At 41.0% G+C, this 144179-nt stretch overlaps 2 protein-coding genes and 1 long non-coding RNA gene across 3 annotated transcripts; 1 reads left to right on the top strand and 2 right to left on the bottom strand.

Annotated features, from left to right (window-relative positions):
* Positions 1 to 39646: 39646 nt before the first annotated feature.
* LOC133096306 (uncharacterized) lies at positions 39647 to 60946 on the bottom strand. The gene is made up of 3 exons (XR_009701763.1): positions 60888 to 60946; positions 60608 to 60698; positions 39647 to 39674 (listed from the first exon to the last, which is right to left on the bottom strand). It is a non-coding gene; the product is annotated as an uncharacterized LOC133096306 (long non-coding RNA).
* A 3244-nt stretch (positions 60947 to 64190) lies between these two features.
* Positions 64191 to 141156, bottom strand: SNX10 (sorting nexin 10). The gene is made up of 7 exons (XM_061197852.1): positions 140886 to 141156; positions 89994 to 90040; positions 78010 to 78096; positions 74119 to 74219; positions 73450 to 73548; positions 66457 to 66669; positions 64191 to 66005 (listed from the first exon to the last, which is right to left on the bottom strand). The coding sequence occupies exons 2-7, from the start codon at positions 90015 to 90017 to the stop codon at positions 65924 to 65926; spliced, it is 606 nt and encodes a 201-aa protein (XP_061053835.1). The 5' UTR covers positions 90018 to 90040; positions 140886 to 141156; the 3' UTR covers positions 64191 to 65923.
* Positions 127862 to 128477, top strand: LOC133096304 (U4/U6.U5 small nuclear ribonucleoprotein 27 kDa protein-like). The gene has a single exon (XM_061197851.1). It carries the CDS (start codon positions 127879 to 127881, stop codon positions 128344 to 128346), a length of 468 nt encoding a protein of 155 aa, XP_061053834.1. The 5' UTR covers positions 127862 to 127878; the 3' UTR covers positions 128347 to 128477.
* Positions 141157 to 144179: the final 3023 nt, after the last annotated feature.

The raw sequence follows: 144179 nt of genomic DNA, 5'->3' as shown, positions 1-144179 counted from the left end.
AAGCTTCTATGAGAGGCTCCAAGGCACCCCCAATCAAGAAAAAGTATGCCTTTTCTCCCAGCTTTACCTCTTCATAGAATTTTTATTTTGTGGGCTTATTTCTTCATGCAAACACCTTGCCACCTGTGTGGACCTTATTAACAAGAACCTTTAAGAGAGGAGTAAGCAGTTGTTTTGCTTCAGAACATCAATAAATTTCAGGCAGTAATGGCACCAGTTACAATATGAGGCTGAATGTTCTCAACCCCATAGAACGAAATGGTGGCGACTCACCAAAAAAGGGAGGGAAGGGGTTCCCAACAAAACTGTGTGTGTGAGCAGTAGGAGGTAAGGGCTGTGTGGTGGAAGGAATCTCATTTGGACACCAATCATTTACAGGGAAATCTCTGCTTGATAATAGTTCTCTTAAAAGAAGATGCTCTGTAGACTCTCCATCTTCACGGAGAATTAAAGAAGCTGTAAACAATCATTTTGAAAACAGCATAGACAGGGCTGTTATGATCCCAGCTTGCTACTGATACTCAGCATGTGACCTTTAAATAAAAAGCTGGACAAAAGAGACTGAACTCATAAACAGGTAGACCAAACCCTGGCTCTTCCTTCTTGCTCTCATCCACTCCTTGGAGCTGGTGGGGAAGGCCTTGAGCAGTGGAGGAAAGTGGCCTTCGAAGGCCATGGGTTCCCCAGGCTGCCCCAACACAATGGGAGTAGAAGTTGATCCCTTCTCTCTGATGTTTTCTCAGGGCCAAGGGTGACAAAGGCCGAGAGGCTCTCAGTCTGACCTGTCCAATACTATAGGCACTAGGCACATGTAGCTACGCACACTAAAACTAATTAATAAAATTTAAAATTCAATTCCTCAGTCACACTGGCACATTTCAAGTGTTCAGTGGCCACACGTGGCTAGTGGCTGCCATACCGGTCAGAGCAGACACACAACATTTCCATCATCTTAGAGAATTCTGTTGGACAAGGCTGCTCTAATGTGAGCTCACTGACAGAAGAAAGGCAGGTGTGCTGACCACCTGGGGGAAGTCTTTCAAAAGGGAAGGAACAGGATCTCCAACGTCACCTCACTTCCACATTTGGTGCAACTGTTGAAATAAGTTAAGTATCCATGGGAAACAGTGCAATACCCAGTGTTTTTAAAATCTTATTTCTACCTTAATGAGTCTTAAGATATAATGGCAGGACATTTTCAAGTACTTAGTAAATGTATCCCTCAATTTGGCTAATTTTCCTCTTCCATTGGATGTTCTTAATTGTTAACATAGGGAAGTTTCTGGACAGAGGAAAAAGCATATTCTGGGCAAAATTATTTTCCATATCTAAAAAGAAAAGAATAGTGATTGCAATGATAATATGAGCTTTTGCATTAAAATATTACAAAATACATTATGTGGAATAAATTCCAAGATATCAGCATTTTATAAAAAGCTAAGATATGGTTACCATCACCCTCTGTCCCACCTGAGAGAGGACCAGGGTCAGCCCTCAGGTGTTCCATTTCCCACCTTCTATCAGGAGCCAGGCACTGTGGCTGGTTCTGAAGGGTATAAATGACCCAGACAGAAGATGCCAACCTCAGTATCAACCCAGGAAATGAGAAGTACAACAACAGGATGTCCTGGAAGGGCTTCCAGCAGGGGAGGGGTGTGAGCCTGGATGAAATCTGAATGCCACGGGTAAACTCACTGGATGTGCTTCAAGATATAAATGATTCTGACTTCATATTTTTAAATGCCATATTTAAATAATGCAAATATTAGGATGCTAGAAAATACCAGTATGTTTTACTTTAAAAATAGCACAAACTATGGAATATTGGTGTACTACGCTTAGTATTACCATCACTAGGGGGAAAAGAGGCATTCACATTTCTTATTCTTACACTTCGAATAAGAGCAGAAATTTCGAGAGATTTCTTCTGATGTACAGAATGTTACACATTTATTTCAAATGTTATTCATCTTTTTTATGGAACTCTGATATCTGACATGACTTGATCACCTTGATTTTCCACCTCAGCATCTCAGATATTTATTCAATCATTTATTTATTCATCTATTCTTTGTTCCCTTGTTCATATACACAAATTTTTTCCTTTCAACAAAAACACACCGAGCATCAGCTATATGTAAGGTACTGAGCACAGTGCTGTGGTGGATTCAAAGATGCATCAAAAGCCTCCCCAACTAGCAGGCTAGAAAAGACTGGTTCATTTGTTCATTTTTCAAGCATTGTTTACAGGAAGGATTGCCATATGCCGGGCTCTGTGCTAGCGTCTGATAAACCTTCTTTCAAGGTTTTGTAGTCATAAAGGAGAGAGAAACAAGCAGTTAGTCTAATAATGGCAGTGCACAACTGCATGATGATCGCTGAAGGGAAGTGCAGGGAAAGAAAGTGCTTGAGGGTTTAGAAGCAGGGTCGCCCACTTCCTGCCTGGACAGCAGGGCCACTTCCTGAAAGAGGTGGCTTTTGAGCTGGATCTTAGAGCTGGAACCCTGGGTACCCCAGTTTAGCTGGATGATAAGCTGAGTAAAGGAAAGTGGAGTCGGGGGAAAGGCCGGAAAGGCAGCTCACGGTCACGGGAGTAACAGAGGACCTAAATGTTGACTGGGCCAGAAACTTACTACCCTAGTACCATCCCAGTTAACAGTGGAAGGCAGACTCCAGCACCCGCCTTTCTTAACGAAGGGTGGTCACTTTATCCATACTTGTAAACACCTAGGAGCCTCTGTCTATTACATCCATTCTGTGACTGGTGCTCCACGTGACACGAAATAATTATGTCATCAGTTACAATGCCAGGCAGCCACCAACACCAGAATCCACTTACATTCCAACTTAGTTCTCCTTTTCTTAAATGTATACCTGATAGTTCAATTCATCTTCAGAGTGATAGATCTTTTACAAAAGCCCCAGGAAAGTGAAGGAAAGGATTCATCCCCAACGAGCAGAAATTTGTAATGTGGGTGGTGGGAAGAACCCTGGACTTGAAGCCAGAAGACAACTTAGGCCTGGCTCTGTCATTTGGCAGCTGGTGACGAAGGGCAAAGCATATACATGCTCTGACCCTCGATTTCTTATCTTCCTATAAAGTGGAAGGAGACAAATGATGTCTGCCTTCACTCAGCTATAAAATACTGAGAAAATAGTAGCTATTACTACATTTAGATAAGAGTTTGGAATAGTTAAGTGTTGATTCATCATTGCCAAAAATAAATCTGGAATAACTTTTTCTTTGTGAATAATGTCCTCTTCCTCATCAAAGTACTGATTTTCTTTCTATTTCAAAGCTACTCTTTCTTCAGAAATATTTTATAGGGTTGGCCAAAAAGTTCGTTCAGATTTTTCCATAACACCTTACAGAAAAACCCAAATGAATTTTTTGGCCAACCCAATATACCCACATTAAGATGATTTCTTCTGCTTTTTTTTTATTCTCTTTCTTAGCTTTTGTTTGTTATTTAATTTAGGAAAAAGCAAAGGATTTATTTTGTGATTTAAATTCTGAAACTGATCATGAATTTTTTGATTTTCTACTATGTGCTTATTAAATTCATATTTCTGGCGGGGGAGGATACAGAAGCAGTATTGGGCATGAGCTCAGACCACAAAGACATTACACTCTAACTAGTTACTTAAGATCATTTATGTTGTTACATTATGTATGCAGTTAAAAAAACAATGTAAAAGAATAACTGAAGGTCATATTATGGTTGAGACTACATATGCTTCAGAGCATAGGAAAACGGAGAACTCACCTAAAACAGAAGCAGCAGGGAAAGTTTCACACAGTAGGTGGGTTCTGGGGGAGCCCTGAAGGTTAGGCAGGATTTGAATGGACGACAGGAGAGGGAGGGCATCCTGGGCACTGAGAAGGCAAGGCAATGGTTACAAGCAGTACATGATGTGACCCAATGAGAAAAGTGGACAAATCAAGTGCATAGAAAATGCTGGAAAATCAAAGGAAATAAGGTTGGGTCAGATTACAAAAGATTCAGAAGCTTAGCTCCTTTGAACAAATGACTTTTGATCATTTAAACTTCTTGGGGTCACGTGTAACTCACTGCAATGGGTAGAAGATAAGTGAGATACCCTCTTTGCTTCAAGACACTGGTAGTCTGGGACAGATGACTAAGTCTAACAAATAACTATTTGCATCCACTGATTTGGGGGAGCCAAGGAACCTCCTAGGGGGAACCAAACAAGCAAGTCAACAAACTTGAAGTGTTTTTATAAATGTTGGTCAGGCAATTTTGTACATGTTTTGAGAGGGGAGGACATCAGAAGCCAAGTTGTGGGGAAGGATATCGCAGGAGAGAACTCACCCTATGGGATGGGGTCTCGGAGGGCAAGCCAGTCTGTGAAGAAGGCCCAAGAGCCAGATATGGTAGCAATCCTGGGTAACTGGTGGTGCCTGGTACCTGGAGCCACCTGACCCAGCTAACTTGATGGTGTCTATATACCTGTGTAGGAACTGAGAGAGGGCCTCAATACATTTCTTTAACACCACAGTGCTCAAGCAACAATATGGTGGGACCCCACTCTTACTGTAACGTAATGGAAGGAGACCACCAAGCAGTCATAGCACCCATGAAAACCGATCATATCAGCGGGGGCAGGCCAATCTTTCGGTATCTGCACTTAAGCAAGGGAAGGAGGCACCACAGAGCAGGCCAGAAGAAGCCACATGGTGGAGACAGCAAAGGCCAGAAGTATTATGATTGACTAGATATATCATCAAAAATATGTACTTTATCCCCCCCAACCTCCATACAAAGAGTGTGCTTCCCTACCCCTTGACTTTGGGAGGGCTAAGTAAATTACTTTGACCAAAAGGGGACACAGGCTGAAGCTTAAAATGTGCTTGTGCGGTGGGGCTTGCCCTCTTGTGCTTCTGCCATCATCTGGAGAAAACTCTGTCCCAGTGAGCCCCTTGGTCCAAGTCGGACCAGACCCAGACCCGCAGGATGAAGCAGAGCCAATCCTAGCCAGCCTTCAGATCCATGAGAATAAGCGACATAATGTAATTCACACAAACTGGTAATCCAAGTCACACAAATTGCAGGATCCAACATTCCACACATTGGGGATTGTCCCTGCCTACCTTGGTGACTGTACCTACCGATAACACAATAACCTGATTGTGTTATTCACAAAAAAAACTATAAATAAAGGCCCCACACAAGGAGTGTTGTTTTATTTTTTTTTTCCACTGAAAGCAATGATTTACTCCAGCTTTGGCCAAAATAAAGCACGTTTATGAACAAAAGCTAAAACTGGCCCAGACTTCAAGCTGGGTTCTGCGGTGGAAGTTTCTGAAACTCAAGCAAATTGTTTTCCTTTCAGTTCATCATTCCTTTTTTTATATTGTATAACTTTTTATTTTGGAATAACTTTAGACTTACAGAAAAGTTGCAAAAATAGTACGAACAGTTCCTATATTCCCTTCTCTCAGCTTCCCCTAATGCTAACATTTATTTGGATTTTACCAGTTTTTCCCCCGATGTCCTTTTTCTGTTCTAGGATCCAATGCAGAATCCCACAATGTTTTGTCTCCTTAGTCCCTTCAAATTCATGACAGTTCTTTAGTCTTCCTTAACATTCATGTCTTTGACACTCTTGAAGATTACTGGTCAGTATTTTTCAGAACGGGTTTGTCTGATGTCTTTCATAATTGGAGTGAGGTTACACATTTTTAGTAAGAATACCATGATGTTGTGTTCTTCTCAGTGCATAACAGGGGTCAAGGGGAACTGTCTTATTACTAGTGATGTTAACCTTGATCACTTGGTTAAGGGGTATCTGCTGGGTTTCGCCACTGTAAAGTTACCGTTTCTCCTTTGTAATTAATAAACATCTTGAGAAAGATACTTGGAGGCTGTACAAATATACTGTTTATCCTCCAACCTTCACCTGGTGGTTTTAGCATCCATCAGTGGATCTTGCTTGCAACAATTGCTGTGGCATTTGCCGAATGGTAGCTCACACCTGAAACCAGAGGGAAGCAGCTAATGAACCGTCCCTTTGCTTCCCAACCTCGACTTAACCAATAATGAGATTTGAACTAAGTGTGCAAAGGGATAAAAAAGGTCCAGTTCCTGAAACGAAGGCATCTCCAGCACAATTTCTGGGCTGCTTTGCAGAGTCGACTAAACAGCAGCTGACAGATCTTGCTTAGTAGGCAAAGAGAACAACCACGGAGCACACTCAACTCCCCTGCTAATCAAGGTGAATAAAGCCATGACATAGAACAGAAAACCACAGGACTCTGTTTAACACAAGCAGGGGCTCAACTTATTCAGCCCACTACCTTGTTTTCCATTTGTAATTAGAGTCACAAAGAAACCGCCTCCTTGAGTGCTACCCCACCAGCAGAGCCCCAGGCAACGTCCTCATTTTCAGTAAGTCTTCCCCTTTATCTCACTCTGCCTGATGCCTAATAAGCTGATTGCTATTTACTTTGGACCAACAGCTAATCTGTTAATGATTGATTTTAAATTTTTACAGTCATTTGTCTCTGGCAGGACCTGAGACTGCAAAAGGCAGTCCTTTCCTACCTGATGAATTGGCTTTTTCTTTAAGAAAAAAAAAGAAAGAAAGAAGAAAAGAAGAAGAAAAAAGAAAGAAAGATTTAAGTCAAAAGTCTTCATGGTTGCATTCTGCTGACAAAACTATTGACATTGAATGAGAAATTTCAATGCAAAAAAAGAAATGGTAATTCTTCCTCTAAAATTCATCTGCTTTTGAAATTGTCAGCAAATAATAAAAGTGGACATTTTGCTAATGGTGGTGTGGGGTAAAGACCCTCTTCCATATGAAGTAAATTGTAATTGTACTATAAATTTGCAGAGCCTGAGATTCTTTTTTTTTTTTTTTTTAAAGAAATTCACGTTCTTTTCTTTCTTTCTTTCTTTCTTTATTTATGGCTGTGTTGGGTCTTCGTTTCTGTGCGAGGGCTTTCTCTAGTTGTGGCAAGCGGGGACTCTTCATCGCGGTGCGCGGGCCTCTCACTCTCGCGGCCTCTCTTGTTGAGGAGCACAGGCTCCAGATGCGCAGGCTCAGCAATTGTGGCTCACGGGCCCAGTTGCTCCGCAGCATGTGGGATCTTCCCAGACCAGGGCTCGAACCCGTGTCCCCTGCATTGGCAGGCAGATTCTCAACCACTGCGCCACCAGGGAAGCCCCCCTGAGATTCTTAATTACCAAAATTGATGCTCATTGCCCAACTGGGATGGGATATCTAAACTAATGCTTTTACTGTCCTTTAAAATGATCTAAATTGCACACCATATGATATGTATATTTTTTATAGGATATATGCAGAAAAGTAAATTTTACTTTCCATAAAAAAAAAAATTTAAAAAAGTCTGTTTAATAGACAATAGGTGGTTTAACTGGTATCACACGGCAATGGTCTGCAATTTAATCACTGCTTCTAAAAATGGAACAGTGGATAACTACTGTGCTCTGAAAAGTAGAGGGAACACCAGGCATGAGAGCACTGTGTGTATTTATAAACATCGCTTCTTCCACAAAGTTAAGCTTGCCTCAGAGATACCATCTCTAATTTTGTAAATGAGCATGACCCCCATGGCTAGCATTCCCATCAAGTATTTATTAAAACACACCCTGGTCTTCCCTGGTGGTGCAGTGGTTAAGAATCCACCTGCCAATGCAGGGGACATGGGTTCAAGCCCTGGTCTGGGAAGATCCCACATGCCATGGAGCAACTAAGCCCATACATCACAACTACTGAGCCTGCACTTTAGAGCCCATGAGCCACAGCTACTGAGCCCGCATGCCACAATTGCTGAAGCTCTTGCGCCTAGAGCCTGTGCTCTGCAACAAGAGAAGCCACCACAATGAGAAGCCCGTGCACTGCAACGAAGAGTAGCCCCCGCTTGCCGCAACTAGAGAAAGCCCATGCGTAGCAGTGAAGACCCAATGCAGCCAAAATCAAATAAATAAATAAATAAATAAATAAATATGCTATACTTAAAAAAAAAAAAAACCCCAAGACCTCTCATCTCAAAATGGAATTAAACTCATCCAAGTGTCTCTGAAAGATGAGAGTGATTTAAAATGTGAACCAGCACTTCCACCAAGTAAAAAGGAAGGACACTAGTACAAAACGGTGTTTGGGTACCTGTAAGTGGTAGCAGGTCTTCCTGGAGGGCCAGTGTTATAAATTAGCAGATTAGACATTTTGCAGAGCCTCTAAACGGAAAGGCTCAACTGTTTGAAGGATAAAAGCCCTAATCTTATTAATATTTTAGATCCTGCAAGACAGTGAGGCTCCATCTGCTATCAGCACTAACTTAGAAAGAACCGAGGCAGCTGGGGGACAGAAACCACGGCCTCCCAAATGGTCTACTGACCTTCCTGAGAGGCAGATATCATGTGACAGCGATTGCCTATCTCAGCAGACAGGCTGGAAACAGGAGAAAGTGTTAAATATAACCAGGTAGACAGTGATGAATTGACATACTGAAAAATCGAACGCTTCAGTAATCAGCCTAAGGATCTGATATCAACAACATTTTTCAGTTTTGTCCAAATTCATTGAAAGGTGTACTTTAGCAAGTTCACTTCTCATTGGTAAGACCTTTCATCTTTATGCTGCTTTTCTGATTGGATTCTGTGTCATCACCGGTTTGGGTGGCTCTGTGCACAGGAAGCAGACAGACTGTTCACTTGTGAGAGAAGGAGGACTGGGATGAGCACACACATAAATGTGTTTTACGCCAACATTAATTAAAAAACTATTAAATATCTATCATAATGGTTATTTAGAAAGAATTATTAAAGCCACGGTATACGAAAATGCATCAGGTACTGTGTTCTAACAGCACAGTAAACCTGAAATATTAATATATTGCCCTCTATTTTGCAGTAGGAAGCTTCTATAACTATAATTCTAATTACAGAACTCTAATTAATGTCTACATGGCCTCAGATAACTTCATTAGATCTTTGGAATATTTATATTATCCAAAGACACTCTCTACCCATTAGAATAAAGAAATCTCTTAAAATAACTTTTAAAAATCCTACTGATATGCTTTTCTTTTTATGAGACACATAAGTCATATAATTTACTTTAAGATTTATTCATCTCTGTAGCAGTATTCCAAAAATTCTTTAACTCTACACCACTTTTTGTCCCTGGTACAGACAGATGTAACAAGGTTGTCAGCTGAGGTCACTCCCTCCTTTGAGATTTAAATAAAAACTTGCTCAAGTCTCCAACCCGCATCCTGTGGGAAGTCCAATATTCTCCCCTAGATTTCTGAGAATTCCTGAGAGTTTATGTTCTCATAGTCACTTCTCTCTCCCCAGTGACTTCTTTGGGTTGAATTCTTGATCTCACTGTCTCTCATCTTTTATAGCTGCCCATGCCAACCCAGATTTTGAAGGTAAACGCTTTTACTTGATTTCTGCCAAAACACCACTCCAATAAAGTATTTGTGTGGAAGAGACTTTCTGTTTCCTTAAAAGTCTCTCATCAGGTCCCATCACTTGCTGCCATCTTGCTTTCTGCCTATTTCATCCCTCTCCTGTCTTCTGTCTCTTCTGCTTTCCCCCATTCCCAAATTCCTCTAAACTTCTTCCACAGAGCAATTCGCTATCTCTTAGCCTAGCTCCAGACTGTCCAGACTATCTCCTGGGGACCTTATCTTCACAGCCAAATGCTTCCATTAAGGTGGTAGACAGTCTCCTCCCTAAAAGGAATTCCTGGCTAGCTCTTAAAATAACAGCATTTTCCTCTAAGCTGCTCATATATTACAAGAGAGATGTGACTCATTCCTGCAAACGTTCAGGAAAAGAAACACAAAGGACAACTAATTTTGTGATAAGCACCATAGGAAAGCATCTACAACAGAAGGTCTACAACAAACGGAGATAAGATCAGAATTGGGGGGCACTATAACTTGGGAGGCAGGACTTTGAGGGGACCCTGCTTTCAAATTCACCCTGCAAGGGCCAATAAAAGTATTGACTCATAGATAGCCGGAGGACCATGTTGAGCTGGAAATAAGCCTCCATCCCAATGTCTTCCTAAGACTCTGAGCTCCTGGCTTTTCCCAGAAAGTTCAGTGTTGGAGCACCATAAATAGTGTTGTACGTGACTGATTTCCTATTGCAGACTAAGCCAGAACTTAAGATGAGAAAATTCCCTGCTGCGTGGATAAGTAGAAAGAGTTCCAGGAACTGACCAGAAGTCAAATTCTTTCACTTTACTCCCAGCTTGAATATAGGAGATAAAGCATCTCTCTACTACGCATAAGCTTCAAGCCAATCAGAACTATATGGACATCATTCAATGTGTGACTCACATACACACATTAGATCAACAGCCTCAGCAGAGTGTTAAAGTCCCAGATCCAAGAACACAAAAAGAGGATGACACAATTCATTAGCAAATTCAGACACATCCTAACCTCTTTAAGATAATTCAAGCAGAAGAATTTTACTTTAAAATGCCCAAATAGGTTTCTATTCAATGTATTTTTTTCTGGCTCTCATAGCAAAAAAATGATGATTTCTAAACAGATAACAAAAGTAAGTCAATTAGGTTCAAGGCTAAACAAGAATTTTCATTAGTTCAATGTTAGAAGTGTATATTCAATGACTACTACGTTTAACTCAGTGGGAGGCAAGTGTGAATGCCCATCAGTATACATTGCCATAAAATCATTGCAAACTGCTTGAGGGGGAATTGAGTAATTTTATTAAAATTTGTTGCAACTCATAGAAATATTTACCCAGCTATAATATGGCTGGCTCTATCAGAGACATGCTGGATAAAATTTGCCTGTGCACTGAGGAAAATGTTCCATCTCAAGGGTCCCGAAAAGAAAGTGACTTGTAATTGATCAAACAATTGTCCTTTACATCTTAATAATATGATTCACTCTATGCTTATTGAATTCATATATTTGATATATGATAGTACATAGCAAACATTTTCATACTTACTGTAAGCCAGGCACCATTATAAAAACTTTATATATGCTAACTCATGTCTTCATCACAACAATATTATAGGATAGGTACTACTATTTTTCCCATTTTACAAATGGGGAAACTGAGACATGGAGAGAGAGTATAACTCACCTAAAGTTCCACAGATAACAAGTAGCCAAACTAGGATCTGAACACAGGCAATCTGGCTGCCCAGGCTTTTACACTTGGTTTCTCTGCTCTCTACAGCTTCCACTGAATGTGGGCCCACAGCTAACCCTCAGCAACTTCACAGTAGCAGCACCAGAAGCAAGAGCTGGCTGCTTCCTGTGGTCTGATTGCCAATAAGTACTTGAGGTTTGAGGACACAAGAAAACCCCACAAATCCAACCTAACTACAGGGAGGACAATGGCTGAATTGAGAGAATTTGCATTAAAAAGATTATTATTCATAAGTATAATTAATAATTAGAGAAATGCAAATCAAAATTACAATGAGGTATCACCTCACACCAGTTAGAATGGGCATTATCAGAAAATCTACAAACAACAAATGCTGGAGAGGGTGTGGAGAAAAGGGAACCCTCTTGCACTGTTGGTGGAAATGTAAACTGATACAGCCACTATGGAGAACAGTATGGAGTTTCCTTAAAAAACGAAAAATAGAATTACCATATGACCCAGCAATCCCACTACTGGGCATATACCCAGAGAAAACCATAATTCAAAAAGACACATGCACCCCAATGTTCATTGCAGCACTATTTACAATAGCCAGGTCATGGAAGCAACCTAAATGCCCGTCGACAGACAAATGGATAAAGAAGATGTGGTACATATATACAATGGAATATTACTCAGCCATAAAAAGGAACGAAATTGGGTCATTTGTAGAGACGTGGATGGATCTAGAGACTGTCAGACAGAGTGAAATAAGTCAGAAAGAGAAAAACAAATATCGTATATTAGCGCATATATGTGGAACCTAGAAAAATGGTACAGATGAACTGATTTGCAGGACAGAAATTGAGACACAGATGTAGAGGACAAACGTATGGACACCAAGGGGGGAAAGTGGCAGGGGGGTGGTGGTGGTGGTGTGATGAATTGGGAGATTGGGATTGACATGTATACGCTGATGTGTATAAAATGGATGACTAATAAGAACCTGCTGTATAAAAAAACAAATTAAATTAAATTTAAAAAAAAAGAAGTATTTTAGAATTTACTGGTTTGGTTAATTCCAAATGCATATAGTGCCCTTAACCACAAGCCATTTAGTGTGTCAAGTCTAGGTTCCAAGGACCTGCTTAAATAAGCAAATAAATATTATTTGCATATGAGGTTTTATATGCCAGAATATTAAAAATAATTTGTCAACACATTCCAAAGAGTATAGTACTTGGACTACTCAATTTCTTTGCAAACAATTTCTCCCTCGAAAATACCAGAGTAAATGCTAGCCTGGCCAAGTGAGCTAGTGCATGCTTTGAGCTAATGGAGGATGCATTAGTGAGATTATACTGCCACAATAACAGTGGGTCTGCATCTCCAACCTAATCCATGAGACACTGCAACACTGCAAAATGTATCTTGCTCTACTTCATCTTGCATTTAAGCACCCCCTTTGTCATAGCCAGTTGGCAACCTTAAACGTATTTGTATCTGTATTTGAATCAGGCAGCAGGGTAGGCTATATTCCTCCAAGTCTCAACATGCAATTCTCTCTTCACTTATTAGCTCCAGCCCTTAATTAATTAATTAATTAATTTATTTATTTGACCACAACAAAAGCAACAATGATTGCAATTACCAAACACGAAACACACTCACCAGCCCTTAATTTAGATATGACATAAACATTTACTTGCTCATGCACTTGTTTAATTCATTTTTGCTTAATAATTCTTTTTTCCCTAAGACTCCAAAGAGTAGGTATATCCGACACAGCTGGCTGGCTGCCCTCTGCCCTTTTTGGCAGAGGCCAGAATCTGCTCGGATACCTACCTCTCCCAGACATAACTCAGGATTAATCTTAACTGATATCCAGCAATTGGTTTCAGTGTGTGCAAGTGAGCAAATGCCAGCTGAAGGGTTTCCAGCAAAAGTCAGCTAGAGCATTTCTGAGTTGCTATAGGGAAAGACAGACAAGGATGATAGAGACTCTCCCCATTTCTGTTGGGTATTACTACGTCTAGATGTGATGTCTGGAACTGCAGCAGCCATTTATGACTATGAGATGAGCTAGGCCAAAAATGACAGAGCAGAAATGAGAAGGACCTGGGCCAGGCATGTGTTAGTGAGCCATCAAATTAATCAACCACAAAACTTCTCTACTTCCAAACTTCTAGTTGTAGGAAATAACAGATGTTCTCACCAGTTTAGCAAGTTGATTCAAGGTTTTCTGTTGCTCAGAGCTAAAAGTATCCTAAAAGAGACAGCAGGAAATGTGACTGTATAATTTACTTTAATTAATTTGTTCAACATATATTAATTGAGCATCCACTATCCCCAGGCATTGTTCTAGAACTTGGGCATAGAGCAATAAATAAACTAGACGAATCCCTGCCCTTATGAGCATATGTTCTAGGGAGGAATTCACTTTGTGTGATGCCTTGTATGCTCAGCATAGCTCAAAGTGGGAAGAGAAAAGGCATCCAATACTGGAAGAATGGGAGGAAAGTTGCATTTATTATGCATCAGAACACTTTTCAAAGGCTATCTCGTTCAGTCACCACGGGCGCATGGTAAGATTGGTGTTATGGCCCCATTTTACAGATGAGGATGTTGGGGCTCACATATCCAAGGCAGAGCCAGGATAAGAATCCACATCTTCAACACCAACTCTGACACTCTTTCAGCTCTCGTGCTACATTAAGCCTACAGGGTGTCCAGTGGGTCAACAGGAACAGCAGAACTACAGACCCACCAGATCCTGGTGTCCCAGCAGATGGACACGTCATGGAGACATGTCTCTACCTGGTACAAACACAGGGCTATTGTGTGCCCTGTGAGGACTGTAAACAGGACAAGGCAGTAAAATTCAGAACAATCCCGAACAGATGGACATCTGGCAACTGTGAGATAAACACTCAGAGCTTTTGATGAGTTGGTGACGGTGCAGGAAGGAATGGAGATGAGAGCTCTGAAGGGTCTGTGATTTCCTGGCCTGTCAGCTCTGATCCAGGCTGCCCTGCAAGGGATGTGGCCGTACCCTCTGTAGAAGATAAACACAAACAGCTCTGTGATCATGGTTAGGCTGACAAAACGGAGGGGAGTGGGAGCAGGGGTGCTGTTTCATTCAAGAACTGCATGTTTTCCTATAATAATGCATAAAGGAATCCTTCCAGAAATTTCTGTTTGGGGTGCTATTTACTGACATAATAATGGGGGCTTCTATTTATTGAGTGTTTGATACATGCCAGGCAATGTGCTAAGTCCTTTCTCTGTAGGATCATATTACAAAGTTAATTCTATTGTTATTCTTGTTTTTACAGATGAGGAAACCAAGACACAAAGTGTTTTAGTCATTTGTCGAAGGTCTCAGAAAATAAGTGTCAGAACTGGGATGTGAACCAAGTCTGTCTTTTGATTACTGGTCTATACTCCCCTCTGTGAGGGTTTATGGAACTTCAAGGCACTGTGTGCTTGCATTCTCCACTCTGACCTAGGACAGTGCTTCTCAGCTTATCCAAAGTGCAGGACTGGTTTGTTTGCTTGCTTTGTTTTGTCCAATCTGCCATGGGCTGATAGAGAGCTCTAATATGCCTACAGAGTTCCACCACATATGACTCATAACCCAATCTGCTCTATATCCTATAAGACCATCCTGACTACTTCTTGGATGGCGCAGCAATGTCAAATCACTAGGAGGGTTTTCATTCTGAACATTTCCTCTCAGTGTCCATATTGCCTCATTGTGGACCAGCAGCAAACAGTTCAAGACAGGCACTGGTCCACAGACACACTTTGCACAGCACTGATCCAGGACATTTAACCTGCAGCCCCTAATACTGAAAAGGCAAGAGGGCCACTTAATGATGAGTGTTTGTATGTACAGGGACATCTCAGAGAAGGAAAGTCCAACATTTAAAGTTCCAAATGAAAAAGGGAAAAAAAGGAAGCAAAGACATTTATAAAAAGGTAGTTCACAGACCTAAAAGCATCTTTCATATTATAAACTAATACAATGCACTTGTCTAACAGTAGAACAGAAAAATAATTCTGGTAAAGCCATTCATCGGAAAAGTACACAGCCATTGGAGGGGTAGATATAATGTTAAGTAAAAAACAAGATTAACATGCAAAATTATATACCCAATGTGATCCCATCTCCAACACATACAAATCTGCTTCAAGAAAGGACTTTATAAAATATCTTGTCCTTAATTGTAATTCGGTAGATTATTTTAGTTACTGACTAGTATCACTTTTTTCCTTAGCATACATATTCAGATCTCCTTAACTTATTTTAAGAAAGCTGTTATAGGGAGTTCCCTGGTGGCCTAGTGGTTAGGATTCCGGGCTTTCACTGCCATAGCTCGGGCTCAGTCTCTGGTCAGGGAACTGAGATCCTGCAAGCCACAAGGCACGACCGAAAAAAAGAAAAAAAGAAAGCTGTTATAAATTCATACTCACTAAGGTATAAATGACTGATAACTCCTAATATTTCCCAGGGAGCATTTGCCTTCTAATGGAAGACATAGTTAGCTGAAAAGAATTAATTGTCAGATTTCAATCAGCTATGCAATAGGTAAGTTGAAATCAGGCAATAGATCAGGTTGGCTGGAATCCTTGATATTATATGCACGTGCCTCAAAAGCTTGGTCCCAGCTCTTCTTACAAATGAAGAGAACAAGAGTGCTGGCCAACACCAACAAACCATGAGACCAAAAATACAGGTGGCTGCCTTGCTCACACACTTATAAGGTATACATGTAGAGGCTTTTGAATTATTTACGATTTAAAACTCCCCTACTTCCCAAAAGAATTTGAAAGCACTGATGAAATTTTAAATAATTCAATTTAAAAAAACAGATTACAAACAGTTTACAATATCCAAATGACAGATATAAAAATATTATTATAGTGGAGTAATCAATTCATTTACATTTTCCTCTCAGGATACAGCATTATTTTTTACTCAACAAAAACTTGCTGATTGTTATGTCCCATAGCACTTTCCCCGGTAGGTGTTCCAAATGAACAAATTAATCAAAGCACATCAACTTCAAGGTTTAACTATTTCTTCCTAAGGAAACTTGTGGAAATTGATAAATAAATTATGAAGTATTTGTTAAGTTCCAAAGCAACAGCATATTCTGATCACCCTTTTGTTTTTCCACTAATCCATCTAGAGCATCTCAGGCCTGAAGTACATTATGCACATTATGTGTTAACGCCTTATAATGTATTTAGAACTCAACAGACTCTCCTTCCCCTCACCTCACCATCAGATGATCCACATAGGTTGAATTTGGTGTCAAGCAAATTGAAAGTGTTATTTTATTATCCTAAGTAATTGTTTCAACATTAAAAGGCCATTATTATGAATTGGTTATGTTGGTGATTATGCCATTAAGAATGTGGGGCTAACTATTGGTTTAGCTGAACACCCATGTTTATGAAAGCCTTCTTTAGGCTCTACTCTATGTGGCAAATCATTCTTAACTGGGTACTCCAAATGGTCTTTGTACCTCAGATGTATTTTTCTAAGACATTAACACATTGAAGCCTGTCCCCAAACTCCCCAAGTGACCATTAATTAACAGTGTAAGAAGAAAGAACCAGGCCTCCCATTGTGATGTGGCTGAGACTAAAACTTTCAGCAGTGATGGTGCTCAGAACCACACAGTCACTGGATAAGATCTCTTACTCACATCAAATGTTTCAATCATGGGAAGAGGGGTAAGGGGAGGGAAGGCTATTAGAACAGTGCTTTTATTCAGAGCACTCTTTAAAAATCTGCTGGATACAAATATGTTTTTGAAAGCTTCAAGGAATCTCAACCTTGTAAGGAATTTTGAAATGAACTCCTTAGCCTGGCCCTCAAACAGCTCCCATATCTGAGGACTCAGTAAGTGCTAAGCCCTACATTAGGTGTTTCAAGTATTATCACTGATGCTTACAAATCCCTGCAAGGTTTCTATTTTACAGATGAGGAAGAGAAGCTTAGAGAGGAGACTCTTCCCAAAGTGTCACAGCAATCTGGAAGATATAACAAAGATCCACATGGGTGTGTCTCCAAAACACAGGCTTCTATTGCATACCCACCCCCTAAAATGGCAATCCAGCTCCAAGCTTACATTCTATGCCACAGGGTAGCTTCTTTAAGCGTATATCTAAGAACCATGTGATTAATCACAAAACCAACAAAACCCTGTAAAACACCCAGAAACAAACTTTATAGGAAACAAGCAAAATCTGTTTGTGATACATACACACACACACAAACACACACACACACACAGAGGGACATTCAAACAAAGGCTTGAGCAATTGGGAAATCATGTGTCATTCTCATGTAAGACTCAGAATTGTGAAGAATCCAATTCTCCCCCCAAAATTAATCTATAAATTAAATGTGATTCTAATGAAAATCCCAACAGGATTTTTTCTGAAAATTTGAAAAATGTTTCTAAAGTTCATCTGGAAGAATAACCATTCAAGAACAGCCAGGGAAATTCTAAAAATGAACAGTAATGAGATATTAAAATGTGTGGACCTGGCACAAAAATGCAGAGTAATCAAATGACCATGGTAGAGCCCAGAAAGTATATATGGACATTTAGTACATAATAAAAGTGGCATTTTATATCAGTGGGAATAAAATAAATTATTCAAGAAATGATCTCAAAAAAATACCTAGTCATTTGGAAAAAAATAAATAGAGCTGGATCCCAGCCTCATTCTTTACAGTGAGTTAAATTCCAGAGGGATCAACAATTTAAATATAAAAATTAGAACTATAAAGAAATAGGGGGAAAAAAGATAAAGATTTTTATTATCCTAGGAAAATGGCAGTCTTTTTTATCATGAGTCAGAGGCCACAAATGAAAAGGGGAACACCTGATAAATTTTATTTTGTAAAAAATGTAAAATCCCTACCAGAGGGCAGACAGCAGAAGCAAGAAGAACTACAATCCTGCAGCCTGTGGAACAAAAACCACATTCACAGAAAGATAGACAAGATGAAAAGACAGAGGGCTATGTACCGGATGAAGGAACAAGATAAAACCCCAGAAAAACAACTAAATGAAGTGGAGATAGACAACCTTCCAGAAAAAGAATTCAGAATAATGATAGTGAAGATGATACAGGACCTCAGAAAAAGAATGGAGGCAAAGATCAAGAAGATGCAGAAATGTTCAACAAAGATCTAGAAGAATTAAAGAACAAACAAACAAAGATGAACAATACAATAACTGAAATGAAAAATACACTAGAAGGAATCAATAGCAGAATAACTGAGGCAGAAGAAAGGATAAGTGACCTGGAAGACAGAATGGTGGAGTTCACTGCTGCGGAACAGAATAAAGAAAAAAGAATGAAAAGAAATGAAGACAGCATAAGAGACCTCTGGGACAATATTAAACACAACAACATTCGCATTATAGGGGTCCCAGAAGGAGAAGAGAGAGAGAAAGGACCCAAGAAAATATTTGAAGAGATTATAGTAGAAAACTTCCTTAACATGGGAAAGGAAATAGCCACCCAAGTCCAGGAAGTGCAGAGAGTCCCATACAGGATAAACCCGAGGAGAAACACGCCGAGACACATAGTAATCAAATTGGCAAAAATTAAAGGCAAAGAAAAATTATTAAAAGCAGCAAGGGAAAAATGACAAATAACATACAAGGGAACTCCCATAAGGTTAACAGCTGATTTCTCAGGAGAAATTCTACAAGCCAGAAGGGAGTGGCATGATATACTTAAAGTGATGAAAGGGAAGAATGTACAACCAAGATTACTCTACCCAGCAAGGTCTCATTCAGATTCGATGGAGAAATCAAAAGCTTTACAGACAAGCAAAAGCTAAGAGAATTCAGCACCAACAAACCAGCTCTACAACAACTGCTAAAGGAACTTCTCTAAGTGGGAAACACAAGAGAAGTAAAGGATCTACAAAAACAAACCCAAAACAATTGAGAAAATCATAATAGGAACATACATATCGATAATTACCTTAAACATGAATGGATTAAATGCTCCAACCAAAAGACACAGGCTTGCTGAATGGATCGAAAAACAAGACCCATATATATGCTGTCTACAAGAGACCCACTTCAGACCTAGGGACACATACAGACTGAAAGTGAGGGGATGGAAAAAGATATTCCATGCAAATGGAAATCAAAAGAAAGCTGGAGCAGCAATACTCATATCAGATAAAATAGACTTTAAAATAAAGAATGCTACAAGAGACAAGGAATGACACTATATAATGATCAAGGGATCAATCCAAGAAGAAGATAAAACAATTATAAATATATATGCACCCAACATAGGAGGACCTCAATACATAAGGCAACTGCTAACAGCTGTAAAAGAGGAAATCGACAGTAACACAATAATAGTGGGGGACTTTAACACCTCACTTACACCAATGGACAGATCATCCAAACAGAATATTAATAACGAAACACAAGCTGCAAATGACACAATAGACCAGATAGATTTAATTGATATTTATAGGACATTCCATCCAAAAACAGCAGATTACACTTTCTCCTCAAGTGCACACGGAACATTCTCCAGGACAGATCACATCTTGGGTCACAAATCAAGCCTCAGTAAATTTAAGAAAATTGAAATCATATCAAGCACCTTTTCTGACCACAACGCTATGAGATTAGAAATCAATTACAGGGAAAAAAACGTAAAAAACACAGACACATGGAGGCTAAACAATACATTACTAAATAACTAAGAGATCACTGAAGAAATCAAAGAGGAAATCAAAAAATACCTAGAGACAAATGACAATGAAAACACGACAATCCAAAACCTATGGAATGTGGCAAAAGCAGTACTAAGAGGGAAGTTTATACCTATACAAGGCTACCTCAAGAAACAAGAAAAATCTCAAATAAACAATCTAACCTTACACCTAAAGAAACTAAAGAAAGAAGAACAAACAAAACCCAAAGTCAGCAGAAGGAAAGAAATCATAAAGATCAGAGCAGAAATAAATGAAATAGAAACAAAGAAAACAATAGCAAAGATCAATAAAACTAAAAGCTGGTTCTCTGAGAAGATAAACAAAACTGATAAAGCATTAGCCAGACACATCAAGAAAAAGAGGGAGAGGACTCAAATCAATAAAATTAGAAATGAAAAAGGAGAAGTTACAACAGACACCGCAGAAATACAAAGCATCCTAAGAGACTACTACAAGCAACTCTGTGCCAATAAAATAGACAACCTGGAAGCAATGGACAAATTCTTAGAAAGGTATAACCTTCCAAGACTGAACCAGGATGAAATTGAAAATATGAACAGACCAATCACAAGCACTGAAATTGAAACTGTGATTAAAAATCTTCCAACAAACAAAAGTCCAGGACCAGATGGCTTCACAGGTGAATTCTATCAAACTTTTAGAGAACAGCTAACACCCATCCTTGTCAAACTCTTCCAAAAAATTGCAGAGGAAGGAACACTGCCAAACTCATTCTACGACGCCACCATCACCCTGATACCAAAACCAGACAAAGATACTACAAAAAAAGAAAATTACCAACCAATATCACTGATGAATATAGATGCAAAAATCCTCAACAAAATACTAGCAAACAGAATCCAACAACACATTACAAGGGTCATACACCATGATCAAGTGGGATTTATCCCAGGGATGCAAGGATTCTTCAATATACGCAAATCAATCAATGTGATACACCATATTAACAAACTGAAGAATAAAAACCATATGATCATCTCAATAGATGCAGAAAAAGCTTTCAACAAAATTCAACACCCATTTATGATAAAAAAAACTCTCCAGAAAGTGGGCATAGAGGGAACCTACCTCAACATAATAAAGGCCATATATGACAAACCCAGAGCAAACATCATTCTCAACAGTGAAAAACTGAAAGCATTTCCTCTAAGGTCAGAAACAAGACAAGGATGTCCACTCTCGCCCCTAATATTCAACATAGTTTTGGAAGTCCTAGCCACAGCAATCACAGAAGAAAAAGAAATAAAAGGAATACAAATTGGAAAAGCAGAAGTAAAACTGTCACTGTTTGCAGATGACATGATACTATACATAGAGAATCCTAAAGATGTCACCAGAAAACTACTAGAGCTAATCAATGAAGTTGGTAAAGTTGCAGGGTACAAAATTAATGCACAGAAATTTCTTGCATTCCTATACACTAATGATGAAAAATCTGAAAGAGAAATTAAGGAAACACTCCCATTTACCACTGCAACAAAAAAGAATAAAATACCTAGGAATAAACCTACTGAAGGAGACAAAAGACCTGTATGCAGAAAACTATAAAACACTGATGAAAAAAATTAAAGATGATACTAACAGATGGAGAGATTTACCATGTGCTTGGATTGGAAGAATCAATATTGTGAAAATGACTACACTACCCAAAGCAATCTACAGATTCAATGCAATCCCTATCAAATTACCAATGGCATTTTTTACGGAACTAGAACAAGTCATCTTAAAATTTGTATGGAGACACAAAAGACCCCAAATAGCCAAAGCAGTCTTGAGGGGAAAAAACAGAGCTGGAGAAATCAGACTCCCTGACTTCAGACTATATTACAAAGCTACAGTAATCAAGACAATATGGTACTGGCACAAAAACAGAAACATAGATCAATGGAACAAGATAGAAAGCCCAGAGATAAAGCCACGCACCTATGGTCAACTAATCTATGACAAAGGAGGCAAGGATATACAATGGAGAAAAGACAGTCTCTTCAATAAGTGGTACTGGGAAAACTGGACAGCTACATGTAAAAGAATGAAATTAGAATACTCCCTAACACCACACATAAAAATAAACTCAAAATGGATTAGAGACCTAAATGTAAGACTGGACACTATAAAACTCTTAGAGGAAAACATAGGAAGAACACTCTTTGACATAAATCACAGCAAGATCTTTTTTGATCCACCTCCTAGAGTCATGGAAATAAAAACAAAAATAAACAAATGGGACCTAATGAAACTTCAAAGCTTTTGCACAGCCAAGGAAACCATAAACAAGACAAAAAGACAACCCTCAAAATGGGAGAAAATATTTGCAAACGAATCAATGGACAAAGGATTAATCTCCAAAATATATAAACAGCTCATGCAGCTCAATATTAAAAAAACAAAAACCCAATCCAAAAATGTGCAGAAGACCTAAATAGACATTTCTCCAAAGAAGACATACAGATGGCCAAGAAGAACATGAAAAGCTGCTCAACATCACTAATTATTAGAGAAATGCAAATCAAAACTACAATGAGGTATCAACTCACACCAGTTAGAATGGGCATCATCAGAAAATCTACAAACAACAAATGCTGGAGAGGGTGTGGAGAAAAGGGAACCCTCTTGCACTGTTGGTGGGAATGTAAATTGATGCAGCCACTATGGAGAATAGTATGGAGTTTCCTTAAAAAACGAAAAATAGAATTACCATATGATCCAGCCATCCCACTGCTGGGCATATACCCAGAGAAAACCATAATTCAAAAAGACACATGCACCCCAATGTTCATTGCATCACTATTTACAATAGCCAGGTCATGGAAGCAACCTAAATGCCCGTCGACAGACAAATGGATAAAGAAGATGTGGTACATATATACAATGGAATATTACTCAGCCATAAAAAGGAACGAAATTGGGTCATTTGTAGAGACGTGGATGGATCTAGAGTCTGTCATACGGAGTGAAGTAAGTCAGAAAGAGAAAAACAAATATCGTATATCAATGCATATATGTGGAATCTAGAAAAATGGTACAGATGAACCAGTTTGCAGGGCAGAAATTGAGACACAGATGTAGAGAACCTACGTATGGACACCAAGGGGGGAAAGCGGCGGGGGGGTGGGGGTGTGTGTGATGAATTGGGAGATTGGGATTGACATGTATACACTGATGTGTATAAAATGGATGACTAATAAGAACCTGCTGTATAAAAAAATAAATAAAATTAAATTTAAAAATTAAAAAAAACTATTTTATGTTCTGTTAAAGCTACATCATAATGTTATAATTGAAGAGAATTCTACAATCGCTTAAGGAAAAAAGATTGGTAATAAATGTGCACACGAACTGAAAACACGTGTTAAAAAAAAATAAAATAAAATCCCTATAATTTAAAAAAGGCAAATGAGACACAGAAAAAATTTGCAACAAATACAACTTTTAGAGTTAATATCACTAATCTAAAAAGAGTGTATAAAATACTCTATATTTTCCAACATTGCTTGATTTTTTACCATGAGCATACACCATTTTTTCTAGTGAAGAAAATAACAAAGCTATTTTTATTTTTAAAAGAAGTATTTGTTTAACCATGCCTATTTCCTCCATTGTATAACTTCCAATATTTAAAGGCACCAACCAATAACTTTAGATCACACCACTGCAACTCTAACCACAGGGGGTCTCAAAGCTGGATGTTCTTAAGAATCACCCAGGGGCTTCCCTGGTGGCACAGTGGTTAAGAATCCACCTGCCAATGCAGAGGACACGGGTTCGATCCCTGGTCCGGGAAGATCTCACATGCTGTGGAGCAACTAAGCCCGTGTGCCACAACTACTGAAGCCTGCGTGCCTAGAGCCCGTGCTCTGCAACAAGAGAAGCCACCACAATGAGAAGCCTGAGCACCGCAACGAAGAGTAGCCCCCGCTCCCCGCAACTATAGAAAGCCCACGCACAGCAACGAAAACCCAACGCAGACAAAAATAAATAAATTAAATAAATAAATTTATTTAAAAAAAAAAGAATCACCCAGGAAGGTTTTATTGCTGATTTCAGGGGTAGAAGAATTTGCCTTTCAAATTTAACAGGCATCTTGATGTGTCTCGCCTGCTAACCTCACTTTGAAAACTATAATAGCATATCCAGTCACAGAACATTTTAACCTGAAAAAAAGTACACTGAGAGACTATCTCCATATTTACCAGGAGATGTAAAAATATCCAGTGCTTCTTAAAACAGCTACATTGGCCATTGAAGAATTGCTTTCTGTCTTGTAGCTTTGATGGCCCCTTAAGACCTGATGTTAAAATGCTGGTGCCAAATGAAACTTATTGTCTAGGTTTTATCCTCAAGATGGCTTACATTTTATGCCAGGAAAACAATTCTGGGGTATGACACTAAATTCTCTGCAGCTCCATGGTGTGAAGTATGCAAGGTCTGTCTTCCCCCAGTTAAATGCCTCTTACAGGAATTCAATCTTCTGTGTGCAGTATGAATTTCATTTAGTGGAGATGCTACACTTGTTTTCTAAGGTGAAAAAATTCTGCTTCTTTATTGGAACTTTCCTGCTTCATCCTGACAATCAGATTTCTTCATAAACTTGGAATGACCTTTATAAGTTTCTATTGGCTCCTCTTTCCCTCCTCAGTTTTCACTTCAATATTAGGAGCTTCACAGGCTTGAAGTATTGAGACAATAGTACAGTTCACTAGTTATGTGTGATTTATTCAAAACTATCTTGTTAGATTAGAAACTTAAGATTTCAAGTCAATTGATGACATGTCTAGACTTAAATGTAGTCTACTTTGAAACAGCTTCCTATAATTGGTTTTTCAAAGGATGTGAAGGCCTTAAAAATGGATAGTTTTTTCTAATTGTTTTTTCTCTTCTTTCAACTTTTAACAAGTAGTTGGGTCCTATAACCCACATGTTTAAGCTTTCAGTCATTTCTCTCCTCATACATAAGTATTATTGTACTAGATAAAAACAACTGTTACCTTTTTATTGTTTATCTAACATTAGATCATTCCTTCCTTCCTTCTTCAATCATTGTTTGATCAGTTCTTATTGAGCACCAAGATACAGTCTAATTACCTTGCTAGATCATAAGCACATAAGAATTTTGGAAACTAATTGTTAGTGATCTAATTTTGTTCTTCCCTATGCTTCCCCAGAAAGGAGCCAAACTCCACAATCACAACATAGCTCCAGAAATATCAGCTCTACAACTACCATGAGGTTAGGCTCAATAATCTTGGTAAATGGCCATGAAAAAATTTTAGCGGGATGTCTTACCAGTCAGGGACTAACAACTAGCATTACTTTCATCTGGTGCTCACGGCCCCCAGTTGGGTACTTTTGGATCTCCTAGTCTTCACTGGTATAGAAATACCTAAGCATCCTACCACCCGATGATATATATGACATGCTCTGCCAGTTGCTCTACTTCATACTGGTTGAGGGACACACTCTTTCACAATTACCATTCTTCCAAAACAATCTGTACTCATTATCTTGAATCTGGGAGTGGATGATTGATAAAAGACTGCTGTCTGAACAGGGATTGCTTGTCTCCAAAGTCCTGATAATGATTTGGGATTGGCACCTGCTCACCCAGGCAGTAAAAATCTCTCTCTTCATGTCTCAACAACCTTGTACTGCTGTTTGATTTCTGAGAAAATTAAAAATTTACTCTCAGTGCCCAGGCCTCGCTCCATGCCAAAGAAAGCATCAAATTGGGATCAGTCAGGAGTCTCCCTTGGAAGTCATTGCCAGGGATTCCACACATAAGATGATCTCACAGGAAGCTATTCTGGAAATCCCCAATATCAACGTGTGGGGCAGAGGCTTTGACTCTGTGAGGTTTCAGCAAAGCCTCTCTGATCTCTGGCTTGCATTTGTAGAATTCAAGACTCTGAACAGTGCCCAATAGGACTGGCAAAACATCCTTCTTCAATAATTCAATAATTTCACCAAACTCCCGTTATCTTAGACGAGTCACTGGTCACAAGAGTTGTTATCATGCCATGTGTTTGGTCCCATGGGCAGTCTGCTTGTGTTTATTTTATTTGCTTCTAGATAGCCTCCAATACAACTTGGAAAACCCTGAGCCTAAAAATTGGGGGAATTACGTAAAGTTCATCTGGAAGTCAGCACAGACTTTAAGCAAGTCCCTCGTTCTTTGGGGCAAGATGGGCTGGGTAATAATTCTCAAGGTGTCAGCTTGGAGGAAGGTCTCTTATCAATAGGCCACAACGTTCTTTCTGTCCTTAGACATTGTCTCAATAAAAATGCTTCCCTCTGCCACAGACAAGGACATGGATGGCATGCTTATCAAATCCGATGAAATTCATTCAGCATATGAATCCCAAGAAACAGGACACTTGACATCCAATTCTGCAATACACTTCAGAGAAACCTTTTAAGCAGTGTCTGTTCAATTTTCAGTGAAGATAGGATTTAGTGGCATATGAAGAGTAATTATCAAAAGACTTATACTGCTTGTTGTTGTTTTGTTTTCTTCTTCATTCTCATTAGTAACCCTTTTTTGGGGTGGGGGCAAAAATGTATGCAGACTTTGAGATCACGGTACGTGTCCATGGTAGTTAGTTCCAGCAAATTACAGCCAGCGATTTACTACCATCTTAAAGGAACACCCCAAGATATCACACACACAAGATAAAGTCCTTGCAGGCAAGTTCAAGTCCTATAGCTCAAAGGCCACTGGATTTTAGAGCTGATAAAAATATTAGAAATTATCTAGCCTGTATGTCCCATATTACAAATGAGGCACTTTAAAGCTACAGGATTCTCAGGACTTCCAAATGCCTCACTACAATTCAGAGATAAAGCCTGAATGAGAAGCCCACTCCCTCCCTATATGTCACTCCCTTGATGCTCCAGGATGCCTGACTCAATGCTTCCTTATAAGTAGGTGGTGCCTCCCCTTCAGGTCCCTTTCTTCCCAACACACTCCCTGTGAGCCATTCACACCAGCATTCCCACAAAGCTCCATCCCTTTATTGTGACTTCCTCTGTCTAGAAGTCCTTCCTTGTTGGTCTGGAAACCATTGCCTAATCATCTTCCAGGACCCAGCTCAAATATCAGATTTCGGGGAAACTATTTACTCCACCACAGTTAGTTGCTCATGTTCACTTTGTCCATACTATGTGAATTTTCAGACTGGTTTACATCCCGCTGTCTCTTCCACTGTGAGCTGCTGGGAGCAAGGATAAAACATCAGCCATCTTGAAAATCCAACTTCAGGTAGAGCCAGGTATATGGTGACAATAAATGGCCAAATTAAAACAAGCAAATCGACAACAGCAGCGATTTAAAAAAAAATTTAGGCCCGGCCCCATTCCATAATTCTGTTGAAGCCACAGAGATTAAAAAGACAACAGTTTTGCTCTCAAGGGGCTTACAATCCAATGGAGAATTCACTTATAACTTCTCAACAAATATCTGCTGAATGATGAATTAACGTGATCTAATTCCAATTCTCCCATGTTGATAAGCTATTACCAAAATTCAAACAATCTCAGTGTGTTTTGTGGAGCCATCGTTTTTTATCTTGATTAACGAGACTTCCTACTTTGTGGTCCTGATTTCCTCACTTCACTGCATTTATCACAGCCCCCAGTGCTGGGCTCTCACCATAAAGCTGTACAGAGAACACAGTGGAAAAATTCATTCACACACATTAGAAGTGTCTCCCATGAAAAAACTATGCGTTGACCTGGAGTGAGGAAATAGGCACACATACTGCTAGTTGGAGTATAAAGCAGTACAATCATTCTGGTTATTGACTTGGCGATATTTATCACCATTTTAAATGTACATCTCTTAATCCCAGCATTTCCGCTGCTAAAAATTTATCCCATGAACATGTTTGCACAAATCTGCAAATGTATAAGGATATTCACTGCAGTGATGGTTGAAGTAGCATAAATTTTTTAATTGTTACATCCATATCCTGGAATTCCATGCAATCATTACAAAGGATGCAACAGATCTAAATGCACTGAGAAGGAGAGATGTTCGATATATTATTAGTTCAAAATACAAGGCACTGGAGAGTTAAGGTTTGGTAATACCCCACTTGTGTAAACAAAGAATAGATACACTTATTCATATATGTATAAAAATTACTAAAAAGTATACAAAAAATATTAACAGAGATTGTAACAGTGGATGGTATAGAAGAAAGGATGGGACAGGAGGACAATTTTTTTATTTGATACACTTCTGCAGTGTTTGAATTATTTTTCTATTGAATATATTTTATGATTTCTTCCATCTTCCATCGTCTTATCACCTCCTTGTTTTATCTATTTCAGTTTAAGCAACTAGGTTTTCTCAAGACTAGGTTATTTATTCCATATTAACCCTCTCAAACTCATACACATCTCCCAAACTTATTCTCTCTAAACCACTTTTTCTGCTTTAAATATGACCTTTCCAAGATCTTTAGCTTATGATTAACCAGATGAAACCATCAGTACATGGACCCCCAATCCAGGTACTGAATTACAGAAAGTACTTTTGGAAAAAAAAATGCTAACTCAATTGAGTCTGTTAAAACATCCGCAAACATTAGCAATGCCACAGTGTCATGACGCAGGAGGTCAAAGGTCCATGCACTCCACACAGGCAGTCACAGCAGGGCTTAACTGGGGCAGTTCTGGTTCTGCCATTAGGACCACGCACACTCCAATCTCAGTGAAAGTACATAACACACCGCAATTATCCCCGGATCATTGGCACGGTAGACCCAAACAACTCCAGTCTACCATGTCAATGTATATTCTGGGAGTCTTTAATGCACGGATCATTGGCAAGCTGCGCCATAAAAGCCCTGTAGGAGCCGTGGCCGTGTGTGGAGTCGATGCACACTGAGAGACTCCCCCAGGCCTGCATCACTGGCAGCGCATCGTGTCAATGCATACTTCGGGAGCCCTGTGCGTGCTGAGGAACAATGTATACTGAAAATACTTATGAAATAGTTGTTACAGTGCATACACAGTATTCACTCTTCTAAATGGCATGTCAGCAAGTTTAGTGTGCGACAAATAACTCCTAAAAGGCACAAAGCACTCCTAGAGGCCCAACTTCGCACACGGATGGTTAGTCCAGGGAATCGCGGCAAGACTGTGGCGGGAGCGTGGGTCTTTCTTTACAGTGAACAAAGGGAAAGGAACAGCCAGTTCATGCAACCTAAGCCACTGCTTCTACTCTGTGTTGTCAAGGTTTTCAATAATCCTGATTACTTCCTAATTATCTGCCTGGGCATTTGATGCTTAAGATCCAAGAACCTTCTCTCTCTCCCTGCCCTGTTCCAAAACACCTGCAGAGTAAGGTGAGAGGGTTAGAGGGAAGGGTCTTGGGTCTTAATTAAGCCTCTAGACCAGCACTGTCCAATAGAAATATAATGTGAGCCACATATGTCATTTTAAATGTTCTTTGTGGCCACAATTTTTTAAAAGGTAAAAAGAAACAGACAATAGATTTTAATAATATATCTTATTTCAGCCAATATACCCAAAACATTATCATTTCAATAACCCATCAATATTTTAAAATGATTAATGAGACAGTTTACATTCTTTTTTCAGTCTTCGCAATCCAGTCTCTATTTCACACTTACAGCACATCTCCATTTGGATCAGCCAAATTTCAAGTGCTCAATAGCCACACATGTCCAGTGGCTGCCCCAGGGGACCGCACAGCTGCAGAGGCCTAGGAAAACGAATCCCAGCAGCTTAAACATTCACTGTGCCCCATCAACTACCTGTCTCAAAGCAGGTGTGTGTCTAGCTTGACGTCTCATCTCCTGACAGCGCTGCACCTGCCGAACCGCCTTTTCTCAGCCGCCTCAGCGGGTAGATCTGTTTGGGGCTTTGTAACCCTAAAAAGGACCACAAATAAGCCTTCAGAAAGGGGAGAGAACGACTTTAGGCCAAAATGATACTGTCAGTGTCAGGTCCTCTTTCTTGGAGATGGAGCTGAAGAGGAGAGCGAGGGGCTGCTGGGGGGAGGGAAAGGGAGCGCGGACGGCGCCCAGTGTGAGGGTGGCGGCCTCCCTGCCACTAACCCCCCCAAACGTGCCGTCAGCCGGGCTTGCGGGGTCACGGTGGGGCAGCCCAGGTGGGGTGGCTGGGGTCTGAGGCTGAGTCTTCCCAGGGACACAAAGGGGGAGGGGGTGCAAGGAGAGGGAGAAGACAGGGAGACCGGGAGCAGGCGCGGGTGCGGGCCGAGCCACAGACAAAGCCGGCGGCTGGCAGGGGAGACACGGCGCCGCGCTCATCCGGGTACTCGCGGGACGCAGGGGGTGGGGGAAGGGGGAAGGCCGGCGCCCGGCAGGCCTATTTGAATATCAGGCTCTGCCACGCTCGGGGCGCCGCTGACAACTTCATTACCTCCGCGGATAAAAATGACTGCGGGCGAATGCAAATGGCGCCCCCGTCTCGCCGCCTGCCTCCGCGGCAGCCGGCTTCAGGCGGGGCCCCGCGCAGCACCGCCTCCTCCGCACACCCCGCGCAGCGCCCCCCTTCCCCCCGGGCACCGCGCAGTGCCGACACCTCTCCGTGCCGCCGGCGCCCCGCCGGCGAGCCCGGCTAGGGACACAGCGGGGTGTGGGCGACTGGGAATTGCTAATCTACTAAGATTTGATCGTGAATGTTAAAATGCCCTGCCTCTTAACTGTCATCGAATTAACGTATGGAAATGCCAGAAAAAGAGAGTACTCTGTGCGTAGGATTCCTAATCTTGAACCCTGATAGAAGAGGTTGGACCCCACTGGTTCCCGACCACCACTCCCCTGGTGATTAAGTTGGACGAAAGCATCCCCAGCGCCCCATCTTCACCCACTGAGCAAGCAGGTGAGGGGGTGTGCTACTCCTTTTTCCCCAGACCTTAGGGTCCTGCTGCCACCAGGACGTTGATGCGTCACCGTGCAGAACCCCTTCCCAAACCCCCGGCCTAGTTGAGCAGTCCATATGGGAATGGAGGCAAGTCGTGTGCAGAAGGAAAAGCTGTGTTTTCAGAGCCTCTCTCCTTCCTTTGGCATAGAGAAAAAGGGGAGGACTGACTCCTGGCAAGAAGTCACCTCCTGCCTTGCGACAGCTGCGGTTATTCCGTGTGGACTCCTTGTGAACTTCTGGGGAGCAGGAGCGAGGTCATTTTTATTAATAATAAAAACAGCAGCAGCAATAACAATAATAGTAAACATCTACTGAAGGCTTATTATGCACAAAACATTATGCCCACTGCTTTACCGAGATTATTTTATTTTTGCCACAATGACCCTAGTGCTCTCCTGGAAACCGGGGTTTAGCCAAGCCTTGCAAGGAGCCCAGGGTAACCCAGCTAGGAAGGCGTGGAGCACAGGTGAGAAAGCAGGCATCCCTCCCTCCAGAGCCTGTGCCCTCAACCACTCCTCAATTTTCTGGGCTTTTCTTGCAGCTCAGGCTGCTGTCCCATGCCCTCTTCCTTCTCCCCTACGTCCCCCAGCCTCCCAAGCCATTCCTCCCTTGCGACTGAAGGGTGAATCCTAAATAGTATAAATCAATCAGATCAACCCCTTCTTTTGTCCAGGGCTTGGTTCAGAAAAGAGCATGTGACCAGTCCTGGCCAACGCCAGGTAGGGGGGACATCTGTGGGGGGGGGGGGGTTCTGGGAAATGCTTCCTTGCCACATGGTATCTTAGCGCTGTGCGTATTTGGGTGGTGTCCACCACCTGGTAGCCAGCAGCAAAGCTACTCTACAGAGACAGATTTGCAAGACTTAGTACGATTCATGCGAGGGCTGAAGTTTAGGAAAGTGGCTTTCTAGTCCCATCTCTACCAGCAGTGAAATCATGCTGCTTCATGATTATTCAGGATTATATTTAAGGTTGATTCCTTTTTGGAACAAAGGAAAATATAAAGAAGTTAACAAATGAAAACTTGAGCAATTTCGTCATGTCTCTTCCCCACTCTGTTTCTGTTTCTTCATCAGTAAAATGACTGAAGAGCTTCTGCTCCTGGGCAAAGGGAACCTCACAATTCCAACTTCTCTTACTGGGCACCAACCTCATTCAGTCTCAAGGCTCTAAGCAGCTTTTCCTTGACTCCCTTTTCCGTCAAGACATCTCTTTGCCTACACAGGCAAGGCATCCCTTCCCTCCCAGAGCATCAGACCCTCTATCTAACTGTCCTGCATGTGCACATCCAGGTGTCTGAGCTTGACTGCCTTTGAAATGTTATTTACTGGCCTTCAGGTAGTCTCTCTGGAGAACTTGCGTCTGGTTTTGAATGTTTGGAAAACAATGGCTACTTAACCAGTCACTTACTTGTTTCCCTTGGCAATTGCTTTAAAACATAGAATCCAAATTAGAATGGAAAATTGATTTTTATTGTTTCATTAAAGTCATGCACACTTATTAAAATATGCCAAAAACCCTATGTAAAATATTAATATATACTATATGCTTTAACAATTCATCCAGAATCAATAAGTGGTGACCAGCTCAAACATCTCTAATGTTTCCCACCACCAAGGAAAGGAAACCCAAACTCCTTAGCAAGATATTCAGGACAGCCCACAATCTGTACCTAACCAGCTCCAGCCTTATCTGTCTACCGTTATATACCCCCAAATCATACTGTTGCACTTCCTCTCCCATGACATACAGTTCAGCAGGTTGGGGGCCCACATTGTCTAGAATGCCCTTGAACCTCACCTCCAACTTTTCCAAGTCCAGATTAAATACCACCTTTTGCAAGAAGCCTTTCCCAATCCTCACATTTAGCGACACAAAATATTGAGTTGTCTAGTATTTGTTCTCAGTAATATTTGGCATATGTTTTATGTTTATTGACACCCAGTATTCTAGAAATAATGCACATGTCCAAATAGCAGAGGACTTAAATATTATTATGCAAACAAGTAAAATGGGTTATAAATATTATCAGCAGAATGTATATACAGCTCACTCCCAGCTTAAGGAGGAGCTGTTCTCTCTCTGTTCTCTTAAAGCTGATCTCCATCTCAAGGCTAAGACCCAGCTCCACTCAACGACCAGCAAGCTACAATGCTGGACACCCTATGCCAAACAATTAGTGAGACAGGAACACAAACCCACCCATTAGCAGTGAGGCTGCCTAAACTCATAATAAGGTCACAGACACCCCAAAACACACCACCGGACGCAGTCCTGCCCACCAGAAAGACAAGATCCAGTCTCATCCACCAGAACACAGGCACCAGTCCCCTCCACCAGGAAGCCTACACAACCCACTGAACCAACCTTACCCACTGGGGCAGACACCAAAAACAACGGGAACTACCAACCTGCAGCCTGCAAAAAAGAGCCTCCAAACACAGTAAGTTAAACAAATTGAGAAGACACAGAAATACACAGCAGATGAAGGAGCAAGGTAAAAACCCACCAGACCAAACAAATGAAGAGGAAATAGGCAGCCAACCTGAAAACGAATTCAGAGTAATGATAGTAAAGATGACCCAAAATCTTGGAAATAGAATGGAGAAAATACAAGAAAAGTTTAACACGGACCTAGAAGAACTAAAGAGCAAACAAACAATGATGAACAACCCAATAAATGAAACTAAAAATTCTCTGGAAGGAATCAATAGCAGAATAACTGAGGCAGAAAAACAGATAAGTGACCTGGAAGATAAAATAGTGGAAATAACTACCACAGAGCAGAATAAAGAAAAAAGAATGAAAAGAATTGAGGGCAGTCTCAGAGACCTCTGGGACAACATTAAGCACACCAACATTCGAATTATAGGGGTCCCAGAAGAAGAAGAGAAAAAAAAAGGGACTGAGAAAATATTTGAAGAGATCATAGTTGAACACTTCCCTAATATGGGAAAGGAAATAGTCAATCAAGTCCAGGAAGCACAGAGAGTCCCATACAGGATAAATCCAAGGAGAAACATGCCAAGACACATATTAATCAAACTATCAAAAATTAAATACAAAGGGAAAATATTAAAAGCAGCAAGGGAAAAGCAACAAATAACATACAAGGGAATCCCCATAAGGTTAACAGCTGATCTTTCAGTAGAAACTCTGCAAGCCAGAAAGGAGTGGCAGGACATATTTAAAGTGATGAAAGGGAAAAACCTACAACCAAGATTACTCTACCCAGCAAGGATCTCATTCAGATTCCACGGAGAAATTAAAATTTTACAGACAAGCAAAAGCTAAGAGAGTTCAGCACCACCAAACCAGCTTTACAACAAATGCTAAAGGAACTTCTTTAGGCAGGAAACACAAGAGAAGGAAAAGACCTGCAATAACAAACCCAAAACGATTAAGAAAATGGTAATAGGAACATGCATATCGATAACTACCTTAAACGTAAATGCATTAAATGCTCCAACCAAAAGACATTGACTGGCTGAACGGATACAAAAACAAGACCCATATATATGCTGTCTACAAGAGACCCAAGTCAGACCTAGGGACACATACAGACTGAAAGTGAGGGGACGGAAAAAGATATTCCATGCAAATGGAAATCAAAAGAAAGCTGGTATAGCAATTCTCATATCAGACAAAATACACTTTAAAATAAAGACTATTACAAGAGACAAAGAAGGACACTACATAATGATCAAGGGATCAATCCAAGAAGAAGATATAAAAATTGTAAATATTTATGCACCCAACATAGGAGCACCTCAACACATAAGGCAAATGCTAACAACCATAAAAGGGGAAATCGACTGTAACACAATCATAGTAGGGGACTTTAACGCCCCACTTTCACCAATGGACAGACCATCCAAAATGAAAATAAATAAGGAAACACAAGCTTTAAATGATACATTAAGCAAGATGGACTTAAATGATATTGATAGGACATTCCAGCCAAAAACAGCAGATTACACTTTCTTCTCAAGTGCTCATGGAACATTCTCCAGGATAGATCATATCTTGGGTCACAAATCAAGCCTCGGTAAATTTAAGAAACTTGAAATCGTATCAAGTATCTTTTCCGACCACAACGCTATGAGACTAGATATCAATTACAGGAAAAATCTATAAAAAATACAAATACATGGAGGCTAAACAATATACTACTAAATAACCAAGAGATCACTGAAGAAATCAAAAGAGGAAATCAAAACATTCCTAGAAACAAATGACAATGAAAACACGATGATCCAAACCTATGGGATGCAGCAAAAGCAGTTCTAAGAGGGAACTTTATAGCAATCCTACCGCAAGAACAAGAAACATCTCAGACAAACAAATTAACCTGACAACAAAAGCAATTAGAGAAAGAATAACAAAAAATCCCCAAAGTTAGCTGAAGGAAAGAAATCATAAAGATCAGATCAGAAATAAATGAAAAAGAAATGAAGAAAACAATAGTAAAGACCAATTAAACTAAAAGCTGGTTCTTTGAGAAGATAAACAAAATTGATCAACCATTAGCCAGACTCATCAAGAAAAAAAGGGAGAAGATTCAAATCAATAGAATTAGAAATGAAAAAGGAGAAGGAACAACCGACACTGCAGAAATACAAAGGATCATGAGGGATTACTACACCAACTATATGCCAATAAAATGGACAACCTGGAAGAAATGGACGAATTCTTAGAAAAGCACAACGTTCCGAGACTGAACCAGGAAGAAATAGAAAATATAAACAGACCAATCACAAGCACTGAAATTGAGACTGTGATTAAAAATCTTCCAACAAACAAAAGCCCAGGACCAGATGACTTCACAGGCGAATTCTACCAAACATTTAGAGAAGAGCTAACATCTATCCTTCTCAAACTCTTCCAAAATATAGCAGAGGGAGGAACACTCCCCAACTCATTCTACAAGGCCACCATCACCCTGATACCAAAACCAGACAATGATGTCACAAAAAAAGAAAACTGTAAGCCAATATCACTGATGAACATAGATGCAAAAATCCTCAACAAAATACAAGCAAACAGAATCCAATAGCACATTAAAAGGACCATACACCATGATCAAGTGGGGTTTATCCCAGGAATGCAAGGATTCTTCAGTATATGCAAATCAACCAATGTGATACACCGTATTAACAAACTGAAGGATAAAAACCATATGATCATCTCAATAGATTCAGAAAAAGCTTTCAACAAAATTCAACACCCATTTATGATAAAAAACCCTCCAGAAAGCAGGCATGGAGGGAACTTACCTCAACATAATAAAGGCCATATATGACAAATCCACAGCCAACATCATTCTCATTGGTGAAAAACTGAAACCATTTCCTCTAAGATCAGGAACAAGACAAGGCTGTCCACTCTCACCACTATTATTCAACATAGTTTTGGAAGTTTTAGCCACAGAAATCACAGAAGAAAAAGAAATAAAAGGAATCCAAACCGGAAAAGAAAAAGTAAAACTATCACTATTTGCAGATGACATGATACTATACATAGAGAATCCTAAAGATGCTACCAGAAAACTACTAGAGCTAATCAATGAATTTGGTAAAGTAACAGGATACAAAATTAATGCACAGAAATCTCTTGCATTCCTATACACTAATGATGAAAACTCTGAAAGAGAAATTAAGGAAACACTCCCATTTACCATTGCAACAAAAAGAATAAAATACCTAGGAATAAACCTACCTAAGGAGACAAAAGACCTGTATGCAGAAAACTATAAGACACTGATGAAAGAAATTAAAGATGATACAAACAGATGGAGAGATATACCATGTTCTTGGATTGGAAGAATCAACATTGTGAAAATGACTATACTACCCAAAGCAATCTACAGAGTCAATGCAATCCCTATCAAACTACCAATGGCATTTTTCACAGACCTAGAAAAAAAATTTCACAATTTGTATGGAAACACAAAAGACCGCAAATAGCCAAAGCAATCTTGAGAAAGAAAAATGGAGCTTGAGGAATCAGGCTCCCAGACTTCAGACTACACTACAAAGCTACAGTAATTAAGACAGTATGGTACTGGCACAAAAACAGAAATATAGATCAATGGAACAGGATAGAAAGCCCTGAGGTAAACCCACGCATATATGGTCACTTTATCTTTGATAAAGGAGGCAAGAATATAAACTGGAGAAAAGACAGCCTCTTCAATAAGGGGTGCTGGGAAAATTGGACAGGTACATGTAAAAGAATGAAATTAGAACACTCCCTAACACCATACACAAAAATAAACTCAAAATGGATTAAAGACCTAAGTGTAAGTCCAGACACTATAAAACTCTTAGAGGAAAACACAGGCAGAACACTCTATGACATAAATCACAGCAAGATCCTTTTTGACCCACCACCTAGAGAAATGGAAATAAAAACAAAAATAAACAAATGGAACCTAATGAAACTTAAAAGCTTTTGCACAGCAAAGGAAACTATAAACAAGACAAAAAGACAACCTTCAGAATGGGAGAAAATATTTGCAAACGAAGAAACTGACAAAGGATTAATCTGCAAAATATACAAGCAGCTCATGCATCTCAGTATCAAAAAAACAAACAACCCATCCAAAAAATGGGCAGAAGACCTAAATAGACATTTCTCCAAAGAAGATATACAGATTGCCAACAAACACATGTAGGATGCTCAACATCACTAATCATTAGAGAAATGCAAATCAAAACTACAATGAGATATCACCTCACACCGGTCAGAATGGCCATCATCAAAAAATCTACAAACAATAAATGCTGGAGAGGGTATGGAGAAAAGGGAACCCTCTTGCACTGTTGGTGGGAATGTAAATTGATACAGCCACTATGGAGAACCGTACTGAGGTTCCTTAAAAAACTAAAATTAGAACTACCATATGACCCAGCAATCCCACTACTGGGCATATACCCTGAGAAAACCATAATTCAAAAAGAGTCATGTACCACAATGTTCATTGCAGCACTATTTACAATAGCCAGGACATGGAAGCAACCTAAGTGTCCATTGACAGATGAATGGATAAAGATGTGGAACATATATACAATGGAATATTACTCAGCCATAAAAAGAAACGAAATTGAGTTATTTGCAGTGAGGTGGATGGACCTAGAGACTGTCATACAGAGTGATGTAAGTCAGAAAGAGAAAAACAAATACCGTATGCTAACACATATATATGGAATCAAAAAAAAAATGGTTCTGAAGAACCTAGGGGTAGGACAGGAATAAAGACGCAGACATAGAAAATGGACTTGAGGACACGGGGAGGGGGAAGAGTAAGCTGGGACGAAGTGAGAGAGTAGCATTGACATATATACACTACCAAATATAAACTAGATAGCTAATGGGAAGCAGCCGCATAGCACAGGGAGATCAGCTCGGTGCTTTTTGACCACCTAGTGGGGTGAGATAGGGAGGGTGGGAGGGAGATGCAAGAGGGAGGGGATATGGGAATATATGTATACATATAGCTGATTCACTTTGTTGTACAGCAGAAACTAACACACCATTGTAAAGCAACTATACTCCAATAAAGATGTTAAAAAAAAAAAAAAAAAAAGAGTGGGGAAGTTATACCAAAAGCCCCTTTGGAAGATCTTTGCTCATATTTCTTTGGCCAGAACTGGGTCACATGCCTATCTCTAAACTTTCACTAGCAAGGGAGATGAGATTATCATCATTGATAATCAGGATTTACCCCTTGAGTTATATTGGGGGGTAGGTGTGGGAGGAGGCAGGAAATAAGACAGGCAATATTAAAACAAAAGCTGAATTTTAGTCTGTCTCCCAGCCACCTATTCCTGCATACAAACTATTGCAAAGCTTGTTGGCTTAAAAAAATTATCTATTTTTCTCAAGAATCTGTGCTGGGGAGACGGAAGTGATTCCCAAGGAAGAAAGGAAGATTATTGGGTTGGTAACTAAAAGTGTCTCTCTGCAACTTATGATGGTTTATCATTTGAAAGTCAAAGATAGTCATATTTAGATTATTCTTGTATTGGTCTTTTCCATAAAATATGTTCCAAAAATGGTGTATATTGATTTAGCCAATAGTAAATTGGCTGAATTCAACTGGTAATTTTCTTAGAGGGTGGTAAAATCATTTTTACTCTTTGCTTTGTTTTTTTTCCAAAATAACTAGCCATATAATGGACTCCACATAGGAGTTTTCCTTTTCAATAATAATGCTTGACTGAACTAAGTCATTTTTGCCCTGAATTCTTTAGTTTGCAGACATCTAAGAATTTAGATCAGGAGGATAGCAAATAATTCCTTTGATTTAGCAAATAATTTGATAACTGAATTGCTCACCATCAGAATATTACCCTTTTGAAAATCAGTAAATCGCAGAAGCTTTTGAAGATTAAATTATTAAATAACTATCTCCCTCTTTTCATCAGGGCAGGTAGGAAAACTGCAACATACATTCTTTGTTTTGTAATGTCACTTCCTTATCCTAAATAGGCCTTCTAGTTCTCTTTTTTTATAAACTTATTTATTTATTTATTTTTGTCTGCGTTGGGTCTTGGTTGCCGCGCACCGGCTTTCTCTAGCTCCGGTGAGCAGGGGCTACTCTTCGTTGCGGTGCGCGGGCTTCTTATTGCGGTGCCTTCTCTTGTTGCAGAGCATGGGCTCTAGGCGCACGGGCTTCAGTAGTTGTGGCACACGGGCTTAGTTGCTCCGCGGCATGTGGGATCTTCCCGGCCCAGAGTTCAAACCCGTGTCCCCTGCACTGGCAGGCGGATTCTTAACCACTGCGCCACCAGGGAAGCCCCTAGTTCTCTTTTAACTTTTATATACCTGAGGTAAAAAAAAAAAAGTTCTTAAGTGGTGTCTACAGTTAGATTCATATCATTTACTAAAATAATACATGGACTTCCTTTTGTGATTATATCTTCCATCTTCTTATAAATGTATAGCTGCCTCTATAACAATACGTAGTCAGATGATGAATGTTCATATATTAATGCTACCTCTCACCCCTTTTTTCCCAAGAAGCTCAGGGCACTGCTTGCACAAAATTGGATGTATTTCAACATCACCTCTGTGAATTATAGACCATTAAAGCCAGAATTACAGCCCTCTCATTTGATGAGTGAAGAAAGAGCCTAAAAAGAATTTTCTGGAAGTTTCCAGGCTAGCTAGTGGTAGTGTGAGATCTCATTATCTTGTTTCCTGGTTGACTGCCCTTTACACCACATAATACTATTAATGATTAACCTTTAGGACAGAACTAAGTTTAACCAGGTTATCAAGTCAAATTCCTTATGGAGTTGGTGGCACCCACTCAACCTAGTCCCTGCAGGGTCAGGGTTCCCATTATATCCTCAGGGGCAGAGAGCTTGTCCTCTACCTCCAGCCCATCATATCCAGAGATCCCACCTAGCACTACGTACCATCAAGCCCCACTCACAGGTAAGACCTCCTCAAGATCTCCTAAGATCTCCTCAAATCCGTGTTTTATTACATGTCCCAGCAGCCCAGGCAAAACCAGGGTACAAGAAACGTACTTGATAAGGTGCTTCTCTCTTCCACGCCTGTTTAGCTAGTGAGGAAAGGGGGAAATGGAAGAATGCAGTTGATGATGCATTGCTCTCCATCTTCTCACCATCGCAGTGAATTTAAAGCCAAATTTTAAGATTAGAATCTGACAGCTCAATCATATAAGTAGGTTTTTCGTTCTCAAATGTTAGTTGAATTTTCCCCCTTAAATAATTATCTGGACTTAGAAACCCTGGGGCCTGTATTTTTCCAATATGGAATTATTCCATTTGCATCATTTATTTAAACCCACAACTCATTTGTTCAAATCGTATACTTCGAAACAGGAGAAAGGAAAACGCGCTCGAATTCTCTAATATCTTTAACAATTAAAGCACAACTAGAGAATGAAGCCTCTTCATCCCCCTCTTCCTCCTCCTACTCCTCCTCCTCTTCTTCTTTGACCAGCAATTGCTAAAATCCACAGTAATGAGGTAGACTGTGCTAAGAATTTTCTTCACTTAACATTTCTCATTATTAATAAATTTTACACTGACAACTATAAAGTGAACACTTAGGATTTATGCACCTAACCTAATTACATATGCTACATGTACGCATTTCATTATTTACTTGACAGATTCATTCCTTGATATCATAAATAATTGAACAAGAATCAAATATTAACAATCAGATACATGTTAATTCTCCTCAAATCTGTAGAAACAAACTATATTTTTATTTTCAGTTCAACAAGCACTGATTAAAATGTCTTCATTAGGCAAATTTCATAAGCAAAGTTCTTGATCTACTTTTCGTACTTTCACTGAAAAGTAAACCTGGACCAAATTATTCCAGGATTACTTCATGGAAAAAAAGGAATACAACAGTATTTCTAACAAGCCATTGGATTCATAATCTTTCTCAAGCACTGCTGTATCTTATATACGAAACATTAATCTGTGTGTTTTAAAAGAATTTGAAAAGGAATGTTCAAATATAGCTTTTATTATAAGCTAGGAACCAGCACCATATTGGTTCTTAGTAGTATATTACCAGAGCTTCTTGTCTTATGGGATGATGGGTTTAACCACACAATAATTATATAACTTGTTTAAAGAATAATTTCTAGGCATTGTGGATAATAGTAGAACTAAATTTATTGGGGCTGAAAATTTACCCTGAGATCAAAGTATAGCTGTTACTTTTTCTGCTTTAATAAGCTAGGTTTAAATTTTTTAATTCATGTATATCAACATCTTCACTGATCAAACTGTTCCCACATTTTATCAGATTTGCTTTGGTAGAGCATACCATACAATTTCATCATTTAAAAAATATTAAAGATTCATAGATAGCCACATTATTCATAATACAAGATTAATGCCAGGCTGACAGGTTTTTGTAAAGATCCGACTTTTTTTCTAAGTGCATATACCATATCTGTGTGAAATGTACCTCTGATGTTGCATATTGATTACTCCCTTCTCTTCTCTTCTAATGCTAAAGAGAGAATATTATAGAATGATTGTCAGGGTTAGTGTGTCTCTGACCTACACATGTACTATTAATAATTTATGAGCTGACTTGAAATACAGCACCAAGAAACCAACTGAGGACCACTGCCGCTGCCTGGAATGACATATACTCGGTTTTGACAGCACGTGCACCTGGATTTTGAGGTTCTGTTGTTAGAATACGTAGAGAGACACAAGTGCTGTAAGTGCCAGAGCTAACTGAATGGAAGGAAGCCATGCTTCTTTGTTAGAAATCTCAAGTAGCTACATTTATCTCTTTTCATCCTATCCTTTCCATGCCATGAAATTTCCTTTTTAAATTATTTAATCAGATTTCCAAGTGAACTCATGGTGTCTATAAACATTAGAGAATCTACATTCAAGCAATATGGAGGTGTAGAAAGCAAAAGATCAGGTCTTCACACTCAGAGTTTGTCTGGTGTGCATCCTTCCAGACCGTGTTCTATGCTCACACAAAGATCGTGGAGGTAGGGATAGAGTTTCCCCTACCCTCAAAAATGGTATCACACTCTACATACTGCGCTGCAATTTGCTTTTTCACTCAACAATGTATCAAAGACATTCCCCATATCAGCACATACATTTGTAGTTCAGTTTTTAAACAACAATATAGTGTTCTATTTTATAGAGGTACCATGGCTCATTTATCCATCCCCTTATTAATAGATTGTTAAGCTGTCTCAGATTTTTCACAGTTAAAGAACAATGCCACATACACTGAACATACTATGCACTTGCTTAACTATTTCACTAAGGCAGCGTCCTGGAAGTGGAATTGCTAGGTCAGTAACTGTTTGTTTAAATCCCCTTAACCGGTCATTTAGGCGAGAACCAATAAATATTACCATTTAGGATTTAAATATTATAACATTTCATTAATAGATGTGCTCATAATATTTAAGTGTATTTTTAAAAAACATACTTTTAAAACTTTAAGAATAGGGAGTAATTTAGGAAAAAGATTATGTAAGGTTTTAGTTACATTAATTTCATATGTGAGTAGCTTTCTGCAAAAGCAGACTAAAGCCGAAGTCGTTTCTAATGGTTTAGCAATATGTCATCAAGCCACGTGTCTGTATATACTATTTTTAACATCAATGTCCAAAGCAGCCTGTCTTCATTCTAGCAGTGCTACCCATAACTAAGGATGTTTATAGAGATTGGCAACTGTTAAACCACTGAATGTTTTTCAAAATATATTCAAAGAATTTTATGTTTGAAAACATTACATCTAGGAAATCTAATTAAAAACAAGGTTATATTTATTTGAAACCACCACAAGTAAGTATATTTATAAAATTTTCTGCTTTTCACCTAAATTGTTTGAAGCCTTCTACAAACAGTATAATGGTTACCTAGTGTGTCTGTCAAGTTCTATTATGTGAACTAGAATATGCTTTCAGAAAGATGCCTTGCATCCGATGACAGGCACTTCCTATCTGCTAGGATTCATAAAAATTGGAACATTGATCATTTCATGTAGAGATTTTCCTTAGCAAGAAGATAAAGGGAAACCTTATTATGCTAAATGACTTACTAGTCAAAAGTAGCCAGGACACTGAAACCTAGAAACTAGTTAATGGTTTGTAACAAGTCAGAAATATAAAGATGTTCAACCAAGAAAATGACATCAAGCAGCACTGGCTACAAGAGAAAAGAGCAGCCTGTCAGAATCACGCGAAGACTGTGGTGACAGGTAGACAATAAGATGGGATGACACCGGTTCCTCTCACTGGGGGTGATTTCAACAGCTTTCTCTTGGGAGTTTCCATGCACTTCCTTTGTAGGAAACCTTCCCTCTAAAAATGGCAGCAGACCCCTTGGAGGTCTTGTTAAAATTCTTGTTCTGTGTTATGAAGTGTGTTGTTTAAGGCAGATGGCAGTACGCGAACAGTTCATTCTTTGTTATATAAAGGAAAGTGGGAACAACAGTCACACCAGTAAGGTAGCTCATGGCTGACATATCCCAGTAATATTGCACAGTAGGCATCGTGAAACAGGAAATGAGTCAAAGGGGAAAATCGGTCCACAATCCCACCTAAGATGGCAGACAGCATGAATCCAAACAGAAGCAATATGGCACATAATGAATATTTCATATTCAGATTGGTATCCATTATATCTTCAAACAAATTTCATACACCAGCTGAAACCTCCACATCACCATTAGGATGAACATCGTTTTTAGTTTTAAGAGAAATTTTCTTTCATTCACTCTCCGCTACAAAACTGCAGCTATAACAGTGTACCTCTACCTACCTCATTATGGACTATAAAGGCTATGCCACAAAAGAATTGAAAGAAAGCACGGAGCCCAACTATTGCCCAATGACTTCTTTAATACCAGTAATTTTAAGGAATCCATCTACTTTATCTAAAATAATGCATCTCTGTTTTTTACTTAACCCTGTTCTAATGTAAAGTTATATCATTTCCTATATGTCTACTTAAAGTGTTGTAATACCACTAAACTATTTCCAATAGGGTAATAGCTGTTAAAACAGTCTTCTAAACTATTTCTCTCTTTTTTTATTCTATTCCCAACATATTTTAAGCTGTATGACAAAATAAACATTTCATAACCTTTTTCAGCTAAATTTTTTTTCTATTAATGTCATTTCAACCAGTGGGAGATCTATATTTTCCGCACTGCAGTTCTACATCTAAAATTATTTCTGATATAGATTAGCTGTCCCTCAGTGAGCCATGAAAGACAAAATCTTAGCCTCTTTAAGCCCGTCTTGTTTGACAGCATGCAAGCATTTACATGAAATATAAAGCAAATATTTGTTCTTTTCATACAAGCTGTCAGCACAAACTTGGGTTGTTTAGAAACCTGTTCAGACAAACAGAATTGGCATTTACTACATGACATACGGTAAAAGGTCAACAATAGGTAAAATCAAAGATTACTGAAAAAGAAATAAAGAGTTGACATGCATTTGTGGAACCAAAGTTGATCACATTATGCCATAACTTATATAGTAAGTTGACAATTAAAACTTCATTGTTTATTCATTTGATTGTTTAAGAAAATGTGGGGCTTGATTTTAGTTGCTTACTTACCAGATATTAACTTTTGGTTCACTGCAGGGATAGGTATAAGAAAATTCTTATTACCCTGAAAAGTTCCCAAATAAAGTTGCTTTTCAGCTTTTTTCTCCACGGAAGTTTCTAATAGCTAATAGGAATGTATTCTGGAGATTTCTTGATATTACTGCCACCTAATCAGGGCCACTGAGCCACCACCTCCAATTGCTCAGCAAAGTCAGGCTTCTGCTTTAAGGAACTGGTGATTCCTGAGTGTGCAGGAGCAGTGGTTTACCAAAAGATGCAAATTTGCTTTCCTCGTGCCTCTAGGATTTGCACTAGAATGGCTTCCCTGGGGAATACCTCCATCGTGGAGGCACATTTCCTCTGCCCCTAGACCCGCTCTGTTCTGAAGCCACAAGCATGGAACTTGTCCTGCTTCCTGTGGACAGCGTCCCATCTGCTGAACACACATTTTAATAAGGAAACTCTATTTCCAGGGAAATACCTATTGGTATTAACAAGAAAATAGCATCTCTACAAGATTCTCTGAAAAGAATCCTGTCAGTGCCACTCATTCTGCTTTCAAAGACAAGTCCCTGTAATTACTTTCTCCCCTTCGTTTCCTTGTCTGGATAAAGCAACAAGATCAAGAGAATCTATCCATTTTCCCCAGATACCTTCCAAAATGTGCATCCACTTTGCAAGCTGGGATCAGAAATTTCATCATCTGTATTTGTATTAGTAATTCACTGCACAAAGAGAACAGGGGGCAGAGAAGGAGAGCAAGCATGCAAGCAAACATCAGACAGACAATTGTATATATGCAAATGCTTGCAAATTTCTGCCAGCATCTCCCTATCTATAACCAAGCAACATGGAAGCCTATTCATCCCTCAGCTTCTTCACTGCCATATATGGTTGTGGATTTGGAGGAAGATACTCAGGAAACATTGAACTTTCAGCCACTGGGACTAAACCTAACTCAAAACCTACTATATAAAAAGCTAATGCATAAATATAATCAATGATTTTCTAGAAAGACACAAGATATGCAACCTCCTGGCTACATAGGGCAGAAGAACAAGATGCCCTGAGAGCAGGCAAGGGAAGGGAACGGTTGCAAGCGGCTCTCCAGCCCAACTGACAGAGGACTGAAGGGCTGCCTCCTGGCTTCAGGGCGGTGCATGTGCATAAACAGCCTGGGCAAGAAGGGGCATGGGAAACGAGAAAGAGGCAGGATGCAGAAAATGCCCCAAATTCAAATTCGTAAATACAAAGTGCTCACTTTCAAATGAATATATACATGGTGTTTGAAAATGACAGCAAAAATCATCCTGTATTTTGTTTTGTCTTGAAATCAATTATTCCCAAACAATATTGGTAATAGAAAATTTCATGACTTTCTTTATTCTTACATATTTATTTTACTCACTGCAAATCAGAAATAATGGTAATAACTCATATATACATGCTTTTCACAGACAGTAATTCCATTCATCCTCAAAATTATGCTTCGAGGTAGGGTCAGTATACCCATTTTATAGGTAAAGAAACCTGGACATGGAGGTTGAATCAGCTCCACTGCGAACTGAGAGTGAAAGCGGTGGCCCAAAGAAAGCCAAGAGACTTGTGAGAAGAGAAGGGACAGTGGGCAGGTGAAACAATGGATGTTTACTATGTCTACTAGTTGTCCCTCAGCTACCGCCCCTGATTCATTCTGTCTGGTATTATGGTTAGATGTTTTCATGTGTATCTGCCCTCGGATTGAGAGCCCCTGAGAACTATGTATCTGGACTATGTATTTCTTATCACTGTATCTCCTGGAGGACCCAGGACAATCCTCCGAATATAGTATATGCTCAGTAAATATTTCTTGACATTACTGTTTCATTAAACTAGTTTAAACCAGTTCATCTTTTGCTCATTTTAAGTTCTGTGGTGCCTTGTTCTTTTTACTACATGGATATACATAAAATCTCACACACACATACACCTTTTAACACCATCAGAGACAGGATTTCAACAGCAGAAGCAAATATCCTATGTTCATAATTTACACATATATCGATGTCCTGTAAAATCATTCCCTAACCTTACACAGGTGAGAAAAAGCAAGCTTCTGCAGTGCCTTTCTAAATCATTTCATTTTGCTGTTCTGTTTTTGTTCAGCAAATGGTGTATTTGCTGAAAATTCAAGTGCCTACAACTCTCTGTGTCCTTTCACAAGGTGTTAGTATGCAGTTGTCATCATTTGGATTTTACTGCGGTATAGAAATGTCCTTACTCTTTCCTTGAGTCATTTAATTTCCATCTCTCTGGCCTTTCTCAAGGACTCCCCTCAAAGCCTATAATCTCAAGTATGGCCTTCTTTTCTTCTTCCTGGGTTTACAGCTGCCCAGCTAGAGACTCTGCCCAGCCTTGCCTGTAGCTAGACGTGGCCATGTGACTGAGTTCCTACCAAGTGATGCAGCGATGTGTACAACTTCCAGATCATCTGCTTAAAGATGTCTGGGATTTGATTTCAAATAATCCAGCAAAGGAGGACATATCTGGGGGATATAATTGTACAAGTCCGACCATGTGAAGATAACTTGAAGCTGAGTGATGGGCACATGGGGATGTATTATACTACATTATCCCTACCTTTATATGGATATGTTTGTAATTTTCTATTGAAAAATAAATTCAAAGGTGCTTGCAACAGATGTGTTGTCCCCTTTTCTTCTTACTGGCTGGAAATAGAAATGACTGGAGTGACCTTGGAAAGCACCTGTGGAGGACGGCAGAGCCACCCCACCAGACTGGGTCCCTGACTGACTTCCTGGAACAGGGCTTACTCACTTGCCTTGGAGACTTACTGAAAGAGAAATTGATTTCTCGCTCATTTGAGCCATTGCATTGTGGGGTCTCTTTGTTACAGCTACAGAGTTCTCTACATAACGCAGCTCCCTATTTACTTACATTCTGTTTCAAAAGTCTCCTTTACTCTAACAGAAAGTAGAATCTCACCTGCTTTCCCCATTCCTTTACTTTTCTCTGGCTCTCTTTTAGGTTGGCAGTGTGTTAGAACTCAATCAACCTTTACTATGGTTACATTTTTTGTTCCTCTGGAGATCAGGCAGAACCACAAGCCACACAAATACCTAGATTGCACTAAGACCAACTTAAATTAAATTGCTCACAATCCAACTCACTGTCAAAACCCTTACAAAAATGTCACTTTTGAGTTTGAAAGTCTACTATTTAATATAGCTATTGACAAACTTTATTCAAAAAAAGAACCCTACATTATTACAGCAAAACTTAGGATGAAATAGTAATGTTGAAAACATTTCAACTAGACAATAAAATGTTAAGAAAAAATTTAATTTTCTCCACACAAAATATGGTTGTATTCTAAACCACCATTTAGGCTGCATCTGACCCATCAGTGTTTTGTCTCTCCCTCTCCAGGGCTGGCACAGTCCAGCACAGTGTTTTTAGGACTTTTGAATTTCAGTGTGTGTACAGGGAAGATGCTCTCCAGTCCAGAAGAGTTTCTGCCCTTCCCTGTGGCCTCACAGCAGCCTCTTCCACACTGACCCTGGCCATAGATTGGGCTTAACATGTAGCATGAGGCGTGTGGGTTAAAATAATTCTCTAAAAGGAGTCATTAATCCTTATAATAAATTGCCTAAGAAGGTCACAGACTCTCTCTCCAATAGTCCTTAGAAATAAGGTAGATTTTCACACAATGGCTTTTAGGGGAGGTCCTGTGAAGGTCAGAGGGTGAACTTGGTAGGTAAACCAACAAAGAGGAAAGCAAAAATGAGATGCAAACTAATGTTTCTTATTCACTGAAACTAAACAAAATGAGGAGTTTCGGGAAGTTCTCTTTGCAGGGTTAGACTGCAGGTTTCACTTTGCCCACTTTTGCTCACAGGAAAAAAAATAATCGGCTGTGAGTATAGCTGACCTGTTCCCACCCTCTGCCCCACAGCACACTCCACACTCCACTCCCAGCCCTCCTGCCCCCACCCTTCAGGAGAATTCTGTCTTTGCCAGACTAGTTCCTGAGCTATGGCTGCACAGGTTGGAATTAGTGTGGGCAGGAATCAAGAGGATTGGGTTTACACCAAGAGCTACTGGGAGAAGTGCAAAGAAGGTTAGAGAAAAGGAGGAGAAAGACAAGAGCCAGTGTGGGCTGGGATCTGGAAGTTTGGAAAGAGGTTACAGTTGTCAGGAGTTTGAAAAAAGCTGACAAGGAATGTGAGGTGTACATAGATAGATAGACCTATATCTATCTACAGATAGAGAGGGAAGAGGGACTGGGGCTTTTAAGAAAGTTTTGGATGTTAATATTAGAATCCTTCAGTGTTTTTTAAGGAGAACTTAGTAAAGCTTTAAATTATTTTTCAATTGCTTTTTGAAAGCCAGACTGGGTTTCAGCTTTATGGGGTTATATGACATAGCAGCATACATTTGGAGAACATGCTAGTCTGTCCATATAGTCAAGTATTTCAACCTAATCATCAACCATTTATTGAACGTCAATCTAGTATGTACACACTGCACTGGGCACAATGCCTTAGAAACAAGGTGACCAAATGAAATATTTCACCAAAGTATTTCATCAAATGGTCTCTTTGATCAAAGAAAAGAGGAATCTTGAGCAAAGCATTGATTGACCGCCACGTAGACCTCACGAATGGACAACTACATCACCATTTCAAGGTCTACTGCTGGAGAGAAATGGGAAATGAGGCACTGTAACAGAGGGTTCTCCTACACCCTCAGGACGACCAACATTTTCAAGTTCAAGGAGGCAGACATCTCTGAATTACCTACTACCATTCCTGAAGTTCTTCTTCTACTACTTTTGCTGGTTCTGCCACAGGAAAGGGGCTTTAAGAAGGGTCCTAAATAGAGGAGACCTTCAAGATGGCGGAGGAGTAAGACGTGGAGATCACCTTCCTCCCCACAAATACATCAGAAATACATCTACATGTGGAACAACTCCTACAGAACACCTACTGAACGCTGGCAGAAGACCTCAGACTTCCCAAAAGGCAAGAAACTCCCCACGTACCTGGGTAGGGCAAAAGAAAAAAGAAAAAACAGAGACAAAAGAATAGGGACAGGACCTGCACCATTGGGAGAGAGCTATGAAGGAGGAAAAGCTTCCACACACTAGAAGCCCCTTCACTGGCGGAGACGGCAGGTGGGCGGGGTGGGGGGGGGAAGCTTCGGAGCCACGGAGGAGAGCGCAGCAACAGGGGTGCAGAGGGCAAAGCGGAGAGATTCCCGCACAGAGGATCGGTGCCGAGCAGCACTCACCAGCCCGAGAGGCTTGTCTGCTCACACGCCGGGGCAGGCGGGGGCTGGGAGCTAAGACATGGGCTTCAGAAGTCGGATCCCAGGGAGAGGACTGGGGTTGGTTGCATGAACACAGCCTGAAGGGGCTAGTGTGCCACGGCTAGCCGGGAGGGAGTCTGGGAAAAAGTCTGGAACAGCCTAAGAGGCAAGAGACCATTGTTTCGGAGTGTGTGAGGAGAGGGGATTCAGAGCACTGCCTAAACAAGCTCCGGAGACGGGTGCGAGCCGTGGCTATCAGCGCGGACCCCAGAGACGGGCATGAAACGCTAAGGCTGCTGCTGCCGCCACCAAGAAGCCTGTGTGCAAGCACAGGTCACCATCCACACCTCCCCTCCTGGGAGCCTGTGCAGCCTGCCACTGCCAGGGTCCCGTGGTCCAGGGACAACTTCCCTGGAAGAACACACGGTTCACCTCAGGCTGGTGCAACGTCACGCCGGCCTCTGCCGCCACAGGCTCGCCCCACATTCCGTACCCTGCCCTCCACCCAGCCTGAGTGAGGCAGAGCCCCCTAATAAGCCGCTCCTTTAACCCTGTGCTGTCTGAGCGAAGAAGAGACACACTTAGGCGACCTACACACAGAGGCGGGGCCAAATGCAAAGCTGAACCCCGGGAGCTGTGTGAACAAAGAAGAGAAAGGGAAATCTCTCCCAGCAGCCTCAGGAGCAGCGGATTAAATCTCCACAATCAACGTGATGTACCCTGCATCTGTGGAATACCTGAATAGACAACGAATCATCCCAAAATTGAGGTGGTGTACTTTGGGAGCAATTGTAGACTTGGGGTTTGCTTTCTGCATCTAATTTGTTTCTGGTCTTACGTTTATCTTAGTTTAGTATGTAGAGTTTATTAGCATTAGATTTGTTTATTGATTTGGTTGCTCGCTTCCTTTTTTATTTTTATATATATAGATGTATATATTTTTTTCCTTTTTCTCTTTTTGTGAGTGTGTATGTGTATGCTTCTTTGTGTGATTTTGTCTGTATGGCTTTGCTTTTACCATTTGTTCTAGGGTTCTGTTTGTCCTTTTTTTTTTTTTTTTAGTATAGTTTTTAGCGCTTGTTATCATTGGTGCATTTGTTTTTTGGTTTGGTTGATCTATTCTTTCTTTCTTTCTTTTTTCTTTTAGTACAGGTTTTAGCACTTGTTATCATTGGTGGATTTCTTTTTTGGTTTGGCTGCTCTCTATTTTTTTTTCTTTTTTTATTACTTTTTAATTTTTTAATTTTAATAACTTTATTTTATTTCCTTCCTTCCTTTCTTCCTTTTTTTCTCACTTTTCTTCTGAGATGGGTGGCTGATAGGGTCTTTGTGCTCCGACCGGGTGTCAGGCCTGTACCTCTGAGGTGGGAGAGCCGAGTTCAGGACATTGGGCCACCAGAGACCTCCCAGCTCCATGTAATATCAAATGGCAAAAATCTCCCAGAGATCTCCATCTCAACGCTAAGACCCAGCTCCACTCAACGACCAGCAAGCTACAGTGCTGGACACCCTATGCCAAACAACTAGCAAGACAGGAGGAACACAACCCCACCCATTAGCAGAGAGGCTGCATAAAAGCATAATAAGGTCACAGACCACCAGACGCAGTCCTGCCCACCAGAAAGACAAGATCCAGTCTCATCCACCAAAACACAGGCACCAGTCCCCTCCACCAGGAAGCCTACACAATCCACTGAACCAACCTTAGCCACTGAGGGCAGACACCAAAAACAACAGGAACTACCAACCTGCAGCCTGCAAAAAGGAGCCCCCAAACACAGTAAGTTAAGCAAAATGAGAAGACAGAAAAAAACACAGCAGACGAAGGAGTAAGGTAAAAACCCACCAGACCAAACAAATGAAGAGGAAATAGGAAGGCTACCTGAAAAAGAATTCAGAGTAATGATAGTAAACGTGATCCAAAATCTTGGAAATAGAATGGAGAAAATACGAGAAACATTTAACAAGGACCTAGAGGAACTAAAGAGCAAACAAATGATGAACAACCCAATAAATGAAATTAAAAATTCTCCAGAAAGAATCAATAGCAGAATAACTGAGGCAGAAGAACGGAAAAGTGACCTGGAAGATAAACTAGTGGAAATAACTACTGCAGAGCAGAATAAAGAAAAAAGAATGAAAAGAATTGAGGGCAGTCTCAGAGACCTCTGGGACAACATTAAGCACACCAACATTCGAATTACAGGGGTCTCAGAAGACAAAGAGAAAAAAAAAAGGACTGAGAAAATATTTGAAGACATTATAGCTGAACACTTCCCTAATATGGGAAAGGAAATAGTCAATCAAGTCCAGGAAGCACAGACAGTCCCATACAGGATAAATCCAAGGAGAAACATGCCAAGACACATATTAATCAAACTATCAAAAATTAAATACAAAGAAAAAATATTAAAAGCAGCAAGGGAAAAACAACAAATAACATGTAAGGGGATCCCCATAAGGGTAACAGCTGATCTTCCAGCAGAAACTCTACAAGCCAGAAGGGAGGGGCAGGACATATTTAAAGTGATGAAAGGGAAAAACCTACAACCAAGATTACTCTACCCAGCAAGGATCTCATTCAGATTCCATGGAGAAATTAAAACCTTTACAGACAAGCAAAAGCTAAGAGAGTTCAGTACCACCAAACCAGCTTTACAACAAATGCTAAAGGAACTTCTTTAGGCAGGAAACACAAGAGAAGGAAAAGACGTACAATAACAAATCCAAAACAATTAAGAAAATGGTAATAGGAACATACATATCGATTACTACCTTAAATGTAAATGGATTAAATACTCCAACCAAAAGACACCGACTGGCTGAATGGATGCAAAAACAAGACCTGTATATATGCTGTTTACAAGAGACCCAAGTCAGACATAGGGACACATACAGACTGAAAGTGAGGGGATGGAAAAAGATACTCCATGCAAATGGAAATCAAAAGAAAGCCAGAATAGCAATTCTCATATCAGACAAAATAGACTTTAAAATAAAGACTACTACAAGAGACAAAGAAGGACACTACATAATGATCAAGGGATCAATCCAAGAAGAAGATATAAAAATTGTAAATATTTATGCACCCAACAAAGGAACACCTCAATACCTAAGGCAAATGCTAACATCCATAAAAGGGGAAATCGACAGTAACACAATCATAGTAGAGGACTTTAACACCCCACTTTCACCAATGAACAGATCATCCAAAATGAAAATAAATAAGGAAACACAAGCTTTAAATGATACATTAAGCAGGATGGACTTAAATGATATTTATAGGACATTCCAGCCAAACACAACAGAATACACTTTCTTCTCAAGTGCTCATGGAACATTCTCCAGGATAGACCATATCTTGGGTCACAAATCAAGCCTTGGTAAATTTAAGAAAATTGAAATCGTATCAAGTATCTTTTCCAACCACAATGCTATGAGACTAAATATCAATTACAGGAAAAAATCTGTAAAAAATACATATACATGGAGGCTAAACAATACACTACTAAATAACCAAGAGATCACTGAAGAAATCAAAAGAGGAAATCAAAAAATACCTAGAAACAAATGACAGTGAAAACACGACGACCAAAAACCTATGGGATGCAGCAAGAGCAGTTCTAAGAGGGAAGTTTATAGCAATACAATCCTACCTCAAGAAACAAGAAACATCTCAAATAAACAACCTAACCTTACACCTAAAGCAATTAGAGAAAGAAGAATAAAAAAACCCCAAAGTTAGCACAAGGAAAGAAATCATAAAGATCAGATCAGAAATAAATGAAAAAGAAATGAAGGAAACAATAGCAAAGATCAATAAAACTAAAAGCTGGTTCTTTGAGAAGATAAACCATTAGCCAGACTCAAAAAGAAAAAAAGGGAGAAGACACAAATCAACAGAATTAGAAATGAAAACGGAGAAGTAACAACTGACACTGCAGAAATACAAAGGATCATGAGGGATTACCACAAGCAACTATATGCCAATAAAATGGACAACCTGGAAGAAATGGACGAATTCTTAGAAAAGTACAACCTTCCGAGACTGAACCAGGAAGAAATAGAAAATATAAACAGACCAATCACAAGCACTGAAATTGAAACTGTGATTAAAAATATTCCAACAAACAAAAGCCCAGGACCAGATGGCTTCACAGGCGAATTCTATCAAACATTTAGAGAAGAGCTAACACCTATTCTTCTCAAACTCTTCCAAAATATAGCAGAGGGAGGAACACTCCCCAACTCATTCTACGAGGCCACCATCACCCTGATACCAAACCAGACACAGATGTCACAAAGAAAGAAAACTACAGGCCAATATCACTGATGAACATAGATGCAAAAATCCTCAACAAAATACTAGCAAACAAAATCCAACAGAACATTAAAAGGACCATACACCATGATCAAGTGGGGTTTATCCCAGGAATGCAAGGATTCTTCAATATATGCAAATCAATCAATGTGATAAAACATATTAACAAATTGAAGGAGAAAAACCATAAGATCATCACAATAGATGCAGAAAAAGCTTTTGACAAAATTCAACACCCATTTATGATGAAAACCCTCCAGAAAGTAGGCATGGAGGGAACTTACCTCAACATAATAAAGGCCATATATGACAAACCCACAGCCAACATTGTTCTCGATGGTGAAAAACTGAAACCATTTCCTCTAAGATCAGGAACAAGACAAGGCTGTCCACTCTCACCACTATTATTCAACACAGTTTTGGAAGTTTTAGCCACAGAAATCAGAGAAGAAAAAGAAATAAAAGGAATCCAAATCAGAAAAGAGGATGTAAAACTGTCACTGTTTGCAGATGACATGACACTATACATAGAGAATCCTAAAGATGCTACCAGGAAACTACTAGAGCTAATCAATTAATTTGGTAGAGTAGCAGGATACAAAATTAATGCACAGAAATCTCTTGCATTCCTATACACTAATGATGAAAACTCTGAAAGAGAAATTAAGGAAACACTCCCATTTACCATTGCAACAAAAAGAATAAAATACCTAGGAATAAACCTACCTTAGGAGACAAAAGACCTGTATGCAGAAAACTATAAAACACTGATGAAAGAAATTAAAGATGATACTAACAGATGGAGAGATATACCATGTTCTTGGATTGGAAGAATCAACATTGTGAAAATGACTATACTACTCAAAGCAATCTACAGATTCAGTGCAATCCCTATCAAACTACCAATGGCATTTTTCACAGATCAAGAAAAAAATTTCAATTTGTATGGAAACACAAAAGACCCCAAATAGCCAAAGCAATATTGAGAAAGAAAAATGGAGCTGGAGGAATCAGGCTCCCGGACTTCAGACTATACTACAAAGCTACAGTAATCAAGACAGTATGGTACTGGCACAAAAACAGACATACAGATCAATGGAACATGATAGAAAGCCCAGAGATAAACCCATGCACATATGGTCACCTTATTTTTGATAAAGGAAGCAAGAATATACAATTGAGAAAAGACAGCCTCTTCAATAAGGGGTGCTGGGAAAACTGGACAGCTACATGTAAAAGAATGAAATTAGAACACTCCCTAACACCATACACAAAAATAAACTCAAAATGGATTAAAGACCTAAATGTAAGGCCAGACACTATCAAACTCTTAGAGGAAAACACAGGCAGAACACTCTATGACATAAATCACAGCAAGATCCTTTTTGACCCACCTCCTAGAGAAATGGAAATAAAAACAAAAATAAACAAATGGGACCTAATGAAACTTCAAAGCTTTTGCACAGCAAAGGAAAACATAAACAAGACGAAAAGACAACCCTCGGAATGGGAGAAAATATTTGCAAATGAAGCAACTGACAAAGGATTAATCTCTAAAATTTACAAGCAGCTCACGAAGCTCAACATCAAAAAGAACAAACAACCCAACCCAAAAATGGGCAAAAGACCTAAATAGACATTTCTCCAATGAAGATATACAGATTGCCAACAAACACATGAAAGGATGCTCAACATCACTAATCATTAGAGAAATGCAAATCAAAACTACAGTGAGGTATCACCTCACACCAGTCAGAATGGCCATCATCAAAAAATCTAGAAACAATAAATGTTGGAGAGGGTGTGGAGAAAAGGGAACCCTCTTGCACTGTTGGTGGTAATGTAAATCGATACAGCCACTATGGAGAACAGTATGGAGGTTCCTTAAAAAACTAAAAACAGAACTACCATACGACCCAGCAATCCCACTACTGGGCATATACCCTGAGAAAACCATAATTCAAAAAGAGTCACGTACCACAATGTTCATTACAGCTCTATTTTCAATAGCCAGGACATGGAAGCAACCTAAGTGTCCATCAACAGATGAATGGATAAAGATGTGGCACATATATACAATGGAATATTGCTCAGCCATAAAAAGAAACAAAATTGAGTTATTGTAGTGAGGTGGATGGACCTAGAAACTGTCATACAGAGTGAAGTAAGTCATAAAGAGAAAAACAAATACCGTATGCAAAAACAAATGGTTCTGAAGAACCTAGGGGCAGGACAGGTATAAAGACGCAGACGCAGAGAATGGACTTGAGGACATGGGGAGGGGGAAGGGTAAGCTGGGACGAAGTGAGAGAGTGGCATGGACATATATACACTACCTAATGTAAAATAGACAGCTAGTGGGAAGCAGCTGCATGGCACAGGGAGATCAGCTCGGTGCTTTGTGACCACCTAGAGGGGTGGAATAGGGAGGATGGGAGGGAGACACAAGAGGGAGGCGATACGGTGATATATGTATATGTATAGCTGATTCACTTTGTTATAAAGCAGAAACTAACACACCATTGTAAAGCAATTATACTCCAATAAAGATGTAATAAACAAATAAATAAATAAAATTAATTAAAAAAAAAAAAAAAAGAAGAAGGGTCCTACGTAGGACAGTAATTCATCCCTGACTCTGGAACGTGCTCCTTATTAAACTGTGGCTGGCGCTGGGAGGGCGGGGCGGGTCAGAGATAAAATGCAGTCCTCGCCCTCCGGGGGCTACTGCCTGAAGAGAAGATGGGTGAACAACGATGCAGCACAGGGGGATGGGTGCTGCCAGAAAAGCATGTGCGAATGTGAGGCAGGTCCTGCCCAGAAAACACTGCAAGCATCCCTGCTCTGTAGAGGGTGTGGTCAGAGTGGGCATCTGCACCAGGAGGCATTTCATCAGAGTCCTGAAAAGGAGAAATTAGCCAAGCAAGAAGGCATAGGAGGGGAAATGAAAAGACCCTTCCAAGTACCGGGAACACGCAGTGATTTCATCAGCACCTCACACCTGCTCTCAGGTTGTATTATTATCTTCATGTGGTAAATGAAGAAACAAACTCCAAAAGGTTGAGGGACCTGCCCCAAGTCACTCATCTTTAGGCAGTGAACCTAAGATTTAAACTTAACACCATACTCCCTGCCTCTTTACAGAACGTAGTCTCAGAAGGGGATTCCTTCTCATTTGGTGATGTCCACACATCCCTCACACCTTGGCCTCAGGAACACTTAGGATGAACACAAGTGTCCCTTAACCATTCTGGGAAGGAATCCAAAGTATTATAGATTCAAAAGATCATAAAATTTTTATTGTCTTCTTGGATACGGTTTTAAAAAACAGTATCCCCCCACCACCACACACACACACACACACACACACTCTCTTTCTCACTCACTCACTGTATATCAACATATGAAAGGCACTGAGAAGTCCTGCAGAAATAATAGACCATGAAAACCTCTGCCCTCTCTTTCTTCCTTCCTTCCTTCTTCCCACTTTCTTTTACTTTCTTTCTTCTTTCTTTCTTTCTTTCTTTCTTTCAATAACCCTTGTTAACACCTTTAAAGACATTCTGTATTGTCTTCTTATTGTACTGATGAGGAAACTGCAGTCTACAGAGGGTGGGAGCTGCCTTTGGGTATACGTTAGTGGCAGAGCCAGAACCCCGTTCACTAGACTTCCCTCCTGTCAACACCCTCTTGGCTAAATCACACTTCAAAGTGTCCATTCCATACCTCCAATATATAAACAGTACATACAGCACATGAGCTGATAACCTTGTAATTGTCAACTTACAAATTACCCTTTTAAAAAAATACAAAGAAATCCCTAGGTGAGAGCTGAGATGGTGTATACAAATTTGAAGTGTGTTTATATACATTATTAATCGCCCTTGTCAAGGTTTATACTAGTTATCCAAGTCTTGCTGATATCAATTGTTTATCTTCACAGACTTCCCACTGAAATAATAATACCAACAACAACTACTAGCTCTTTTTTTGCTCTCAAAGTGAAGGATAACATTAATATACTGATGCAAATTTCCAGTCTTTATGCATGCACTTAAATGGAACCAAAGCTGAAGAAATCACACCTTAACAAGATAATCACAAAACAAATCTTTGTATCAAGCACTTCACTGCTAGATCATATCCCATTATCACTAAATTAAAAAAAAATTCTTTACTTTGGAATTTGGTTGGAATCAAGACAGCAAAAAAAGCGGGAGAGGAGATTGGAAATCCTTTCGTTTTTGCAAAGATTCACACTGTAACAATATTTCTTATATTAAAATTAAAGTTGTTTGGAAAATTTTTTAAGTAATATACAAATTTTAAAACATATTTCAAGAGCAGTCAGTATCCAACTTTGAAGAGTATTTATGAATATTCTAGTATGAATAACATACTAGAAAAGGTCAACTGGGCTTTATGTCTAAAAAGTTAAACATGCAGTGCTTGTATTCTGCATTAGCAGAAGGAGGCAAATGGTACCCTGAAAATGTTTTAAACGTGCAACTTTGCTTATCTTCCTGTATTAATGATCCTTATGGCAGTTGTTATTTAACCTTATCACGTTGCACAGTAATTGGGGAAACCTATTGTGAAAGAAAGGAAAAGAAAAAGCATTTAGTTTAATCTTGGAACTTTTTTCCAACCTAGCATTCTTCTGGTTATCAAGGAGGGTGAAAATGAAAGTTAGATTTCTACTGGATTTTCTTAAAATCTCAAAGAAGAAACTAGAGAGTTCCAAATGGGTGATTCATTAAACATCGTATTCTGTGAAAAGGACACAAATTAGATTATCGACGAACTGCTCATTATGTGAATTCTGGGTTTCATGAGGTCCACGAAGGAGCTCTGACTAGGAGACAGTCAGTGTGGCTCCTGAGAAAGCCAGTTTCTCCTTCAGGGCTCTGAATCGCTCATTTGTGGATATGATATTCAGAAAATGCCATTTGCCCCTCATAAGACTTCTATGTCCTTCTTCATACATTTCTGTGTGCACACAGAGGAAATTCAAAGCCTCCATCTTTTAATCCCTTTTAACTTTGACAACTATACTAAACCTGACCCTGAGACCCTTCTACCTTCACATGCTCTCAGGGTGCTTGAGAAACCAGCTAACTTTATGATTGAAATTAATGTTTTCATTCAACTGCAGATGCTTGAGCTCAATACACATACCAGCAGTGTGAGCACCAGCCCCTTCCGCTCCTTCAGCCAGGTAATATGCTTTTTCCTTTTTTTTTTTTCTTACTTTTTTTTTTTCCCCATTATCCTTTTAATACAGAGCAGGGCTACTGATTACAAAGAGGCAGTTTGACTCCAGCAATAGGTCTTCTTCACTAATCCTCACTGTCATGGAAATTCCAGCTGCTACAAGAATAAGAGGCTCAATCCATATTTGCCAGCTCTAATATGAAATCTGTCAGAACCCAAATTAATGAGTTCCAAATTCCTTACATCACGATAACAGGTTAAGACTGGTCAATTAATTACATAAATCCTTCCCGATTCATTGTGCATTTGCAGCCCAGATTGTGTCTTACATTACTCCATGACACAAGGCCTTTTGGCTCCTGTTGTTCTGCAGAAAGGCCCCATTTAAGTGGAGGCTGCCTGCCACAGCAAAATGTTAAATGTCACACGTTAAATTTGCACTTTTCTGTAATTGCTTTTGTTAAAAAAAAAAAAAAAAAAATTAAACTACAGCACAGGGCTCCCAGTACACCACTATGCAGAGGGCTGGGATTGTACTGAATGGATCCCAGGGCAGGCAAGCTATCTTTTACAGTTTACACAGGTCTGAGAGTTTACAGTCTCCTTTGTACCTGGTGCCCAGTAGGCAGCAGAGCCCAGAACGTGCACGTTTGTGAAAATAAACCAAGTTTCCCTACGATCTGTGGCAACAAAAGCATATATTCAGAAGATTCTTTTCCTTATGAAAGGATTAAAATAGGATTCTTTAGCCAGTTTCCCTTTTGTTTACCAGTAAAAGTATTAGATATATAAAACACTGCTGATCTACTCACCTTTTCAGGACCATATATTGTACAAATATATGTTATACTTGTGCAGGTCTTTGTGTAGGCTTTGCTATTTGTATTTGTAACTGGCACACACCTACAGAGGGAGAATAATTGAGGATTAAATCTCAAAGGACTTCAAAAATTATCTGGGCCTTATCCTTCTTAAAACATCAAAATGCACCTGGAATCACAACTAGTTAGATTTAGACCTAGAACTATAGGCGTCCAGTGCCCTCTCTCTTCACCGCACTACACTTCCCGGTGGAGTGGACTTTTTAAGTACCTAGGCACTCTGTATCCAATGGAACTTGTTCCGGTTGTGTTTCCTGCATCATCCTTTTGAGGGCTGGGTGTTCTGCGAATACACAAGCGAGCAGATGATGCTCCCAAGCACCGACGGAAAGCTGTGTGAGGCGTGGGTTCTTTCCACTTGGGAGCCCTAACACCACGCCACCACGCCACCACACAGACAGCTAGCCAGACCCCAGGCGGCGCGTTCTGCCGCGGACCGCCGGGCCACCGCGCTGGCCCGGCAGCGCCCCCCTCTGTGCTCCCGCAGCCTTGCATCGGGTCGCCACTGGCCGCGCGCTTTTTTCCAGGGTAAAGGAAGCTCGGCCTCCGGGCTCCGAGCCTGATGGGGTGAGGGACTTGTCTCTCCCTATACGTCCCCCACCCTCCCACACACACACATTAAACCCTGACCCAGGGCCGTTTCTGGACCCAGAGGCACGCGCTTCTTCCCCGGGGAGCCAGTCCCGACACCAAGCGTCGTCGGTCCGCTCCCTTCCCAGACAGATTAACGGATTAACGCGACGGCGCGCCCACCCGCAGGTTTTATTTAGGGTTCTGGGGAGACTAGAGGAGAAAGGGGTCGACTAATGTGTGCGATGCGTACGCAGGTAAAACTTTCGCAACGCGTGGGCTTGGCCCCAACCCCGCCGCGACCCCGGGACGCTCCGGGCCGCTCTAGGCCTGAACCACACCCGCGCCGGCGGCGCGTCGTCGCCCCTTCTCGGGCCGGGCGGCGGGGCGGAGACCGCAGTGCCGCGCGAGCATCTGCAGAACAAAGACTCGGGTCCAGCCCTAGACTGAGAACGGCCGCCGCCGTCTCCCCGGCCCGGCCGCCCTGACCCAGCTAAGCCCGAAACCCACCCGAGAGGCGGGGGCCGGCTCCACGCGCGCTGCCAAACCAGCGGGGCCCCGGAGACGACTGAACCCGGAGGCCCCAGGGGGTCATCGGTATTCAAAGCTCCCTCCTGCACCAAACCCACCACCCCAGGCCCCTCTGCATTATTATTTTTTTTTTTTTCTCAAGCCGCCAAGCTGTCATTCTAACGCCGGGAAGGGGGCCTCGCGGTGCCCTCGTTCGAGGCAGGTGGGCAGGGGAGGGGGCGCTGCAGGTCGGTGCTGTAAATCCTGTCCTTTTGCGGTTGTTGTTCCCACTCACCACCCGCCGCCCCCCTCCACCCGGGTTCCCGCCCCCCCCTTTTCTTTCCGCCGCGCAGTTGCTATGGGTTACCAGGGCGGTTGCCATGGGTTACCGGACCGAGGCCGACTGGCTCGCTACCTGCCACCCAGTCACCGCCGCCGCCGCCCGCGGAGCGGCCAGGGCGGGAGGCAGCGGGAGCGCGCGTGTGCGAGTCGCAACGCGGGGAGTGTGCGCGAGCCGGCCGGGCGCTGCAGCCAACAGGCGGCCCGGGTGCCGCCGCGGGAGCGCCGCCGCCGGTGGGGTGGGGGGCAGAGCTATAAAGAAGGCCCAGAGGTAAGAAACAAGCAAAAACACAACCGCAAGTTATGCCCGTGCTGTGCCTCTAGCGGCAAAGACAAGCGGTGTGGGGCTTTGGATGCGTCTACACTTCTCGTCGGGGGAGAAAGGGTATTTTCCTCTTTAGCATAAACCATTTGCATAGTGTCTTTAGACCAGAGTTTAAATTCCGCAGAAAATTGTAGCTTAATTTTTTTTCTCGTTTCCTATCTTTTGAAAACAAGTCTTTGGAATTTTGGAGAAAGAGAAAAGGGTCACTACCAGAGTTTGCGCAGCTAAAATAAATTAGTGTCCAATGCACTGTTCATAACAATGATCTAGAAAAGTTTCCAGCAAGAGTGAAGAGCAATTGTGCCTGACTTAAAGGAACAATGGTGACTCGTTTGTGAGCTGCATATGGCAAAGAATAGAGCCAAAATCCTTTGTAAATACTTCAAACTTAAAGAAATTGTTGCTTATTTACGTCCTAAACTTTTTGAACTCCATTCTACTAAAATGTATTAATTTCTTGTGACCTTTATGTGCAAAGGAAATTGTATCTATGCTTTGACTGTCAAACTGCAATAACTAATTTCAGACAGCTTTGTGTATTTGAAAATATATGTATATATATTATATATATAATAAAGGTCTATATTCCAAACAAAAGCAGAAAATTGTATTGAAATAAATTGTTCCTACATTGAAAAGATGCTGCATTGTATTCATAGGATACCAACTAAGTGATTTAAATATTAAGAGGAAAACTATTTAGAAATAGAATTAACTTTTGTTATTTTTATCTTAAAATTTTAGAGGCCTTTCATGGAAAAGGGTCTTCCTGTATAGCTGAAATACTGAAAACCTTATTTGTACCACAGTAGCTCAATAACGACTCCTTAAGGCACCAAAAAACATAAACTGAGTTCAAAACAACATTCAGTTTACTGTTGGGATATAATGGTAATTGTGGCTAGGCTAAATGAATTTGTTTAAATTCTTAATAGCCATAAAAGAAATTTTATTTTTTTTACCAGACTATAGTAAGGTTATTGCGTATCACTTGTTTGTATTTAATTACTTAGTAAAATGTGAACTAGGCTTAAAAAGCTCCTGCAAGATATTTAATATCTTAAGGGACATAACTACTTAAAGATTAACATTTCTGTTTTTCCTTAGTAATTTTTAAAACTTGAAATTTTAACTAGAATTTAAATCACTTTCTTCCAAGTGAGACTTTAAAAGAAGCCCTAAGTAACGGGTTATTGACTTTCATTGTTGACACCTTTAGGTTATATATAAAACCAGTTCTCAAACAGAACACATAAACTATCTTTATAGGTGAGTAACTGTGCCCTTTAAGAATTAGCCAGGGAAATACAGTTTTTTGTATGTAAATCATAAAGCAACCAGGATTAGAATTCTTTAAATCTGTTACATTTAAAATAGTTTTAAATAAACATCTATGCTATTTAGTTATTTAAGTAATTGTTTTCTTTTTCTAAAGAAAGCTTTATAAAAATATGGTGGAGAAAAATAAGAGACTTGAACAAAACAAGAAAGCCATTGGGGGCTGAAGTTCATTTAAATATCTCAGCTGCAGGAAATCAGTTTAAAGAAGCCAGTGCTTAGATATCAAAACAACCAAACCAAGGCTAAACGCCTTAAATGTACACAACTACAGTGAATGTGAAACCAAATTTTACCAAAATTATTCATTAAAAATTACTAATCATTCAGAAACACACTGAATTTAGATCTAAGACAGAAGAAATATATTCTCTTGTATAAAATAAGCGATCCAACAAACTGAAGTTGATTTTTTCATGTTTAATGTGAAAATGAAGATCTCATGAAGTTTACATATCACAGTATCAGGCATTACTTAATATCAATTTTGATAGCTATAGTTACATCATCTAAAAATCACATGACGATTGGTGGCACGTTATATGCTTTTCAAAACTGCAGTAAAACAGAAATAACGTGAATGCAAATACGTATTGCCAAGGACCTAGGGATCACATTCAAATGACTGGATGGCAAACTTTACATGTTAGCAAGATAAAAAGAAATTGCTTAATCTTTTTTTCCCCCTGTATTAAAATAATGAGTCTTAGATGACAAAGTAACAAGATCCAAGATACCTTAAATCAAAATATTTACGAAAAGTTCAATAATGTTTTAGAGCAAACAAAAAACAAAAAGGCGAAATTAAGGAGATCATGCGTATTCTAAATTTAATTTTTTTCTGTTGGTTCTTAGTTACAAGCATTTCAAAGGCTCTTTAAATAATACTTTTAAACTCCTAGTTAAAATAAAATGAGGTGAGGTAATATTTAATTAAAGCAACAAGTTATACCGGTTATGTAAAAATATCTTCCTGTTAATTTCAGAGATATTTTGTACCATTCAACAGGAAGAAACTTGAACAATTATCTCAAGAAAATGCTGCTTTATCTGAAAGTTTGAAGTTCAATGTACTTTATCTAAGACATTTAATCTTTGGGCCACTAAAAAAAGAAAAAAAACATTTAATTAATGCTTTATAAAATAAGCATTTATAGATGCTCAGGCAAATGCCTTAAAAGAAAGGACTTTTTAGAAATGAATAATTAATTCTGAAATTAGCAAGTTCATATCCTTTTCTAAATTATGGGAATATTTACTGGCAAAATTTATTAATTTTTATAAGATCCTACTTTTAACTTAAAAAAGTAACAAGCAACTGTCACTGACACTGAAAGTTATCTAGTGATAAGAAATTGCACATTAAGTCAGAAAATAGATCATGAACCTATAATTCTAATTACACACAGATAATGAAAACAAATGATTTGTTTCCAGAAACCATGTGTTAAAGCTGATTTTGGACAATGAAAATGTATTTCTGAATCTATATATTGCAAATATAAGCAAAATGACTAGTGCTATTTCTGGGCTTCTTCTCTAAGATGTAAACATTATTTTAACATGTCTCTCTATTCATAAGATACATTTTCCATTCACGTGTGAAATAGAATACTGGAAAGGTTAAACACTCTTAAAATATTTCAATCAACCACCCCAAAAGTAAGTGTTTTCCCAGTGCAGGGGAGGTACCCACAGAATTCCAGCTGCCTGTCTGAGAGAGGCATTCTGGTCTGTGCCGAAAGTCTTCGTAGTGGCTAAGACCATACCTGCTGTGTTTATGCTAACACTGCCCCAGTGATACAAGAAGGAATGCTCTATCTGGATTTCAAATGCTACCTATTTACCTATCTTTTAAAATGCAATAAAGCCAACTAGGTTTTTTTAAACATATAAATCATTTCATTTGAGGGCAGGATCTTGTTTTACCAATAGCGTGCGCCTATCAAGGAGAATACTGCATTCACTGGCTTTTAGCTTTTTACAGAAGCTTAGCCAAAATAGGACAACATAAAAATACCACTAATAAACAACACAACATCTTTACGAATTTAAATACTTAATATGACAGTGAGCTTTAGGTAAGAATATATTATTAGCAAGCTTTCTGCTCTATGACTGGACACAGTTTGCTATTCCTAAAATGGTAACATTAGAATTATTTTTCAGGATTCCTGCAGAGCTGTGCTCATTTTACATCCGTGTGAACTGCTGTCATCACTACTGTGTCCAAACCCAGAGGATGAACTGGAAAAGAAGAGAGGGGGAAAATAATAAAAAGAGGAAATTGGTTTTCACAACACACTCAAAGCCTGAGTAACAGAGGAGAACTTTAATTATCTCCAGTCACAGAGAGAGACAGGAAATTTGGACTTTTAATTAGCCATTTGGAGTGCAGTTGGATATTTTTTTAGCTAGATAATTTAAACGCGAATAATTCAAGTCTGACTAAATGAAAGTCACATAATCAGAATGCAGATAATTGAATTTCTACTGCATTCATTAATTCAGTGTGGAGGTGTGTGTGAAGACTTCTATGATGAACTGTCACAGCTCAATGAAATCTCAATTAATTTTTTCATTATCTTAGTATTACATCAACAAAAAAGTGGAGTGTGTGTATATATCTATACACACGCATATGTGCACGATGTGTTATATAAATACGTATACATTAAATCAAAATGCAAGGAAATACCTTTCCGAATCATAATCTATATCATTTTCTTTTTTTCCTTCTTCTTCTTCTTCAGGGAAACGTCTGTTCATCAAGGCAAACTTGTGAATTGCTTCTTCTACGGAGTACTTAGTCTGCCCGGAAGCACATGCCTCGATGTCTTCTGAATTCAGATGGCTTTGCAGGAAGAGGTGAAGGCTGCTATCTGAAAGCAGAAGTGCATTCTGTAGGACCCTATGTAAAAGAAAAAAGGAGACATGACCAGTGGACGGGGATGGACAATTATAGGGTGGGAAAGAGAAAAAACATTAGAAATGTGCCACTGAAGTAATTTCTCTTCTATGGCAAACCTGGCATCAATTGCGACTCTTCCTATTAAAGGGATGAAAGCATATGTTAACTTTTATTCGATTATTTGGAAATTTAGGTGAGTAAAAACATGAAGCTAATAGTTAACATCTGTTAAAAGAATAACTTCAAGGACATTTCTTCAGTTTAACCATCTGTTGTGACCATGTGGATTAATTATGGAAATACTTTGCTTAGATAGTCACAGAAATTTATTCTGCTTTTAAAAAATTTACTGCCAACCAGCATGTCAATTCTGTGATCTTTATTGGCTAGGCTGTCATGAAACATCAAAACTTTCAACGACTATTAAAAACTATACTGAAAAGTCAATAGATTTCTCAGCATGTCTTACATTTTCACACTTTACGAGGATGCTTATATACATGTTCACAAGGGCTCGTTGAGAGGTGGCTTTTTTGAATACTTAAGATTGACTAGAAATTTCTACAAAATCTTCAGCAGCACTGCGTATCTATTTTAAAATGAGTCCCTAAATAAAGTTGCTCCCAGCCAATTTTACCATATATGTAATTAAAGTATGATAATTTTGTAATAAGTACATACTAGCCTTCCCACATGCAAGATCAAAGTTTACAAAGAGATTACAAATTTCAGCAGGTGCATCAGAACTGCATGGAGAATGAAAAACTGCCCTGTAGCAAAATCTGCACGTGCTCAAATTCATATTAGCAGTGAATGTGTCTTTTTCTGAAATGCATGTCAAAGAATACCCTTATATTTAAAAAAAAAACTGGTCTTCTCTTTTTAGCGAAGATTTTGATGTATGATAATTTAGTCTCTATTAATAGCTCGATAATGATATAACACAGACACTAAAACCAGATATAGGGGACACAACTGAAACACTGAAACCCAAGTATAATTCTGTCCAACATGGGATTTTTCATATAGAGATCTATGAAAAATAGAGTATGTATTTCATACCAAACAAAACTTAGTTTATATTCTGCATTTTTTAAACAAGTAATTAGATAAGTAAATCTCTTTTGGCCATTCATATCAATTTACTAAAAATCCAAGGTCACTGGAATATTTCCTTCTCTTCCAAAGAAAACAGAATTATTTCTTCAAGAAGGCGAGCGTCTAAAAATGCCCAGTATCAAAACCAAAATCTAGCTGTCCTCTTTGCTTCAAATAAGCTTACAAATGTAGTTTGAGAAATATTCTTTACTGACCTACTAAAAGGAAAAGGAAAACCTTTGTGCCTTTTTAAAAGGCAAAGTCTCAAGCAAAGCAGTTAAATATTTACACTCCCTCCATGTCCTCTGCCCTGGGTGCCCTCAGAAGATGACCATATCACATGATAAAGATTAATTTACCAAGTATAAGGAGTAAAGTAGTAAATCCCTTTTACTACTCTTTGAGATTTATTTTCTACCTTTATAAATGTTTACCACTCTTGTTTTAAATGCTTCAAATCAAGAGAAGATTTATATAGCAACGACCCATTAATATTTACCTTGCATTTGCTGTGAAGTTTGAACGGAGTGCTTCCTGTGTCCTTTTGTCAGTGGTTTCCTGCCAGCGATGTTACAAGTAACTGTTCATAGGCTTATACTTACTGCTTTGTTTCTGTTGGAAATGTATTTTCTTGATAAAATAATGGGTAATCTTTAAAATTGATTTTAGATGGTTCGAGGCATTACACCACAAAAGTAATGAGCACTAATGCCAATGATACTGGACACAAATTCATTTTAGCTTTATTTCATGTCTAAAGCAATTCTACTGAGCCTTGAACTGGTCACACACTGGTATTAACTTGCTAGTAACCTAACACATGGGTACAGCAAACAAAAGTGATCGAGTCCAGGTTGATCGGGACCTCAAGGCTACTGTCCTTTTTCTTGAGCTATAATTCAATTTCCAATTTTACTGTGCATTAGACTCATTTCCCAGTGTTTTCTTTTCTGCTTAATACTGCCATCTGGAGGACACACAGGTGAACAGCCAGAGGGAGCCCGGCACACCCAGCTCACAATTCTGAACTGGGAGAAGGATGTTCAGGGAACATCTGAACACCCACACAGGCCCTGAGTTCAGAAACATCTGCCAGGCACAGTTTAGGTTTTTTGAATTGCTTCTGTCTGATTGGCTAAATTTATGCCACCGTACTCCATGGGTATGAGTTTTAAATAAGCAAAAATACTTTTTTATTGTATTTAGGATTTTTATTTTCAGTCCCGTATTTCATTCCAAAATTAAAAATACAAAATTTTTAGAGTGTTTTCCCATCCGGTTCAGTGAGCATAATTAGTTCATTTTAAGTAATATCTGGTTTATTATATATCAGAGAGTGTTGTGACTGCCATCATAATATTAAACCTTATTTTTACCTTAGTCATACTTGTGCCACATTTTCCACCAACAAATCTAACAGCAGAAAATCAACTTCAAACTTAATATAAAGAGTACTTTGTAAAACAGTCAATAAAATGTCATCTTTATAAGCCTCCATAAAAATAAATGTATACAATTTTCAAGCCTTTATAAAAGGAACAAAAAATAGCCTCTACAATTTTAAAGGAATTTCTGAAAGGATATTTACAACACAAGTCAAAAGTTATTCCTTTCTCCATACCAACTTTTAAATTAAACAAAGCAAAACCTGTTTTTTCTTGAATTAAACACAGCTGAAAATCTGGTTTTCCTCAATGTGATTTTATTAGGTGTATTATATATTGGTTCAGCTGAGAATATATATAGCTATGCAAAACCATGTAATCCTAACTAAGGATGCCCTGAGTCTACTGAACCCAATATAATGATATGTATACACATCTGTATAGCGTGTGGAAGGTTAGCAGTTTGATGTAGGAAAAAAAAATTAATTCAGCCTGTTTACCTCTTACCATGAGAAAAAAATAAAACCTACAAATCTTCATTGAAGACACTCATGATCTGTGCTGTGGTGCCCTCTATTGAACACAAAGTCTTATAAAAATTGTGTGTGTGTGTGTGTGTATAAAACTAGCTGTAGTGTTTCCATGGTATCCTTTTGCAAAAAAAATTTTTTTATTCAATTCCTTAAATTTTTAAGAAATACAAAACCATAATACAAAAGTCTACATTGTAAGGTACATGTAGTTATATTAATGGGGTGGATTCAGTAAAGGAAAGCTGGCTCCCATGTGTGATAGCAATCAAATGTAAAAAATTAGTAGGAATGCCAATTTCATAGTTAGAGACTTACCAACAGAGTTTATAATTTAGTCTATAACTTCTTTTTTCATCACTATTAGTAAAAGTGACTTACAATTTAGAAGTAGCCGGGGGGCGGGGGGAGCCCCAAAAGGGAGATTATAGCCAAGACTGAGGAAAAATGAATATATTTGAAAAATCTCACAATCATACTGACCAAATTTAGCTAGCATTTAAGAGTTCTAATTATAAACCTGCCAGTTCCTGGGATTAATATAGTGCCTCTACCTTTCTTATAATTTCCTTGTCTATAAAATTGAGATGAAACCTGACTCCTAACGTTGTAAGTATTGAGATAAAGCATGTAAAAAGCTAAACGTAGCCAGTGTTCAATAAAATAGTATAAATTACTCTTATTTGATATCCTGGCAAAGAAACAACTTTCTAATTCCTCTATGAAGACTGGCCTGGATATGTACTTTGCTATTAATTATGTATTACTTCACAAATGACCTTAAAATGGAAAAAATATATATTTGTATTACAGACACACACCTATGCACAGAGACAGCAGCATTTTGGTTTCAAAGGGTTTGAACATATATAGCGCTCTTAGTTCATAACTTCAAAACTTACCTAAAAACCAAGTTTTAAAAATACCTGCTAAAAATCTACAACACAGGCATGTTTCACATTTTAATGCTGTGGTGTTTCCCTCTCAAGTTCCGAAAGTGCTCTACAAACAAGGTACAGGCTACTAACGGTGGCCCTACTTAATGGGTAACCAACAGGGCCTCAGAGGACATCAAGGTGGGGTCAGGACACAGATGGCTGAGTTGCATGTCACATCCAGTTTCCCAAAGTGGACTTAGACTGGGGTGACAGAGGGGGTGTACCCGGGGCAAAGACATGCGAGGTTGCTATTTCTACACAAACTAGACAAAGAACATGAAGACTATGCATCAGAATCTGAGGGGCACAGAAAAGAAGGTGGGGAGGATTGGAAGGGCCACAGTATTCAGGGCATTCAGGACTGAATCCAACCGTGTGGTATTAGACTTCCTTCAGGTTCAAACCACGTAGAAGCACCAGCTTTCATTTTTAATGTGAAACTCATCACTTGGAGACTAATGTTCACAGACCATAATGGAACAAATAACATCACAAGAGAACTTGGTGTCCGTTTCATGATTTGACTTCTGGATGGTAATCCAGATCCAATTTTAATGAATCTAGCCAACCCTGGTATGTATATATAGTTGCTTCCCTCTAGAATGGAAGCTTCAAGAGGTCAAGGATATGTGTCCATCTTGTGCAGTCCTATATCCCCAGTACCCAGCCTGGTCCAAAGCAGTCACTTAATAAATAGGTTTGCAGAGTCCTTTCCAAGCCATCCTCTGAATGACTTAACTACCCATGAGGTCGGCAATACATGTGTTACATTATTGCATTCTTTCTAGCAAACCAAGGCTCACAGGAATGAAGTGACTTTTCCAAGGTCGAAGAGCCAGAAAACAATCAGGAGCCAAGATTCACAGGAGACCTGGAACCCAGTTCCTCAAGCCTCTGACCCACAACACTTTCCATTATGACCTCTGCATCAAATTCAACCAGCAAACTGCCAAACGACACAGCATGCCAAAACAACCTAGAGTAACTAAGCACAACCCCTCTGCAGCCCAATGACTCTCACTCTGGCATGAATCTGGTTGACCAATTGTGCAAGGAAAGGTCATGTTTAAAACAATGAAGTGATTCCTGGTCGAAAAACACATGCCCTGCACTTAACCAGCAACATAAATATAGAGACACAGGCTGTCCTTTGATCTCAAATAAAGAGATTTCTCTACCAAAAACACGTAGCTCCCCAACGCTTATGGGGACTGCAGGATTTGACTAGCTCTGTCCAGGCCTCACTGGCGATGGCCAGTCTGCAGCTTCCCTGAGCAGCATCTGGAGCGACAAGCCACTCTGCAAACTTGGCTGCGGGGACCACGTCTTAAGGGAGAGGCCATTAGCCACCTGGGTCCCATACAGACAATTAAAATTAGAGCTATCCTCAAAGGGAAAGGGCAGAAGAAACTTGACTGGGTCTTTGTCATGCCTATGATACCCCAAAGAACACCACTGTGAGGTTTTCTGAGAACTTGGCTCGGTTAATCAATTCTTCTGGTCTCTTGTCATTTTTATTCCTCTGCCTTCTTTTTCTCTTCCGGCCCTCCCTCAATTTATAATCTTGGATGTTTCTATATGTCTCCATGACCCCCTCAAAGGAAAAGCATGATATCAATCTCATAGAAGTAAATGTTAATATTCATGTGGATACTTAATACCCAAACCCCTGATGAGTGAGCCATATGGGGAGAGGGCAGTATATTATTTCAGGCTAGCTCAAAGTTACCGTGTAGGAAACAAAAGGAGATGGCTTCAGATCCTGAAGCTAGTAGAAAAAGACAGTTCAGGAGACTGGGCCCTGCCACTAACTAGTGGTCATAGGACTCATCCTATTTCCTTATGTACAAAATAGGAAGATAAAAAAATTAGCTCAAAGCTATTTCATTTAAGTGCATTAAAACAATGGCCGATACTTGGATACCACACATTATATGTCAGTCTGTTGTGAGTGCTTTACATTCGTTAACTGATTTAATCCTCTCCACAACCTTATGAAGTAGATACTATTATTACCCCATTTTATAGATGGGCAAACACAGGCACAGAGGAGGTAAAAACTTGCCCAAGTCCCCAGCTAATAAGTAGCAGAAGCAGGATTTGAACCCAGGCAGTCTGGCCTTAAGGTCTGTGTGCAAACCACTGTGTTGTCCCGTGGGATAGGTAGGTATTCCAGCATTCCAGAGTGGAAAAAAAGGGGCTGCCAGAGGCACTATATTAATCCCAGGAACTGGCAGGCTATAGCAGTGTGAATTCAAGTCACTTTCACTGCAGTACCAACCATCACCAAGTACCCCAGAGTTAATAACCCACTGAGACTATTCAAACACCAATTAATACTCCCTTATAAACATTCTCTCCAAAGAGTATCATTAAGCTATTCATTTAGAGGAGCTCAGAAGGGTATTAGCAGCCCATCGTAGAGCTGATTTTGGTCTGTCGATCCTAAATGTTGTAAATAAAGAGAATTTCTAAGAAGTGCCTTTTTAATAAGGCACATTTGTTTCCTGGCAAATTTTACTTTTGTCAGCTAAACTCCCAAGCAATTTGGCTCTGATTTATAGCTTAAGGGAGTATATATTTATTATCTGATTCAATTAGTTTATTGTTTTCTTTCTGGAAAGTTTGGTCCCAAATATGCACTGTGTGATATGAGCCACAAGATGGTGCTCTAATATAGGAAATGAACTACTGAGCGTCCCTCCAGAGCAGATTACTAGCATTTTAGAAACAGGAATGTTCTCCCCGACTTGATCACAGGACACTCAACTCTTGCAAGGCACTGTGCTCATATCTCCCGTCTGGCTGCAAAAGTTTCTGCACACTTACTTTCTGAGGAAATCTTCCAAACCCTGACGGCGTTGATCTACATGCTGGCGATTGTTCATGTTGAAAAATAGGTTTTTAGATGGAAGTTCTGGCAGTTGTCTTATGAGAAAGAAAAAAAATGTTTTTAATCATCAAATTAAGGTGGTTTAGTTACAGAAATCCCTCAAAATGAAAGCAAATTGTGCATGCACACAACTATTATATACATATTATATGGTTATATTATGTAATAAGGGTGTGAGAAAATCAATTAACTTAAAGAAAAAACATTTTTAAACATTTTTGAGGACTTTCATGGTCAATACTCATACAAGTTGGTATAATTCAAGTGATAAATTTTGAATTCAGATGCAGTAGCCAAAAAAAATAACTAAAGCTATATATTGCGATCAAGAAGAAAGCCTACAAAATCCTTCATATTTTATATATCTTAATATATGTCAACTTTTTAATTGAAGTATAGTTGATTTACAATACTGTGTTAGTTTCAGGTGTTTTCCATTGTTTTTCAGATTGTTTTCCATTATAGGTTATTACAAGATATTGAATATAGTTCCCTGTGCTATGCAGTAAATCACTGTCGTTTATTTTATATATAGTGGCATGTCAAATTTTAAAATATTGAATATAATAATAAGGTCTCCTCAATATACTCTTTAAATCACTTACACCAGTAATGCATTACTTTGGAGTCTCTGCCTCAGCCACACAAATTCTCTATATCTTCTTCGTACACAGGATGTTTTCATTGTAAAACACATGCTATTGGTCTGTTTAAAGAAAACAAAAAATATAAGCCTCACTTGAGGAAAAAATGCTTTTCTTATATCTATAACTCCCTATATGCCCCCAATAGTCATCTAAAGTAGGATTTTAAAAATCAAAAATACATTTGCATTTATGCCAGACTCAAATCGTGCACATAACCCACCAATGTAGCATCCGTGAAGACAGGTGACATAAATGAGCAGTGTTGTCCTGGGGCAAGGCATGACCCTGCCCTTCCCTGAGTCCTGAAGTAGCTTCCTGCTCACCTATTAGCACTCCCTTCAGAGACAAATCGTAAACATTAAACAAATCCTGAAGAATAAATGACCAATAAGAGCTCAGGGTCATCCACTGCATTCAACCCCATCCATCCATCCGTGGAGAAGCCTTTGGGGATTAGAAACACCTTCTCTTGGTCCTTGACATGACATCGCAGAAGCTGTTGTGTCCTTGATATGGCCATCGCCACAGATCACACAAATCACCCAGAATCCTGAAATCACTTTTAAACAAGAGATCAGCATTTCCCTTCTCTACTTAGATGTGCAAGGAAGCATGATCAAGTAAAAAGAGACATGTGGTGCACAGGACGAGTATGTGCATGGAGGACCCAAATTCCAGTCCTGGCTCTGCTATAAGGCAAGTCACTTAAACTCCAGTGTCCTGAATGGTAAAATGGGGATGAAATAGTACATCCCGATTTCACAGGGTTGTTGTTATTAGGATTGATAATATGCACATGGCAAATGTTATCTCTTAATAGTATTATTAGTTACTAGACATTGGTTTCCTTCCAGCTACCTTAAGGCAGACTTAGAAAAAGCCACCCTCAGAGTCCCTACCCAAAGCAAAACAGCAATGCTTCTCCTTTGGGTAAACACAAGGCTGGTAAATATGTGTGTTTCTCCTTTCTGTAAAACAAGAGACTGGCTTATTTGTCTGTTGGTTTTGTAAGAAGATCTCTATTCTGCCTATTAATTTCAAAATTCTATTTCATAATCTTTACACTGCCAAATGGGAAATTTTTTTGCCCCCAAGATTTATATCGTTTCAAAAACTGTTATCAATCTACCACTTAATAAGCACCCAGCCGCTGTTTTCCTTGGGAAGTGTCAGTGATGGCGTGCATTAGTTCCTAACCATTCCCATGAAATGTATGGCACAGTTCCTGGTATTCCTGAACTTCCTAAAATTCAAAGAACCTCAGGATGCAGAGAGGTTAAGAGACTTGCCCCCAAAATACTTACTGGCCTAAATCCTGTCATGGACAATACGGCAGCAAACGCACTGCATGGAGTCTGTGGCACAATAATAACGTTGTGGGGCTTCCCTGGTGGTGCAGTGGTTGAGAATCCGCCTGCCAGTGCAGGGGACACGGGTTCGATCCCTGGTCCGGGAAGATCCCACGTGCCACAGAGCAACTAAGCCCGTGCGCCACAACTACTGAGCCTGCGCTCTAGAGCCCACGAGCCACAACTACTGAGCCCGCGTGCCGCAACTACCAAAGCCCGCATGCCTAGAGCCCATGCTCCGCAACAAGAGAAGCCACCGCAATGAGAAGCCCGCGCACCGCAACCAAGAGTAGGCCCCGCTCCCCCGCAACCAGAGAAAGCCTGAGCGCAGCAGCGAAGACCCAACACAGCCACAAATAAATAAGTAAAATAAATTTACAAAAAAAAAAAAATAATAATAATAATAATGTTGTGTGTGTGGATTTCAAAGCACACCAGGGCCTCCCTCTAACGTGACCCTTAGGGACTCAGGCAGCAGGTCGTTTACTCCAGAATTCGTGCCCTAACAAGGCCTGGGTGAGTATCCTCTCAGTGCTCTCTCCCCAGAGGGGACCAGGCCACTGCAGGGCCTCTTGAACCTCAGGCAGATATGGAGTTCAGTTCAACTGCCTTTCATTTCTCTGCTCAGAATCACTGTGCATGCAATAACTGGAGATCTATCTGGCGCCTGCACCAGACAAAGGTCTGTCTATAAGTCCTTCATTTGCAGGACAAGCTCAGGAGAGGATATATGAAGGACTACCCACCTCGGCAGTCCACTAGTTTAAAATTCCAAGTAAATGCTACAACTTCGGAGTTGCCTGGTATCATTTCCCTTGAGGTTAATTTAAGTGCGTTAAACACCAGCTTCTCTACCTGCAAAGCTCTATGGGTACAGCATCTAAGTGAGGATAACTAGAACTCTCCAGTCTCCCCACCCATTCCTAATCGTACAACAGTAGGTAGAAGCCTCTCCAGGATCAGGCTACACTGAGATCACTAATTTATTAAGTTCCTCTAAATCTAGTTGCTTGTTTCTGCTATCTATCAAGCCAAGAACATTTATTCATTGTCAGTTTATTAGCATCTCAGAGAAACACCAGAGCCGCCACCAAATAACATGTGTGGAACCCATTATTTCTGGTTTTAGATGGACATTTCTGAATTCACGTCATGTTATTTATGTACAAGAGAAGGATCTATACTTTCATTAACTCCCTGAAGATAATTAAATTTCATGCCTACTATAAAGTGTGTCATAAGGACCCACACATTTTTTAGAGGAAGTCAAAAGGCAACTAAAGAATTTCATTTCATTTTCAAATGCTTAGTCTTACATACTTGTGTTATAATTTTCCACACAGAATGCATATCTGGTGTGACCTCATGAGTAAAACCAAAACAAAATCAAAATACATGGCATACCCTGGCAATGGCCTTCAACACAATCATCAAAAAAAGCAATTCTGAGTTTTTACTTTATTTTCTAAGTTGGGGAACTTTGAAAGAAAAAAGGGAAGAAAGGAGAAAAGAGAGAAGTTTTGTGGGTGGTATCTGGGTACCCAATATACCAATGTAGCTATTAACAATGTGAAGATCAAAGGATGGCTAAATTTTATCTCACCTGTTCTATACAGTCACAGATAAAATCTGAGCCCATTCTATGCTCTCAAGAAAAGTCTGGACTGAATTAGACAAAAGGAGTGACTATCTTCATGATCAAGGGCCAATAAACTATATACACCTGTGGGCCAAATCCAGCCACCACCTGTCTTCACAAATAAATTTTTATTGGAACACAATTACACTCATTCATTTACGTATTGTTTATGGCTACTTTCACCCTACGACAGCAGAACTGAGTAATTTTGAGAGTCTGTATGGCCCACAAAGCCAAAGATATTTACTACCTGGTCTTTTACAGAAAAAGATTGCTGACCCTTATTCAAGATAATCAGAGGAGGCGACACACCACACAACACTGTCCAAGAGATTATGATACAGTACTATTTCCAAGTAAAGTAAATCATTTCTAGTTATTTACTTATCTTAATTACTCAGAATTGAGACTAAGGCAAAATAATTCCATATATTCATTTCCTACTTTCCTGTTCTACATATAAAACACTGCACATCTCTTTTCCAGAGAACTCTACATCCTCTCAAAACCTAAGATTTATCAGGCAATATAGTCTCCAGAAATATGCTATAACAGATCATAAAGAAATACCATTAATGAGCTATAAAAACTCTTTCTGAATTTTAGATGTATTCACATCTTCATACATGAAGGCAATAAACATTAAAATATTAACAAAGGTACAATAAGAAATTCAAATAAAGAACTTTAGGAACCATCGTCCTACTTCATTTAAGAGACAAGCATTAATTGTAATCATTCAAATTCAGTTCTCTGAATTAGAAAAATTTTTATAAATTTCAATTATATCATAGTATCCCATCAAATGTATGCTACCTAAAAATTACTATGATTTCTATGGACTACTGACGGCATACTTACATGAATACATATCTCATAGTCAATATAAGAATGCCAGAAGTCCTCCTTCTGAATCCTAGGATCTCGAACCCAAACACTTACAAATTCCTGTAAGGGCATCACAAGCAAAGAAACAGGTTTCAGAATCGCAAGTAGGGCTAAGAAGGGCTGAGAGAAACGACTGTACAAGAACAAAACTGAAATGAGCTTTAACCAATGTGGTTGTAATCCTTTAAAAAACAAGAAGTTAATGAATCAGGCACCACAGGAAGTCTAAAAAAACGCTGTTGCCACAAATGGAATTTTTACAATAATGCAAAACCGAGCTGGTTGCACTTTTGGATAGTTTTACAGGTTATGTGAAGACAATAAGAACAGATACTCTAAAACTGATTTTTAATTTTGCATCATGAAAAATAGGTTCACATTTTTATCAAGTTTTAAAAGTGGTCATCTCTTTCTTCATTTCTCTGAATTAAAACTATAGGCCCTGCCTGATAAATCACTTGCTAGAACACAAGAAAGAGTGACAAAGGTCATGTGAAAAGCAAGCAAGGAGAGCTGAAAATGACTTTGTGTGTGCACCGCGACTTCCTGAGACTAAGCACTACTAACTTAGTAATAGAAAGATGAGCACCTTTGACTCACTCTTCTATTTTAAAAATATACTTTCCCATGTAGTAAATCATTTCATCTTCATAACAACCTCATGGTATAGATAAGAGTTAGAAAAGTTAAAAAAAATACAAAGTAGATCATTTTGTTCCTTTTTAACGATAATAAGAACAGGAGATAGGGGGTAAAATTTAAAATACAATATTTTTTTTAAAAAGTGCTCTTCACTAAATCAGCTTAATTTTAAAATATGAAAACGTACAACAAAAAAAGTGTTATGTTTGGCACAACAATTCATTGCTAACTGTATTTCATTTTAAATATTTTAACTTTTTGTTTTGAAAAAAAAAGACTTCAGGGCTGAAATTTCAGGCATTTCTTACTGCTTTGCTTTGGCACATCTGAAAAGCAGGCCATCAGCGCTCTAGAGCAGACGAAGAAAAAAGATGATGAGGTTCTCTGGACAGAGCACCTCCATTCTGTTATGCAGATAATAAAATGAGAATTTTCAGGACAGAGGATTAAGAGAGAAGGAGAAAAATAGTCCACATTCCCTTAAATCGCTTTTGCCACCTATCAAGTTCACCTTCTAAAGTAATGCTTTGCTCTTGCATTGGAGACTTCTGCCCCACTGCTTGCCCTCAGTATATATACAGGGATGATGAGTTAATGTTCCAAAAAGTCTTATTTTAAAATCTTTTCATTATGTATTTTTAAAGTCATTTAGAAGACAGACAATAAAAACAAGACAACAATATAGCAATACTCTAAACGTTTTGGCCATTTTTTCTTAAAAGCGTATTCTAAATTATAAGAGGGACTGTAAAGACAATTGTTAATAAGAAGCCCTCTTACATATAGTGTGATTGGGTCAGGGTACAGTAGATCCTGCCCAAAGGTGGAAATGAAACAGAACCCAGGCACCCTGCCCTTAGTGCGTGTGTGTGCGTGTGTGTGTGCGTGTAACTCATTTTCCCAGAGTGCTTTTCACACATCCATAGTTCTTAGAAGGAGTGAATCAATCATCAATGAATCAATGAACAGAAGGACAAATAGGTCAGGAATAGGAGAGAAGACCAGAATCCAGGGTAGACCACATCTAACCCTCCAAATGCCCCCAACACACCCAGGGCAAGGCAGAATGTTGACAAGGGCTGACAAGGTTATCCTACCCCCCGTTAAGCCAGCCTAAGGGAGAAGGCTGCTAGTCATCACGTCACATGTAAGCCACACTCCCTCACAGGGTGCTTGGCAGCTCCACTTTTCCACTGGAGAGGCAGAAGTTCTTGAATATCCCACAGGGGAAATTAAATATTTCCAACAGCTCAATGTTCCATATTAACAGTAGAAGATATGCACCTGTTACTGAAATAGTGGGCTTCCACTCAGGTTAAACAAAAACGAAAAGACAAAGAAATGCATTTGTCAATTTTCTACAAACCTGTCATTTAAAAAAAAGGTTTCTGAACTAAAATTATAAAATCCACAGTTACCACAGCATCACAGACCCCTTGAACACTCAACATATTATTAATTGAAGATGGTAGTAATGACAAATAGTTCTCAAAAAAATCAGGACTTTTTCCCCCGTATTTGTTCACTACTGCCTAACTACTGACATCTACACTTTCGGTAACATGTCCCTTTTCATGGAAAGAGCACTGAAATTGTGGTCACAAGACTAGGGGTAAATTCTGGTTCACTTACTTCCTAAATTATGAACTTATTCACTGAGCCTCCGTTTCTACATCAGGAAAATGGGAATGATGCCTGTCCAGCCCATCTCAGCTGTTGGTTAGGAGGATCAAATTTAAAAATACCTGTGAGAGCACTGGGAAAATTTTCATTAAGTACTACATGAAAGTCAACTATTATTACATAGAAAGGAAAATGCTTATAAACCCAAAGCACAGAGGTCTTCCCATAGACCTTGGCAATAAGCAATTCAGAAAAGCTAATCCAGATGTATATCTTTTTTTAAGTAAAAATTTATTAATTTAAGAACCTAGTTGCAAATACTTTAATACTGTAATTTTTCAGGGAAAGGCAGAGTGACCTAAAGATTTCACAGAATTTGCTTGGAGCAGTCCCCTCATAATATTTGTAAAAGGAATGAACACCATAATGAATACTGTAGATTCTACAGTAAAGAATCTACTTTCCTCATCTTAGTGGATTGTAATTCTTGGATTGTACCATTATTATTACTCATTATGACTAATCTTTATGTAGGAAAGATATGTTGAAAACATATTCTAAAGCCATGCTGGAAAAAGAATCTCCTAAGAACACAGCAATGCACTTTAAATGAACACTCAAAATTAACTGTGGTGCTAAGGCTCCAAATGCTTTTTCAATCCTGAAAATCTTTAACTTGGTTGAAGTGCTAAATGGCGAACTTTCTTCCTTCTCATTCCCTTCAACGTTGCTGTTGCCCTGAGAGCCATCCCAGGCTGCTGTTCTTCACACCCTGTTAGGATTCCAGGACGACCTCATCCAAACATATGGTTTCAAGTGCTCAGCATGAGCTGACGATTCTCTCTCCATCCCAGCCCAGGCATCTCCCCACATACCCAGCCTCCTGCCTAGACAGCTCACTGGGAAATCCCACGAGCACAGAGAGTCCACACCCTTCCCACATCCTCCTCTGCATCTCATCCCCAGCAACCCCAGCCAGAAACCCAGAGTCCCCAGACTTCTCTATTTGACTCACTGACCACGTCCTCCAGATTCACCCTTCTTTGATCCACCCACAACTCTATTCCCTCTGTGAGTGCTTTGACCCAAGGACTGCTTGCCCAACATTAATGCAAGGGCTGCTAATTGATCTCTGGGCCCGTAATTCATCCCCCACACTAAAACAAGAATGGTTCCAAAGCACACATCTGATGATGTCATTTTCCTGCTGAAAATCCTACAAAACCTGCCCCATAACCTTCAAGATCAAGTTCAAACTCTGTAGTTAGCACAATATAGCCTTTCATGATTTTCACTCTCCTTATCTCCAAAGGCGAAGCTTACATCCCCATACACAACATGCAATTTCACACCTGCATGCCTTTGAACATGCTGTTCTCTCTGCCTGCACTGCTGTCCTCACTCCAGTTTCTGCTTTTTCCTTCATCGCCATTATCTGGTTCTTTCTTTTATGTTCTGCTAACTCCAATCCATTTTCAAAATGCAACTCAGTCTCCAGAAATCCTTCTGGAATTCCTCTGGAAATCCTCAGATTCACCCAGTCTGATTAATTTGACTCTACTCCAAGCCCTTACTGCCTCTGGGCAGACCTTGGGCATCCTCCCTCTTCACCCTGCCTTACTGCACTGTAATTACCTGCAGGCCTCCTCCACTAGATGCTAAGCTCCTTTAGGGTAGCTTAGGCTGTCCAGCATGACTTGAGTGCCTGGTACACCCAATGCAGTCCATTAATATCATTTAATGAATAAATGCATGCCTGCAGGAATAAATGAACTGGCTTCAGGAAAAAAAAAGATGAGATCAAACTTCAACTGAAATAAAAACCTCATCCACTTGGGTTCTTGGACTCCATGAATTAATGATAAGTTATTTAGCAGCTGGTCTAAAGTTTATCTTAATTTAACAAACCCCTTCCTCTCAGGGTGTGCCAATTAACAGCACATGGCTACAAGAGCAATGTTTAAGATCTATGAAAATCAACTGTTTTCAAGCACCCTAAAGAACTCCAGAAGCACCTATTTACATAGAAATAATTGAAAATCATTCTGAGAGCGCCAATAACTTGAGTCCCCTAAGACTTGTACCAGACAACAATTTGTTCGCATAGTTGGAGTTAAAATATGTACTTGAAAGTAATAAAAGTACATTTATTTTAAAATATTCTATAATTCAGATGGGCCCCCCTCCCCCAATCTGCAATTAGTAGGAATTAGTGAAGTTTCACGATACTTCCAGCTACGAATAGCACACCCAGGAAGCCAAGGTTCACCTATAATCTCTTAATTAGACGCATCCCTCATGATGCTGCCCACCATCCTTCAAAGGAATGTTGACAGCCTGTCAGCCACAAAGGACAGCTCCAAGTTCCATAACTAGAATCATATGGATTTCCTATGAAAACTGCTTCAGTAGCAGCAGTTAGTCAATTTAATAACCTTATTAAACACTTTAATGACTTCTTGGGCCTAATGATTTTATGTAGTATGAAGGAAGAAGTCAGGCAGAGTAGAATTAAAAATTTAAGCTAACTGATCCCTGTCAAGCTAACTGTTCTCCATGTGAAAACAAACTTCTGGAGAAAGAGAACTGCACTCTTTGAAAATCTAATTCCTGTGTTGTCTTATAATAATCACTCTTCAATTTCAATGTACCCCCTTCCCTCCCCAACTCCCACCCCAGGTTCAACCTTTATCCATTTATCCATCTACCTCGTCTTTTTTTCCTTAGCCCTGATATATGAGAATTAATCAACAATAAAAATAACCATACTGAACAAGGCATGTGCATGTGCCAGGCACTGTGGTAAGTGTTTTATACATGTTTTCCTTTCATCTTTATGACAATCCTAAGAGGTCAGTAATATTATCACCCCCTTTTTACAGATAAGAAAAATAAGGCTTCTTAAGCTTAAGCAACTGGCCCAAAGTCAAAGGGCCAACAGGCTGAGCTAGGTTTCAAACTCTGGTCTGCCTTGCTCCAAAGCCTGTGCTCTCAAACATGTTCTACTGGGTGGTTCTTTAACAATAAATAATAAATCTCCGATTTCACTGTATTTCCAATGTCACATAAGTGCATTATTTTGGAGGGGAAAAAATTATTTTCTTTGCTATTAGCTAAAACATCAGTTCAAACAACATGTTCTTCTGAAACTCTGTCCCACTAGCTTCTCAAAGGCCTTGTATTTCATTTTTATATTTCTAGCACCAAGCACAGTATTGGCACTCATTAGTAAGTGCTCATGAAATGTCTGAGAATTAACCAATTGATTATGAAGAAGATTCAAAAACAAAGGATGTACAGGTTCTGTATGCTGAAAACTATAAGATGCTATTGAAAGAAATCGAAGAAGTATATACTTCTTTGTATATATCTGTGTAAGTATATTCTATACTGTGTTCATGTATTGGAAGAGTCAACACAGTAAAGAGATAAATTCTCCCCAAATTGATCTATAAGTTTAATGCAATTCCTGTAAAAATCCCAGCAAGATTTTTTGAAGACACAGCTGACCTTATTCTAAAATTTACATGGAAAGGAAAAGACCCTAGAATAGTCAAAATAATTCTGAAAGAGAATAAAGTGGGAGGAATCCTTCTTCCTGATGTTAAGGCTTACTATACAGCTACAGTAATCAGGATAGTGTGGTACGGGTAGAGGGGCACAGGTCAATGGAACAGAATAGAAAACCCAGAAATAGACTTATGCAAATATGCCCAACTGATTTTAGACAAGGGTGTAAAAACAATTCAATGCAGGAGAGATAGCCTTTTCAACAAGTGGTTCTGGACCAACTGGACATCCCCAGGCCAAAAGATGAACCTTGACCTGAACTTTGCCCCTTACGTAAAAATTAACTCAAAATGGACCGCAGATTTAAATGGAAACATAAAACCATAAAACTTTTAGAAAAAAACATAGGAGAAAATCTTTGCGACCTATGATTAGACAGAGTTCTTAGACTTGACACCAAAATGATAATCCACGTAAGGAAAGAGAGCTAAATTAGACCTTGCCAAACCTAAAAACCTTTGCTCTGCACCTCCTGTGAAGAGGTTGAAAAGAAAAATTACAGGCTGGAAAATATCTGCAAATCACTCATCCCTCCAAGGACTTGTAGCTAGAATACATAAAGAACTCTCAAAACTCAACATGTAAAAAAAACAAAGAATTCAATTAGAAAATAGGCAAAACACTTGAAGAGGTATTTCACTAAGGAAGACATACAGATGGCAAACAAGCGCATGAAAAGATGTTCAACATCATTAGCCATTAGGGAAATGCAAATTAACACCACAATGATATGTCACTACATACCTATCACAGTTTCTACTATTTTTATAGTACAGTAAACATAACTGTGTGCTAACTGTAAAAATATTTATTCTTATTACAAAAAGATGAGTACAGACAAAAGCTAACAAACAAAGAATCTCTAGGTGTTAGTATTAGTTTTTCATAGCCTTGATGAGAATCTTCTACCACAAAAATGAAAACTTGTTTCATTTTGTGCTCACTTTCTCAGGCCATTTTTATCCTATTCCAAAGTATATACTCATTTTATATGTTTATGTATTTGAACTGGAGACTCATTCATTCAATTAAAACGTATTGAGTCCTGGTTCAGTGCGAGGCACTGACACTTAACCAATGTCTTATTCGCCAAGGTTCTATCCAGGACTCCCACATAACAATCTCAAAACTAAAATTCAGCCCCTTTAACACACTATACATTCTTTACAAATAACATGCTTGAAAGGCAGAAGGAATGTATCAAGTAACCTTCCTTTATTTCCTAATAATATTTATGACAAATAACCTAAAAGACATACTCCAAGGAATGTTACTTGTCACTTTATAGCTTTGAGTGTGTTTAAATGCCGTTCTCTGGCAGTTTTGAACGATGACTTTTAAGAAAGCTTTTATTACATCGGGATAAATAGCTGTGAATGAAATTCAACTAGGTCTGCCTTTTACATGACTTATAATAATTCATGATGTTACGAGTTTCTTTACACAAGCAGTGTCCAGAATTAAGGAGAGTTACCTTTTGGTATTTCATAATACATTAGTGGAAAAAACTCATCTTTTACAACAAGAAATAACTGCCAACCTGTGTTAAACTACACCACAAGGACACGATCAGCAAAATCCAGAATGTGAAAACATCTATAGGTCAAAAGATGCAGTTTCTTCAACAAATAAATTGCACAAGGGGGAAAATGAGCAGAATGAGAGGTTTTAAGCAATATATTAACCAAATGCAATGTGTAGTTCTTATTTGGATCATGATTAGAACAACCAAATATACAATTTTTTTTTCAACATAATCAGGGAGACTTGAACACTGACTGAATATCTGATGATATGAAGGAATTAATGTTAATTATTTAAGGTGTGATAATGTGGTTTGTTTCTAAGAAGGGTCATTTGTTATAAATGCATACTAAAATATTGACAGATGAAATTACACTATGCCTAAAATTCGTTTCAGATAATTCACTGTGTGGTAGCAGGAGGGAATGGGTGGCGGTGGGGCGATAGCTTGATCATGAATTAATAACGTGTTAACTCTTGAACCCTCAGGTACATAAGGGCTCATTATATTAGTCTCTCTACTTTGTGTATGTTTAAAATTTATAATGAAAAGTTAAAACCAGTAAAGGAAGAGAAGGAAGGGAGGAAGGGAAGAAGGGAAGAGGTCATCTCAAGGGGACTGCTTTATGAAAAGAGACACATGTGGCACTTGAAAGCGAAAGTAAGTCAGAAACAGGAATCTGAAAGCGTTAACCATGAGTTCAACAGGTACTGACACCGTTAACATAATGACATCCTAATACTTATCCACCTTTGAAAAATTAGATTTTTTCATTATTATAATAATAAAATACGTATGTGGTTAAAGAAAGAGAAAGAGATCATTTAAAGTACAGATGAGAACACCATGAAAATGAAGTCCCCCTCCTACTGGACTTTCAGTTTCCTGTCAGCCTATCTAGGACTTTTATATACTTTTTCTATTATACACATAATTGGCACATACATGTATATATATGTTTGTGTATATACATGTATATATAATTTTTAATGCAAATGGGAGCACACTGTAAATACTGTTTTGTACCTTGGTTTATTCATTGCACAGTCTTTTAGAAATCTTTATGTGTGAGCACATATAATTCAATGTTATCTGTTTTAAAACTAACTGTTTTAGAGCAGTTTTAAAAATACAGAAAAATTGTTCAGAGACAGTAGAGAATTCCCATATATCCCATACCCAGTTTTCCCTATTATTACATCACGTCACATAGGCAGGGAGGAAAGGAGGAAGGAAGAAAAATTGAGTTTTGGGGATTGGGAAAGGGTCTTGTCTTGTCACTTCCCTGCAAAGTCCCCAGCAGCGCAGGACACCAGGTGGAGGTCTTGCTTATGGGATATTCTTTAACATTATTCACTGGTTCCAGCTCAGTTAGTTTCCAATCAGAAATCAATATTAAAACCATGCTTTCCTAGAGCAAGCCCAAAATGTTACCATCAATCAGTGTAAGTGTATCTTGAACACTTAAATGTTAAGCTTAGAGCCAACACATCCAAAACAGCAGCACATCCTTCCCACCTCTCCCTGTAGGGCCCTGTGTGGCAGGGTCCTCATGGTGCCTGGAACTGTCCCGGGCCCACTTGGGTCTGCTCCACTCAAGGTATTTCCTGCCACGGAGCTTTGGATTTACTGTCACTCAAGTGTCAATAAATGCTAATTGCCATTATATCCAATATAAAGTATGTACATTTTGAAGGAGAAAAAACTCTTATACAAAAGGTATGAATCTCTAAAGGTAGAATTCAGCCATCATGATCCAGGAGAGTTGGGGAGATACACACACACACACACACACACACACACACACACACACACACACACACACACACACACAGAAAAGAGGTTTCAGCCCACCCTTCCAGTCACATCACATATGAAGGACTATCCCACTTACACCAAGCAAGCCCTGGGAAGAGACACAAACACAGTTCCTTGGAGGGGCTAGAATGTCAGACTCCATGAAAGAGTGTAAACTGCTTATTTACATATCACATAAGATGAGCTCAATGTGGCTGAGGCCAAAGGTCCTTAGTGATGCAGGAAGATCAACCTGTTCATTCTGGGTGTTAGAATATAAAGAGAACAAAAACGCCTGGCTCCACACAAGATGCCGTCTGAAACGCGTTTCCTGTCACAGCCACCTGCCTTTTCATTAGGGTTCTGGGTTCTGTCTCATTAAACAGAAGAGTTGATTCAGTTGGGTCCACCTAATTATTCTTATTAAAATATGTAACCATAATATTTTAATTGTAAATTAAAGCTGCATGCATGAATGAATCTGAATTCATTTTAATTTTACAATGGCCCAATGCCAAGGCCTTTTTACGGGGAAGATCCATCAGCACGGATACTGCTCTCGTGGGAGTTCAAACCAATGTGCAAATGGAACATGTTTAGCTAACAAGGGAGCCTCTCCCTCCCTGTTCTCCTCTCTCTAGATTTATTGCGGTAATAAAGCTATTTTAACAAGAGAGACTGCAATCGACTCCCCACTCTACCCACCCCATCTTTAAAAAAAAAATTTTACCAAACTTCTAAGCTGGCACTACCAGCTTAGGTAGAACCAAGAGGTCAGTCCTGGGCCGTTTGCAACTTGAACAAGGATGGTAACCAGGTCTCAATTCACATGTCAACTTTACAATTAATTAGCAATGTCTCCTGTGGGCACCAAGTGCAAGGGGCTTACACACACGCTGCCCCCCTGGTCTAGATTCTAGAACAATCAGTGATATTGCATTCAGCCCTTATATATGCAGTTAGGTGGGACTTGAATTATTTTCCACTAAACAACCACCAGCCACCAGGTTATTTAAAGGCTCAACCAAAACCTCCTCCACTTCTAACTGGCGTTAACTACAGGGTGCTGATGTGGTAGCTGCTGAGATAAAAATATCTTGATAACTGAGGCTTTAGGAAAGCCTCTCCTTGACTTCTAAGCTGAGGCCTGAAAGATAAGAAGTCGTCAGGCTGTCAAGGTGGCGTGAAGGCTGGGGAGAGAGATTATTCCAGGCAGTGGGAAAAACATCTGTGAAACCCCAGGGGCCCAGGGCACACAGAGCAATCAAGTTTCCAAAATCAGGCGTGAGAAGGGCACTGGGTGGAGGGAGGAGCAGGAGACGAGCCTGGGGAAAGAAGTAGGGTCAGATCATACAGGGCCTTAGAAACCACATTTAGGAGTTTGGACTTTGTTCTAAGAGCAACGTGAGAGAAACCAAGAAATTCTGGCCACACACAGAAAATGAACTGATGTGTGATGAACAGTAGTATGTTACGGCACATCCAGAATCTCGCCTTGCTGTGCTTATTTCTTGCTGACAGAGGCTCAAGTAAATTTCTGGGCATTATACCTCTTTCTCCTTAACGGTATTTTCCTTTTCAATTGAAGGACTTTCCAGTTTAAAACTGCTTAATGTTATAATATTATTATATAATTAGTTATAATAAAGGACTTTGCAAGGTCAATATAATGCTTTCTTTATGCAGTTGGTTAAAGTTTGTGTCTAGTTTTTATTAACTGAAATGAACTTTAAAAATCATGATTAAACCAACCAAGCAAAAAAAAAAAAAAGAAAGAAAGAAAAAGCTTCTCATTGGAAAAAAGTCTTTGTTGCTTTCATGGGTAGCTTTCTCCCCCCGAGAACAATTTTTAAAATGTGCCTTTGGAATAGTGCCGGCTGTCAGCACAGCTCCACTCTCAGGCCAATACAGGTGTGTAGTGAAGCATTCAGCTTACCTGAAAGGAGGTCTGGCCTCTGCCCTTGGCTTCTGGGAGGTGATCTCTAGGCCCCTGGAATGTCTTGCCTGACAAGAGTATCTTTGTTTGCCTGGGCTTTGGCCACTGGACAGTCTAACAATGTGAATATGATGGAGGCTTAGGGCCACGCTCTATCAGCTGTGACCTCTGGAGGAACTAGAGACTAAAGGCAATAGCCTGATCCCAGGAGGAGTGGACAAAAAGGTCGGCCATGCAGGCAGGATGAGCCCCAATAAAAACTCTGGACACCAAGGGCACAGGGGAGCTTCCCTGTGGAAATTATCACACACTGACTCCTTGTGGAGAGAATAAGCAGTAGCTCTGCATTTGGGCCCCTTCCCAACTTGGCCCTCTGCATCTCTTCCTTCAGCTGGTTCTAACTGGTATCCTTTCCCTGTAATAAACCATAACGGTGAGTATAACTGCTCTCAGTGAGTTCTGTGAGTCTTTCTTGTGAATTATCAAAACTGAAGATGGTCTGGGGAACCTCCAAATTTGACATTGGTATCAGAAGTGAGGGCAGTGTGGAGACTTGCAGTTTGACCACCTTCACAGAGAAGGTATTCCCTGAAGCAAGCACCTTGGTCCCAGTTTAACACAGGGACAAGGAAGAAGCATGCCTGGTCTTCGTACTGGGTAGGGCCAAGAAGGCTGCACTGATGCTGGGGAGTGGGGGTCAGCAGGTTCAGGAGGGCAGCTGTTTTGTTCTTTCATTAGCCCCCTTCTATGATGTCCTGTGGTACCTTGACTCTCCTCTACAGATTTATGGTTAGAGAATGAAGAACTAACCTGTAGTGAGTCAAAGCACATGGATTATCTATTTGGGGATTTCTGATGACATACCTCTTTCTGCTGTTCTGGAAACATCTTCAACACAGGACACGATCGATCTGAAAAATAAGATACCAACACTCAGTGATTTGGAACCTCCATACAGGAGCAGATATGCCTCTCAGGGCCTCCCACCCAAATCCCCCCTGAGAGCCTGCCCTCCCACAGTCTCTGAAAAGTATACCTATGCTTCTCCCCCACCCTGTCTCCTGCTGACCCAACCAAGGTGAACATCGGTCCACCTGGGAATTGGGAGTTTAGGACATGGCAAGGCCAAGACAGCCAGATGATGACCGGCCCTCAAACTGAAGGCCAGGTAGAGTCAGGCTGGAGGTGGAGCCTTGGGGAAATCAGAGGAGGCTGGAGATGTTGGGGAGCAGAGGGCCACGAGGGGCAGCAGGGGATGCTGGTTGGCAGTGAAGTGAAGAGAATGGAAAAGATGCCCGGAGAGCCACCACTGAGAACAGCCCTGACGGTTTCACCAGCAACCCAAGCTTTCAAGGGACAGGTCACTCCTGTGACATTTAAACTAGTCCAGAGTTCAGATAAGAGATGGTGTGGCCCCAAGAGGGATGAAGATCGGAACCTTGATTCTGAGCCTCCAGTCAGTGCAGTCAGCCTCTCGGCTGATTCCAGGCCCTGCATGTTCCTAAGATTGTCTATTGTTCCTTAAAACCCCACTTAGCTAGTTGGACTTAACACCTACTCCCTGCCAAAAAAAAAAAAATTTTAATCCCTTCACTATATGCATGCACATGTATTTTACAACAGAAAGGTGGCTATGGCTGCATGGTCACGATTTGCCTTTATTTTGATAATATAAGTCTGACCCCACTTTCCAGATGATTATTATCATCCACAACTATTTCCTGAGTCTCCACGAACGTCCCTGGCGCTATAGGGAATACAAGGAAGCTAGAATTCCAGTTCTGGTCTCCAGTCCCACATGGTGGGTGTTGGGGAGGAGAACCCAGAGCAGGCAGAGGAAAGAGCTCCCGAAGGAGGTGAGCGAGCCACACCGTGAGCAGTGGCTGTGCTTCCAAGGGGAAGGAAGGTCCTTTCAGCCAGAGTGAGTGAGCAAGCAGGAGGACCCACAGGGGAATTTCAGTGTTCACGGAAAGAGGAGGAAGAGGTGTGACAGTGGCATACACAGAGGATGGGGGAAAAGCGTGATGGACAATCCAGAGATGGGGGCCAGGCCCGTTCAGCTGAGGGAAAGGGTTCATGGAAGGTGGGAAGCTGCCAAAAAGGTAGGTCTGCATCCTAACCTCTGGAACCTGTGAAGGTGATCTTATTTGGAAAAGGTGTCTTTGCAGATGGGTGGGCCCCAAATCCAATGACAAGTGTCCTTATAAGAGACAGAAGAGAAGAAATCATCCACACACAGAGGAGAAGGCCATGTGAAGATGGAGGCAGAGACTGGAGTGATGCAGTCACAAGCCAAGGACACCTGGAGTCACCAGAAGCTGGAAGAGCAAGAAAGCCTTCTCTCCTAGAGCCTACAGAGGGAGCACAGTCCTGCCAACACCTTGATTTCAAATTTCTGGAATGGTGAAGAGAATAAATTTCTGTTGTTTTAAGCCACAAAGTGTGTGGTAATTTCTTATGGCAGCCACAGGAAACTAATACAGAGAGGCTCTCTGGGGATTAGACTAGAAAGGTAGGCTGGGAACGGAGCTGGGGAAGGAGGAATTCATTCATTCACTCACTCACTCACTCAGTATTTATGTGCCATGTGCTGGAGTAGGAGTGGAACATACAGTGGAGTGCAGAGCAGACTCAGAGCTTACGAGATGACTTCATAAATATAGTGTAGAAATGACAGGAAAGGAAAGGAAAGGACAGCCTCTTGAAAGAACGGAGAGACTAAATAGGGAGGTGGGGGAATGTCGCCTGGGAAGGCTGTACTGAGAAAGTGGCACTTAAGCTGAGGCCTAAAGGGTGGTGTGACTTAGCCAGGAAGGCTACAGGAGAAAGGCATTTTAAGCAGAGGGCCTGGCGTGTGCAAAGGGGCGGAGGCTGGAAGGAGGAGCAGCTCAAGAGTTCAGGTTATTGAAGGAATCCCTGCATTGGCTGAAGGCTAGGCCATGGCTTACATCCACCTTGGGATTCTGCCAAAACACTGATCGGGTGGGTCCTTGACCCCATGCCTCCACCCCTTCCAGATCCTCCTGCCACCTCCCACTCATCTTCCCCGCCCCTGCTCAGAAACTACTTCCCCGCTCCTGCCCCAGCTCTTCACCCCCATTACACAGCGTGTTGTGCAAGTCCCTGCTGGCATTAACCTCACTTGCATCATAATACTTGTATATTCTCTTTCTCCCAGTTGACTGAATGTCTCCAACAAAGCGCATCTGCATTTTCTTGTGTAAACTTCACAACCATTCTGTGAGGGAGATTTGAGTGTCCTCACTTTACAGGTAAGAAAACAGAAGGTTGGAGGGAGCGGGTTGCCCCAGGTCACATAGGGAGGGAGAGAGCACAATTAGTCCAGTGTGAACTCAAGCCAGTCTGCTTCCCAACCCAGGTCTTCCCGTTGCCTGAGGCTGCCTCCATGACTGTGTGGCTGGACAAACGGTTCAAATTTTGGGTCTTAATTTAATTCTCCCCAAAGGACTTGAGCTTTTCACTCACCCCCACCCAAGGCAGGAGGATTCAACAGTTCTCACAGGGCATTGGCCACCCTGAGATGCTAGAGACCAAGTCAAACTGTACAAATAGGAAACTGAAAGTTTAAACTGGCTCCCAAACATCACAGAGAACACACAGTCGAGCTTTAATATTTTAAAGCTGGATAGAGGGATAGGGGTGGGGTTAGAGGGGAGAAGACTCATTTTCCACTCCATCCACTTCCACATTGTTTGAATTTTTCCAGTGAACACAAATTAATTTTACATTTTTTCAGGTAACAATCATTTAAAAATAAACACAATAATTCTATCAGAAGTATTAAAAAAGAAATGACAGGCCCAAAATGGAGACACCTGTGCTAAAACCAAGACTTAATACCTACCCAAACTGCCATTACAACCTTCCCCAGGAATGTAATCCCAACTAGAAAATGTGAAATTTTCTAGTCAGCACCAATTAGGTCACTCTTTTGATCCCCCCAAAGGAAGATGAGGTAACTCCTTCTGTCCCCCATAGGGAGGTTACCTAAGCCAGAAATAATCTTTTTGTTTGTTTATGGCTTGTCTTGCCTTTGAAAACCTCTCCCTCTCTGCAGCCCTTTGGAGCTCCCCTCTACTTGCTAGACGGGATGCTGCCCAATTCATGAATCGTTCAATAATGCTAATTAGATCTTTAAATCTACTTGGTTGAATTTTTGTTATTCAACAGAAGAAATAATGGCTCAAACATAAATTATGGAAGATTTTTACATCGTGTAAAATAAACAGCAGATTCAAACGCAGGAAAAGATGCTACCTTTATAACGCAATAGAAAATGTCATCTGGTACTGGACCCTGCCATGGCATTTACTGATGGGGAGAAGGAAATTAAATGATAGCACAATAGAATGGTTTGAGAGAAAAGTTAGATGTCTATAATTTAGCAAACCGAAGCTGCTAGTCAGAAACTGCCCCCTGATAAACTATGCCCTCCTGGTGGGTTGTAAAATTTTTCATTTGTTTAGATTTCCAAATTCCCCAGGCTAGCCCCTATGCCTGTCAAAATAATGGATATGGAGAATTCTTGCCTCACTGAAAGACTTACAGGAACCAATGTGGAGATCTGACCCCAGGTGACCACCAACAAGGCTGTGCTTGGAGCATTTTCTCTCCCCACCACAACCAGGGAACCACAGCATACGTCCATGGTCACCCACTGCAATCCATTCTCCCTCCCGCTTACCTTCCTCACAAGAATTGGTCAATCTCACAGCCATTCCAAACAACAGGGATGATTTCTCAAACGTGTTATTCAGGTTTGAGTTGGGGACACACAGATGACGGAGCTACATGGTGACCCCCCCACTGGGAAATATGGCAGCTACCGAGAATCCTCTGAGAGACTCAACGTGTGTCTTCATGACTGCATCAGCACCTTGAGAGTAGGATTTGCCAAAACCAGAAACTCCAGGAGAAACCTGCCTCCACTTTTCACCCTGGAATATTTCTTCTATAAAACAGAAAACATTTGTGAAACAAACAGAATTCTCTAGAGCAAAGGTCAGCACTATTTTTCTATGAAGGGCCAAATGGTAAACATTTGAGGCTTTGCAGGTCATATGGACTCTGCTGCAACTATTCAAATCTGCCATTTGTAGTAAGAAAGTCCCCACAGACGGTAAGCAATCAAATGAACACGGCAGTGTTCCAGTAAAACTTTATCTACAAAAACAGGTGACAGTAGTTTGCAGACCCCTGCTACAGAGCAATCGAGTATTGTGCTTTCAGTTCTATACCTTAAAAGCCCTTTCTTAAATCAACAGGGGACAACCTTTGTATCGCTAAGCTTGGTCTGTACACCTAATGGTGGTCTCCTCTCCGCTAAGCAAATTACTGACCAAAACTAGGCTCTGTATGTGAGTGGAGTGACAAAGGGTTACACATGTTCTCCACCGGTGAAATAAGGAATAACAAGCACGGTTTATAGATTTCTTTAAAATGAAAATAGAAGGGGGTGAGGTTCAAGTAGCACAGTTTTGGTTTTTCCTACCATCCCATGTCCAAACAACAAACTTGTTAATCATGAAACAAGATCTGAATTTACATCAAAGTCACAAGGATATCCTGAACAGAATGAAACTGGTTCTATCAAAACTCTACAGTTATTGACCCACCATAACAATATACAATTTCATAAACCAAATAGACACGTTTCCCTGTACTTCCAATACAGAAACCAAGAGAAACCTCCTGTGTTTACAGAATAAAGTGCAGGTGGATTCATAACTAACCTCACGGTGGACAAGGCCTAAGCGTAAGGGGAGATGAGTGTATTTTTATATGGAAACAACTTTGTTATCTTTCTTTTCTTTGCTGTGTTAGGAGGAGTAGTCAACCCTCAAACAAAATATACTTAACCTCTTCTCCCTTTGGGAAGTGTGGCCAGGTTCCAAGAGTGGGGGGCTTCAGGCTGGGGACAGGCCTGTAAGTTGGGTGTGGAGAAGGCAAAAAACTAAAAAAGATACCATCTGATTATTATTTCCCTCCATGTCTCACCATCCTGCTTTGACACTGCTTCCTGCCTAGTCTTAGAGAAGAGACTCCACTACGGGACACCCGTGCTTGGGGAATGGCATCACTTACCTGGTTCCTTTCCTATTACAATTCTGCCTCCAGAGAGGGTTATTTTATAAGACAGTTAGACAAGAGCCTTGGTACTGAGGTGGGGGAAAGGGTGTGAGATAGGAACCCCAGGGAGCACCTGAGAGGGTCCAAGGGGAGTTGGCCGAATAGTCTGGGTCACTCTCAGAGGTATCTAAGAAGTGGGGGGGGGGGGGTTTCCCTGGTGGTGCAGTGGTTGAGAATCTGCCTGCCAATGCAGGGCACACGGGTTCGAGCCCTGGTCTGGGAAGATCCCACATGCCGCGGAGCAACTAGGCCCGTGAGCCACAACTACTGAGCCTGCACATCTGGAGCCTGTGCTCCGCAACAAGAGAGGCCACGATAGTGAGAGGCCCGCGCACCGCGATGAAGAGTGGCCCCCGCTTGCCACAACTAGAGAAAGCCCTCGCACAGAAACGAAGACCCAACACAACCAAAAAAAAAATTAATTAATTAAAAAAAAAAAGAATAGCTCTTTAAAAAAAAAAAAAAGAATTGGGGGGCGGGGGGGTCGCTACTTCCAGGGGCATCCAGTAGCTGTGTTGATCTGGGGTTCTCAAAAGCTTCGTGCCCACCCTTCAAAGGGAGAACTTCCTTCCACTGCACCCAGTCCTGTGCCTGAGGCTCCTCGAGTGTGCACAGAGGAGAGGGCCGTGTTCTGCCATGCCTGTGTCTCACCAGCTCACTGCCTCACAGGGGAAAGGCTGGCCATGCCAGGGAGTTTATGTTGTGGCCGTCATGCTCCCTAGGGCACTGAAGTCCCCAAGGAGTCCTCTAGGACACCGAGAGGAATTGGTCCTAGTAGTATGGTTAGTAAACATCTCCCTACCCTCACATAAACATAAAAACAATACAAAGAACTTGAGAAAACAGTGATAGACATGACCATATGAAAATTTAAACCTGCTGTATGTTTGAAAAGGGATTTAAAGACAAATGTCACATAATAATATTTATAATATGTATGACAAAGTATTAATATTTCTTAATTTGTGGAAAGCTCTTACAAATCCATAGCAAAGAATATTCCTGTAGAAAAGTGAACAAAGGTTACTAACAATCAGTTCACAAAACAACAACAATAAAGGTCAAACTCAACAAGAAAACAACCTGATTTTTAAAATGGGCAAAGGACCTGAATAGATATTTCTCCAAAGGTAATGTACAAATGGCCAAAAAGCTTATGAAATATACTCAATATCACCTCACATCCATAAGGATAGCTACTACCAAAAAAACAGAAAACAAGTATTGGTGAGGATATAGAGAAATTGGAACCTTTGTGCTGGTGGGAATGTAAAATGGTGTAGCTGCTATAGAAAATAGTATGGAGGTTCCTAAAAAAATTAAAGTAGAATTACCTTATGATCCAGTAATCCCACTTCTGGGTATATATCTAAAAGAGTGGAAAGCAGGATCTCAAAGAGACATTTGCACACCCATGTTCATAGCAGCGTTATTCATAACAGCCAAGAGGAGGAAGCAAATCAAGTGTCCATCAACAAACAAGGGATAAGCAAAATGTGGTGTGTGTATACACAATGGAATACCATTCAGCCTTTAAAAGGAAGGAAATTCTGACACACTTTACAACATGGATGAACCTTGAGGACATTATGCTAAGTGAAATAACCCAAACACAAAAAGACAAATATTTTATGATTACACTTACTTTATGAGGTTTCTAAAGTAGTCAAATTCATAGAAACGGAAAGTAGAACGGTGGTTTGCCAGGGCTGGGAGGAAGGGGAAATGGCGAGTTCTTGTTTAATGGGTATAGGGTTTCAGTTTCAAAGATCTGGAGATTTGTTACACAACAATGTGAATATACTCAACACTATTGAACTGTACGCTTAAAACAGGCAAGACGATAAATTTTATGTTTCTTACCACAATTAAAAATAACATTTTTTTGATAAAAAGGTCAATAATCTATTTCGAATGTTTAACCTTGCTGTAAGTGCAAATAAAAATGAGATGCCATATTTCTGTCTATCAAATTAGAATGTTTCTTCAATGATATCCATTGCTGGCAAGCATCATGGGAAATGGAACTGCATGCTGCTGGTAGGAATGTGAGCTATTTCAATATTTCTCAAAAACAATTTGGCCATATGTTTCAAAAGCATTTTTAAATTGCTTATGTTCTTTGACTCAATTATTCCACATCTGGAATCTCAACCTAAAAAAACTGGTCAGACATGTGCAAATAATTTTTGTTTGAATGTTCACGATGCAGTATTTTTCATTTAAAAAATCAAATAAAATAGAAACCTAAATGTCCATAAGTAGTACACTAGGAAAAGTGAATTATGGTAGGGCTGCATAAGAGACCACCTTGTAGCCATTCCAAATTATGTTACAGGAGAATATTAAATGATAGGGACTGTTCAAGAAGTATTAAGTGATCTTTTTACATATGTTTTTATTTCTTTACTTATTTATTTAAGAACCGAAACCTACATGTGACAAGTCAACAGTGGTCACTTCTGTTTTATTTCCTTCTTTTCTGTATTTTTCCAAAAGTTTACAATGCGTTTGTTAAAGTAAGAAAACCATGATGATATCACTTATATTCAGAATCTTAAAAGATGATACAAATGAACTTATTTACAAAACAGAAATAGACTCACAGACATAGAAAGCAAACTTACAGTTACCAAAGGGGGGGGAAAAATTGGGAATTTGGTATTAACAGATACACACTACTATATATGAAATAGGTAGACAATAAGGATACTGTATAGCACAGGAAAGTATATCAATATCTTGTAATAACCTATAATGGAAAAGAATCTGAAAAAATCTGTGTGTGTGTGTGTGTATGTGTGTGTGTGTGTGTATATATGACTGAATCACTTTGTACACCTGAAACGTAAATCAACTACATCCCAATAAGAAAGTGGGGAAAAAAAAAGAAAACTATATATATATGTATATATATATATATATATATACATATATATATATGGATTTCTTTTTTTTTTTTTTGGCCATATGGCTTGGCGTGCAGGATCTTAGTTCCCCAACCAGGGATTGAACCCAGGCCTACAGCAGTGGAAGCACCAAGTCCTAACCACTGGACCACCAGGGAACTCCCAGAAAACCATATATTTTTTAAAAGATAGTAAACAATGTATTCAATTACTTTTATTATTCCCCCCTCCAAAAAAAAAAAACAATAGCTAATTTCACTTTCAGTGTTTGTTTCATTTCCTCCTAAATGTTCAGCAATTTTTCTATTTAAATTTAAAAAATCACTGGCTTCTTACTTTCATCTGTATAAGGATATGCCATCAGTGGTGTTATCTAAAATTCAAAGTTTAATTTAGTGCCAGTTTTTCCCAGACCTGCTCTCAGTGCTACCTATGTCCTTTGCAGGTCTGTAGTGGGGATAGGGGCGGGGGGGGGCGGTGGTATAGCCCTCCCAAATCTCCCCTAGGGGGAAGTTCTTGGCCAGGGTCTTGCTGGAGGGGTAGTTCTACAGGTAGCCCTGTTTTCTATCACCTGTGGGGCCCTCCTCGGACACAGGAAACAGCATCAGTGATGGGCATCGGGCTCCAGGGAAGCCCATGCACAGGTTAGCCAGGTGCCTGAGGCACGGCCTGAAATGGAAAGCAGGGATGGCTGGACACCAGCTCCCTCCCAGCATTTAGACTAGGAAACACCAAGACTTGGCAATTCTCTGGGTCCTGAAGCTAGGAAATGATGATGAGAAAAGGGAGAGATAACAATGTCTTAACTGGAGTTCTAAGGGACCAGAGCTTACACTTAAACAGAAGCCATGATGTAAATAAAAGATCTCTTGAGATATTAAAGAAACCGGCCACCAGAAAAGTTGAATTACAGAAGCCGGCTTCAGCTGCTGATGTCCGCAGGGCTGCCTGGTGCCAGAGCCGTAACCCAGAGTTCTTACTTCCCCAGTGGCTTAAGTGCCCAGTGTCTCCTGGGTTCCCATGCACAGTGTCCTTACAATAAGCAACCCCGTACTTGATGTAGCTTGAGGGAGAACCCAATTTGTGCAATCAAAAGAGCTCAACCAAAAAGAAAAAGGAAAAAGAGCTACACCAAACATGAGAATGGACTGAAGTGGGGCAGTCATGCACTTTTGAGGAGGGCCGGCAAGGTGTGCAGAACCATGTGTAAATCAGGCCCAAGCTGTTCTTCCTCAGTCTGATCTTAGAACTTTAAAAAGGCAAAACCAAAATGGAAAATGGGAAAAAAAGCAGAAATCTGAAATTCAGTTAACGTTGGAAAGACAAAAAAAATTACCATTAAATTTTTCCAGCATTTATCACACATACACAAAAATATATTAAAGAGGGTTAGCAGTCTAAAAAAATACTGGTTCCTAACACATAAAATAATGAAACCACTAACTTGCTAATCTCTATGATATAATCTCTATAATGGGTTCCATTTATAGTCATGAATATGATGCTAGGACAAATTTAGGGTTTGAAATCCAGAGACAAGAAAAAGAAAAAATATATATATATATATATACATATATATATATATAATTTTAGCCTCACAACCATTTTGGTGGCATTTAGGAAAAGTGCTACCTTAGACTTACAGATGCTCCGGACACAGGCATGTGCATGTTGGGCCTGACCTCCACCTCCCTTCATACACATGCTAAGGAGAGCCACTGAGGGGAGAACAAAACACAACTAGGATAAACAGAGGAAGGAAAATAGCCATAAAAAGCAGATGTAGGAGAGAGGAGCAGACTGCTAGAGCAGACAGGCAGGTAATAATGGACTTCCTAACTTGTGCTGTGACATCTTCTTTCCTCACAAGAAACGTAACCACCCAGATCAAATCCAAAAATATTTTTCGCACTTCCCAAACGGTCTCCTTCCTTTTTTATGCTACTAAGTTTCTCCTATTACTGATTCATCTGGGCTACTCATTTTCCCCTTTTAGAAAAGTACTCATTTTCCCCTTTTAGAAAAGCAGACAAATCTCAGAAGTTGGGGGAGGGGTATTAGTAACTTAAATATTAATGTGAATTAGTCCAATCGGATTGCATTCCTATTAACCAAAAGTGATCAGTCTTCAGCTACTCACTCTCCTCCCCCACCACACAAGACCATCGGCTTTTGGGTTTATGGAGTTCTCTGCAGGCTGATGTATCCCTCAGTGCCCTGCCACAGGACCGTGAAAGACCTAAACACACAGCCTCCTAAAGAATGACAGAAAATGCCCTGCTCCTCTCTCCAGCCAACAGTTGGAGAGACATTTTTTTTAACTCTCCACTCACCCTACCCCTTCACCTGATAAGAAGACTTTGCAAAAGTATTACCACAAAAGTTCCCATCAAAACACTACCTGAAGAAAAGCATCAAAAGAATAAAATACCTAGGATTAAATTTACCAAAAGTGCCAAACATATACTCTGAAAACTACAAAACACTGTTGAAAGAAATTAAAGAAGATCTAAATAAATGGAAAAACATCCCGTGTTCATGGATTGGAAAACTTAACATTGTTAAGATGGCAATTCTCCCCAAAATGATCTATAGATTCAGTGCAATCTATCATAATCCCAGCTGAATTCTTTGTACAAATTGACAAACCGATTCTAAAATTCACATCTAATTGCAAGGGACCCAAAACAGCCAAAACAACCCTGAAAAAGAAGAACAAAGTAGGAGGACTCTCACTTCCTGATTTTAAAACTCACTACAAAGCAACAGTACTCAAGACAGTGTGGGACTGGCACAAGGATAAACAAATAGACCTACAGAATAGAAATGAGAGTCCAGAAATAAACCCATATTTCTATGATCAACTGTTTTCATCAAGGGTACCAAAACCATTCAACGGGGAAAGAACAGTCTTTTTAATAAATGGTGCTGGGACAAGAGGATAGCCAAGAATTAAGTTGGACCCTTACATTATACCATATATAAAAATTAACTGAAAATGGATCAAAGACCTAAATGTTAAGAGCAAAAACTATGAAGTCTTAGGAGAAAACAGGTAAATCTTCATGGCCTTGGATTTAGCAAAGGATTCTTAGATATAATAAAAGCATGAGCAATAAAAGAAAAAATAGATAAATTAGACTTCACAAAAATTAAAAACTTGGGCTTCCCTGGTGGCGCAGTGGTTGAGAATCTGCCTGCCAATGCAGGGCACACGGGTTCGAGCCCTGGTCTAGGAAGATCCCACATGCTGCGGAGCAACTGGGCCCGTGAGCCACAATTACTGAGCCTGCGCGTCTGGAGCCTGTGCTCCGCAAGAAGAGAGGCCGCGATAGTGTGAGGCCCGCGCACCGCGATGAAGAGTGGCCCCCGCTTGCCACAACTGGAGAAAGCCCTCGCACAGAAACGAAGACCCAACACAGCCATAAATAAATAAAAATTAAAAAAAAAAAAAATTAAAAACTTTTGTGCTTCAAAGGATACCATCAAAAAAAGTGAAAAGTCAATGCACAGAATGGGAGAAAATATCTGCAAATCATTTATCTGATAAGGAACTTGTACTATCCAAAATATATAAAGAACTCTTACAACTCAGTAATAAAAAGACTTAAGGATCTAATGTATAACATGGTGACTATAGTTGATAACACTGTATTGTGTAACTGAAATTTTCTAAGAGAGTAGAATTTAAATGTTCTCAACAACAAAAAAAAAGGTAAATAAGTGAGGTGGTGGATGTGTTAACAACTCAGTGGGGGAACCTTTCACAATGTATACACATGTTATCACGTTGTACACTTTAAATATCTCACAAATTTGTCAACTGTACCTCAATAAAGCTGGAAAAAATAATAAAAAGACTAATAACTCAATTCAAAAATGGGAAAAGGATCCTGAATAGACATTCTTCCAAGGAAGATATACAAATGGACAATAGGCACATAAAAAGATGCTTGATGTCATTAGTCATTGGGGAAAGCATATCAAAACCACAATGAGATACCACTTCACTCCCACTAGGCTGGCTAGAATCAAAAAGTCAGATAATAACAAATGTTGGCAAGAATGTAGAGAAATTGGAACTGTCATATATTGCTGGTGGATATATAAAATGGTGCAGCCACTTTGGAAAACACTCGCATTTTCTCAAACAATTAAACATAGTTTACCATTTGACCCGGCAATTCTATTTTAGGTATATACACATATGTCCACAGAGAAACTGGTATATAAATAGCAGCATTATTCATAATAGTCAAAAAGTGGAAACAACCCAAATGTCCAGTAATGGGCGAATGGATAGACAAAGTGTGGTATATCTATACAATGGAGTATTATCCGACAATAAAAAAAGAATGAAATACTGACACATCCTACAACAGAGATAAACCTTGAAAACACCATGGTAAGTGAGAGAAGCCAGTCACAAAAGTCCACATATTATATGACTTCCATTCACATGAAAGTCCAGAATAGGGAACTCTATAGAGACAGAAAAGAAATTCCGGGTTGCTTGGGGCTTGGGTGGAGTCAGTGGAAAGGTGGAGATTGGGGGTACAGAGGGTGATAGCTAAAGGACAGTGAAATGAGGTAGTGAAATATTCTAAAATTGGCTATGATGATGGTTGCACGTATCTGTGAATATGCTAAAAACCACGGAATTGTACACTGCAAGTGGGAAATTGTATAGTATGCAGATATCACAACAAAGCCACTTTAAAAAAAAAAAAGTAAAGTACTATCTGAAACCCTTCATTCGTGGCCCTAGTGTCACTCATCCTGCAAACCACAATGTCTGCCAAGCTGAAGGCCCTCCAGGCATCATCCCTCCCCTGGGGTTCTCTCATCCCTACCTGGCTCCTGTCCCTCTGCCATCTCTCCTAACCCTGCCTTCCAATATGCCCCTGGAACCCTCAATCTAGAGCCAGCAAATGTCCCACATTTGCACTTATGTCAGCAGCTTTATCTTAGCTGGGTCCTGGTTCTTCCACCCTTTCCTTCCATGGGAACCCTCCCAAGTCAAAGCTGCTCATTTCCTCAGCCCTCCTGTTTTTCAGGACCAGGAGAAACCAAATTTCCCTGGTCACTGTTATCTGCAGACAGTAACCTACCAAGAAGTACCCAGAACCTAGGCATGGGACCAACTAACTCCCTTCTCCTCACTTCCTAGCAACAATTCCTTCTCTCCAGGCTCCTGCTCCTCATTTCTACATTTTTAGGGACCTCCTCCTCTGTGTGTTCCTCCCCACTTTTTCCTGATCCCTCCAAGGAGGACCTCATTCACAGAATGACCTAACATTCCCTGGTCTCACCTTAGCCTGTTCTCCTTCATTCCTGTGACCTAACACTTTGTTTACCAACAATGTATTTACCATGTGGCTACATCCCAACCAGGAACTGTTCTTTGAAATGGAAAACTAAAAAGTCCCCTCTGACCACCACCCGCCCACCCTTCCTTTTATCACTTCCTCATTCTCACCCAAATTGCTCTTCCACTTGAATGAAAAGCCACTAGAACTTTTGATCCTACCCTTCTTATTCTCCCTCTGGACTTCACTTCCTTCCACCATTCAAATATTCTCCCCCCTCCAGCATCCTTTTTTTCCTGCTCCATTGACACATAGCTCCTTCTACCTGCCACTCCCCCAAACATGGATCAACATAGGCTCTGCCTCCTCCACTTTCTCTCTTGTCCTGTCCAATACTGAAGAAAAATCCAGTCGTTCTGTGACAGGCTCCATCACCAGGTTCTGAGTTCCAGCCTAAGTGCGGCCCTCCAGGGTTCAGGAGTCTTTCCACTCATCCAGCAGCTTCAGACCATTCTCTCTCATCCCCAGCCTCCTTCCTCCTCCCAGTCTACTCCTCCTCTATCATCTGATAACTGTATCTCCCACTTCATCAGATAGTAAGACCATCAGGTTTACACTCTTCATCTTGATCCTCTGCCGCCTTGAAATCTACCCATATATTCACCCACTTCCCTTAGTCTCAAAGAAAAGCATCAAACTCTCTCCTGTCTTCATGATCTTATCTCCCTGACCTCCTCCAAGACCTCAGCCCATCAATTATTCCACCCCCTTAATAACTACAGCTTCTTTCTTTTCATTAGTCCCTTCTCCTTCCCCAACAAGCAAGCTCAGGTTCTTCTCATCCCAGTGTAGATGGGCAGCCCTGCCTAATTCATCAACCTATGAAAGACCAGGCGCTGCTGCAGACATTGGAGATGGGGCAACAAACAAAACAACCCCAGGTCCCGGGTTTCACTTACATCAGAGTGGGAGGAGGAGGAAAGTTCTCCAATAAATGCACAACTCAGCCATAAAAAAAGAATGAAATTTTGCCATTTGTAATAACATGGATGGACTCGGAAGGTATTATGCTTAGTGAAATAAGTCAGACGGAGAGAGACAAATACTATATGATATCACTTATACGTGTATTCGAAAAAATACAACAAAACTAGTGAATATAACAAAAAAGAAACAGAATCACAGATATAAAGAACAAATTAGTGGTTATCACTGGGGAGAGGGAAGGGAGAGGGGCAATATAGGGGTAGGGGATTAAGAGGTACAAACTATTAGGTATAAAATAAATAAGGTACAAGGATATATTGTATAACACGGGCAATATAATCAATGTTTTATAATAACTATAAATGGAGCATAACCTTTAAAAATTGTGAATCACTATATTGTACACCTGTAACATATAATATTGTACATCAACAGTACTTCAATTTTTAAAAAGATAATAAACAAGCTTAATGACGAAAATGGAACAGGTGTACAATATAGTGATTCACAATCACTTGGTGGGGACTTGGTGGGGACGACTTCACATTCGGGTCATCAGGGAAGGCTTCTCTGAGGAGGTGACATTTGAGCCGAAACCTGAAAGGCAGGAGGGAGCCAGTGCAAGGCAGTCTGGGGAAAGAGCACTCCAGGAGGAGCAATCACCTCGTGCCAAAGCCCCAAGGCGGAACAAGCTTGGCTTACCTGGGGAGCCAAGGAAGCCATGTGGTCGGACGGAGTGTGGTGGATGAAAGAGAGGAGCTCAGAGAGGGAGGCAGGTGCCCTGTGGACCACAGTGAAGAATCTGGAAGCCATGGGAGCATTTCCAGCAGGTGAGTGACATAATCTGACTTATGTGTTAGCAGGATCCCTCTGGCTGCTGGGTGGGGAATAGATTATCAGGGGCCAGAGCCGAAGCAGGGAGGCCCGTTGGGAGGCTACTGACATGGTGCAGACCAGAGGTGATAGTGGCTCAGACACAGGAGTAGCAGCAGAGGTGTGTATGAGGGGAAGTAGCTATTGGTGTGCTTCCTCATCTGTGCCTATCCAATCGGACAAGAGAGAAAGTGATGAGCCACAGTTGCTAAGAGAGAGGGACCACAGCATCTATTCAAGAAGGGTTCTATGAGACATGCTGCAGGGGAAGGAGACAGACACTCGCTGCAGCTTAGGGCCTGCAGGTGATGCAGTGAGGCCCCCGTGGGGAAGAGGGCATTCTTCTCCCCACCTCCGCACTGACACCCCAAAGGCTGGCCTTGACCTGCAGACAGTGAGCGGTGTGTGGTTGGCGGAGGACATGAGCAGTTTCTGTGGTGAGGAACCACACATGGCTTCCCAGGAGAAGCCACAGACTCACTGTCACCTTCCACTTTAATCAGGGCAGTTCCCCAAAGGGCCACTGGCAGCCCTCTTCTCTTCCACTCTACACTCTTCTCCGTCTCGGCCACCACCCCCATCTCACATGCAAAGGAGTCCACAATCAGAACCTCCTAGTGGACATCCCGGTCCAGACATCCTTCAGGCACCTCAAACTGACTGTGTCCAAGCCAGGCTGGTTGTCACATGACACCTCTTCCTGGCCCTTCCAAAACGCAGCCAATTTACGACCTCCTATGCCGTCCATTTTAGTTAGTGGTGTCAGTATCCACATGTTGACTCAAGTGAGATCCCAGAGGCTGTCTTTGATTGCTTCCTTTCCCTTACTTTCCAAATCCAGCTGGTCAGCAAGCCCTGACCATCCTCTCTCTAACTGCCTCCTAAGTCCACTCCCTTCTCACAGCCCCCAATGTCACTGGCCTAATTCAGGCTCTTGTCATTTCTCTCCTGGACCCGAGCTGGAACAATGGTAGATTCTTGGGCCCAACACACTTAGCAACTGCTCATAAATGAGTTTTGAACAAATGAGAGAGAATGCATGAATAAAGAAAATGACTGAGTGGACAGATGAATGAGGAAATCAAACAAAAGAATCAATGAATGCTGTGTAGAAACAAAGAAAACTAAGGAATATATAGTCTAATGGAGGAGATGCAACCAAGCAGGTACAAGGCATCAGGTGATAAACAGAGTGCTATGGGGGAGGGGGATGGAAAATAAGACAAATAGATTGTCTTCCAGTTGTCAAGTACTAAGCCAGGCACTTCACACATGGTTCACACATGACCCACCCAGAAACCATGTGATATTGTGCTCCAGATGGGGAAACCGACATTGTAGAAGTTAAGTAACCATCCAAGGCCACCCAACACATAAGGGGCAGTGTTCAGACTCAAACTTAGGTCCGCAGTCCCTAAATCTCACGTTGGTTAGTGGACACAGGCTTATAGGACAGGCCAGAATTCAAAAGATAATAATAATAACCAACACCCAGAGAGTCCTTCTGACCAACGGTCACTGTGCTAAGCACTTTACATATATCCTCATAAAACTCCTATGAAGCAGATATGAATATTATCCCCCTTTTAGAGTTAGGAAAACAGAAGTACCAAGAAGGTAACAAGTCATTTGTCAAAGGTCATACAGCTACTAAGCGACAGAACTGAGATTTGAGCCCAGGCGGTCTTGCTGCAGTGCCCATGCTGGTTGTCCCTTTAAGCTTCCGTTGTGTTGCCCTAAGGATGGAGGTAAGATGGCAGAGGTGGGTTCCAGGTGGAGGGGACAGTCTGCTTACCCCCAGGGAGGCAAGAAGTTGCAAGCCACTTTGGGGAACAGGAAGTGGCTCGCTGTGGCTGGGCTCCAGGGAGTGGTGGAAAGTGAGACTTCAGGCAAAGGTAGGATCGGACGTGTGGCTTCCTGTCACCTGGCCCAGGTCCTTGGCCTGTCTTGTTTGATATATAAAGTTCCTCCCTCTTTCACAAGGTAGTGAACAGTTGGAGGAGCACGTTCGCTCTGTTTTCTTAACCAAAGTATATCGTTCTCTTGCATCTGAAGGTGGAAAAGCTAAAAGGCAAAGGAATCACTGATTTGTTGGTCTTACCGTTAACTAGACGGTACGACCTTCTCCCCCACAGTCCATGCAGATAAATATCAGTGCCATGATCCCTTGGCATTGATTCTTTTTTTTTCTTCTTCTTCTTTTTATTTTTGGCTGCGTTGGGTCTTCGTTGCTGCGCGCGGGCTTCTCATTGTGGTGGCTTCTCTTGTGGCGGAGCACAGGCTCTAGGCGCACGGGCTTCAGTAGCTGTGGCACGCGGGCTCAGTAGTTGTGGCTTGCAGACTCTAGAGCACAGGCTCAGTAGTTGTGGCACACGGGCTTAGTTGCTCCACGGCATGTGGGATCTTCCCAGACCAGGGCTCGAACCCGTGTCCCCTGCATTGGCAGGCGGACTCCTATCCACTACGCCACCAGGGAAGTCCCGGCACTGATTCTTGATACAGATTTAGTTTGAAAGGATTACACATACTTTAAAAATCTGTCCCTGATTTTATTTCCTGGTACTATAAGTGTGAGCCGATACACTGCCATCTTTACAGCTCACTACTACAAAGTTATATACAAGTTGGTCAAATATAAATTTATATTAGGAACACTTTAGTAGAAGAAATTAAAAGGCAGATCCCCAAAACTAACATTTAATTTGAAAACTGCTTTGGGAAATTTAAAAAAAAAAAGAAGAAGAAGACCAGGTCTGCCAAGTAATCTAAGCAAGCCCTTGGGTCATTTTGAACCTACTGGGGTCATTATCTCATCAGTCACAGGAAAAGGTCATCTTAGAATCTGCAAGTGCTGTTCTAGTTCCTTCCTGCATGAAAATCTAGGGGGGAGAAAATGATCACAACTGGAAAGCCTCCCAGCTTGAAGGAGACCAACATAATCATTCCGCATGGTCAGGAGGACAGACTAAGTAAAAGAGCCCAAAGAAATGTTCTCTGACCTCCGAGAGTAAATATTCTAAAGCAAAATAATTATTTTTACATATTTTAGTTCAAATTAAATTTAAAGTAGTATAATTCAGGAAGTTTGAAAAACAGAGGAGTAAAATTACCACCCATAATTAGGGTGACCACATACCCTGGGTTAGTCAGGACAGTCCTGGTTTATACTCATCACACTGTAATTATTAATAGCACACACACACATACACACACATTTTAAGAGTGCTCAAAAGTACTGTGGTTTAAATGGTAAGTTATTTCTGGTCACCCTAGCATAATCCACTGCTATAAACAATCGTCACCACAGTTTTGGTATATTTCTTTGCTGTCTTTTTCTCACATGCACATTTTTTATCATCATAATCAAGTGTTTTCACAAACCTATATATTCTTTTCTTCAATTTTCATTACAACAAAAATAGCATTCTATGTTCCTAGATAATAGGTCATAGCATTCCACTGGGTAGATGCTATCTTTCCTCTATCGTTGAACATTTAGGTGGCTTCAAGATAGTTTTAAAGGAAGTGAATTTGTGGGGTACTTAGAGGACCCGTGTATAGGTGAGGAAGAGTCAAAACAATAGTAATGAGGAGGAAATTTCACAAATTCTATTTTTTATGAACAGGGGAGTGCCCCTGTTCCCTTTTAGACCAACAAATTTCTTCATTCTTCCCTGATCAAGCGTTCCCAGACCCATTCCAGTGTGTGTGTGTGGCCTTTGCATTCTTGCCCATACAATCCGTGCTCCACACATGCAGAATGATCCTCTCAATACAAAATTCAGATCAAACGCCTCTCCTGCCTGAAGTCCCCCCACGGCTGCCCACTGCAATAAGAATAAACTCCAAAGCCACTGCCATGTCTTATAAGCCCCATGTGGTCTAATTCCAGCCTACATTCCTGCTTCACCTGCTTCCCCTCTCTTCTTTACTCTCTGCCCCTCTGGCCTTCCCTCCATCTCTCATGTATACCAACTTCATTCCATCCCAGGGCCTCTGCACTTACTAGTCTCTCTTTCTAGAATGTTATTCTCTGTATCTTCTCTGACTATGTCCTCAACTCAGATGTCACCAGAGTCATCTTTGCTGCAATACCTTAACTAAAGTTTCCTCCCAAAGTCATTCTCTTTCCAGTTACACTATTTTATTTTCCTTATGGCACTCAACACAATCTGAATCTATATTATTTGTTTCTATGTATTTTTTTCTTCCCTGTGATGTGGGCTCCAAGAGGGCAGAGACTCTGCCCAGTTCACTGCTGCACCCCAGTGCCCAACCCGTAATAGCAGATGGAAAGCAAGTAACTAGAATGAGTGAACGACAGTGGACAGGAGAGTTGTCGTGAGAACAGATCCTTATTCAATCAGCAGAGTACTACAAACCCCTTTTTGTTATTCCGCAAAATGATCAACCAGTACTATTATGTGGAAATAATGAAATTAATGAAACAAAATATTCATCCAAGAACACATCATCAACACCAATAAACAATATCACCTGGATTAAAGGAATTAAATTTTTGCTTTGTAGGACCCCCCCCCCACCAAAATATAAAGAAAAAACCTTTAGCAGTCTGAAATATATAACAGGGGTCCCTATATGGCATTTAGGTCCATGACCAAGTTTTTAACGGTCCACAGTAAAATGGGGAAAAGAAAACAATGCATTCAATTTTTAGAAAGCTAAAATCTTTCAATATAAAGGACTCTCCATTATTCTTAGATTATGCCTTTCCTACTTTTGGGGTATCAAAATATTCTTTTATACGACAACAGGGATTGTATCCGATAGGTTGTGAGGAGCTTTTTATGCCCTTTATATGGAAAGCAAAAAGTTAGCGATCCTGGGGCTTCCCTGATGGCGCAGTGGTTAAGGATCTGCCTGCCAATGCAGAGAACATGGGTTCAAGCCCTTGCCTGGGAAGATCCCACATGCTGCGGAGCAACTAAGCCCGTGCGCCACAACTACTAAGCCTACGTGCCGCAACTACTGAAGCCCGCGCGCGTAGAGCCCATGCTCCGCAACAAAAGAAGCCACTGCGATGAGAAGCCCGCGCACCGCAACGGAGTAGCTCCCACTTACCGCAACTAGAAAAAGCCCTCGTGCAGCTATGAAGACCCAAAGCAGCCAAAAATAAAATAAATAAAATAAATAAATTTATTAAAAAAAAAAAAAAGGTTAGTGATCCTGTGCTAGTCCTCAACCTTCTTTTATCATTTTAGAAATCCAAGAATTCCGCAGATCTGGGTACCATTCATCTCTGCATTCCCCTCACTCCTTCTTCTCAACTGTGGCCCTTGCAGGCTTTACTAGGCCCACAGTTGTACCAACTCTAATCCTAGAGTGCCAGGCCCTCTGGCTCTATGGGAAAGAGGCAGGATCAATCAATGATTCAATCAATTAGTGACGCCTGCCATGGTGAGGAGGAGGGTGGGCAGGAGATGGGAGATGCGGTGGAGGGAGAGTGGCATGAGCAATGCGTCTAGAAAAATAACCCCTCCGCCTAAGACATGTCAGACCCCAATATTAAAACCACTTGGAAAATTATAAGTGAGAAATCTAAGTGACTTGTTCAGCCCCTTAACATAAGTCGTTGCTGAACAGAGAGAAGTGAGGACAATGAAGTCATGAGGGTGCCCAGTGGTCAGCCAGCCTCCCTCGCTACCTCCTGGTACATGACTCATTGCCTGCCTCACCAAAACTGTGGGAAGCTGTCAGTGCGGAATCCATGAGCTCACCGGGCTGCGGTGCACCTGGGAAGGAACCTTGGCCAAGGTAGTCTGGCCAGGAAAGGGCTCAGGGGGGAAGGGGTCACAAAACTGACCAAATTAAACTAAGCCAGTGGGAGTTGTTTTCAAAGAAGGCTAATCTTGTGATCTTGTCAGCAATTTTAAAGTCCAACCGTTAACAAAATACCAAGAAGGAAAACAAATGCAGGTGGTTGGGGAGTGGGAAAGAAAACGAAGACCAGCCTTGTTCTAGGAGCAGACCTGGCATACTGGAGTTCTTTGTGAATTCATCTGGAGTGAAGCAAAAGTCAAGATCTGAAACTTGTTACCTTCATAAATTGGAAAAGGGTGAAACAGCTGGGACAAGCATCATGCCCATTAACTAGCTCTGTCCAGGCCCAGGGCTCCGGGTGCTGCTGCTTTGCCCGCCTCATGGAAACCAAGACAGGATTCCATCCAAGTCAGGCCAGAGCTCGCACCTCCACCCTAACCGTAACACAGGGTCACTGGCTCCGAAGTCTAGAGCTCACACACCCTTCGACCTGGCAGCCCCACCTCTGGGAAGGGATCCTCGAGAAAGACCAGCACCCAGGCGCCAAGCCACACGTGTGAGGCTGCTCACTGTGGCCGTGTTTATAACTAAAAAAGTTGAGACAACCGAATGCCCATTCCTAAGGGGGTGATCAAATAAAGTGAGCCGCATTCACGGAATAACTTGCTGTTGTTCAAAAAAGAGGGAAATCTGGAAGTGCTAAGGTGTGGGGATGTCCATGATGCACTAAGTGGAAACAACAAATTGCAGAACAACATGAAGTGTGATCCCATTGTTTCAGTGTGTACGTACACTTGTACACACTGATATGCTTGGAGATGCATAGAAAAAGATTCCAGAAGAATTAAAAAAGACATATGCACCCCAATGTTCATTGCAGCACTATTTACAATAGCCAGGACATGGAAGCAACCTAAATGTCCATCAACAGAGGAATGGATAAAGAAGATGTGGTACATATATACAGTGGAATATTACTTAGCCATAAAAAGGAACGAAATTGAGGTATTTGTAGAGACGTGGATGGATCTAGAGACTGTCATACAGAGTGAAGTAAGTCAGAAAGAGAAAAATAAATATTGTACATTAACGCATATATGTGGAACCTAGAAAAATGGTACAGATGAACCGGTTTGCAGGGCAGAAATAGAGATACAGATGTAGAGAACAAACATATGGACACCAAGGGGGGAAAGTGACAGGCGGTGGGTGGTGGTGTGATGAATTGGGAGATTGGGATTGACATATATACACTAATATGTATAAAATGGATAACTAATAAGAAACTGCTGTATAAAAAAATAAATAAAATAAAATTCAAAAATTCAAAAAAATAAAAGTTGTGGTACATATATACAATGGAATATTACTCAGCCATAAAAAGGAACGAAATTGGGTCATTTGTAGAGACATGGATGGACCTAGAGACTGCCATACAGAGTGAAGTAAGTCAGAAAGAGAAAAACAAATATCATATAATAACACATATATGTGGAATCTGATAAAACTGGTATAGACGACCTTATTTACAAAGCAGAAATAGAGACACAGACGTAGAGAACAAATGTGTGGATACCAAGGGGGAAAGGGGGGGGGGGTGGGATGAATTGGGAGATTGGGATTGACACATATACGCTATTGATACTATGTATAAAATAGATAACTAATGAGAACCTACTGTATAGCACAGGGAACTCTACTCAATGCTCTGTGGTGACCTAAATGGGAAGGAAATCCAAAAAGGAGGGGATATATGTATACATATGTATACGTATAGCTGATTCACTTTGTTGTACAGTATAAATTAACACAATATTGTAAAGCAACTATACTCCAATAAAAAAAAATCTTTAACTTAAAAAAAAATGAATGCAATTGGAGCAGGGGAGGGGGACTTCCTTTTTTTTTTTTTTACTTTATACACTCCTGGATTGTTAACTTCTTTTTCTTTTAATATATTACCTTTGTGATTTGAAAATACAGATCAGATAAATATGTAAGTACATATAACATATATAAAATAAACAAGAGCCCCCGCCCAAATCATCTTTATTCCTCTTGCTGAATCAGGAAAAAACAATTACTAGGACAGAAAGCAAGGCTGGAGAAGGGACCACTCAAGCCCTCTCTCCAGCAGCTGTTTGATATTTCTCCCTCCCTTAGCTGACATGTCAGGTTGGATTTTTATTTAGTTCTGATCAAGAACACTTACTTTTTCAAGCAGGATTTGAATTAGCAGAAAACAAAACAAGAAGTGCAGAGCAAATCAGTTTAGATGAAGAACCTAGTGGTAAGACGGGAGTAAAGACACAGACCTAGTAGAGAATGGACTTGAGGATATGGGGAGGGGGAAGGGTAAGCTGTGACAAAGTGAGAGTGGCATGGACATATATACGCTACCAAACGTAAAATAGATAGCTACTGGGAAGCAGCCGCATAGCACAGGGAGATCAGCTCAGTGCTTTGTGATCACCTAGAGGGGTGGGATAGGGAGGGTGGGAGGGAGGGAGATGCAAGAGGGAAGAGATATGGGAACATATGTATATGTATAACTGATTCACTTTGTTATAAAGCAGAAACTAACACACCATTGTAAAGCAATTATACTCCAATAAAGATGTTAAAAAAAAAAAAAAGAAGTGAGCTCTGCCAGTCTGCGGCGCTATCAGGCACTGACAGCCAACAGCTTTTTTGGCCGAAGGTCTCATTGATATACCTTTCCAACTCCACCCACAGAGCCTGCACCCATGTCTGAATATACTGTTTATTTATAATGCATCCTCCCCTTGCTTCCAAATGAATGTGAAGTAGTTCCCCAATAGATTCAAGGCAGTGAACAATAGTTGACCTAAAGATGGTAAAGCTATTAATATAGGAATTGAGGTAAGAATAAGGAAAAAACTAAAATGTTATTTTAAGTATAAACCCTTAACACGCATAAGCATATTTAATTTTTGGTTGATATACACTAATGCTCCTTAAGGTCTGTACTGCAAAACCAAGGTTTATAACAATCAGGAAAATCATCTAGAAAGACATTGCTACAGTGTCCACTTCTGATTCACTGAATAAATCTAAATTCCACAAGCTTCCTCATGCTCTTCAGAGGCACCAACATTTTTCATAAGCCTTTCTCATGACCATATAAAAGTATAATAAATCTTTGGACACATACCTACCTTGCTGACACAGGGGTTTGATAATCTTCAAAAACTAGCTTGAAAGGTAACATCAGAGCGTTTGGAGCTCAGGTTTGGAGCCACTCACATCTGGGTTCAATCCCAACTATGCCACTCATGGCTGTGTGACCTTGAACAAGTTATTTAACCTCTCTGAGCTTCCATTTTCTTGTAGGGGGGGAAAAGCATCCTTAATAGTGCCTATTTCATAAGGTCACTGTGAGAACTAAATCAGGTAAGTAATTAAAGCACTTAGCAAGCATGCAATAAAAATTAAGTTTGACCACTGGCTGAATTCTTGGTACCTTTCTTTTCAAAATGTAAGAACAATGGAAAATGCATAAAATTATATATCCAATCCAGTAAAAAGCTGGACTGGATATATGCATATACATGTGTATCTCCACAGATCAGAGAGAGAAAAGCAAGACTTGCCTTTCCCAAAGGATGCACAGGGACCCCTGCACATTTAGCTATAAGAAATGTCCATACATAACTACAAACACTGCAGCAAAAATCACGGGGCAAATAGAATATGGTATTAGAACAGAAAATATACATTAGCCTAGCTACGTATGATTGACTGCCATGAGAAATGTAGGAGATGTGATCTAATAATACTCGTGTCTTAAAATCCTAGTATATTCCAATTGCTTCCAAGGCAGCCCCATCATGAATGTGACTTCACACCAAAGGCTCTATAAGAACCTTTCCCGGGCTTCCCTGGTGGCGCAGTGGTTGAGAGTCTGCCTGCCAATGCAGGGGACGCGGGTTCGCGCCCTGGTCTGGGAGGATCCCACATGCCGCGGAGCGACTGGGCCCGTGAGCCACAATTGCTGAGCCTGCGCGTCTGGAGCCTGTGCTCTGCAACGGGAGAGGCCGCGATGGTGAGAGGCCCGCGCACCGCGGTGAGGAGTGGCCCCCACTTGCCGCAACTGGAGAAAGCCCTCACACAGAAACGAAGACCCAACACAGCAATCAATCAATCAATCAATCAATCAATAAAATATTTAAAAAAAAAAAAAAAAAGAACCTTTCCCACATCTTAGATGCTGAGGACACTTGGCCTATTTGACGACCATCATTAAATCTCCCTTTAGCTTCCATTTTCCAAGTAAACTATTCTCAGTTACTTAGTGGCTCCTGCTAACCAGAACAAGGAAAGATTTAAGTAAGTATCTTTTCAAAGTGTCCAGCAAAATAAACAGAAAGCACAGACAGTAATAAAAACAGTTACCTTTTACAAGCATCAACTCTATGCTGGCGCCATGCTGAGTAGATGCTGTGCGCTGTGTCATTTAATTCTCACAACCATCCAGTTCACAGATGAAGACACTAAGGCTTAGAGAGGGGAAGTAACTTGCTCAAGGTCACCACCACAAGGTCACCAACTTGCTCAAGGGCAATGCTGGAATTCAAACCCATCTGTCACTAGATAACTGCTACTCACTTTTCAGATCTCGGTTCCATTCTCACTAACTCAGGGGAGCTTGCCCTAACTTCCTCCAGCACAGGCAAATCCCCTTCGTTACACTTCCGCTGTACCATGGTCTAACTCTGTAGTTCTGATCTCAGCGATAGTCTTACTCTTATTCATTTAAGTACTGAATTCATGTCTGTCTCCCCACCAAACTGTAGGCTTGGGGACAACACAACTCTCACTGTTCTTTACTGAGGGCCTCTGGCCTCTATCACAGCACCAGGCACTTAATGGGTCCTCTGCACACATTTACACTGATTGAACAAATAAATGGGAAAAAACAGTGCTCAGAAATCACCCAGCCACTTGGGCACCGCACTAAGGAAGCACAGGCAGCCCAGTGTTCGTCAATGTGCAGGCACCACACGCCAGCTGCTCACTCGGAGGGGGAGGGTCAAGATAACACTGAGGCAGAGGTCTTTTTCCGAACGGGAAAAGGATCTCAGGTACAAAGCGCTGCAGTGGTGAGACGGACACAGCTGCATCTTCGCATTTGAAGGAGGGCAGTGCGAGGTATGGACTCTTCATCAATCCAATTAATACACTGTTAACAATAAATCGCTTTTCTGATTCATTTTGGTTGAGTCTTTTCACTACGTATGGCTCATTTCTGTTTTGATTACTTTTCCCGCTATTGTAATCTGCTTTCTAGTCCCTTCCTCGAATATCTTTTTTCTTAAAATATTTTAAGCAGAATCACATGCCATTCACAGGCTAGGTTCTTAACACTCGACTAGAAAACTGAAATCAACTGAAATAAAGGAAGCTATATACACAACAAAAAACAGTTATCAAGGGGACTTCCCTGGTGGTACAGTGGTTAGGAATAAGCCTGCCAATGTAGGGGACACGGGTTCGATCCCTGGTCCAGGAAGATCCCACGTGCCATGGAGCAACTAAGCCCGTGCGCCACAACTACTGAGCCAACCTGCTGCAACTACTGAAGCTCGCGTGCCTAGAGCCCGTGCTCCACAAGAGAAGCCACCGCAATGAGAAGCCCGCGCACCGCAAGGAAGAGCCAACGCAGCAAAAACAAAAACAAAAACAAAAACCATTATCAAATCTCAGCACTTCTTCACAAGTCACTGTCATAAGGAAAAGCCCAAGGGTTTCAGAACACTATATTTTAAGCAAGTCATATAGCACCATCCCACATTATACTCACTCCTAGTATAAAAATATTAAACCAGAAGAAGGATTAAGTCCTTTATGAGAATAGACTACCCTTTGAAAACATATCCACAGGCAACTTATTTTAGTCTAAAAAGATTTTTTTAAAAGAAAGGAAAAAGAAAATTATATGTGTTTCCTGTCAAAAAGTGAGGTTCTTAGGGTCTCAGGATTTGATTATCACGATGACAGGCTCGATTTCATGTTTTTATTTTTATGCCACAAGTGAACAACGAACTTTAAGAGGAGAGAGAAAGTAGAGACAAGCAGGAGGTGGGGCTTTGCTACATGAATGTTCAGGAAAAACAGGGAAATAACAAACTTAGCTGCACTGGTTTGGCAGAGCCTCAAATTCACATAAGGCCTAAACTATTTGCTCCTTTTTAATAGGTAGATAATTCCTCTGCATAGTCTTTTCAGAGAGTTACGGATAAAGCAGGTCCCACCAGACAAGCAAAACCATCTTGAAAAGCCCAGTTAAGCAAGAAAGGTGACCAAGGTGAGTCACCTTTCTTCCTGACCAAGAAAGGTGCCTCAGGTGAGTGAAACCTTGGGGAGGCCTTGGGGAGGAAAGAATTCCATTTACAGGTTCTAACAAGATCAAGTATCTGCTAGATGAGTACATTCTAGAGATCTGCTATACAACCTTGTACCTATCGTTAACGATACTGTATTGTTCACTTAAAATTTTACTAAGAGGGTAGATCTCATGCTAAATGTTCTTACCACGATAAAATTATTATTTTTTTTTAATAATCAGGTATCTGCTAAGTGTTTTCTAGTGAGCCCTTCAGGAAGGACTAAGGGAGAGAAACACCAATATCCCTAAAATGCTGCTGACACAATCACCCCTTCATGCCTCTCTGACACACACACACACCCCCTAGCTTCTCTCTCCTTTGTCTTGCTAACTTCACGTTTTTGTTTCATGTGACCCCTCGGTTCTTCCCTGAGAGGCAGCGCGGTGCAGGATGTGCCTGCGGTGCAGGATGTACCATGTGATATCTTGTGCTCCAGGTGGGGAAACCGGCTGAGGGAAAAGGAAAAGCACAGCACTCTCAGCCATCTCCCCACCACTGCCCAGGACCAAGGAGGCCACCAGCCCGGCTGCTGCTTCACGGGGAGGCCTCGGTCCTGGTCAACCAAAGGCCGCCATTTCAAATCACAACTCGGCCCTGTCACAGACATTACCGTGTACCTGTAAGCCGACATCACATAACGCTTTTATTGGCTGTTTGTTATCTGTCCACAAAAGCAGGGCAGGCACTGTGTCTGTCTCATCGCTAGCTGTTACCAGCTGCTTGGCACAGAACCGGCCACAAGGTAGGTGCCCTATTTCGGGACAGATCCCTGATTTCTGGGCCCTGGGCAGCCCAGTGTCAGCAAGAGGAATCTGAGCAGCTGTGGCAGAAGAGGGATTTCCAAAAGGCAGAGGGAGAACACACGGGGAAGAGGCCCTGGGTCTGGGAAATCCAGATTCCCATTTCTGCTTAAAGGGCCCCTCCCCCAGGGCCGTTCTCTCCAAGAACCCCGAAGAGCCTGGTGGCTCAGCAGCTCTACGTGCTGAGAGGCAAAGCCCAGATGGCCGAGGCCGGAAGGAAGCCAGCTTCTGAAAGAGAACACGGCAGGCCCAGCCGTCAGCCCCTGGGGACCTGCCAAAGCCACAGGGCTGGGGTTTCTGCTCCTCTCTCTGCGGGGACACAGCGGAGGCAGAAAACTGGCTTTGAAGAAGCAGGTAACCATGAGTGTCCATGCAGGAGAGCCATTATAGACCCCAGAGTGTTCTCTCTCTAGAGACACTGAGCCCTGGGGTCTAGTACCAGGTACTAGGTGGTGGCCCCTGATCCAGACATACCTCCAGGGTGGCTCAGGGGGCAGAGAGGGAGGATGAGATGTGATCATCTTGGTTAGAGGTCAGGCCACTCAGGGTAAGGAGACAGAGAAGACAAGGGGAGGAAGATTCTGGAGTCAGGGCTCAGAAACTAAGCCTGCCTCCCCACTTAAAGAAACCTGATCAGCACCCTAACTGCACTCATTGTCATCCTACCTGCTGAACCCCCTCAGGCACTAAGTGGACGCGCCTCAGCCCAGCTTCCAAGGCCACCATCATCTGGCTCCATGCTCCTCACCAGTGCTCCCACCACTGAGGTGAGCGCCCCCCTCCTCCTCTCCCCGGCAGGAGGCCTGGCATCCCCGGATGCCCCCCCTCCCCTCTCTGTCTTCCCCTGCCTTACCCACCCCAGTTGAGGGCAAAACATCAACTGCAAACACTCCCACATCCCTTAGGAAGGCCAGGAACTACTCCAAGCACTTTACACACATCCACTCCTTTCCTCTGCACAACAGCCCCTTCAGGAGGCATCATTAGTATACCCACTTTACACATTAGAAAACTGAGGCACAGAGAGATTATGTGACTGTCTCAAGGCCCCATAGCTAGCAGGAGGCAGAGCCAGCAGGCAGCACCAGAGTCCTTGCCCCCAAGGAGGGAGCTGCAGTGCCTCTCACAGCACAACTCAACTGCCACCTTCTCCCCAGGCCTCCCCTGACCCCTCATGGACAGCCCCTTGCAAATCTCCATGCCACTTTCCACACTGGCTGGGCGTTGAGGACTGGCTAGGTTCTTGTCTTCTCTCCCCTTCTAGATTAGAAAGCTCATGAGTAAAGCTTCGGGGTATTTCTACATCATCTTCATATTAGTTTCCTGTTGCTGCTATAACAAACTGCCATTGACTTAGTGGCTTAAAACCACACAAATTTATGATCTTACAGTTTCGTAGGTCAGAAATCCAACACAGATCTCTTTTGGTTAAAATCAAGGCATCTGCAGCGTCATGTTCTTTCTGGAAACTTTAAGGGAGAATCTGTTTCCTGGCCTTTTCTAGGTTCCAGAGGCTTGGCTCATGGCCCCTTCCTCCATCTTCAAAGCCAGCAACACATCATCTCTTTGACCCTTCTGTGGTCACATCTCCCTGAGCACAGCCAGGAAAGGTTCTCTGCTTTTAAGGACTCTCATGATCAGATTGGGCTCACCTGCATAACCCAGGATACTTTCCCCATTAATCAAGGCCCTTAACTTAATCACACCTGCAAAGTTTCTTTTGCCATGCAAGGAAAAATATTCACAGGTTCCAGGGGTTAGGGCGTGGACATCTTTGGAGGCCGTTATTCTACCTACCACAATCGTTGTACATAAACCTTGAACACCATGGTCCCCATCATACTTCAGCTGCACCAGCCCCTGAAGGCTTGATTATATGGTCCTCTCACTGGCCTCTGATTGAGGTGGACATTAGTTCTGTGCCCCCAAGTCAACTGAGAACTCTTTGAAGGAGTATCCCCAAACAGTGATAGTGATAGTATATGGTGGACACATAAAGATGTTTCATAATCTGAGGATCAAATACAATGCTAATGAATCTACTACATTTGGTTCAATCCCTACCTCATCACTATTTTCTGTTTTTTGCTTTGTATTTTACTTTTATTATTTTTGAAAACAACATTTGTTTCAAAATGTAAAAAAATGCAAAAGGGTCAAGAATAAACATTCTCACTCTCTCTCTTCTGCCTCTTAGTCATCTTTGGTATCCTTCCAGGGAAATTTTATGCATCTGCAAGTAGAATATACTCCTATTTATTACCTCCCCCCCCTTCTTTTCTGTAAATGGTAGCATCACATACAGTCCTTCCCATGCCTCCCTCTTTACTTAACAACATAGACTGCTCCACAGCTATCCACAGAGCATCCTGGTTCTCTTTTTGTGTACTATTCCACTGTGCAGCCACAGCATAATTCATTTCACCAGCCCCCACTGATACTCTTTTGCTATTAGAAACAGTGTTCAGCGAATACCTGTGAATTTGTCTGAGGGATAAATTTCTATAAGTGGAATGTCTGAGTCAAGCAAGGCCATGTGAATTATTAACTCTGATACTGGCAACATGCCCTCTGTGGGGAACTAATACACATTCGCCAAGTGTGTATGTATGAGTTCTGTTTTCCCACATCTTCCCTAACACGGATGGTTATCAAAATCTTTTATTTTTGCCAACCCCAGATAGGTGAAATGTAGTATATTTCAATGCACTTCAATTGGTATTTTTAAAATTATGTGTGAGGTCAAGCATTCTTCATGTGTTTAGGAGCCACTAATTTATTTTATATGGATTATTTGTTCATATCCTTTGACCATTTTCCTATAGAGTTCTGTTCTTTTCCTTACTGATTTGTAATTCTTTACGTATTAGGGAAATTAATCCCTAATGCATAACATGAAGTGCAAATATATTCTTCCATTTGTAATCTGTCTTTTGTTTTGCTTACAGGGGTTTTGCTATGCCAACTGTTTTTAAGCAATGAGTTTTATCAATCTTCTCCTTATGGCTTCTAAGTTTTGTACCATACTTAGAAAGCCCATTCCTACTGCAAAGTTATAAAAATATGCTCCTTTGGATTATTCTAGAGACTAGTCATCTATGAGCAGTGAAAAGTTATTTTCTATGGTCTTGGATTACATCCTGGTCATAATGTGCTACTGGCCATAACATATGCAAACAAATTTTAATTTTTATACAGAAACTTTTATTTTCTGATACTTTGCAGTTTATAAAACATTGTCCCATGACAATCAGTGAGACAGGCAGCACAGGACTTATCTGTCTTATTTTACAGAAGAGAACTTCCCAAGCCAATACCCAGAGAGGGTAAACGACCACCCAACGCCGCACTGTGTGGTCCAGACTCACACTGAGGACTCCTGAAGCTGTTCTCTCCTCTCTGCTCCACTGCCTCTCTCCACAAAAGGACAACATCCATATGCATTAAAATCTTAAAGAACATCTCCAAAGGCATTTCCGAATAATGTCCAAAGGACGTGAATAACTTTTCTATTCAAAAAACAGTATTTATTTATTTAAATGGGCCACACAGCGATCCAATTAAACAGTGACTCATCCTCAAACGTCCCGTGCCAATGTTCTCAGCAACAGACAGAATTCCGTGTTTCTACACTGTGCCTATATAACCCTGCAAAATTTAATTGAAAAGTAAGAGATGTAAATGTCCCCAGATCCCAAGGCTTCTGAGTGGGTCATCAAGAGCAGTGCTTCTCAATTTATGGAGGGGGAGAAGGTGAGTTATATTTAAATTATGGAGGGCTCTTTTCAAATCACACATACCCCAGCGTTCCCCATCACCCACCCCCCAACAGTGCCACCCCAGGAGCACATAGCATGCCCCTTCAAGTGTATTGATGGTAGAAAATTTTTGAAAAATCACTGTCCAGAGGACAGGGTCTGTGTCTGCACAATCCCTACACACCACACCCTTTGGTTCTCCAACCAACCCCAACTCTTCTGCACCATCACAGTTTCCAGTCACCCTAACCAGGTCATTTCTGAAACTCCCCCCTCAGGCCCTTTGCACCTCTTGTTTCCTCTGACATCCCCCCACCTCCCCGGCCCAACCCACCAAGGTGGCTCCTTGGTTTAAATGACACCTCCTCAGAGGAGCCTTGCCTGACCACCCACTAAAGCAAATTTCCCCAGTAATGCCCTATCCTTTTATTTTTTTTCCTTAGAATGTATCACAGTCTGTATTATTTTTATCTATTAATTTACCTTCTTGTTTATTGCCTGTCCTCTCGAAAGTGCCATGAGGTCAGGGACTTGTCTAAATCATTCACACTTTATAACCTTAGCACTAAGCAGAGTGATTGGCATATAGTAAGTGCCCAATAAAAAACGGGTCAATTGAGAATCACAACTAGCTGCTGGACAATCATCGACAGGAAGACACTGGAACTCACCAAAAAAGATACCCCACATCCAAAGACAAAGGAGAAGCCACAATGAGATGGTAGGAAGGGCGCAATCACAGTAAAATCAAATCCCATAACCACTGGGTGGGTGACTCACAATCTGGAGAACACTTATACCACAGAAGTCCACCCACTGGAGTGAAGGTTCTGAGCCTGACGTCAGGCTTCTGAACCTGGGCGTCCAGCAACAGGAGGAGGAATTCCTAGAGAATCAGAATTTGAAGGCTAGTGGGATTTGATTGCAGGACTTAGACAGGACTGGGGGAAACAGAGACTCCACTCTTGGAGGGCACACACAAAGTAGTGTGCGCATCGGGACCCAGGGAAAGGAGCAGTGACCCCATAGGAGACTGAATCAAACCTACCTGCTGGTGTTGGAGGGTCTCCTGCAGAGGCAGGGGGTGGCTCTGTCTCACGGTGCAGACAAGGACACCGGCAGCAGAAGTTCTGGGAAGTACTCCTTGGCGTGAGCCCTCCCAGAGTCTGCCATTAGCCCCACCAAAGAGCCAGGGTAGGCTCCAGTGTTGGGTTGCCTCAGGCCAAACAACCAACAGGGAGGGAACCCAGCCCCACCCATCAGCAGACAAGTGGATTAAAGTTTTACTGAGCTCTGCCCACCAGAGCAACAGCCAGCTCTACCCACCACCGGTCCCTCCCATCAGGAAACCTGCACAAGCCTCTTAGATAGCCTCACCCACCAGAGGGCAGACAGCAGAAGCAAGAAGAACTACAATCCTGCAGCCTGTGGAACAAAAACCACATTCACAGAAAGACAGACAAGATGAAAAGGCAGAGGGCTATGTACCAGATGAAGGCACAAGATAAAACCCCAGAAAAACAACTAAATGAAGTGGAGATAGGCAAGCTTCCAGAAAAAGAATTCAGAATAATGATAGTGAAGATGATCCAGGACCTTGGAAAAAGAATGGAGGCAAAGATCGAGAAGATGCAAGAAATGTTTAACAAAGATCTAGAAGAATTAAAGAACAAACAAACAGAGATGAACAATACAATAACTGAAATGAAAACTACACTAGAAGGAATCAATAGCAGAATAACTGAGGCAGAAGAACGGATAAGTGACCTGGAAGACAGAATGGTGGAATTCACTGCTGCACAACAGACTAAAGAAAAAAGAATGAAAAGAAATGAAGACAGCATAAGAGACCTCTGGGACAACATTAAACACAAAAACATTCGCATTATAGGGGTCCCAGAAGGAGAAGAGAGAGAGAAAGGACCCAAGAAAATATTTGAAGAGATTATAGTAGAAAACTTCCCTAACATGGGAGAGGAAATAGCTACCCAAGTCCAGGAAGCGAAGAGAGTCCCATACAGGATAAACCCAAGGAGAAACACGCTGAGACACATAGTAATCAAATAGGCAAAAATTAAAGACAAAGAAAAATTATTAAAAGCAGCAAGGGAAAAACGACAAATGACATACAAGGGAACTCCCATAAGGTCAACAGCTGATTTCTCAGCAGAAACTCTACAAGCCAGAAGGGAGTGGTATGATATACTTAAAGTGATGAAAGGGAAGAACCTACAACCAAGATTACTCTACCCGGCAAGGATCTCATTCAGATTTGATGGAGAAATCAAAAGCTTTACAGACAAGCAAAAGCTAAGAGAATTCAGCACCACCAAACCAGCTCTACAACAAATGCTAAAGGAACTTCTCTAAGTGGGAAACACAAGAGAAGAAAAAGACCTGCAAAAACAAACCCAAAACAATTAAGAAAATGGTCACAGGAACATACATATCGATAATTACCTTAAACTTGAGTGGATTAAATGCTCCAACCAAAAGACACAGGCTTGCTGAATGGACACAAAAACAACACCCATATATATGCTGTCTACAAGAGACCCACTTCAGACCTAGGGACACATTCTGACTGAAAGTGAGGGGATGGAAAAAGATATTCCATGCAAATGGAAATCAAAAGAAAGCTGGAGTAGCAATACTCATATCAGATAAAATAGATTTTAAAATAAAGAATGTTACAAGACACAAGGAAGGACACTACATAATGATCAAGGGATCAATCCAAGAAGAAGATATAACAATTATAAATATATATGCACCCAAGATAGGAGCACCTCAGTACATAAGGCAACTGCTAACAGCTGTAAAAGAGGAAATCGACAGTAACACAATAATAGTGGGGGACTTTAACACCTCACTTACACCAATGGACAGATCATCCAAAATGAAAATAAATAAGGAAACAGAAGCTTTAAATGACACAATAGACCAGATAGATTTAATTGATATTTATAGGACATTCCATCCAAAAACAGATTACAGTTTCTTCTCAAGTGCACACAGAACATTCTCCAGGATAGATCACATCTTGGGTCACAAATCAAGCCTCTGTAAATTTAAGAAAATTGAAATCATATCAAGCATCTTTTCTGACTACAACGCTATGAGATTAGAAATGAATTACAGGGAAGAAAACATAAAAAACACAAACACATGGAGGCTAAACAATACGTTACTAAATAACTAAGAGATCACTGAAGAAATCAAAGAGGAAATCAAAAACTACCTAGAGACAAATGACAATGAAAACACGACGATCCAAAACCTATGGGATGCAGCAAAAGCAGTTCTAAGAGGGAAGTTTACAGCTATACAAGGCTACCTCAAGAAACAAGAAAAATCTCAAATAAACAATCTAACCTTACACCTAAAGGAACTAGAGAAAGAAGAACAAACAAAACCCAAAGTTAGCAGAAGGAAAGAAATCATAAAGATCAGAGCAGAAATAAATGAAATAGAAACAAAGAAAACAATAGCAAAGATCAATAAAACTAAAAGCTGGTTCTTTGAGAAGATAAACAAAATTGATAAAGCATTAGCCAGACTCATCAAGAAAAAGAGGGAGACGACTCAAATCAATAAAATTAGAAATGAAAAAGGAGAAGTTACAACAGACGCTGCAGAAATACAAAGCATCCTAAGAGACTACTACAAGCAACTCTATGCCAATAAAATGGACAACCTGGAAGAAATGGACAAATTCTTAGAAAGGTATAACCTTCCAAGACTGAACCAGGAAGAAACAGAAAATATGAACAGACCAATCACAAGTAATGAAATTGAAACTGTGATTAAAAATCTTCCAACAAACAAAAGTTCAGGACCAGATGGCTTCACAGATGAATTCTATCAAACTTTTAGAGAACAGCTAACACCCACCCTTGTCAAACTCTTCCAAAAAATTGCAGAGGAAGGAACACTCCCAAACTCATTCTATGAGGCCACCATCACCCTGATACCAAAACCAGACAAAGATACTACAAAAAAAGAAAATTAGAGACTAATATTACTGATGAATATAGATGCAAAAATCCTCAACAAAATACTAGCAAACAGAATCCAACAACACATTAAAAGGATCATACACCATGATCAAGTGGGATTTATCCCAGGGATGCAAGGATTCTTCAATATAATCAATCAATGTGATACACCATATTAACAAATTGAAGAATAAAAACCATATGATCATCTCAATAGATGCAGAAAAAGCCTTTCACAAAATTCAACACCCATTTATGATAAAAACTCTCCAGAAAGTGGGCATAGAGGGAAACTACCTCAACATAATAAAGGCCATATACCACAAACCCACAGCAAACATCATTCTCAATGGTGAAAAACTGAAAGCATTTCCTCTAAGATCAGGAACAAGACAAGCATGTCCACTCTCACCACTATTATTCAACATAGTTTTGGAAGTCCTAACCATGGCAATCAGAGAAGAAAAAGAAATAAAAGGAATACAAATTGGAAAAGAAGAAGTAAAACTGTCACTGTTTGCAGATGACATGATACTATACATAGAGAATCCTAAAGATGCCACCAGAAAACTACTAGAGCTAATCAATGAATTTGGTAAAGTTGTAGGATACAAAATTAATGCACAGAAACTCTTGCATTCCTATACGCTAATGATGAAAAATCTGCAAGAGAAATTAAGGAAACACTCCCATTTACCACTGCAACAAAAAGAATAAAATACCTAGGAATAAACCTACCTAGGGAGACAAAAGACCTGTATGCAGAAAACTATAAGACACTGATGAAAGAAATTAAAGATGATACCAACAGATGGAGAGATATACCATGTTCTTGGATTGGAAGAATCAATATTGTGAAAATGACTCTACTACCCAAAGCAATCTACAGATTCAATGCAATCCCTATCAAATTACCAATGGCATTTTTTACAGAACTAGAACAAAAAATCTTAAAATTTGTAGGGAGACACAAAAGACCCCGAATAGGCAAAGCAGTCTTGAGGGAAAAAAACGGAGCTGAAGGAATCAGACTCCCTGACTTCAGACTATACTATAAAGCTACAGTAATCAAGACAATATGGTACTGGCACAAAAACAGAAACATAGATCAATGGAACAAGATAGAAAGCCCAGAGATAAACCCACACACATATGGTCAACTAATCTATGACAAAGGAGGCAAGGATATACAATGGAGGAAAGACAGTCTCTTCGATAAGTGGTGCTGGGAAAACTAGACAGCTACATGTAAAAGAATGAAATTAGAACACTCCCTAACACCATACACAAAAATAAACTCAAAATGGATTAGAGACCTAAATGTAAGACCGGACACTATAAAACCCTTAGAGGAAAACATAGGAAGAACACTCTTTGACATAAATCACAGCAACATCTTTTTTGATCCACCTCCTAGAGTCATGGAAATAAAAACAAAAATAAACAAATGGGACCTAATGAAACTTCAAAGCTTTTGCACAGCCAAGGAAACCATAAACAAGACGAAAAGACAACCCTCAGGATGGGAGAAAATATTTGCAAACAATTCAACGGACAAATGATTAATCTCCAAAATATATAAACAGCTCATGCAGCTGAATATTAAAAAAACAAACAACCCAATCCAAAAATGGGCAGAAGACCTAAATAGACATTTCTCCAAAGAAGACATACAGATGGCCAAGAAGCACATGAAAAGCTGCTCAACATCACTAATTATTAGAGAAATGCAAATCAAAACTACAATGATGCGTGAGGTTGGGGAGGACTCCGAATGGGTCGCAGCCGCAGCCGGTCCCCGCGGAGGGAGCGTAGGCGGTCCCAGTCCACCTCCCGAGAGAGAGAACGCAGGAGCCGAGAAAGGTCCCGGTCCCGAGAGCGAGATCGGAGAAGAAGCCGCTCTCGATCTCCTCACAGAAGACGTTCCAGGTCCCCAGGACGACATAGATCCACATCTCCTTCCCCTTCTCGACTAAAAGAAAGAAGAGATGAGGAGAAGAAAGAAACAAAAGAATCAAAGAGCAAAGAACGTCAGATAACTGAGGAAGACTTGGAGGGCAAAACAGAGGAAGAAATAGAAATGATGAAGTTAATGGGATTTGCCTCCTCTGACTCCACAAAAGGGAAAAAGGTGGATGGCTCTGTAAATGCCTATGCCATAAATGTGTCTCAGAAGAGGAAGTATAGGCAGTACATGAATCGAAAAGGTGGATTCAACAGACCTTTGGATTTTATTGCATGAGAATTGAAATATTGAAGAATGATTTTTTCCCCCTCATCTTGATCAGAACAGTAGATTTTGTATTTTATATTTAATATGCATCAAAAATAGGATCACAGTCCCTCCTCCTTGTAAAGTAAGAAAGTTTTATTTATGGTGTGTGTAGTTCACTTACCCTGCCTCAAAAAAAAGGTTAAATATTACATTTTTTTCCTTTAGGAAATTTCATTTGGGGCAATCATCAACCCCATTTTTTTGTCCTTATTCCTATGGCAACTGTATATGTCTTCTTCTTGGATGTTCTTTATGACTTTTTAAAACACATAAGAGTAATTTGGAAGTAAGTTTCTCAAATAAAGCAATACTTCTAAAAAAAAAAAAAAAAAACTACAGTGAGGTATCACCTCACAGAATGGGCATCATCAGAAAATCTACAAACAAGAAATGCTGGAGAGGGTGTGGAGAAAAGGGAACCCTCTTGCACTGTTGGTGGGAATGTAAATTGATACAGCCACCATGGAGAACAGTACAGAGGTTCCTTAAAAAACTAAAAATAGAATTACCATATGATCCAGCAATCCCACTGCTGGGCATATACCCAGAGAAAACCATAATTCAAAAAGACACATGCACCCCAATGTTCATTGCAGCACTATTTACAATAGCCAGGTCATGGAAGCAACCTAAATGCCCATCGACAGACAAATGGATAAAGAAGATGTGGTACACATATACAGTGGAATATTACTCAGTCATAAAAAGGAACGAAATTGGGTCATTTGTTGAGATGTGGATGGATCTAGAGACTGCCAGACAGAGTGAAGTAAGTCAGAAAGAGAAAAACAAATATCGTATATTAACGCATATATGTGGAACCTAGAAAAATGGTACAGATGAACCGGTTTGCAGGGCAGAAATAGAGACACAGATGTAGTGAACAAACGTATGGACACCAAGCGGGGAAAGCGGCGGGGTGGTGGGGGTGGTGGTGTGATGAATTGGGCGATTGGGATTGACATATAATCACTGATGTGTATAAAATTGATGACGAATAAGAACCTGCTGTGTAAAAAAATTAAATTAAATTAAAAAAAATTGTTTTAAATAGGGTCAATTAAGTTTGACTGAATTAGTCCCAGCTAATTCTCTCAATTTCTGCATCACCATCAAGTTTCTAAGCAGTCCAACCACGTGGGCTGGGAGGATGGACAGAGAACACGTTCCTGGCCCCTCCCGCAGCCCACCTCTGCTCATGGTTACTCATTCATCTTGGAAGAAAAGAAAGCATTTATCCAGCAACAGTCCAGGATGGAATGTCTTGAAGGCCATGTGCCTTCCTCTATTGTTTTCTCTCCTTCCTCCTGACCTAACTCCACTAGACTGTGGAGGATGAGACTGGAGAATGATGTTAAAGTCACACCATTCATAATCAAAAACAGCAACCCAACGAAAAATAACTGATTGTTAACTATGGAGCCAGACACTGTACAAAGACTATAACATGAAAGATCTCATCTCATCCTCAAGATAGCCCCAGAGGCAAGTCTTATTACCCCAATTTTACAAATAAGGAAACAGCGTCCAAGGTCATGCAGCTAGTAAGTGAAGGAGCCAGGGTCCAAACCCAGCTAGGTACCACACGGTACCTGCCTCCATCTAATATGGCATCTAAGCTACATGCTTAGAGATAAATGCTTAAAAGATAGCAATGAGTGGAGAATATCAACCAATAAATTGAGTTATTAATGTCTCAAATGCTTTAGGGATGTCAGGTTGGGGGCAGAGTTCTGTCTATACATGAACTGGGAAAGCCAACAACCAAACATCTGGAAATGATTTTTTCATCCTCAGAAAGGAGGTAATATTGAGAGAAGTGTAGTGCCTTCATATGACCTCTTTAGGGTCATTAGCTATAAAAGAGGACCCCCAAGAGTAACTAGAGGACAACAACAATCCAATTCAATGAGCAATCACTGAGAGCCCACTGTGTGATAGTTCTAGGATTGGTCCTGGTGAGGGTTAAGTCACACTCCCTGAGTTCTAAGACCTAAAGATGTCCAGACACAGACATGAAACAGTTTGCTTCTAATGCAAAGTTCACTGTATGTGCCAAAAAAAATAGCACTGGTAACAGGATTACAGGAAGGAGGACAGTGGAGAGAGAGAAGCTTCACGAAGAACATAGCACTTGATGAGGCCTCGATGCTTGCATGAGGACAAGCAGAGAAAACAGGACCAGCCTGGGGTGATTAAGAAGCAGCACCACGTGGGACTTCCCTGGCGGTCCAGTGGTTAGGACTCCGAGCGTCCACTGCAGGTGGCACGGGTTCGATCCCTGGTTGGGGAACTAAGATCCCGCAAGCCACATGGCATGCCCAAAAATAAAAAATAAAAAAAAGCAGCAGCAGCAGCACCACTTTCAGTAGACCTAGGGGTCCAGTCAACCTAGAGTGAAGGGACTGTGTTGGCAGAATATCACAAGGAGGTAAGTCTGGAAGAGCTTCAGTGGGCATCCTAGGATGGGGAAGTCCTGAATGATGAGAGGAGGAATGCTGACTTCTGTTAGAAGGCAGGGATGTAGTACACGGAAGCCTGCCACGATGGTGATGACTCACCAGGGGATGGGGTGGAAGATGGATTGATAGGCCATGAGCTTCATCACAGGGCTGCTGGAATGCACCGGCCAGCAGAAGAGATCATGAACTCAAGGTGGGAGGGGGGATGGCCAAGCGCATTTGAAAATAACAAGCAGCAGAGCCCAGAGGATTTGGGGGGCAGTGAAATCATTCTGTGTGATACTATAATGGTGGACACATCATATACTTGTCAAAATCCAGAGTGTACAACACTATGAGTTAAATGAACCTCAATGTAAAGTGTGGACTTTGGGTGACAATGATGTGTCAATACAGGTTCATTGACTAATGACGTATGTACACTCTGATGCTGAGGTTGATAATGGGAGAGGGGAGGCAGGCAGGACATAGGATGTCTCTGTACTTTCCCTCAGTTTTGCTGTGAACCTAAAACTGCTCTTAAAAATCAAGTCTAGGGACTTCCCTGGTGGCGCAGTGGTTAAGAATCCGCCTGCCAGTGCAGGGGACTTGGGTTCGAGCCCTGGTCCGGGAAGATCCCACATGCAGCGGAACAGCTAAGCCTGTGTGCCACAACTACTGACCCTGTGCTCTAGAGCCCACGGGCCGCAACTACTGAGCCCACATGCCACAACTACTGAAGCCCATGCGCCTAGAGCCCATGCTCCGCAACAAGAGAAGCCACCGCAATGAGAAGCCCGCGCACAGCAACGAAGACCCAACGCAGCCAAAAATAAATAAATACGAAATGGTCATTTTTAAAAAAATAAATAAATAACAGCAACAACAACAAAAATCAAGTCTATTAGGGACTTCCCTCGTGGTCCAGTGGTTAGGACTCTGTGCTTCCACTGAAGGGGGGCCCCAGTTCAATCCCTGGTCAGGCAACTAAGATCCCACAAGCTGTGCAGCCAAAAAAAAAAAAAATCAAGTTTATTAAAAAAGATGTACGTAACAAGAATAACTTGAAGACAGAGCATGATGGAAGAAAGGGAGTCAAGGGTGACTCACCAGCCGGGTGACTGGAAGAAGGCTGGGGTCATAAGCAATGGGGAAGTTGGAAAGGAGGTCTGTTTTTGGAGGTAAGAGAGAAAGAAGCTGAGTTCAGTTGGGAACAAGCTAGGATGATGATGGACATCCACACGGAACAGTCTTCAGGCACCTGGAGAACAGTTTGGGGTTGAGATAAGAAAAGGGTACAGGCATGCAAATTGGAGACAAAAGTCAGCATTAAATGTTCCCCTTTTAAACTGAGTGATAAATTCTCTTTCAAAAAGGAAATCATTGCAACACACTGGAAATAGTCTTCCCACCAAGCTCGCCACCTCTGTCACAAAGAACTGCCACTGGGGAGGCAAGTTCAATTACATGGGAAGACAGCAGCACCAGGGGTAGTGATCTACTGGTCAAGTCAACTCTCCCCAAAGTGACATCAGTCCAGATAGGAAGAACTGGCAAGTCATCTGAGGGACCAGCAAGAAGGGAGATTTCACTTTTGAGCAAGGAGTGTCCCCCTAACAGGAGTAGGAAGGGCACAGTGAATGCCAAAAAGCCTGGCTGCGAATTCTTATTCAGCCCCTTGCCCAGGGAAATTCTTTCACGTCTCTGTGCCTTAGCTTCCTCATCTGTAAAATGAGGATAAGAGCCTGCTTCATGGATCCACTGTAAAGATCACATGAGCGAATGTGGAGGTACGCACCTGAAGCTCACTGTGTCAGCTACTGTCACTGCTCATTATTGTCTAGATTTTTCCAAGACCCTTGAAGGGGGAAATGCTGAGGTCTCTTCCTGATGATCACAGAGCGCTGTGCCTTTTAAAAATGTGCCTTTTTAAAAATGTCCCCTTCAAGTATCTGATTTGTCAGGTGGGACAGTAATATTTACAGGAACAGAATATTTTAAATCTATATGCTCTGATGAAACAGCCCACGCGGTAAAGCACACACCTTGGCCATTCCCTGCGGCACATACTTACCCACGGGTGTCCAATGCCTGGCCTTGACCCAAGAAGGCTGAGATAAGACATAGAGAAAGTCCTTTTAAAAGTGAGTAAAATGCCAAACTTATTATTCCTTAAACTATCTGCCCGAAGCACTGACTGCAATCCAAGGCATCTGACTCGTATCTGTCCACAGACTCAGTTTGGCAAAGTTCTCAAAACAGAGGTCACATTTTTTCAAGGTTTCCCAACCGTCAGGGAAATGAGCTGACTACAAAAAGCCAGCAACCAGTCTCTGCCTCCCCGTAAAAGGTTAAGTTGATTTCCTGGTGTAGGAATTCTCACGTGCACCTGGGTAGAAGGCGTCCCGATTCTCGGGGTCTGATCGCCCAGAGATAGCCCACAGAAAGGCTCCGCGTCTCCCGCTCTGAGACACCAGAGCCCAGGGCTGTGGGAACACCTGCATTCTCCTCAGCTGTCCCAAATGCCACTCTACAGCAAACAGAGCCGCTGTGTCAGTGAGAAAGGGGAGGATAATTATCAGTAATAGAAACCTCCTTCCTGTGTATTGTGTTTATAATTTCTAAGAAGCATAGGTTCCCTATGAACAATGCCCCCTGCTCTGTTCCGCACTTGTAACCATTTGGGTTTGTAAGTCTGAGAGGAACTGGGGAGCATCCATAGTCATCAAAATAAAGAGAAAAGACCCTGGAGCTCATGGGAAAGGGGGGAGGGGGAGGGGCAGGGCTGAGAGACCGAGAGAGGGACCCAGGAGAAAGTGGAAGGTCAGGAGCCCCACAGGGTGACTGCTCCACTAGCTTAGTAAAGTTTTCTGAACCAGCAAAGCACGTGGTGGGGTGGATTTCTCCATCAACATGTCAGGGCTGTCATCAAGGTAAACCAGGAAGAACACGTGAGCCCTCCCCCAACGCACAGCTCAGGGAATTAGCAAACCTGGGGGGCCTTTGGAATTCCCTGGGCCATGGGCTCGTGGGTTCTCACCAAGGTTAATTGGTTCCCTAAGGAACAAGGACTGGCAGGCCCCCAGATGACACCTAGGTTAGAAAAGAATGTGTCTTTCTTCTCCAAAACTAGTTAAAGATAGTCTAATTTTACTATTTAACATCTAAGCACCAGAGGAATGCATTGAAAAGACTGAAGGGACATCCACCCCAGCTTGCTTGGTTCAGCAGGGACAGGTGCCCTACACTGATGACAGCCCTTTAAGGTTCTGGGCCCCCGAGGCTTGAGTTGCGTGCGTCCTTCCATGTTTTCTCTGATGTCCAGGGAACTTTGGTCAAATGCTGCAGGAGCCTCAGTGGAATCAGGGAAGCATAAAAAGGCACAAAGAAGGAAAATGCACACCTGCGATGGAAAAATGGGAAAGGAGGGTGGAAAAAAGGAGAAGAAAATAACTTTGCACCACTGATTTCAAAGCTAAAATGCTCTGAAGTGTTAAATCTACCTCACGGTTCGTAAATAATTAGGACAAAACCCTGGCTGCCTATGATATCACTGAAAATCTTTATGATAACGCACCCTCCAAATTACAGCCTTTTATAATCTGCATGGAGAATGTCTGAGGATTAGAAATGGAAACCTCAGAGTCCTATAGCTAATAATGCACCCAGTATGGCTTTCAAAATTTTCCCGTAATCGTTTTGTCAGAGAGCATGCCATCTTGGCCCTAAAAGTAAACACAATGGTGGGAATTTTAAAATAGAGCACTGAAGAAAAATAAAAATCAGGCATGGAAGCAGCTGTGGGTTCAATTCCTGCCTTATCCACTTGGTCAAGTCATGAAATATCTCTGAACAGTATAAAATGGCTATAATAATTCCTATTTCACAGGGGTCAATGACATAATGTAAATCAAAGTGCCCAAGGCCGTGCACAGTGTGTGGTGAATTCTGCATAGGTGTCGGTCCCCATCTCTTTCCTAAACCTGTCATCATGCCAAACATATAAAAAAAATTTTCCTGGAAACAAGTCAGAAAGCTTTATCACATGCCTGGACACAGAACTAGGACTAGATGAAGTCTGTCTTGCCCTCTGGTGCCCCCTTTTATTCCCCTCCCCCCTTCCCTCTTTCTGTTTTTCCATCTCCAGGAATCCAGCGCTCCCTAAAGGAGGGCATCAGCTATTAGGAATTTAATTAGGAATTTCCAGTCTGAATCCGAAAGGGGTTCGAGATTTCCTTTTCTTATCTTCCTAAGGGTATCCAGGCTGTCGGGGTTGGGGGGGGGGAACGGCGGACATCAAAGATATCTACATATGTAGTTCATTATAATTTCCACTATTAATGAGCCAGATTTGTTGAGTAAGAGAGAATATACTTCCCTTATATTCTCTTCTGCAGGAGAATATGTTCTCAAGAGAATAGATTTCTTGAGCGCAGTTTTTAACTGCATAGGTGGATAATATGCAATCTGGACTCTCAAAGTCAGAAAGCCCAGGTTAGACATTTACTGGGGTCGGGGTGGAGGGGGGATGCTGAGAAAATACGATGAAAGGGTAACAGAACTAGTTTTGCGCTATACCCAGGAAACAAAAACTAAATTGAGAGATGAATGCTGATATCTTTTTAAATGCTTAAAGACTACGTAATCTAGGGCCAATGTACTTCTGAACTGAGCAACTTCCTTGCTACATACAACTCCTGCCTTCAGGAGTGGGGGTTGGGGCACATCTTTGGAATGAGTAGCAGAAAGGGCAGCTGGGGAGAGGACAGCTCGCCTGGAAATCCAGAGGACTGGGTCCTCCACGCATGGGAAACCATACCCTACCCAGGCATTTATGTCATGTTATGTCCTTTTTTTTTATCACAAGCATCCTTAAGAAATGTTTTTTTATTTTCAGTACTATATACTCATTATTTTTAAAAATAAAAGATTTATTACTTTTGGTCATTGTTCTGTAAGGTTAAAATCATTTCAAAATTTAAAAGATTTTTAAAAATAGGAATCTACTGATGAAATCCTCCATACTACCAACCCCTTTCAATTCCACTGCCCAAACATAATCACTGTCTACAGATTAGGGGCATATCCTTACAGACTATTTTTTCCCCCAAAAAATGAGACCATAATATACCTACTGCTCTGTACTTTGATTTCATTACTTAATATATAATAGACATTCTCCATATCAGCTCATTTATAGCAATTTTCTCCTTTGTTCAAGGAGGCAAGTATTTCTGAGGGATAAAGTCCTAGAAGGGGAACTGATACATCAGAAAGTATGCAAAGTTTTAAATGTTATAAATACTGCCAAAGTGCCTTTCTAAAAAGTTGTACCAATTTACACTCCCCAGAGAAGTATATGGTGACAATCTATTTTCCCACGCCCTCACCATGGTTGCTTTTTTCTTTCTTTTTTTAAAAAATTTTTAAAATTTATTTGGCTGAGCCAGGTCTTAGTTGCGGCACACGGGATCTTCACTGCCACGTGCAGGATCTTTAGTTGCGGCATGCAGGATCTAGTTCCCTAACCAGGGATCGAACCCAGGCCCCTGCACTGGAAGTCCCACCATGGTTGCTTTTAATCCACACTTACCTGATATTAATGAGGTTTAGGACTAAACCTTTCTAATAAGACTAAATATTAGTCCTATTTAGTCACTGGGGCATCAAGCTTTGGCTAAGAGGTGGCCTGGCTTCCCAGTGATTCACACCCTACCCTTAATCTCAGACTTACTGGAATTTTGCTTGAATTTACAAATCTCTCAGCAAAAACTTTCCAACACTATAATTCTACCAAGAGGCCTAAACGGCCTCCTTGTGCCTCAACCAATGCATGTTCTGACTCTTTCCAAGTCTTTTCCCCAAATTTTATCCTCTTGGCTTGTATTTTTCAGCATTGTAGATTCCCATCCTAAATCACTGTAGAGTGGTTCAGCTAACAAGATGGCATGCCAAGGTGATATATTTTGATAGCGCTTCCAGGAAGCTTCGCTGGTCTCTCCCACAGTGGGGAAGCCTAGTGGGAGAGTCGGGCGTCTTTTGGCATTTCATAATTTATTCACCTGGAACCACTCATTCCAAAAGGAGGTATTGGGGTGTGATAGAAAGAATATGAGACTGGAAGTCAGGAGACCTGAGTTTTAGTCCCCTTTCTACTTCTAATTAGCTGCATAGTTCAGATTAAACTATGCTGCCTCTCCACTGGGCCTCGGCTGCCTCATTTGTAAAACGAGATTATTGGACTAGAATAGTCATTACTAACCTTTCTTTCTACCATGGGTGACCCTTTAAGAATCTAAAGTAAGTTGTGCATTCTCACCCCCAGAATAATATACTCTTGCACAAGAGTATGAAATCATACATTTTCAGGGAGTTCACAGACTCCCTAAAGCCTATCTCTGTATTCCCAGGGTCAAGATCACTGAGACCTAACATAACCTTTTTAAAAATAACAGAGAATACAACAGAAATGTATGCAGAATCACAAAACCTTAAGCGAAGTTGAATCATTTCCAGAACTAAAAGCATCTCCTCCGCAGAGACTGGGAGGAGGAAGTGGTTACTTAGGGAAAAATAAATGAAAATGCCAATTAAGAGCTGCCCTTGATTGAAGTCTGGCTAAGCCCTTTACCTACATTCACAGAGGAGTGGTTGAGGGAGAGTACCCATTCCAGAGCCAGGCTGCCTCGTTCAAATCGTGGCTCCATCATTTACTAATTGACTTAGGCTCTGTGCCTGTTCCTTCTTCTGTTATTAAAAAAAAAAAAAAAAAAAAAAAAAAAAAAAAAAAGGAAAGAAAAGAAAAGAAAAGAAAAAAAGGAGGCGAGGATTAAAACAATACCTATCTCAAGGATTGTTAATACACATATGGTATTTGAAACCAGGCCTGGCACACACTAAGCCTTAAATAACTATTCCATATTATAGAAATCTGGGACACATTTGCTGGATGGTTAAGATTGTGAGCTGAAGAGTTTAGGAAAGCCATAGATATCTTGATAACTCATTTTCTCCCAGATGTAAACAGAATCTGCTTCAGAAGTTTGTTGTAAGGATTCAAACGTATGGACACCAAGGGGGGAAAAGTGGCGGGGGGTGGTGGTGGTGGTGGTAGGATGAATTGGGAGATTGGGACTGACATATATACACTAATATGTATAAAATAGATAACTAATAAGAACCTGCTGTATAAAAAAATAAAATAGGGACTTACCTGGTGGCGCAGTGGTTAAGAATCCGCCTGCCAATGCAGGAGACATGGGTTCGAGCCCTGCTCTGGGAAGATCCCACATGCCGCGAACCAACTAAGCCCGTGCGCCACAACTACTGAGCCTGCGCTCTAGAGCCCGCGAGCCACGGCTACTGAGCCTGAGTGCCACAACTACTGAAGCCCGCGTGCCTAGAGCCCGTGCTCCGCAACAAGAGAAGCCACCGCAATGAGAAGCCCACGCACTGCAACGAAGAGTAGCCCCCGCTCGCCGCAACTAGAGAAAGCCCACGTGCAGCAGTGAAGACCCAACGCAGCCAAAAATAAATAATAAATAAATTTAATAAATAAATAAATAAAATTAAATTTAAAAATTAAAAAAAAAGAAGTTTGTTGTAAAGATTAATGAGCCTGCCACATAAAAACTCTTTTCACAATGCCTAGCACATAATCAGTGCTCATTAAGTGTCAACTAATGTTATGAACAATTCTGGGAGGCAAGGATTATCAGTTCCTTTTTTTATCTCTGAATAAAGGATAAATCAGACTTTGAGAGTTAAGTGCCCTGCTGACAGTACCTCAGTTAGCAAATGATTATCCCAGATTTCAACTCTAATGAGTCTGAAACCAGAAGCTGTAACCACTACCACATATAACCTCTTAGTTTGAACAGGGCTTAGAGAACATAAAAGCTGATTCATACCCACTAGATTCTAAGAGAAAAAAAAAAAAAAGACGTTGGTGATAACAGTTCAAAATGCGGGGAATTCTCCATGGAGGTCAACCATGACTTTGGCCAAAAGCCCTCCTTTGCCACTCTTAGAAATGGAAGACTGCAAAGGCTGGACCCTGGTCTCAGTCAATTCTAAACCCCTCTCAAGTGGTTCTTAAACCACAGCCCTGACACCAAAAGAGGAAAAAGAAGCCATTTCCCATAATAGCTCAACTAACAAACTGAGCCCTCTAAAATGAAAGTAGAGACCCTAAGGCTGAGAAAAGCTATTATTAAGAATGTTCCAAGGGAGGGTGGGAGGGAGACGCAAGAGGGAAGAGATATGGGGATATATGTATATGTATAGCTGATTCACTTTGTTATAAAGAAGAAACTAACACACCATTGTAAAGCAATTATACTCCAATAAAGATGTAAAAAAAAAAAAAAAGAATGCTCCAAAATCAAGTAGAAATGCTGCAGTAGAACACAACATTAGTATTTAAACAACAAACTTTTATGTGGGAAAGAATGAAGGTGTTTATTTCTATGTTTGGATACCAAGATCCGGGAGGCCTTCCCCTAAGGAAAATACGAGGAAGTTACCACAGCCCAGTATGGTGGGGGGAGAAGCCGAATGCCAGTCAGTCAAGAGACATCTGGAGAGGAGCAGTGTCACCTGAGCAAGAAGTCCCCACTCTCAACACCAATATCCTCCCTAGTGAAATAGTCACCTCGGAAATGAGAATGAAATAGACCAGCAGGCGAAACAGGGTGATCCAGTGAAATACAGGTCAGTGCTAATCACCGTACTTCACATCTTATATATATTTACTTCTGGATGTATTTTATTTTGTATCTTTATTGAAAACAGTCCCATTAGGCAACCTTAAATCTCCCATGCCTTTAAAAAAAAAAAAAAAGGCCTTAGGATTAGGCATCACTGGAAGGGATGGTAGAAGCAGGAGAAGCACCTCACTCACCTCCATTCTCAGACTGAGGCAACCCAGCTGAGCTTGGTCCATGGATGGAGCAGCCAGTTCTCCCCAGTGGCTTCACTCACCCAGCCCACTCCCCGGGGAGAAGAGGTTGTTTATGTATTCCAAGCCTACACCCACCCCAGGCCCCCAGGGGTGGGGAGAACGCTGGAGTCGGGAGAACGCTGGAGTCAGAAGTCCGCCAGAATCTAGGCCTGTTTCTGCTCCCACCCGGCTGAACGACTCTCCTCCCTGGGGCCTTAGTTTCCCATCCCTCAAATGAAAGGTTTGAAGGAGATCACATGAAAGCCTCCTTCCTGCTCTAAATTTCTAATTCCATTATTCTTACACGTAAACGTGCCTTGCAGAAATAGAAGCCCTTCCTTTCAAGCAGGACATGTGGCTCTACGTCCCCGTGACCATTCCCCTCAATCACCGGCAGACCATCTTACAGAAGTATAATGCATCAGAGAACAAACGTATGGACACCAAGGGGGGGAAGGCGGCGGGGTGGGGTGGTGGGATGAATTGGGAGATTTTGATTGACATATATACACTAATATGTATAAAATAGATAACGAACAAGAATCTGCTGTATAAAAATTAATTTAATTAAATTTTAAAAAAAAGAAGTATGATGCATCAGAACTGAAAAACAGGTTGTTGCTTTCCCGTGGCACCAGACCTAGTAATCAGTCAACGTGGATTTTCTCTCGGGCCTTTTCCCGCAATCCCACAATCCCACGAAAACCCCCTGCCTACCCCTCCCAATTTCTAAACTCAAAGCTACCCTTCCGTATATTAAAAAATACCGACCCACAACCCAGCCTGGTGTAAGGTGCCTCAGCACTTTTCCTGGCATCCAGGATTCCACCTCTGCCCCACCCTCTCCCCGGGGTGTCTTTTTAGCCGGATCGATCCGATCCTTGCCCTCCCCTGGCAAACAGGCCGACCAATTTCTCCTCCCCGTTAGGAAAGGAGGCAGCGCCCGGCTCCAATCCCAGGAGACCCAAACCTCTTCCCAGCCCGCAGGGAGTGGCACCTGGGCGCAGCAGGAAGGGCCCCACGCCTCGGGAAAGGAAAGGAAAGGGCGGCCGGCTCGCTCCCAGCCGCGGTCCTCCCCCCGGCGGCGCGGGGAAGGCCTCCCCAGCAGGTCTCCTGTCACTTACGGGCTGCACCTCCGGGCAGAGCCTGGCACAGCAGGACCGGCGGGCCGGCGGGCAGGCGGGCAGGCGGGCAGGCGGGCGGCGGAGTTTGCTGACTCAAAGGCGCGTCGGAGGCGGCGGCGAGCGCACACGAGCGCAGCCCCGCGCTCCCAGCTCACGTAGCGGCCCCGCGCCCGCGCTCCGCGCCCGCCTCCCGCTTCCTTGGCCACCACACCGCCCAGCCCAGGTGCTGCACGGCGCCGGCCCGCCCCGCCCCCTGCCGCGGACCTGGAGGCGGCCCCTCGGCCCCGGGGGCTAGGGAGAGCCGAACGGCCGCCGGGGGGCGCAGCGCGCTCGGAGCCCGCTTCCCCCTCCCGCGTCAGCGAAGTGGGGCTGCGGAGGAGGCATCCGTGTTTGGCCCCAAGCTGAGACTGAAAGGGTGCGAGTCGCGCCCTTGGAATCGCCACTGGAAAGCCACCTTGAGTTTGCTAACCCCGCCCCGCCCCCTTAGTTAAGGGGAGGATTGATGAATGGGGAAGAGGGATGGTAGATAACGGTAGACTGTCAATAATAGAACCTAGGTGGTGGGCATATGGGTGTTTACTGAAAAACTCAACTTTTATGTATGTTTGAAATTTTTCACAAGGAAACTTTGGGGGGAAAGAAATGAGGTCTGCCAAGGAGCCTGAATCAGTAAACCATTTTCCAGGTGGCACCTTGGGCTGCATCTGACCCACCTGTTTGCATGGAAAACCGCAATAATCACTTAAACCGCTAATGGGTGACTACATGGCAGAATAATAAACGTAGTGTTTAAAAAAGAAATTCCACTGAGTACATTTGAAAGATTTTATTGGCTTTATTCAGTGATTCATGATTGGGCAGCATCCAATCCAGCAGATAGGAGGGAGCTCTAAGGAGCTGTACAAAATGAAAGACTTTTACAGACATAAGGAGGCAAGACAAGGAAGTTATCATAGCAAAAAGCAGATTGGTCATGGCAAGGTCATGTCTTTTCTCTAGGAAAAGACAGGGGTCTATCAGGGAGATTCACCTCGCCAGTGCTGACCAGGTAATTGCAGATTGGCTGCATTCCTTTACTGGGAGAGGCTGAAACTACTATTAAATTAGGTACTAAGTTCCCGTTTGGTGATGTCTCAGCATAAGTGCTTAGCATAAGTGACTCCATTTGGGGCCTATTGTCTTTTTTTAACAGGAGCCTAACATTTCATTATTTAAGCATGAATTTTCCCATTAGACACGGCCAGCTCTGATGATCATTCAGGGCCATTACAGGCCCACCTGAAAATGTACACGTCTATCCTCCATACCCAAATTGGCTTAACATAACAAAACTTCTAAATCTACAATGTTGTGTCTTAACATCTTGGATCCTGACATTGCATCGCTGAATCTTGAATCACCTGTATTTAATTTCCTAAAATTGCACCCCAGTTATAACACACAAGTGAATGTAAACATGATCACTTCTGAAAATCGAATTAAAGCATATTTTTCAAATTCTCTTCCCTATGCTCCACAAAGAAAAGCATTGACTGGAAAACAAAATGCAATATGTGTCTAAGATCCTAAGAGCATCTGCAAAATTAAAATCTTTCTGGATTATTATCATCAAGAGCACACCCTTACAAATGAGGGCAGAGCAGCAAAAAAAAACCTTTAGAGAGTCTATAGGAGGTCATTTAAATATCTGTTAGAATTATGGCCCTAAAAGAAAGGAAGAATATGAAAAGAATTCAGAATAGAATGATGCAATGGATTTTAATCCACTCCATCAGGGTAGCTGCTGGGTGGTGTTTCTAGTTTAAGAATTGTACTGTGCAACCTGAATCCAGGGGACTGAGCTAAGTGACCACCAATTTTTTTAGGTTGTGACTTTTTGTTATACTATCAGTGGGCAGGTAAAAAACTGGGACTCTCGTGCTTAAGAAATCCTAGCATGCTAATAAAATCACCATAAAATTGCTTTTAAGAAGAAATTCCCTTACCTGCCCCAATCCTGCCTCTGCAGTAGCTCCTAGGGTCAGGTTAACTGATTCAAACCCCAGCTTTACTACCTCTCACTATGTGATCCTGGGAAAATAACTTTGTGGGCCTCATTTTACCATCTGAAAAGGGGAGATAATAATAATAATAATAGATGATAATAAAGGGGAGATGATAATAATGATGACAATAGAACCACCCTCATAGGGTTGTTGTGAGGGTTGAGTGACATAATCCGGTAAAGCTCCTGAACTGTGCTAGATACATTGTAAGTGCTCAATAAATTTTATTTATTATTATTGAAACCAAGCGGGGCCCTATGGGGCTCCCAGGCACGGAGGCCTTTTTGTCCCCCATTTCTTGTAGGCAAGACTCCAGCCTCCATGATCTTCCCTGAGGTCCAAAGGGCAGATTCAACAGTTGCAAATCAAGGAAGGAGCAGCCAGGAAACCACCTGAGACAAGATTAAAGGGACCAGAGAAGCTCATCAAGATTAGGAGACTGGGACTTCCCTGGTGGCACAGTGCTTAAGAATCCACCTGCCAATGCAGGAGACATGGGTTCGAGCCCTAGTGCCCTGGTCCGGGAAGATCCCACATGCCGTGGAGCAACTAAGCCTGTGTGCCACAACTACTGAAGCCCGTGCCCCTAGAGCCCGTGCTCCGCAACAAGAGAAGCCACCACAATGAGAAGTCCACACACTGCATGGAAGAGTAGCCACCGCTCTCTGCAACTAGAGAAAGCCCCCGCACAGCAATGAAGACCCAATGCAGCCAAAAATAATTAATTAATTAATTAATTAATTAATTTAAAAAAAAAGATTAGGAGACCACCTGAGACCCTGCACACACCCTAATCTTGTCAGCAACCCCACCCTTTTGAAACTCTGCAGAAGAAAGAAGAATGCAGGACTGTTACCGCCTTGATCCTTATCCCATACCCCTGACCACAAGCCCTGACTATAAGACCTCTCCCTATTCCCCAGGGAGGGGAGCACAGTTCTTGACGTGCCAGCCTGCTGTGTTCCCCTCTTTGCCTGGCAAAGAATAAAGCCACCCTTTCTTTCTCCTCCAAAACTCTGTCTCCATATCTCATTTCGGCATCTGTGTACAGGGAGCCAAGATTCTGACAGCATTATAATGCTGTTATTATAACGTGATCCTCTTCTTGAATCTCTTCCATCTCCAGGTAAAGTGCCCTTAGTTAGACCTATTAGGGAAAGCCAGCTTTGTGCCCTGCCTCTAACTCAAGAGTCAATAAAAAGACACTGAGTCCTTCGTCCATCTCCTGGGAAAACTGCAAAATCCACAG

This window comes from Eubalaena glacialis, chromosome 8 (assembly GCF_028564815.1).
Source record: "Eubalaena glacialis isolate mEubGla1 chromosome 8, mEubGla1.1.hap2.+ XY, whole genome shotgun sequence".
In the NCBI taxonomy this organism is placed as follows: Eukaryota; Metazoa; Chordata; class Mammalia; order Artiodactyla; family Balaenidae; genus Eubalaena; species Eubalaena glacialis.
This window is presented reverse-complemented; position numbering and strand designations above follow the sequence as displayed.

What these genes read in the sequence shown, in the direction of transcription:
- SNX10 (XM_061197852.1), bottom strand. Translation starts at nt 90,017, where the DNA reads ATGTTTCCAGAACAGCAGAAAGAG. An exon ending in TTGGAAGATTTCCTCAGAAA is followed by an intron (nt 66,670 to 73,449) that starts GTAAGTGTGCAG and finishes TCTTTTACATAG; the next exon opens with GGTCCTACAGAATGCACTTC. An exon ending in ATAGATTATGATTCGGAAAG is followed by an intron (nt 66,006 to 66,456) that starts GTATTTCCTTGC and finishes CTTCTTTTCCAG; the next exon opens with TTCATCCTCTGGGTTTGGAC.
- LOC133096304 (XM_061197851.1), top strand. Translation starts at nt 127,879, where the DNA reads ATGGGTCGCAGCCGCAGCCGGTCCCCGCGGAGGGAGCGTAGGCGGTCC.